General features: G+C 38.8%; 5 protein-coding genes across 30 annotated transcripts; 3 read left to right on the forward strand and 2 right to left on the reverse strand.

The window, feature by feature from the left end:
• Positions 1 to 1,223: 1,223 nt before the first annotated feature.
• TNFSF13B (TNF superfamily member 13b) lies at positions 1,224 to 18,348 on the forward strand. 8 transcript variants are annotated; one of them, XM_038153512.1, is made up of 8 exons: positions 3,859 to 5,413; positions 5,893 to 5,971; positions 6,639 to 7,051; positions 7,132 to 7,237; positions 15,160 to 15,216; positions 15,591 to 15,703; positions 15,801 to 15,951; positions 17,638 to 18,348. In XM_038153512.1, the coding sequence occupies exons 3-8, from the start codon at positions 6,725 to 6,727 to the stop codon at positions 17,748 to 17,750; spliced, it is 867 nt and encodes a 288-aa protein (XP_038009440.1). In that variant the 5' UTR covers positions 3,859 to 5,413; positions 5,893 to 5,971; positions 6,639 to 6,724; the 3' UTR covers positions 17,751 to 18,348. The 8 variants fall into 8 exon arrangements, with proteins under 8 accessions (XP_038009457.1, XP_038009467.1, XP_038009411.1 ...); XM_038153529.1 differs by lacking the exons at positions 3,859 to 5,413; positions 5,893 to 5,971 and adding an exon at positions 1,224 to 1,523 and having other exon boundaries at positions 6,873 to 7,051; XM_038153539.1 differs by lacking the exons at positions 3,859 to 5,413; positions 5,893 to 5,971 and adding an exon at positions 1,228 to 1,493 and having other exon boundaries at positions 6,873 to 7,051.
• Positions 18,349 to 31,419: 13,071 nt separating this feature from the next.
• On the forward strand, positions 31,420 to 46,986 carry LOC119701659 (arylsulfatase D-like). 5 transcript variants are annotated; one of them, XM_038138677.1, is made up of 11 exons: positions 31,420 to 31,525; positions 33,853 to 33,902; positions 34,435 to 34,584; positions 36,501 to 36,622; positions 38,045 to 38,167; positions 41,227 to 41,650; positions 42,382 to 42,518; positions 43,730 to 43,864; positions 44,250 to 44,412; positions 44,700 to 44,821; positions 45,109 to 45,481. In XM_038138677.1, exons 2-11 carry the CDS (start codon positions 33,877 to 33,879, stop codon positions 45,477 to 45,479), a joined length of 1,773 nt encoding a protein of 590 aa, XP_037994605.1. In that variant the 5' UTR covers positions 31,420 to 31,525; positions 33,853 to 33,876; the 3' UTR covers positions 45,480 to 45,481. The 5 variants fall into 5 exon arrangements, with proteins under 5 accessions (XP_037994605.1, XP_037994589.1, XP_037994613.1 ...); XM_038138661.1 differs by having other exon boundaries at positions 31,423 to 31,525; positions 33,805 to 33,902; positions 45,109 to 46,986; XM_038138685.1 differs by lacking the exon at positions 31,420 to 31,525 and adding an exon at positions 31,580 to 31,975.
• A 7,485-nt stretch (positions 46,987 to 54,471) lies between these two features.
• Positions 54,472 to 75,561, forward strand: LOC119701632 (arylsulfatase D-like). 8 transcript variants are annotated; one of them, XR_005257127.1, is made up of 13 exons: positions 54,476 to 54,942; positions 55,987 to 56,166; positions 58,932 to 59,001; positions 59,939 to 60,079; positions 60,836 to 60,957; positions 61,858 to 61,980; positions 62,817 to 63,240; positions 64,103 to 64,239; positions 66,819 to 66,953; positions 68,384 to 68,546; positions 69,338 to 69,459; positions 70,570 to 70,754; positions 71,597 to 71,732. XR_005257127.1 is itself a non-coding variant. In XM_038138628.1 (12 exons), the coding sequence occupies exons 3-12, from the start codon at positions 58,949 to 58,951 to the stop codon at positions 75,341 to 75,343; spliced, it is 1,464 nt and encodes a 487-aa protein (XP_037994556.1). In that variant the 5' UTR covers positions 54,473 to 54,942; positions 55,987 to 56,166; positions 58,932 to 58,948; the 3' UTR covers positions 75,344 to 75,561. The 8 variants fall into 8 exon arrangements, 7 of the variants coding, with proteins under 7 accessions (XP_037994565.1, XP_037994556.1, XP_037994548.1 ...); XM_038138628.1 differs by lacking the exons at positions 70,570 to 70,754; positions 71,597 to 71,732 and adding an exon at positions 75,300 to 75,561 and having other exon boundaries at positions 54,473 to 54,942; XM_038138620.1 differs by lacking the exon at positions 70,570 to 70,754 and having other exon boundaries at positions 55,987 to 56,277; positions 71,597 to 75,561.
• Positions 75,562 to 78,380: 2,819 nt separating this feature from the next.
• GYG2 (glycogenin 2) lies at positions 78,381 to 98,608 on the reverse strand. 7 transcript variants are annotated; one of them, XM_038138725.1, is made up of 11 exons: positions 98,566 to 98,608; positions 97,660 to 97,807; positions 92,729 to 92,908; positions 91,906 to 92,047; positions 89,994 to 90,168; positions 88,581 to 88,743; positions 87,945 to 88,071; positions 86,836 to 87,058; positions 84,396 to 84,536; positions 82,534 to 82,644; positions 78,381 to 80,802 (listed from the first exon to the last, which is right to left on the reverse strand). In XM_038138725.1, exons 3-11 carry the CDS (start codon positions 92,775 to 92,777, stop codon positions 80,641 to 80,643), a joined length of 1,293 nt encoding a protein of 430 aa, XP_037994653.1. In that variant the 5' UTR covers positions 92,778 to 92,908; positions 97,660 to 97,807; positions 98,566 to 98,608; the 3' UTR covers positions 78,381 to 80,640. The 7 variants fall into 7 exon arrangements, with proteins under 7 accessions (XP_037994653.1, XP_037994645.1, XP_037994661.1 ...); XM_038138717.1 differs by lacking the exon at positions 98,566 to 98,608 and adding an exon at positions 98,489 to 98,542; XM_038138733.1 differs by lacking the exon at positions 98,566 to 98,608 and adding an exon at positions 98,418 to 98,438.
• Positions 98,609 to 100,132: 1,524 nt separating this feature from the next.
• Positions 100,133 to 120,552, reverse strand: XG (Xg glycoprotein (Xg blood group)). 2 transcript variants are annotated; one of them, XM_038140116.1, is made up of 9 exons: positions 119,936 to 120,552; positions 110,207 to 110,248; positions 109,818 to 109,874; positions 106,192 to 106,227; positions 104,186 to 104,251; positions 103,250 to 103,297; positions 102,633 to 102,671; positions 102,190 to 102,309; positions 100,133 to 101,988 (listed from the first exon to the last, which is right to left on the reverse strand). In XM_038140116.1, exons 1-9 carry the CDS (start codon positions 119,994 to 119,996, stop codon positions 101,972 to 101,974), a joined length of 486 nt encoding a protein of 161 aa, XP_037996044.1. In that variant the 5' UTR covers positions 119,997 to 120,552; the 3' UTR covers positions 100,133 to 101,971. The 2 variants fall into 2 exon arrangements, with proteins under 2 accessions (XP_037996044.1, XP_037996054.1); XM_038140126.1 differs by lacking the exon at positions 106,192 to 106,227.
• Between the last annotated feature and the right edge of the window lie 4,006 nt (positions 120,553 to 124,558).

A 124,558-nucleotide genomic window follows, 5' to 3' on the forward strand; every position in this document is an offset into this window, starting at 1 on the left:
GTGAGGGAGGGGATTCTGCCCCCGTTCTCTGGTGAGACCCCACCTGTAGTGCTGCATCCAGCTCTTGATTCTTCAGCTCAGGAAGGACATGGAGCTGTTGGAGGGAGTCTAGAGGAGGGCCACCAATTTGATTAGGGGGATGGAGCACCTCTTCTATGAGAAAAAGCTAAGAGAATTGGGCTTGTCCAGCCTGGAAAAGAAGAGAAAAGGTTTTGGGGTGACCTAATTACAGTTCTACAGTACCTTAGGGAGACTACAAGATAGATGGAGAGGCTTTTTACAAGGTCATGTAGTGACAGGACAAGAGGAAAAGGCTTTAAATTGAAGGAGAGTAGGTATAGATTAGATATTTGGAGGGAGTTCTTTGCTGTGAAGGTGGTGAGGCACTGCAACAGGTTGCCCAGAGAAGTTTTGGATGCCCCATCCCTGGAAGCATTCCAGGCCAGGCTGGATGAAGGTCTCCGCAACTTGATCTAGTGGAGGATGTCCCTGGCCCCGACATAGTTGCTGGAACAAGATGATCTTTAAGGTCTCTTCCAACCCAGGCCATTCTACGACTCTATGAAATGAAACCTAGACAAGGCTTGCTGTCTGTTAAAAAAATCAAGTATAGACAAATAAGGTTTTGAGAAAATGCTGAACCATTGGCTTAACAAAAATTATTTGCTCCAAAGATATTCAACATGCCTGGGCTTTAAATTTCTTGTTGGACCCTATTCAGGTCTTCATTTTAGATTTTGTACCGAGTTCTCTCTCTGTAAGTAGATAGAAAGATACACTGATTATTTTCTGGATTTGTTTTGAAAACATTAATGTGATTAATTTGTTATGCTTCAGCTTGGATAGGGGCAGAATAACTCTTGTGTGTCTGGGAAAAACAGCAATTTTTCTTTCTCTGAAAGGCAATGCAGCTTAAGAGCAGACTTGGTTTTACTGTATTAAAGAATGTGGTTTCACTCGCAGCTGGAGATGCATATTTAATAATGTGAAGCAATGAGCTGAATAATGCAAAGCTGCAAGGTGGCTGACAGAAATGTATGTTCACATACCAAGTTCAGAGAGATGTTGCTGCTAGTTTGACAAGTAACTAAGGAACGGATTGTGCTGCATGAAGACAGAAAGAAAGGAAGTTCTACAGCTGGTTTGAATTACACTTAATGTCTAGTGTGGGCTAATTATTTACAAAAATTAAAAGGAAAAGGTCAGGCAGAGAACCCTTTCCTGTCCATCCTTTAGAACTCAGGGACAGTGTAGCAAATACAGCTACGAGGAAATTTTGAAGATACTTGAATCCTTGTCCTGTGCCCTCTGTTGAAGGTCTCCAGACTGTAGCAGCAGCAGAGCAGCCACTCCCACATGAAGGGCCATAGCTCCGTGTTTATCTTGTTATCATACAAAAGCATTTTCAGCCCATCTGTGGAAAATCTGTTAAGTTGCATAGTGTCAAAGAGGTGAAGAAATGCAGTTCTCCATGTTTCTGGATAGCAAAGCCGGTGAGACTGTAAGAGGAGTGGGCTTCATCTGTATGACAGAGTTCCTTTTTCCTTGGGCAGTAAGAAGCAATTGCTGTAACATCATGGAGGGGGAAGGAGGGGGTTGATGGGGGGGAAAGGGGAAGGGCAGGAGGCTGGCATTAATCTGCTGTAGTATATAAATCCTGGGTTGTCTTTTTGTATTTTACATGCTTTTAAAATTATTTTCCAGCTGGTTCTGCTGCATACTTTGAAAGACACATATAATAATTGTTTTTCCTTTCTGTGTCAGTTCCTCTTTTCTTTGAAAGCGCTGTAATAACCATGTAAAAAGTGACAGTGGCTGCAAGTCAGATGTTGGTTTACTTTGTGTAGTATGCATTTGGACCCAAATTGTCTAGATATCTAGAGAAGTAATATATTGCAAGGAATGAAAAAAAGATGGCATACCTAAAATATGCAGACACATTTATGTAATCCTCAGCAATTTCAACATGTTGAGGAAAAGAGAAAATATTACCCTTCTTTTCACCTCAGAGAAATCTCATAGAATTTTTTGTTCTTCTTTTAGCAAGATAATTTATCAAATAAGGCTTAAACTCTTTGTATAACACATCCTTTACTTGCAAGGTATTCAACAACTTCCTAGAAGTTAAAATAATAAGATGTAAGATATACAGCCACAGGAGTGCAGTATCCAGAAATACAGTACTTTTGGGATCCATTTGTGAGGCAGAATTTGTCTGGATTTGCTATTGTGTAAGTTGTAGTTAATGGCTGAAAGAACTAATTAAGTGTTCTTGAAAGGAATGTGTCCTGCTTCAGAGGGGTATCTGTGAATACTCTTACATACAGATGTCTTTATTAGCAGAAAACTGTAACACAGGATTTATTCTATCTCCCCCAAAATAGTCCTCCTGTTTTGTCCATCTTCAGAAAGGATTTGAAATTAAATGGAAAATTTCAGAATGGAACCTTAGCCTTTTCTGTGCTCTGCACTGTCTCGTGTGGTAAGGCGAGATATCGTGGTCTCTTTCTCGTAAGAACCGCAGGGACCATTTTGCGGCTGCTTCAGAAGTATGTGAAGCTGGACCCTTGCCACTGGAGGCGTACTTTTAGTGCGGCCTTCGACACACTTGCCTGGATCTCTGGGTTGCAGCATCTGCACAACGTCCATTTTAAAAACAGAACATTTGTTTTGAAGTAAACTTTGATGTTTCTTCAGTAAATTGGATTTTTACGCAAGATTTCACAGTCATATCAACTGCTTCTCTTTTGTACATTGATCTTCGTTATGGGTTTTTCCTCTCCCACAAAGAAGATGCTTTTGTGGTTAAAGTACATAACTGGATTTCAGGAAATCAAGAATTCAGTTTCTGGTTAAACCACAAATTTCCTGTATGATTGGTTGCTATCTCTGCCTTGGTTCCCCACCAGATGTAATGGTGATCTTTTTATAAATTTTCAGATTAGCAGGACCCATCTTTATCATTTAATCTGATCCTCTGCATAATGGAAATTAAAAAAAAAAAAAGCTTATTACCTGCATAAAATTACAGGGCTTGTTTCTGTTGTAACATCTTGGAAGTTTTAAACAGCCTTCACTTTGGGTTCAGGAACCCTTAATAATGGGTTCAGGAACCCATTTTCCTGACTTGAAGTGAAACATTCTCACCTTTATGCATCTTCAGTGGCAATGTGTTGGGATTTGGTTTTCATTTATTTATTATTTTGAATTTTACCTAAATTTTTGCTCTTTTTCCTGGAAGTAAAGGACTTGGTTAACTAGAGTTCTTAGAATAGCCAAGGCATTTCTTAATAGTTTTCCTTGGCTAAATTAAAGACATTTTTTAGTCATCAATCTGAGTGTTCAACATAGCTCTTACTTTGGGTTAAGGAAACACTGGTGTATGCACAGATCATGCACTATGTATGCAAATTAAGACCATATTTTCAGAATACCTTTATTATAAGGGTTTATTCTTATTTATTTGCAGAGTTAGATGGCCAGGGCTAGGTTTCTGCAGTTTAATCCAATGACATTTTCTTTTGTAGCAATAGTTTGGAAAATGCTGCTTTGAACTGGTCTTGAGGAAGCCCCTAAGGTTTGATAACTGCATGTGTTTCTGGAGACCAAAATTGTTGATGTGGCACAAGAGTTTGCAAAAAGATTTTCAGGAAAGTTGTCCAGTAGAAGCAAGGTGCTAGCCAAAACCTGAACACCATCTCTGACATTAGCTCTTTAGGTCTATTATATTCATTCTGGATTTTTGACCTTTTTCACAGTTCAGTTTTGTCAGTCTTAGCTATATGCAAATAGCTAAGCAAATAGCTATATAGCAAATAGCTAATACTGTTTTGCCAATATAAAAGCACAATGCTATTTCCCTGCAGCATATATATCCAAATAGTATACCTCTATTTCAACAAGAATATTCCACTGAGAGCTTGTGCTCAGTTGAAATCATCACCTTCCCATGTCTGCTGGTGGGAGGCTGACCTGAGCATTCCTTAGTCCTCTTTAGTCACACCTAAGTTTAAAACACAGCAGAAGCAGCATGTGCTAATCTTACTGACATTGCTTTGCAGCTTTGGCAACAAGATGAATCATAAGGAGAGTATGTTATGACAAGACATAGTGGCAAGCATCGAGAGACTGACTCCAGCTTCTAGGCTCTGCAGCTAGCATGGGGTTGTTGTTTGGTTTGGGGGCTTTTTTTGGGTTTGGTGATTTTTGGGGGTTTTTTTTGAAGTAATTTTTGTGATTCGCTTTGATGCAATTAGCAATCTGCATTTAACTAAAGCTCCATTTGATTATATTAGAAGTTGTTCAACTATGTATATTTCTAGGTAATTCATACTGGTTTTCATGATTGACCTCTTACTGTCATTAGCTATTGTTCCACAGTTTTTGTTATCACCGAAGTTGTCTGAACTTACACCTTCTTTCAAACCACATAACTGCGTATAAATCTACAGAACAGCACAAGGTTGCCAGCAGAGAAATCCCTTCAGTGCTTAGCTACAAATGCTTATTGAATTTAACAATTTCCCATGTGTGGGTTGTTAAGATTTTCCTCATCTCCCCTTTGAAATTGTTATTGATCAGAATTTTAAGCAAGATGGAACCAGATGTCTTACAGAAGTCCTCTATGTCACCACAATTACTTTTTCAGCCCAAAAAATGACCCCATTTAAAGAGGCTGTGGAGGCTGGGAACAGCCTATTTTCTCTAGAAGTGGCTAGAGCACTGCTATTTATATACCGGTCTGATGTTTTCTGATACATTAATGACTGCAGAGACCTAACTGGCCAATAGTTTCTTGGTATTCCTGGATAGCTAGTTATAACTTTTGTGTTCTCACTCAGTTTCATTTTCTAAAATAGCACTTCTTTTCCACCTGTCACATTATTTTTTATTTTTGGAACAGTCAGTACTAGGCTGGTAATGTTCTGATGTCTAGGGATGTTTGAAGGCATGTCTGCTTAGTACCAATAATTGCTTATTTTGTTAAAAAAACCCCTACATTACTTCATATTAAATTTACTTCAAAATGCAGCCCCATTTACAGCTTAACTTAGTCTTTAAAATAGGAACAGAAATGGTATGATATTCTATTTTTCCACCCCACACTGATTTCTATATAATTTCTCACAGTATGTATGTGGCTTCTAGGTGCAAGATACAGGATATATATTTTTTCCTTTGCACTTAGGGACAAATTCACTTATCTGTGCAGGATGTGTGTGGTTGACAGAGGTGGCAAAATAAAGAAAAGAGAGCCTTGCAACACAACGGAAGATGATAAAGCTTATAATCACACTAAATTTCTCGTAGCCTTAAGAAGCAGAAGAGGGAGAGGCTACGGAAGCTGTTACTCTATTGTTGTTCCTTCTTCCTTCTCCTTCCCAACAGAATTAATTTGACCTCAGCTACTCTGGTAGGTGTTGTCATAAGGATTTATTACACAGTGTTTGGACTGACCTGTAGAAGTTTTCTCTTTTGCGAAGATGAAGTTTATTTACATGGTAAGAGGGGTTGGTTGACCCGTTGATTTTAGCCATAATTGTGATACTGTTTATTTTTTTTCTTCTGCCCCAGACCACAGAAACTTTTAACAAAGAACTAAAAGTCAAATTTTGTGTGAGAAGATAGTAAAAAAATCACATGAACATATGTGGGATGTCTAGGTATCCTTGCTGCTGCAGAGATGAAAGAAATTCCTAATATAGAGTTTTAAGATGAAAATACTCATAATATCTTAAAGATTAACTTATACCAGAAACTCAGGATTCACCTGAGTGTTGTCAGCATGCATGTTTAAAGTTTTGGGTTGTGTTTCATTTTAAATTCTCTAAATAAATATTTGTCCTTTTACCCTGTTCTTATTTCCCCCTCTCATTCTTCTCCATCCCCTAGTTTTCACCTCTTCTAGTTCCACCCCACCAAATTTCCTCTCTGTGCTTCTTCATGTTCCCTTTTGCATTAATGCAAGTTTGTGAGTTCTTTAGAGAGACTGTATTTATTAGAAAAGTTTAATAAAATGTCATCCCTCTTCAAATTAGTATCATGAACTGAACTGCAGAATTTGCATCTTCATACAACTGAGAAACCTGTAATTTGTGACTCATACCTGGGAATGTTTTTCACTATTGTTTTTAGAAAAGGACAAAAAATTTATTTTTAATAATTTGTCTCTTCTGTAGGCATATTGACACTTTAGATATGAATATAAGCACGTTAATATAAATGATATAATGTATATACAGAGTACATCGATATGCCTACACACATGGAGGTACATGCCTGTCATACTTGTATGTCTTTTAAGTAGCAGTGGATGAAATTGTGCCAGGAAACTTTACATGGTTTCTGAAATTCCAGATAAGGCTCAAAATCACCAGTAGTACTGGCTGTGCCTGAATTTAAAGATTATGGGAAATGGCTATAGCAAGCTGCACATAAATAACTAGTGGAAAGTGAAAGGAGGAAGGTAGCTTGTGAGAAAGTCTTCGTTTCCAAAATGCAGCACAGAGAGGTGGAAACAAAGGGAAGACAGAATCTTAGATGTTCACTCTGTACATTAAGTCTAATGGTGCTATCAACAGCTTCATATGACAGGAAATGATCTGGGCGTTTTGTTCACTTATTCTGGATGCCCTTAGTTTCAGAGAGCAACTGGTAACATGGATTGCACTTCGGAAGGGGACAGCTGAACTCTCCCTCTGGCTTTAGTAAGGAAAGAGCAGCGATGAAATCCGTGGACTGTGTGCACGTCATCCAACAGAAGGATACCGCCTCCTCTCCCTCTGCCCCCCCTGGTGCTGTTTCAGGCGCCACGGGACTTTTTCCTGTCACATTCCTGTGGCTTGCAATGCTCCTGTCCTCTTGTCTTGCAGCAGTGTCTCTTTACCATGTTATCATCCTGAAAACAGAACTAGAAGCCCTGCGCAGCGAGCTGATCCACAGCATCCAGGCAAGGTCTCCGCTAGACCAACCACTCGTGTCTCCTGATGAAAACAAAGCAGGTAGCCCTGTTTCTTCCTTCCTGCAAGTGTCTGCAGCTGGCTCCAGGCAGGTAAGCTGGAGGGTAGGGTTTTGACTTGCACATGGACCAATGTGGGGCTGCTCTCACTGACTGTTGCTTCTCCTTGTTAGGAGAGCAGGCTTGCTGGTGCTGGCGCAGCTGAGAGCTTCCAAAAGGAAATCTGGAATGGGAGTAGAAACAGGGGCAGGCGGTCTGTTGTCAACACAGAAGAAAAAGGTAAATACCAGCTGATGAAGTGGGTTGGGATGCTGCTGTTGGATACTGTCTAGAGAAACGCAGGAGTGTTTGATTTGTGTTTTCTTTCTCCTGTCAGTTGATCCGTGCTCCCACAGCCCATTATGGTTTTCAAAATTATTGGTGGATGAATTATGTTAACCATAGGCATATTCTCTTGAAGGACAGAATATTAAATGACAGAATGTTTTGGTTTTGAAGGGCTCTTTAAAGGCAATGTTGTCCAACCACCCTGCCATGAGTAGGGACATGCTTTTAAAGGTACCAGATATTTATGCTATCTGCAGGTTAAACTTTGAATGTTAGATCCCAAATCTGCATGATGTGTTAGAGTTGAGAAAGGCAATTTCAAATCGTTCAGATTTTTACCTGTTCAATTCTCTCTGATCAAAGTAGGGAGGGAAATCTATTAATAAAAATGCCAATTCATTTTTCTGGGAAATGCTCACCAAAAAAAAAGAGAGAAGAAATGAGAACTTTAGGGAAATAGGAGCTTTTAAGAAGAAAGGCTGGCTTGTACCTGACAAAAGAGACAGACTACAAGGAATTCAGAAGTTTAGCATCATTTCTACATTAAAACAACCTATCAATAAGTAGTAAATGTAATAAAGGAACGCCTATCCAGTAAGATTATTTTGGTCATAGTTCTCCTCTTTAAAAAGTTCTGCAAAGAACACTGAAGACTGTGCTCCATAAAAGGCCTCTGATGTGTATTATAGAGTTGACATATTAATGGGATATATTTTTTTTTTCCTTTGGGGATAAAATGCCTACATTTCTTTCTTTTTCCAAACACAATGAGGCCTGATAAGATGAAATGCAGAATTTTATTATACCGATTTGCACACATAGTCTAATTGCACTGAGTAACTAAAATATTCCCGAGTTGCTAAATCAGTTCACTCTTCTTATGTATACTTTTATATTATTTAAACTGATATCTTAAGCTATTTAGAGAAGTTGAAATGGAGTAAATTATAGGTAAAGTCTAAATGAAGCTTTGCATAAAATATGTTTCTCAGTGAGCAACTAACATGAAATGTATTTCACTTGAGCTTCAGTAAGCTAAATGAAATTAAAGTTCTAGAGTATAATCACTCCACTTACTTCCAAAATCTGAAAAAAAACCCTTAATTTAGGACATCACTTAAAATCCATAGGTTTATATGAGATTTATTTCAGTAGTAGTCTTTGATTCAAGATCTTGGCTAAGAAAGATTTCGCAAACAGGACTGAGGTCATGATTGCTTAAATTGTATTTCTTGTAGCCTGTTTCCTACCACAGGAACCACAGAGCTCCCCTGCCCTCCCCACCCTAGGAACTTCCAAATAAAAATAAGTGATCTGAAATACAAATATCATAAAAAATAAGGCAATGTCTTTTTTAAATGCATGTTAGAGCATCAATACTCTGCAAGTGATCCAGTTTCCTTCACAATAGCTTTCATCTTTAATCTTATTGCTATTTGAGGCAAGCAGGGTTTGGGGCTCCTCAGCTCTGCTTCTGAGTAGACTTTTGATTCTTCTCATCATGTAGCCACCTCTGATTATACCTGCTTACCTGTAACACATAAAATTTCAATTAAGCTACTTATTTTCGTAAACTTTTTTTAAGGTACAACTGGCTTTAAAGTTGTTTAGGATGGATGAAAGAAAACACAGAATATGTACATTCATTTAGGAGGGAAAAGCTACTTTAGTTGACCTATTACAAAAACGTTTTCTAATATGAACCTCATATTTTTGTTTATAAAAAAAGAAGTAAATTGCAAATCTTGCATTTATATCAAAGGTTATCTGTTAGAATTATCTTTCTACCTGTTCTAATTACAAAAAATGTAGCTTTTCAGAGTTCAGTAACATATTATATTTTATATTATTTTATATTATATTATATTGCATTCTATTCTATTCTATTCTATTCTATTCTTATACTGGTGACCATGAACCTACTAGTCAATGTTAAATTTTGTTTTAGCAGAGTGAGTTAAATAGAAGAACATGGTGTTGTTCATGGTGCTGAATCCAGTCTGCTACTTGGTCATGTACACAGAATTACAGGCCCTTCATTTTGATCTTTTGACACTCATATCTGGATTCCAGAATCCCATCAGTCTCCAAATTGTCTTGCAGAGGTGTGGCACTCATTCTCTTATAATGACAAATAACTCAGGGTATTGAGTGAGGTGCCTGTTCTTTGCTTCAGCAAGGTCTCAAAGTAAAATCTGATTTTATAATTAATTGTTGACCCATCATTTTACTTTTATATGGATCAATTCTTTAGAAAGTTAATATTTAGAAACATCACTGGTATCTTCACTGGTATTGCTTTTCTTGTGCTTCAACAGAGAGCAGAAGTAAAACATAGAATTAATATCTTGTTTATAAATAAAGTTATTGTACATTTCTGGGGTTTTTAGACTTTAATCATCAAATTCCAGGAATGGATGCCCCATCTTTCTTTTTTTAGACCCAGCACAGCCTTTCTTAAACATACTGAATTTTCATTTTAATGCATAAAAGTGGCCACAAATGAGCATTTTAATTAAAAGGACAATTGAACGAAAGTGGATTTAACACAATGTTGTTTCTTTTTTTATGGGGTTTACATTTGTCTGTGCTAATGCATAAAACTATTAGTCATCAGTAGTTGCACATTTTGTGTCTTGCAAAAATTTCCAGCTTGGGTGGGTTGAAGAGAAGTGTTTCAAGCATCAATTCCAAATAAAGCTGCACAGTCAGCAGTCAGAACCAGAGTTCTTGATGCAATGAGTAGGAGGTAATGGGTGATTTTGAAACATAAGCTTCTGGCAAATGTCATATCGGCACACGTTACAACAAATCTTTCTTTTTGTCTTTCTCTTTACAAATTTCATCTGTGGAGGAAAACTGGTGCACAAAAAAAGACCCCTGAATTTTATATTCTATTCACAGTTATTGATTGTGTTGCCTGCGTGTTTCTTCCTAAGCTGCATGTGCACTTGAGCCTAGGAACAAGATCTAGGTCCCATTGCCTAAGCCATAGTATGAATGACAGTTTTCATTTTCACACTCTCTCAGTGCCTCATTCTGATCATTATTGTGGGATTCTGATTCCCATGACCTAGGGAGGTGAGAATCAGGCCTTCTGTAAACACAAATGCTGGGATCAGACTGGAGCCCCCATGGACTACATTTACTTTGGTGTACTGAGGTTGCCCAACTCCTTGCATGTGTGATGGAGATGAGGAGCTATTCTATGTAATTCCACAAATCAATGAGGCAGGGTTGCCTGGCATGTGATTTGGCAATTTGTTTTTTCACTAGCAATTTTCACATTCTACTCCAATAGCAGTCGTGTCCATGGGAAGTAACTATTACCCTCCAAGCATGGTGTGAAAATTTTGCCATTGCTCTCGATAAAATTGCTGTACTGGAAAATTGGTACATTTGTTGGTTGGAAGTGCTTTGACTGTGTATGTTGTTACTTTAGATATCTGTGACAGAGGGATAGCAAGAGGTTTTACAAGTGGCACTTGACTTCAATGATCTTTGAATTGAGATGTAAGCTTTGTTTTCTAGCTTAAACAAATACCACATATAAAATTCCCTTACCAAATAGTCACAATACTTCATATTTTTTTTTGTTTGAAGAGGTCAAATATGAAATAAAAAGTAGAATCAAATTAAAAAGGAAAAAGAAAGGCCTATTTCTTGAAAATATGTGTTATGCTTATTTGTTTCTGCTGACAACAGTCTAACTCAAAAGGAAATAGACCCTTCTATGCAAAAGGACAGAAAATTACTTGATGCAATTCCTGCAATTTTGCATGAAGAATTTCACTGAATGAATGAGTGAATAAATCAGTGCTGTGTATTATGCAAAACACTGTACAGTCAAAAATACACCAAATAGTCTCTAAGTTTTAAACCCAACATTCTGCTATATACTGTATAATAGAAATCTTAATTCCTAGTGAAAAATTCCCTTGTTTTTCTACAGGTAACATGTTATTGGCAATTCTGTCAAGGTCAAAATAATGCTACTAATTCTTTGAAGATGTTTGTTAGATCTTAGTCATACGTGCAACTATGATCAAGGCATTTTAATGCAGGGACAGACTGAATCCATAATTAATGCCATACTAAGACATCTCTATTAAAAAACACCAGATTAACCAGTTGTCCTGGTTTCTGCTGTGATAGAGTTCATGAAAACCAGTTTATAAAAATGCACAAGCAAAAACTAGTTCTCTTGTGATGAGAAATCAAGAAGTTAAGGGAAGAAAAACTGCAAATGTTTAAAGAAAATGCTTGTCATTTATAAATTAAATTGTCTGGTGTTTAAATGTGCTTTGGGAAGCCTACAGAGAACAGATCTAGACAAAAAAGGAACCTGTATAAGGAGGTCTGGGTTTGGTTTGTTTTGGTTTTTTTTCAAGGTTAGGGTTTTTCCTAGGTTTTATTTCAGCAAAAATGATCACAGATGTCTCAGACCTCAAACATCAAACTTTAAATTTTATACATAAGTTCACAAATATTAAACTTGAAATTGTGTTTGGACGGATCATTAAGTGAGATTGCAAAATACTAAAATTATTATGCAATTTAAAAAATAACAAAGTTTGCATGTGAGGAAAAATTTTATTTTACCAATATAAGTTCTTAAATCATAGGAACTATGCTTTAAGTTATGGAGATATGCAGAAATCTAGATTGCTGTCCTTCAGCAAATAACAGTAGGTTGTTTTTTTTTTAAATTGTGACTGCATTTCTCAACCAGTAGAGAACACATCATTGCATGTGCTGGCTGTGGTTTATAAAGGCATCTGCGCTGACTAACATGTTCAGAATTGGGTCTTCTGCTCATGGAATAAGACAGACTCCAAAATGAACTTCTGTCAACCCACAGCCAGCAGAGAAATTAAAATCAGCTGAGAAAAAGAATGTTCATCAAAGCAAAGCTATTATATAAAGTCACAAGAGGATGGGGCATGCTTTGTCATTCTAGAGACACTTTTATACAGATAGATCTCGTGGTGACATTCAGTCTAGATATCTTTACACATTTTCAAGATGTATTGTATTAATCCTGTATTTTGCTTTCATTATTAATCAAAAATCCTTTAGACTACAAAGATGTTGCTCAGGTTTGGGCAACAAATGTTGCTCAAGATGGTGCTCAGCATGGGCTAAAAGACAGTAAATAGCAACTATTCAATGTGCATTTTGTAATACATGTATTCTTCATATTGTATTTAAGATTAGGATACTTCTTGGACTAGAATTGCTGGTGGTTTTTAATAACATTTACTTTTTACTGGAAATTCCTCTTCAGTTACGCAGAAAATGTACTTTGTATATCCATATCTTCTCCTTCTTAGTAATAGTGTTTACTTGGATTTTTTTTTCAATTAATTACTTGATTTTAGGCATGTAAATAGTTCCAGTGAAGTCAAAGTACTTGTATATACTGGAAATAGTTATGTGCCAACTTTGGCTTCTGAATATATTTTTAAGCATGGTGTTGTTCAGTCTTTCAAGCCCTTTTTTATTATCTTTTGTAGCTTTAGGCAAAATGGCCACTGTGCTGGTTTCTGTTGTCATGAAGGACACTATTGCAGGCATTTTCTCCAAAAACAAGCTTACTTTATTCTATGGAGGCTTGTTCCTATCTGCATATATTAAAAGAGGCAGATCATTTTTTTAGAGATTAAGCACAGATCTGATGTCTCTAGAATGAAGTAGAGTTGGTGTGGTTTTTTTAAAAAGATGGAGATCTCAAAGTGTACTGATCTTGCAGATTTTAATTATTGTGAGCAGTTCTCAGCAATGCTGACTAGAATTTCAGTGCTGCAACCAGCTGAAACAGAAATCCACATTTGCAAACTGAGAATTAGGATAGTTTGAAGGATGCCCACCAAGTTTGCAGTGCGAGTTTAACAAGAGTTGCTAAAGCAGCCATAGCTTTCTCTGCTTTTAGACACTGCTCAGTGGCATGCAGCTGGATAGCAGTTGGTTAGTGGGAATCATCACAAATCTCCTTGTTTGGTTAGTGAAAAATCTGGTGCCTACATTAGTGAGTTCTTTTAAAAGCAAGAAATAAAATTTTGTTTTAGCTTACTGAGATACTAGGTGACCACCAAATTCCATTCACTAGGAAGACATTTTATTCCAAAATGGATTAATAACTTGTGAAATTAATTGCCTGATGTGCTGTGTTGTGTGTCTCCATAAAATCACATTTTAATTTTATTTAGAAGTTGATTTTCCAGAAAATTATTTTGTTCACAAGTGTGATAGAAAAATTAACTATAATATTAATTATATATATTAACTATATATATAACTATTATTTTAACTATAATACCTTTATTAATTTTGTGTTGGCTTAAGGTTTTTTATTTCTTACCAGAAGGTAGATAATTCAGATGCCTTCAAATTCTTGGTTTGAAAAATCTATAAATTGTAGCGCATTATTGATGTGTATTGATAAGACTCAAGGACAAATCTCAGTGTAGGAGACAGGAGTTTGGATGATAGAATTCATATTACCATGAGGGCTTGCAGGTTGTGTGATCATTCTGGAATTGGTGCATTCCCAGATGTGCACTTGAATCCTTCTGTGCTGCCAGTTGGCACTGCTGAGTGCTGGTGAGCATCCAGCCCTCTTCTGCTGTTTTCAAGAAGGACCCCTTAAAAAGAAGACTTAGAAACATAAAGAGACTTCTTTCCCCCCAAATCCTCTGGCTACCTGCTGTGCAGAAAGAGGTTTGTGCCACTGGACACTTGGTTGCCCATGTGGGTACCACTGACAGATGCAGAAACAGGATCCCACATATCCATGGCATTCCCCATTATGGCCAAATCTGTGGGGCCAAATCTAATCCACAGTCTTCTTGTCTGAAAAGTGGTAAACAAAATGGAGCAATCCATGGCAGAATGTTCTTCTCTTGAGTCTTAATAAATTCATTAGGTCTCTCTCATGTGCAGTAAGCATTACTGCTTGGTTTTCCATCCTTCAAAGTAGCATGAGAACCAGATGTTTTGATTAAAATCTGCTCCAAGCAAATGCAGCTATTTTATTTTCCTTTTATCCTGTTGCCTGACACTTATGCTTAGCAGGTTTTTTAACAAGATCTTTGTTTCACTTGCAAATCTCTATTTTAACATTCTGCAGTATTTCTATCTGAACAAATACCTAATTTCTCATTAGTGTCACCAATCTCTACAGTTTTGAGCAACACATTTTGACAAATACCAAGCTATTTGTCATGTGTGCATGAATTTGCTAAGGGTGCATTAATTCACTTTCTCTCTATTTTCCTCTTAGTATAGGTTGATCTAATGTAGGTATCTGAAAACTTATTGAAAGTACGTTATATATGGACTCTGAGAATTTATTATGAAAGTATATATGACTAATATTTTACAGCAACTATAACTAGAAAGTTCTCTAAATAGAAATAGAAAATTTCTTTCTAATAGAAATTTCTCTAAATAATACATCAAACATAGAAAATCTGCTATCTATCATAGTTGGTGGGGTTGGAGCCTTTTTCAAGCTTTTGTTTAGAAAATTAATAAGCCTAATTGACCTAATGATTTCTAGCTCATTTGACCTACTGCTGCACAATTATATAAGGGTCAGATATGAAAACAAGCAAGTGTTACTTGTGCTGCCACCTGAGGCCTCCCACTTGGCTGCATGATCTCTGAAAGCATCTAGTATATGTTGTGACAGGAATTTTCACTTTGTACATATGAGTAAAATCTGTGTTAAAACGAATATGTTCTGGTGTAAAATAAGTGGTGAGACTGAGAGATTTCTTCCATGACCTTTTTTTTTTCCTTAAAGTAGTTTCATAAGTTTATTCTATTACTGATTTATGTTTCTTTGATTTCAAAATGCTTTCACTTTGCAGTGCTGCAGGCCTGCTTGCAACTGATTGCTGACAGCAAAAGTGATGTCCAACAGAAAGGTAAGAATATATGCCATGATTTATAGTTATCTATTCCGTGGAATAACTGTTTCAATGAATTTTACCTAACTTCAAAGCAGTAACTGTGTTTTAACAGCAAATTTTAGAATAAAATAAATAAATATTTTTAAAAACCCAACAACAACAAACAAACAAAAAAAAAAAAAAAAAAAAAAAACCAAAAAGCAACAAGGAGGTCCCTGCATCTGGCAGGTCCCTGTATCTGGATGTCTTTTGCAAATATCATCTTTCCAGTGGGGAAATCCACTTAGGGAGATTGGAAGTTCTATCTAGAAATCAGTCTTTGTTATTTTTCAGCAGGTGAAAATGAAGAAAATAACTTTCCAATCATCCGAAATTATTTTGTCTTTCAGATGATTCAAGCATTGTCCCTTGGCTCCTGAGCTTTAAACGTGGAACAGCTCTGGAAGAACAAGGAAATAAAATAGTGATCAAAGAAACAGGTTATTTTTTCATATATGGCCAGGTGAGAAAGCTCAATTCACTTCAGCGTCTGACTTTTGTAAGGATTTTTTAATGCCTCCATACAATAATTTGAAAGTTTCCACCTCTTCTTTCTGTAGGTTTTATATACAGATACAACATTTGCTATGGGACACCTAATACAGAGGAAGAAGGCTCATGTGTTTGGTGATGATCTCAGCTTGGTGACATTGTTTCGCTGCATCCAAAATATGCCACAGTCTTATCCAAATAATTCTTGCTACACTGCTGGTAAATATCTGCATTTTCCTTTTCTTTGTGTGCAAATAAGCTGTATCGAATAGAATCTGTAGTGCTGGGCAATTGTATTGTAGCAGTCATAAAGAACAGGGTCAGCATTTATGGATCTGGCTAACTGAAAAATTACAGAATACTTTCAGAAAATACAGTTTTATATGAAGTATCAGCAGTTGGAGATTATGCATCTAGCTTGGTGAGCTGAGCAATTTTGCTTTCTCCGTTGACTCTGTAATGTGGTTAGACATTTCGGTGCTTTCAGTTAGATGCCTGAGGCAGGCAAGAGGAATACCTACTGTCCTCACTGAAGAACTCAGTTTAACTCAGGAAATGAATTCCATATTTAGTCATCCCAAGAAAATATTAAAGTGCTATATTCTCCTTTGAAATGCCATATATGGATTTTAGCCATCCAATACTTTCATACATTACTGTGATATTTCTGCTCCTTTTAAAAGCTACTGGATTTTTAGTCTTTAGTTTGATGAAAAACAGTTAATTCCTATAAGGTGGTCTTTATGACTGCAGAAATTAGGAACACCACAAGAAAGACTAATTAAAATATTTCATGCAAGTCCAGCAGGCTCAATGGTCAATATCTGTGTATATTCCTGCAGTAGCATTTAAGGAATTAGCGTCAAGGCCTATAAAACCCCATATATCATCCCTTATCTGTCCATCTTTCCATCTTAATGGTGGATTTGAGGGTTTTCTCTTTGGTTACTTTCAACCAAGATTTTTTTTCAATGCCTTATGAAATGGTGGGTGACACTGAGGAATGGAGTTGACTGTCAGAAAGTAATGACATTAAACAAATGTGATGTGGCAGGCAGCTGTTTTTTTCCCCAATAAAAAAAAAATCCAACTAACTAACTAAATAACTAACTAGATACTTTGTCCAGGAAATTGAGGATGTCCAAACACTTCCTTTGATTTTTTTGTAACTTTTTTGAGGGTGGTTATGTTGCCAGTCACACATTAATCTATATTCTGATTTTACCCTTGTACAACCGCTCCCCTCTCCTAACTAGGATCTCTGTCTTGCCACTTCATGATTCCTGCTTTTCAAATTCCTACTGTTCTGTTTTCACCTGGAAAAAAAAGTTCTGGCTTCTCTTTCTCATGCTGTTGGGCATGTGTCACAGCCGATATTAGATGTGCTCTCAGCTCAGCAGCTGCAGCTTGAAGACGACATGCTCTTGGTTATCATATCAGCTGATATGTGTCTGGCAGGAGGCAAACTTTTGTGCTCTGCAGTTGCAGTGGATCAGCTGATGTGTGGTAACTTCATTAGCTTGGTAAAGCTCATAAGACCTCCTCCAGAAGTGTGGGAACAGAGTAGTCTGGGGCCAGTTATACTCTATGCTGATGTTGACTGTCTCATCACCATACCATGAGGAACCTGGGTACACCACTGTTAGAAATTTTTGCTGTGTTTGCTGAAGTGAACTGTGCTATGCTGAGTGCAGTGTGGAAATTAAGTCCATCTTCACAGAGGATGTTATGTGTCAGCTTTGGATAGGCTGTAAACTCTAAGATTGTACCTAAAGATAAAAACATTCATCACAAGTAACAGGCCATGCTTACATTTGGAAGATGACACATAATGACTTTTGAGTACCATTTATAAAGTAGTGTATTTGATATATTAACTTAAAAATATTCCAAATCTTTTTCCAGGCATTGCAAAATTAGAAGAAGGGGATGAACTTCAACTTACAATACCACGGAGAAGGGCTAAAATATCCTTGGATGGAGATGGTACTTTTTTTGGTGCAGTAAGACTCCTCTGAAGCCCTTCATTTCTGTTTTTATGCTTAATGCCATTTTCTTCTCTACCTATGCCTTTGTCAGAAAAAATATTGAATTGTAATAAAGCTGCCAATTCAGCCTCTCCTGATTCACCACAGGCTTCTAAGAATTTTCTTCACTTTAATATGCAAACCCAAAACAGGAAACATACCAGACATACTTGTGATGGGAGACTCTAGATAGCAAATATAAAACAATGAGGTTTTGGCTTTGAAACAATTTGTTATCCATATGGTAAACCAACGGAGTTGACCAAAAATAACAGCAAGACCAGGACCACAGACTATCAAATTTTTACCAATTGAAAAGGAAATCTAAAATAAAAGTGTATCCTAGATTTGCATCATTTCATCAGTAAAGTATTTAATATATAAAGTGGGGAGAAAAAACATCAAACAGTAGATTCCTCACCACAAAATGAAATTTTAGTTGTTGTGTTCTTAGTTTTGGTTTGTTTCTTTTTTTCTGTCCCCAGAGATATTGGGGAAGGAAAGATTCTAAATGTCTGGGATAATTAAAACAAATATACAGAATTGTAGCCACTGTCTTGCTTCTTCCCTGTGGGGAAAAAAAAAAAAAGTGAATGAATTACTGCAATCTATTAGCATTTACCAATTAGAATTAATTTTACTGGAAAAAGGACATGTGAAACGCTTGAACAGCTCAATCTTCAAAGCATTGCTACTTGTCAAGGAATACGTGTACACTTCTATGTAAGCAAGTCTGGCACAGGAAGAAACACAGTGAGCTTAGACACAATACCAGGGTTGGAATTTGATTTCAGGCTCCATAATTTCTGCAGTCATATATAGATGTGTGTGTGTATATATATACAGTATGTAGACATATCTGTATGTATTTGAGAGCACGTATACACACATTGGTCTTGGGCATTTAGGAATAGAATTTTATCTTCTTTTGAGTGGTTTATCCAATGGAAATACTACTTAATACATAGTTTTTATATTTCCCTTGCTTCTTGCCATGATCCCTTCTATGGACTACAGTCAAAAGAAAAATCCAATTGATCTGGAACCAGTCGTGCAACTAAGAAAATACACTTGTATCTCAGAGGCTTTTTCTGTGGTTTTGAATATAATGCTTAACTCTGTTTTACAAAAATATTCAGATCTCTAGAAAGAATAAACAGATGTCCTTCTTCCTTTTCTTTTATCTGGCTGCTTTATTCAGTAGGTAGTATTTATGCCTTTTTTTATCCCAAATATTTTATGGTCAAAGGAGCTATTCTACTTTTTCCCCTGCTCTTAAAGAAGCATTGAAGTGCTATAGGAATAGATAAAAAGTAAAACCCCAAGTAATGAATTGTACTTTATTTGAAAATTATTTTTTAGGACCTGAGAATTGTGTTATATAAGCTCACTTAGTAAAGAAAAGATGCTCTGCATATTGCAGTTTCCTTGTCTGTTTTTATGAATTGTGATCTGATTGATTTCTCATGGTGATAGATAACAAATAAAAGAGATTTGAAGTTCAGAATTATAAAGCATGGTAAACTAATGAAGCAATTATTTCATCTTCTCTGGGCTTTGGGAAGACATTTCAGCAATAAGCTTATGTGAATTGGATTTTTACACTAGAAATTTTATGAGGTTTAACTACAGTTTCAAAATATCTGCAAGTCCTCCTTTTTTAAAATGTCTTTATGTGTTGTGGAGCTGAAGCTGCAGTTGCTTTTTTTTTTTTTTTTTGGTCTTTATTATTATTATTATTAAACTTTGATATGCTGAATTTGCCAAAAAGGCATTTTAAATCCTATACAGGAGCCCTCCATTTAACCAAGGTTGTATAATGCTGCATATAGGTAAAACAACTGTTAGCATGCAGTGAGTTGTTTGTTATTACTGAAGTACACTAATTGTGCCCAGAATCTCTCATCAAAAGTTTGTTGGTTTTAGCATTGTCTGATTATTGGAAAAATTCTATTGTTACTGTTAATTTCCCAGGGACTTGGTAGCTAAACTTGCAAATCTAACTTTTATTGTGTAAGCTTCCCCAGTGGTTTTGGTGGACTTGTGTGCACTAAGCTTAAGCCATTTCCCAGGCTGTATTTCTTCCTTCTGCTGCTGACAAATGTGCAAAGTGCAGACATTGAAAAAGGATCTGGCACATGATTTGGCTTGGAGGTAGACTTCTGTCTTCTGAAAGAAAAATTTTCAAAGGTGTTCCCTTCCTTAGATGGTTGAAACTGAACTTCAATTTCTCCACAAAAAGCATGAAGCATGTTGCTGGGAACCATGAGAACTCCCATGTGAGCAGAGTGCAAGTTGACAGACTGTTCAGATATTTCTACTGACAAATCCAGCAATTTTGTTGCTGTCAGATTAGCTTTTTACTGGCTTCATGAGAAAACTTGTCTTTCCAAAATTAACCTGCTTCTGCACAAAGTTGAGTTTTAACAGATCAGCATTTTCTGATCAAAGCATAAAGAAAAGGAGAATAGTTCATCCCTGATCATTCTGCCAACAAGCTGATGATACAGAAGGTAGCAAAGTGCATCCAGACCACCATCACGCAAATGCTTCAGTGGGAAGATATTTAAATAAGTGTGATAGGCAATAATTAGTATCTAATAGTATTAGTATCTAATACTACTAGATACTAATTATTAGTATCTAATAATTAGAACCAATTAGTATCTAATTGGTTCATACAATATTCTACATTTTTATCAAGGATATCTAGCATTTAAGAGAGGTTTCTGCAAGTGCAACAAACTTTGTGCATATTCTGGTTCTTTTTCACATGGTGTTAAGTAACACCACGAGGGACTTTTTCTTTCCAGTACATATTAACAGAAAGTGTGAAGTTGTATCATTCTTTCATTTTTAATAATGTGCAGTTGACAGATATATATCTGCTTTGAATGCAATGTATTTAATGTAATGTGCATCTCATCTCTTTTATATGATGTGCAGTCGCACACCTTGCCAACACACAGAGTATATTCATTACATCACTCTCCTATATCTGACTGTTACTCAAATTGCATTTGCCAATTTAAGACTCATTTCAGAGGTTCCATAGTTTTGCCAAGCTTATACTGCTGGATGGAGCTGACAGTTTCTGTATCTCTGGCTTGTGTCTTACGTTGAATTATCTTGGGTTGTCTTTAGCCCTCAAAGTTCTATCCTTCTAAAGATGAGGTTAGGAAAAATGTGTTCTTTGGAATTTATTTTAAAAATTTGGCTACATTTTCTTTGGAAAGGCCTAGAGATTTTTCTTTGAAAGAAGAAATGTGTGTAAGGTGGGTTTTGCTTTATTTTAAAAGAGAGTTTTCTGCCTTCCTTTCTCTCTTTCTTCTGGACTCTCACAGGGTATATCCTTTTGAACAATATTTTATGCTCTCTCATGTTAAGCATATTTTATCTCAATGGAACTTTCAAAAAGAAGAGGAAAATGTTCTCAGCAGTTTTGTGTCTGGATTACATCCGTAAGGTCTAAGCTTGTTTTTCAAGGTCAGTCCAAACAGCAGTGAGAAGGAAGCTGATGCAAATACAGGGAAGAGGGAAGCTAAATATTTGATATAGAAAGACTCTCATGGAGTTTGCAAGTTACATAGATCCCAGCGGTTATGGGGAAAACAAATTAGACTTGGAGCTGGATGGCAGGAACAGAAGAGACCCTAGGTGGGATTTAACTGATTGATTTCTAATTCACAAACTCTCTTACTCATAACTCATGCACCTATGAGCAAAACATAGCTGCTGGGGAGAGCTCTGGTTCTTCCTCCTCTGCCATGGCACAGGTGTCACACTGTGAAGCATGAAAGCCTCAGCAATCCAGCTGCTGCTGCAGCCCCTTCAAAAACTGTTTGGGTAAGCTGACACCTTCCAGCTTGGACATTTGGTCTACATCATCTGTGGGAGTCAGAAGGCAGGAGGCAGAGATGCCTCAGCAGGCAGAGATGATGGCTGCAGGTGACAAGGGCTGCATAAGGACCTTTAGTCCTTTCTGGACCCTGTGTCGAGCACACATGTTGCCTTTGCGTTGGCCGAACAGCGGTGACCCCAGCGTACATCAGGGAATAACACAGAGCATGAGCCATGTGTTAGCCAAAATCTGAGCAGGAAGTGAGTGAAGAGTCACACCATGGGGAGTGCAGTCAGCCACTGACGCAGGTTGTTCGCAGATTTCCAACACTTTTTTGGATAAATCCCTGAGCAACGTAGTCTGAATTCAGTGTTGATCCTTCTTTGAGCAGGAGGTAGTACAGGCCTCCTAAATGATCCCTTTTCCCGCCTGATTCTCTGATAATATAGCAGGAGACAAGACAGGCTGAGAAAGGACTGAAACTGGTGGGTCAGAAAAGGTCCTGCTGAGGAAGGAAGGGTGTTCATTTCCCGAGTGCTAATGAAACACAGGGTCCTCAGTGTGTGCTTCAACAGGATCAGCCAACATTTATGCACTGAGCAGGGCAGGTTACAGTTAAGCACAGCAAGCTGCTAGTAGTCATCAGCTACTGCATGACCTCAAACCTAAGAGTGTAAATTGAATCAAACCATGTGGCCAAGTAATCATCTTCATTCACTCTCTTGCAAGTTTCCTTTGACTTTTTTTCCTGCCCCCCCCTCCCCAGCTGACTCAGTGAATTGAAGGAATAGACTTCATCCTGTGGAAAATAAGATATTGATGGAAAGTGTTTTAAGCTGAAGGCCAGAAATATATCTTAGAAATGTTGAAAGGAAGTAGTAAATGAGGCAGAACATGTAAGAAGAGAAATTAGTGTCCTGTTTAAATCAGAATTGCATTCTCTCTCTGTCAGTGAGAGCTGGCTGAAAAGGCATGTTTACTTTCCACAGATGTTGATTTTTTTTAAAATTCTTTTAAGGCTAGAGTTGTTTCAATTTTGACTTAAAACCACCTCTACTAAAACTTTTTTTGGCCAATCTACAGATCCTGTCTCTAGTCCTGATGAATGTCAGTTCTTCCCATGGCTGTGGGAAGTCCTGTATCAAAACATGTATGTGAATTCCCCCAACTGTGCATAGGGTATTTGCTTCCCAAAGCTTCTCAGCCTAGGGAGGAGTCTTGATGAGCTCCTTTGAACCTAGACACTTCCACTTTCTATTTCCCTGACTCAGAAGGCAACAGCCCTTTTGGAAGTCTAAGCTCAGTTCCCCCCCGACATAATTTTCAGTTTCATAACAGTTTGTTCAGTCTGAAATATTTTAAGGAGAAATGCTGGGCTCTACAAACTGTGGTTTTGAAAAAGCTCTGTTTTGTCAGAAAAATTTCCAGACTGCCCTAGCCTTTGCTGTAGAGTTCCTTAAACAAGATTTTTCACAGGTGGTCACTGAGTGAATGTTCCTCATTCTCTGTCTGACTGACTGATGCCCTTGTGGTCTCATTTGCAGAAGTGTTGAAACACACAGCTGCAACTGAAATTAGCAGGAGCATGTTTTGAATAGATGGAGGGCTGTATATTTCTGCTAGAATCCTCCTGTGGAAATACTACGGCAACAAATATTCCAAAAAATCCCCAGGGGAAATAAATTCCAATCCGGAGACAAACATAGTTAGAAGTGTGCAGTCAGCCAAGAGGCATGTTTTGGGAAAAAAAAGTGAGGAAAAGTTCTTAAATCATCGCTTGGGTACTGGACATTGTGTGCATTGACTGTGATGGGGATCTTAATGGGAAGGGTGAGAATATATAATAAAGTAACTTCTGCTACAGGTAGTAAGACTGAGACTACAAAGAATACTTTGTCCCATCTTTACTATGAGCATTTAACTTTGCTTTGGAACATTTGGTGGAGGCTGGAGACAGAATATCTCTGGGAGTCTCCGCTATCAGGATGACCCCAAGATGCCTTAGAAAGTCTTTTTTCCCAGCCCAGCTGTCGAAGAAGGAGTCATGACTCTTTGGCTGCAGTTCTCAAGGTTGTTTATTATTTCTTATCGCTTACATTCTTTTTCTGGCCTGCCGAGATCTGTTCAGCAGGTCAGCCAGAGGCACACTGTCCACCTCCTGGGCTGGTGTTCCGACAGATATCCAAGGGTCTGTTTCTATTTACTCCACTAAAAAGGGAGGCTCCATTCCCCACAAACTTAATAGGAACTACTTCATGTAGCTGTGGAAGGGTTAGTGACAGTTCTACCTGTGCTTAAAATGTGTTTGTCTTGACATTAAGAGACCTTGAAAACAGCCACTTCACAAATCCTGGCACCACTGGAGAGCAGACCTAGCATTTTTAAAGGGAGAAGAGTAAGGGGAAAAGTTGTGCCAGAGGACAGCAGATAAGCACTTGTTGGTGGCAAACTGCTGTCTCGGGATTTCTTACCTAGCTTTGTCTTCAGAACAGGAAAGTCACAAGGATGGCAGGGATTTGAAAAACTAAATGAATCTATTTTGCAATAGACAATGTTGATTTTTTTCTTTCCTTCAAAGAGTAGATTTTCCATCTGCCCACCAGCCCAAGAAGGGGATAATAAGAGCAAAGTGAGTGGCTGGGGTGAAGTGCACATCTGATACAATGGTGAGTGGGAGAGGTAACAGAGATGTAGTGGTGTGGAAGGGGTGAGTGAAGATGAGACAACAGCAAGAAAACTGTCATGCTGCTGCTGCTGCTGCTGCTGCTGCCTGCCTTCCCCCAGTGACTCCATTGCTCCATGCAAACTTTCCGTCCTGTGTTAGTCTGGCATTTAATCACAGCTGATAATTTTTTTGGGAGGAAGTTCATGATGGGTCATAGTTACGTCTCTATCCAATTATCAGTTGCAAATACCAGCCAAATTTACCAGTGCTTAACCTGCAAAATAATACTGATGATGCTCTGTTAGGCTGGTGTGCTGGAAGTGAGTCAGGGCTGATGCAAACAAGCAGAGCAGGCTGATGAGAAATGAGGTTAAGTCTGACATTCTTTGTCTGTAAAAAGGTGATGATACTCTTCCCCACCTCTTAGGCTGCCAGAAATACATCTTCCACCATCAGTGTATGCAATGAGCAGTGGAAACAGGAGAAGCATGTAGTCTACAACTTCTTCCATCACTTATTTTATTTCTTTCTTTACTTGTTTTTTCCAAAATCCCTTTGTCCAGCTTTATTTATCTCTCTACTCTCTTGCACTTATCACTACTATACTTAAAACATGCCAAAAAAAGTGGGGCGGGGGGGAAGCAGATAATTTCACTGTCTCCACCGTTAGTTTTTGTTGGATGACCTCGCACAGTCACCATCATGTTATAAATGAATTAGCCAATTTGATTAATAAGGAGAATTTATTCCATAATTAAAATACAGTCATAAAAAGGCCACAAGCAAAGATCAGATTGGCACTGAACCAGGCTAACAGCATTGGATGAGACAAGGGGGGGCATTTTGGCTCCCTCTCCTCTGTACATCACAAAGAGACAGATCTCACAAAATCCTTATTATACAGTTCCAAGCTCTGAGGGTTGTCAGGAGGGTTTCTTGTTTTCCTATCAATGATCTTATTCTTTTAGCATATTAATGTAGTTTTTCTTTTCTTGCTGCTGCTCTTGCTGAGAGTTTCCCCAAAACTGATAAATAATTCACCTTGTTAGAGTAAAATCTCTTGCAATATACATTCTAGGAGACACATATTTGTCTTATCGATGATGCATATCGAATGCATATTGCTGGGGTTTGGTCAGACGAATAATCCTCTGGAATCAGCATTTCTGGATTCGAATATTCAGGCTAGGATCTTGGTGCATATCGCTGTAATCTTGTTAGAGGGAATTTCCCGGAACCTTCTCTTCTGATATGCCAGGATTTTCAACAGGCGAGATTACTGTAACTTGAGCACGAATTTACATATATCATCTATCACAGTCACCATCACCAGCCCGAGAGAGCCGAGTGCGGTGCAGTCCGTCGGTCTGTCCCCGCCGGAGGGCAGCAGCGCCCGCGCCGAGCCGCAGCCGCCGCCGCTTCCCATCCCAGCGCGGAGCGAGCTGCTGAGGAAAACCCCTCTCCCTTTTAAACCCGGTGCATCACTTCTGACACTGGAAATGGGAAATGAGAAAAACAAAACAAGAAAAGCAGAAAGGAAAAGAGAAAAAGAAACAAAAAGCTTCTGGAGCACCAGTGCCAGTGAAGTAAGCTTTTTTGCCAGATTCTGTGATTAATTACGAGTTAGTTCTGTGAATAATCATAGAATATCCTAAGTTCAAAGGGATTTACAAGGATCATCAAAATCCAACTCCTGGTCCTGCTCAGGACAGCCCCAAGAATAACACCAACACACACAAACATTTTAAGAATTTTGGTCACTATTCTGATTGGATTAGGCCCACCCTGTTATTGATTCTTTCTTCCTCTATTTGCATACCTGAGTCCACACACTTTCAGTGTATATGTGAGATTAGCCTGGTATGAGAAATTATAATTTATTCACCCATAATTTCCCTCCATGAATGGATCCTTCTCCAACCTCTAAACAGCCAAATGCTTTGTTCTGTTTATTTCTTGCTAACCAGGTTGAAAAACAAGGGTGGGAATAAGAATATTTTTTCTGTAATTTAGAAGCCAATGCTTTGAGAAATTTTCTATGAATCTATTCCCTCACCTTGATTTAATATCATAGAGGCAAGAAGAAAAAGAAGTCATGTATTGCATAAGAATCTTACCTCTTTGAAGGCATTACTTGAGTGCCTGTAGCTATCTTCACATTTTCATTAGTTTCTAATACACCTTTCATTTTAGCTGAAAACCTCTTTTCTGTTAAACTGGGAACAATGCAAACCCCATCCCTTTGAGCCTACTCTCTAATTCACAACTTTAGAGCTTATACGTTGTTTTAGTCTGCTCAAATACTTGCTTCTTTGGAGATGGTGATTGCTTTTATATACATTCATTAGTTCTCTTCACAAAGGAATTGTACTGAAACTGATCCCTTGGGATGCACAAACTTCTGGTCTGCGCAGAAGAGCCAGGCAGAATGGCAACATTACACACCATTGTGGCTAAACAGTGCCTCATTGCTCAATTTTCTTACCCTAATGGTTATGAATAAAGGAGATCACATTGACTTTCTTTAAACACTCAGGAAAACGTACTTCTGACTTAATGAAGACACCAGGATCTGCCATGAGGAGGCCTCCATGTTTTGAGGCAACTATCTGGTACCTGACCTTAGCCCATGGGGAGAAACAGGCACTTCTGTATCTGTTTGACTTTTGCTTGTGTAAATGATTCATGGCTGAGGTGAATCATACTGAAAATCACCTTTTTTTTTTTTCTCTGTGACTAAAAGACACTTAAGTTAACACCTCACACAATGTAGCTATCCAAATTTAGAATAAGCAGATAATGGCATTTAAAAACAAATGAAAGAGGATAGTCTTCATGGCATGCTTTGTTACTTGTCATTTAAGGGGATAAACAGATCTTGAGCAGCCTGGCTGAAAAGGACTTGAAAGTGGTGGTGGGTGAGAGGCTGGACTTGACCCATCGCTGTGGGATGGGTCCAGTCGATATATGGGGATCTCAGTTCCCCTCAAAGGGAGTCAGTGCTTATCTCAAGCCGAAACCTCTTTGACATTCACAGACTAGTCACCCCTACTGATGAAAACTCAGAGCATGACACAGTTTCCTTCCAAAACCTGGCCCACAAGAGAAGGAAGTGGTGTCCTGATCTGATTTCAGATAATAGCCTGGTGGTTACTGCACTTGCTGAAGAAGTAGGGCACTGTCCCAAGCCTGGGAGGGGAATCAAATGTGTGCCTCAGGTCTCCTCTCTCATCACTCCTGCTCTGCAGAGCAAGCCTAAGACAGTCCCTCACAGCTGAAGGAAAGATTTAGCCGTGCATGTGAGGACAGAGGTTGCAATGGTGAAACTTGGCCTTATTTGAATTCCAAAAGCAATGATACAGAAAAGTGTCAAAACCCTGTCTGATAGTTCCCAAATTTATGGTAATGGCAATGAGAAAGCCTAATGTTGACTGCTGTGAACCTCACTCTGCTCTGCCTTCCTGTGTCTGTCCCAGCACTTTGCTGTGGTGATTCTGAACCTCTCTCAGTTGCAGATGGTGAGGGGTTAAGATAAATACTTTTGGTATGAGTTGCTTTATCTTTAAACATTATTAAAACATTATTAACATTAATAAAAACATTTCCTACAATTTATTCATCCAACCAAAGTAAATTCCAAAGAAACCTGTTTATTTCAAGGAAATTCACAGATCTCTCAATCTCTAAATGCTTGTACTGGTACAGCTACCAGTGGCTAACAGAGGAAATTAAAATAGAATATTTACACTATGTAGATGAGAAACAACTCATATCTGGTAGTGGAGACATATTTTTTTATCATTGGGAATCATGATTTCTTAAATAGGTTGCATTTGTGATGGGCTTTGTTTCTCCCAAAACTGATCTCCTTGTCTTTAGATAGTAAAACATCAGAGGAAGAACGTTTCCCAGCAAAATCTGTCTCATGTAAATTCCAGAAACCCTCTTCACTGTAACTATTTTCATTATTTTGTTTATATTGGAACCTACACATTCTCACTCAGACAGAGAATCACATGATTGTTTAGGCTGGAAGAGACCTCTAAGATCATCTGAGTCTAACCATTAACCCAGCCTGCCAAGTCCACCACCAAACCATGTCCCCAAGTGCCACATCTACATGTCTTTTAAATACCTCCAGGGGTGGTCACCCAACCATTTCCCTGGGCAGCCTGCTCCAATGCTTGACAACTCTTGCAAAGAAGAAATTTTTCCTAATATTTAATTTAAACCTCTCCTGGCACAACTTGAAGCATTTTCAGCATCTTCTCTGATTATTTAGCTTGATATGTGGGAGAAGACCAAGTGTTCTTGCCTTGCTACAGCCTCCTGTCAGGTGGTTGAAAAGAGCAATGAGGTCTTCCCTGAGCTTCCTTTTCTTCAGACTAAACACCCCAAGCTCCTTAGCTGATTCTCATCAGACTTTGCTCCAGATCCACCACCAGCATTGTTGACCTCCTCTGGTCATGGTCCAACACCTCAATCTCTTTCTTGTCACGAGGGGCCCAAAACTGAATACAGGAACTCGAGGTGAGGCCTCATCAGTGCTGCAGAAAAAAAACAGTGAGGTTTCTCCAAGTACTGACATGGGGCTTCCTTGATCTCATGTATGCTAACATGTATGTGTCACTGCCTTTTTATGCCTTGAAGTTGGATGTTTTGAGAAATACGCACCAAGAATGCAATACAGAGTATATCTTCCTCCAAATGTTAACTTTCTAGTCTTCTGGCATTTTTGGTTATGCTTTTTTCCATTACAGTTCAAAATATAATTAAATATTTCACTTTTAACAGCTTCAATCCCAAGAGAATAAGAAGTATACAGGTTTTAGAAATTAAATTAAAGGCATCTCCATTGTTCAAACAGTAGGATTGTTTAATTCATATCAAATGGTTTTCCTTAAACTTATAAAATAAAAACCCACCTTTTAGAACATTATTGGAAATGTTGTAATAAAAATAGCTTTCATAATTTTTTTTATATGGTAGTATTCATTTGTTTGATCTCTTACTAGAATTATTAACAGTATGGTTTGGTATCACTTTAACCAAATCCAATCTAGCTTGAATATAGAGCCATACAAATTCTCTCTGTACAGGCATTAAAGATAGACTGGAACCTTCAAAGGATGTTTCGTCTAATCCTAGAATAACATTATAGGGCAGCTGGGCAGCCCTAAATGTGACTGTCTTTCACCATTGATCATAGAGTCTGGAGGGCAGGCTTAGATGTGAACAGTTAATTTTTTGTAGTGAAACCCAGGTGATTTGAACCCATTCTGTGGTGCAGGAGGAAACAGCACTGGATTATGTCTCCTATTGGAAACATGTGGACAATTAATTGCAATACAGTCTTCTAGGTATATTGCATTACTCACCAGCTATGAGATAAGTCAATCCTTGGACAGGAAATGAGGCATCTGTATTTTACCCTAGACCAGGAGAGCACTTTTGAAGCACCGGTCCCAATCACCCCCACCTCCTGCAGTTTGGCTCACGTGTCAGAGCAGTCCTGGAATACATGAGCCAGGCTTCTTCCACTGTTGCAAACCCATATTGTGTGCTCCAAAACGACAGGTGAGGCTCTGAAATGGCTCCTGGGCATCCAGACCCTGAAGACCTAGTATAAATCAGAGTTCCAAGAAATAACATCACATCATCATTGTGCAATGACTTGTAGAAAGGTATGGATCCACTGCGCTCTGAAACAAACAGAAGGTAGTAGTCGCTAGAGGGAGCCCCTAAATCATCATATCCTACACCAAACCCCACTTCAGCTCTTAGATGTTGAAGCACTTAAATAGCATCACAGAGTGTTACTGCCTCCAGGACTCAGTAAAAAAAAGCAAGGGAAAAAGACAGGAGTATGCAAGGCTTCTGCAAAATTTGACATTTATTCCGCCTTCTGAAAAAAAATGCAGGTTTTTTAAAGATTTCCCCACAGAAAACCAGCTAGTGCAAATTCAATGCATTGGTTGGGAACAGAATTAGCTTTGCCTAGACCTTTTAAAAATGTAATCTTCAAGTAGCACCAGTGAGAGGGCATTTGCCTTTCCCTCCTTCAAAGATCAAACACCAAAATGGGCACACATCACTCTGAAAATCTGTAGACCACAAGAACAGCCCCGCTTCCTTTAACTTCATAACACCATAGGTGTGCCCAGTGGCAATTCCCAGCAGACAGACTTCAACAAGTGCTAGTTAGAGCAGCAAACTGGTCTGGTTCTCTCTGTGTTTGAAAAGGGTTGTGTAAAAGACAGCAAAGGCATGTTCCCGTTGTCTAACTGCAGGCATGCATTCAATTTTCTGCTGTATTCTAAATTTAGTAAATAACATAGCAGTAACAGTTTGTGGTTCTCTGTTACAAACTCTACAGAATTTTCAAGAAGTCCTGGGAAAACCGCAACAAGGATATGAGAACTGTGGATATGGCCTCAGCTGCAAAAGAGGCTCTCTCCAACAGCAGGGCCCTGCAGGGATTGATTGCAACCTGGACAGAAAAACCCAGAAGCAGCTCAGAAGGTGTTTCTTTTTAGAAAACATGCAGCAGTAGAGGGCAACAGACAACAAGAAATCCTGTAGACCTTAATGTATCCTTGAAGTGCTGAAGGCCCAATGAGGGGAATGGGAACTAGAGAGGTACAGATTGGGATTCTGTAATGCAGGTAGGGACCAGAAAGCAGACACTGAGAGAAGTCAAACCAGACACATCACTCCTTCTGTGCATGTTGGCTGTATCCACTCCAGCATGTTAATGCTGTGATGGGAGGGAAAAGGGAAAGGATCACCTATGGTGCTCTAACTTGCCTCAGAGGTGCTCCACTAGCAATCCAACCTGAGCATTGCAATTTATACCACCAACTCACCACAACATCTCCCTTCTCTCATAAGATACAAAAATGCAGGAAACTGTTTGTAAAGCAAGATTGCTCTTGGGTAATGCCTCATGCTGTCCCAAAACACTCAGTACAAGAGGACTCACATAAGAAAAACCAAGAAAGTAAGCACTAGCCAGCATGTAACCATAATTTGTCCCTTTGAGCGATGGCTCGGAAACAGGCAGCGCTCAGAAGTGAAGCTGAATGACTCATTTTCTGAAAAAGAAAATTCAACCCTCTTACAAGCATTTCCTCCCCACCCTAGAACTATTTGTCCCAGCATGTGAAGAGACAACCACCTCACTGCAGCATGCAGTCAGGGTGGCCATAAAGTGAAGAAATTAGCTCAATTTATATTTCTACAAGAAAGAACTGCTGCTCCGTAAGTACAGCAATTTTCTCTTTTCCTTGGTGGAAGTGAGGAAATGTTTATTGGGAACTATTATTTATTGTACCTTTCATGGGAGTGTCTCAGACTTGAAGGAGATCATTCCCATCCCTTGAGAGACTGGTGGTTAGACAGAAAACATTTTAGATGTGTCTGCGGAGTTCCCCAGCCCGACCCCCACTCCCTGTGTGAATATAAGAGCTGTGCAAACAGCAGGGGGAAGTGCAGCTTGAGACTCCATGAGAAGCCAGAACATGCAGCTGCTTGGAAGCTCTGGCATAACATGCTTTTCCTGTGGTGAGCTGTGGGACGTGCAGCCAGGGCACATTTTGGGACTGCCTTCAGAAACGCCGCGCAGTAGCAGCAGTCCTCGTGCTGAAAAAATTTGGAATAATTTTAAGTCATCAGTCAATCAGCTGCCTGCTTTGAACACAACTTGACCAGGTACTGTATTACTCCCTTACTATGTGGGGAAATACACAGGAAAATGTTAATGCTATTTGGAATTTTTTTTTTCCCTTCTGTAGATAAAAATATCTCAAGGGAGTTTTTTAAAATACTTCTCCCTTTAGAACAACATCATTCTCATACAAGGCTATGTACAAAGTGAGAGCTGCAGGCTATGTGTTTACAAGTCTGGGTTTGCTTTTATCTGTATCAAGTCTACAAAATAGGAATTTTTAAAAGAAATTTTCACAGACTGAGCAGTACTGAAAAAAGTGGTATTAACTGTTTGACTTTTTACTGAGTGTTGCCAAACTGATGCCACAAATGTGTACTGTTTTCAAGAAAAGTGCATATGAATATGTCTGAAACAATGAATATTTCCTCTTACGAGATTTTAGTATCTTGTAAGTATTTTGTTAGAAAGGTAAAGACTGATTATAAACTCTGAACCAATACAGGAAAACAATTGATAAAATATAAAAGATATGCAAGCTATTCCCCCCAGGATTATTAAAATAGATGAAGAAAGGGACAAAAACTAAATTACTTTAGGGGAGGGATTAACAATTAGCAATGAGAGGGAGGAAGGAATTTTGCTTTAAGCTGAATTCAGTTCGGATACAGAGGGGAATGTTTGCCTGTGATTTCTCTGCCTGGGCTCCCACCATCTTTCACTGAGGAAGTGGCTTGACAGGGATAATACCAGTCAGCATAATAAATCAATAGCTGTTTTCTGTCTATTGCCTGCTATTTTACAGGAGCTTCTGGAGAGGTTCAGCCACAAGCTCCAGCTGTGCTTTAGATCAGTGTCTCTCTACTGTGTGGCAACCAACTGCACAATTAAATCTGGTTATTTCCAACTCCCTTTTACTTCAACTGCTTTGGAGGCTCTTAGGATATAAACATTGGAGATGGCTGAGGTGTTCTCTTGTACTTTTCCTATAACTACTTAGGGTGCAGCAAAGGCACAAATTCACTTACAGGAAACAGAATGTCTCTAGGTAGCAATGCTGCCTCAGCTCTGGTGCCTCTCAGCAAGTGTTGGGATGCCAGTTTTCTAAGCACAGGAATTTAACTTTTCCCACTGAAGCTTGTACTATTGATGGATAAAATGCAAGAACTATGAATATTAACTAAACTGCTTAATACATCAATTCTGGAAAACAAAAATAAATATGAAACAAATATAATTCATAAAATTGAGGTGCTTGGGACAGTTGAGCCAGGCGTGGGATAAATTTCAAAGTCTATTTTAAAGCTTTAGAACGAAGCTCACTCAGGCCCTACTTCAAAGTCTTCAAATAGTTTATCTCACTATCCTGACAGTGAAAGGAAAACCCCCAGAGAAACCTCTTCATTCTCAGAGTTAAGTAACAAGAGGTCAATTCTTCCAAGAAATTATAAGTGTTGGAAAAAGATGACTAGAATTTCTACAACTAAAAATTCCTCTTACAAGCCTCAAAAGAAACTTAGCACATTATGTGAAAAAGCACAATGCTGCTACTGTCTATGGTTATAGAAATGTGAATTATATTGAGAACTGGATTTCAAAGCACTATTTTTTCCTTTCTGAACAGTAAGCTTCTATTTTTAGAACATCTATTTTTATATAGATGATTCATGTAAAAATGAAATTATTTCGCTATTTTGAGATAAACTTCTTTACTCAAAAAGAAAAATCCCTCTAATTAAGAAAGGGCTAGCAAAAAAATAACATTAATGCCTTTACTCTTTTTCATTTAGGGGTCTGATCTGAGGTGCACTGGAGGAAATAAAGCAGTATGTTAACAGGCTTTGAGTAAATTTTTTATTTATTTGTATTGCAGTTACTACTAGGAAGATGCAACTTTGACAGAGTACTCTTGGTTTTGCAGGATTTGAACACTCCAAATGCAGAAATGATTTGGCAAATAACATCTCATTGGTAAGAAAAAAATCATGAGTTACTGTTGTATCGTACTTAGATCTAAAGTGAGTGAAGCTTAATGATGACATAATACTGTGTTATAAAAGAGTAGCATTGTTTATCTCACAATGTGATTTTTGTTTGTTTTTCTTGTTACTAACTTTTTCACAATCCAAATATCCCAGTCCAGGCAAAAACCATGTCACAGGAAGTTGATCCCATTCTCATCTACCCAGAGCAACCCTTCATAAACATCCAAAGCCATGAAGCAAAATCACCTGCATGCCATCTGCTGCATGCAAATTCCCATGTGAGACTGCTCACAGGAGACTTGGAAACAATCAGAAAAGGGGATTTTTTAAAGTTATGGTACTGACGTTTTCCTCTTCATTACACAGTTTGGGTCAATGATAAACACTTAGCACACACTCTGTGTCTGGACAGAGTGGTCTGGTCTGCAGCCAAGCTCACGACAGAGGGTGTCTGGCAATGTGCAGGGGGCGTGATGAATGGCCAGGTCACTGGCTTCTCTCCCTCTTCTGTGTTTCAGGTCACCCCTGGTTCCATCCCTGATTTTTGGTCTGCTTCTGCAAGCACCATTCACACAGCCTTCCAGCATCACACAGCCAAACTTTGTCCTGTTGCTGGCTGATGATCTCGGCATAGGGGATGTAGGTTGCTATGGGAATGATACTATCAGGTAAGGAAACTGACCCTAAGGGTGAACAGAGCTGGCGGGATATTTAATGTACACCTGAAACCCTCTGCCCAGCATTATCTCATAGCCTGGAGGGCATTCCCAGGGCCAGCTCTGCTGTGTGGTGCTGCTTTACTGTGGGAATATGACAATCATTCTTGTGTATTCCTTAACTGCCTAACTTTAGAAACAGCTATACCCAAAGGTAGAAACACTGTCCCCTCTTCCGACACACAGGCCTCATTAACTCATTTTAATTCTGTTACCTTTCTTTCCCAGTCTCACCTCAAAATACAGTTAAATGACTGCAATGAGCAATGTTACCAGGAAATATTTCTCTTTTCAGCTTCAAGGATATAGAATTTGCCTTCTCTTTGAAAATTATGCCACAGTATTGCCTGCTGGCTTGTAACATGTTTGAACAAAATGAAATTTGCTACGATCCCTCCCCTCATCCAGCAAAGTTCTTGGAATCTCACCCTGAAAGGCTTCAGTCAGCAAGTTCCTGACAGGCAGCTGGTGATCAGAGGCAGCTGATTGGGTTCTGCAAAGCCAGGCCTCCACAGCATCATCCCCAAGGCATGGATTTTCTTTTTACATTCAGGGTGTACTAGCAGGGTGACAAGTATCTGGGCTCTCTTAGCCACTGGTTCTCTGCAGTGCAAAAAATGGCAGGATTTCGAAACAGCAGCTTGGGAGCACCTATTGCTCCTTTGAGGAGGAATGCTTATCAGCTAACTGAGATGGCAATTCTGCTGAAGGGTGGAATTACACCAACTGCTTTGCCAAGTTACCCCAGACTGCACCTCTGCTGAAAGGCTGTAGAGAATAAGAAATGTTGCGGATGTTGTTTCCTGGCAGCGTGTCTTTGAGGGAGGAATCCATAACAGTATGAGTACAAAGCAAACAAAACGTCCAGGATCTTTCAAAGTCCTACTGAAGGTTTTGCCTTCTTGTGAGCACCATTGAACTGATAATTGCAAACACAAAATTGTAAAACTGAAGCTCAATCTAATTTAAAATAGAAGTAGGCACACCTTGAATTGGAAGAGGGGGATACTGTATTCTGAAAGGTAAGATATTGCCTTGTCTGTAACTAACAGGCTAGGCAAGCTTGTTTTTGTTGGTTGGCAGTTGTTTGCAAAATATCCTCTTCTCACCTACTTACTCACATGTGGCTTATTCCATGTTGCCGTGAGAGATTGCCACACAGTGTGAAAACATGCAGGATTTCTTTCCCTTTTTCTTCCTTCCCCTTCACTACAAATATCATGAGAAGCACCTTGTTAGCTTCCTTATCGCTACTGTAAGTCATGTAGCATCTTGTCAAGCACTGTCACCCTGTGGCAACCAAGTTACCATTACACTGATACGCTGAGGCTGATACACAGCTCTTGGAGAAGCTAGTGTAGGAAAGGCAGCTCCGGAGGAATGAAAGGTCTTTGCTGCGAGGGTGGTGAGGCACAGGAACGCATTGTCTGGAGAAGCTGTGGATGCCCCATCCTCAGAAGTGTTCAAAGCCAGGGTGGATGGGGCTCTGAGCAATCTCATCTAGGGGAAAGTGCTCCTGCCCATGGCAGGGGGGTTGGAATTTTGTGATTTTAGGGTCCCTTTCTGCCCAAACCATTCTCCAATTCTATATTTCTATGATTTCTGCAAGACTCTTCATAGGACAAGGGAAAAAAAAAAAAAGGCGAGAAAAAGGTTGTCTCGAAATTAATCCAGATACTGATTTTTAATGAAGAAAGAAAAAGAGAAATATTTCCCCATCACTTGAGAAAAATTAAATAAATTATAAAAACATTTCCTGGCCATTTTCAAATAGAACAAACCTCCGAAAATAAAGATAAGTATATTATTTCTTAATCCCTTGAAAGACTCTCTGGATGATATCTGGTGGCACTTGGTTGCATTTTTAGGACCCCGAACATTGATCGCCTGGCAAAGGAAGGAGTGAAGCTGACCCAGCACATCGCTGCAGCCCCGCTCTGCACCCCCAGCAGAGCAGCTTTCCTCACTGGCAGATATCCCCTCCGATCAGGTTTGCCTTGCAAAGCCACACACCCTTTAAACATTGCTCTCTTGCTGGAGAGAACAGTGTCATACAATGGGCACAGAGGAAATGAGGGTGCGCAGACAGCGTCGTCACAGGCACTCCATCCTCACCGAGACACACGAGGTGTCAGACAGGCTTTGAGGTAGCTTCTCTGTAGGGTATTTGTGAACTGGTCTCGGGGCAAGCAGAGCAGAGAAGAACTAGCTCTGCAGAGCATCTTGGTCTCCCCCAAAGCACAATTTTGATTGCCTTTTGATGCTCTGTTGCATAAATTGCAGCCAGAAAGGAGTTAGAGCAAACTGTTACATTCAAAAAGTCATTACACAAAACAGGAGGAATAGTAACAACACACTTACAAAGTACTAGTTGAATTAATTTCTGTCAGAGGTGACGCCTCATCAGATGTCAGAAGCAGCCCAGCCCTGCAGGGAGCAGAGTAGACCTGTGCAGATGTGTGTCACTTCCCTCCAGTCAAGGTGCAGAGTTATTCATGGGAAAGCTTCTTTACGTATCTGTCAAAATTAATCTGTCCTAGGAGATAACAGTTTGACAGCAATATTACTTTTCCCAATTGTGTTTTTGAAGAAAAAACACTATCCTGTCAAACTGCATCTCTGAGATGAAGAGGTTTGAAAAACAAATAGCTCTACATGTTTCTAACAGCAACCCTCAAATGTTTGTTCTATTGCAAATTATCTTCGGAGCCTTCATTCCTGAGGCATTTTGAAGCTGATATGTCATCCTACTTTTATCATGACAGCTCCCACTGAGACTGGTAGTTTGAAAACACTGGTAGTTTGAAAGGGCTTGTACAGACCCTTTCCCACTGTAGCAGCAGGGCCAGAGATGTTCAGTGCTACAATGACAGATTGAACTTTACGCAGCGCTGTATGATGGGGGCATGCCAGGATAAAATACTAAGTGGTAGGGTGGAAACCTGCAGGTGAAGAGAAGATAGCTACTCTGTGGGGCTCAGAGATCAGCCATGCCACTGTGCAAGGAAACCCTGAGCTCCCTGGCAGCCCTCAGTGAGCTGAGACTGACAGGGGGCTGAAGTCGCCTTACATTCCTCCCTGCCCTCACCTTCACACTAAGGAAGGGCATTTCATACAGCCTAGGTGCCACTGTGATGTACAAAATCTCCTATACAACCATGGAATTCCAAACGAAATGAAATTTAAGAAAAGAAAAACTCTCAATATGAGATAGAAAGATGAAAGAATAAGTGCTATGGTGGGTCTTAAATATTTCTTAATCTTGTCTAGGGTCTTAGATTCATTTTCCCAAACAAACAACATTAGGAAAAATGTTTAACTATTTCAATGACACCAGGAAACAAAGAAGTATGTTGGATAAAAGTACTCAACCCTCTATACTGACTCAGATTGTTTTTTATTGCATTTTTAGGGATGGATGCTATAAATGATTACCGTGTTATTTTTTGGAATGCTGGCTCAGGAGGGCTTCCTCCAAATGAAACCACTTTTGCCAAAATACTGCAACAACAAGGCTACAGCACAGGACTGATAGGTATGGGAGCACTCCTCTCCTAAAGATGTTCTTGCATGTGTTTCACCTGCACATCTCACTCAAACCATTTGCTTTAGTTAGTAACTGCTCGTACTTCTATTGTAATATTTTTATTTTCTGATTAAGAATAATGTGTAAATAGAAACTCTGACCAAGAAGTACCTCTTTTAAAAGAACAAGCATAGGATAAAGAGGGCAATTTTTACCAGTGACCTACTTTCAAGCACAGCTCTGGTTGTTAAAATACATAACAGAAAATGTTATTAATTCATGAATATTATTATGTCAGGTAAAAAATACTTATTCCAATACTATTTCATTTAAAAAAAATGAAAATATGAATATCATTTAAATAGGCATGACAATGTTTTACACAGTTCAGAGCAGATTCACACAAAAGGGAACAGCTGCTACATAAAACATTAGAGACAGCTAATAGTGTCACAAGATTGGGCCTTTCAGAAACAAAGCAATTTTTTTTCTTCAGTCACAGCATGCCACTGTAGCTCACCAAGATTTCAGTACAGCCCAAAAATCACTGCCTCCTTCAGCATCATTGTGAATTTCATTTTACTTTATATTTTATATCTCTATTTTTTTTAGTACAGTTGTAACTTTGGGTCATGATCTCGTTCCAAATAATTATTTATCTTAGATGTGTCACATAGTTCCACAAACTGATAAATCACAAACATTCCTGGCTGATTTTTCAGCTATTTGCCCTACCTCAACAGAGCACATAAAATGTCAAAATCCAAAATCTTTATCTGGCACATAAAAATATTAGCTGCACAAACCAACTGAATTTATTAATAAAACTTCCTGCAGAAATAGATTTGTATTCATTCAGCAGAATAAATCTAAACCACACCAGACTAAACTAAAAGAAGCCTTCCAAGCAATTCAGATTCTACATTACTGAAGTTCCATCTCCTGTTAGTTTTGTAGTGGCATTATTTTAGTTGCTTAAATCAGCTCATAAAACAGACTGTGCCTGCTTCATCGTGGTTTCGGGGTGTTGTCAGTAGCAAAACAATCTGATTTGTCACCACTCTCCCCAGGGAATTGCCCTGCAGCAGAGTCCTGCTGCTTGCCTCCCAGAAGCAAAATGGGGAGGCATTTTCCCTGTGGGCATCTCAGCTAAAATCACACCACAGGTGCCAAAAGCATCACTTAGATTAACCAGATTGACAGATCCTGATTAATTGCACCATGGGGGATGATGGAAAGCACCAGTGATATGTGACACACAGAATACCACAAGAATTTTACATTCAAGTCATGAAACAAAAAATCTTAACACTACACCTACCCATGTCACCACAGCTGAAAGAGCACTAAGTAGTCTCACCTGAATTGTTTGTGATTGTTTTGCCCTGAGCACAACCAGTTTAATTGCAAAGTTAAATCCTATTAATAACCTGCAGCCTGAGGTGATAATGAGATTTTTTGTTGGGAAATGCTTTGAAGGCTCTTTGTAGTCAAAAAACCAATGCTGTATAAGTAATGCCCTCAGAGATTAATTTATCTTAATTATACACTTAGTTTAGCTTCTGGACATTTGATTCTTTTCTAGCATGTCAGAAACCTTCATCGACCTCAGCTGGAGATTTAGCTGTTGGAGTGCATCTGAATTCCAAAAATACTTTAGCTGCACCTGTATTTATGACCAATGTATTTATGTATTGATTACAAACCTGTTTCATTCTACAGCTGGCTCTAAATATGTCAGGAGGTAAACTGAGTAGAGATTTTAGCTGAAATCAATTCATCCACCTACTCTAGAACTTTCATTCTCTCTTTATATTTACAGCCGAGAAACAGCATTTTTTTCTCCTCTAGGGCAGTTTTTCTGCTCCTATTGTAATGCGCTGAAATTCCATTGAAACCCACTCAGGGTTGGCTGCTATTATGTGTACTGATAACATACTGAACCATTTCTTGAGGATAACATCATCCTGGAAGTGCACAGTTCCTCTCTCTACCATAAGAATTAGTTTCAAATTAGTTCTCTAGTAAAGTTCTTAATGTCCATTATGCTCTGACATCCAAGATCTGCAAAAATGCCATTGAGCCTCTGATGAGTGGTAGATTTTGTTCACTCAATTCAGACATTCTCAAACCTCAGTGTTTGAACCAAATGAGCCAATTTACTATGTCACCACAGAAGTGCCTAACCAGGCTGTTTGAATAAGCTGGAGGGGAAGCAAAAGCATGGTTTTGATGTGCCATTCATGAAAGTAGTTGGTATGTTCATAATGAAGAACAAATTGTGCTGTAAAGGTCAAGAGATCTTCCTTCTGATAAATGAAGACTTCAGTATTTAAAAGAAGTAGGCTTTAACTTTTTAAAATTTGATTAAATCCAAATAAACGGCAAAATATGTAAAAACAAAGTCTTTTATTCTCAGTCAATATGTGGAGATACAATGATCATCAAAGTTACTTACAAATGTACAGCTTCATGATCTCCTGAACTCAAGTTTTTCTGGATCCAGTGGTTTGTATGGCAAACAGTTAGATGAGCTGCCAGTTTAACTACTCTATCCGTATCTCCCCTTATCAATCTGGCACCAACACAGAGTGTTGCCATAGTCCTGACATCAAGCACTTCAAAACCTCCCAGGAACAAGTCTGCATAGCAATTTGAAGGTAAAGGGACAACAAAAGAAGGTTATTTCCCCCTATGCTTAAGAAAGGATAGCTTCCTTCTATTTGATACTTGACAGGTCTCCAGGAAGACCATACATTTTTGCTCAGTTTGAAATTTTTCTCAATTTCTAGTTGCCTTTATATGCTTTTGTTTAATGTTTGATCAAAGGTACAGGGCATGAATGTATATACAGAGCACCAACAAATGTGTTGAAAATTTATAAATTGTAGAGGTTTACCTTTGTTAATCCCATTAGGTAACTACATACTTGGTATATTTCTGTGGAGGATGAAGCAGTTATCACAAGCAGAAAACAAGCAACCACTTTTTGAGAAATGTTTTGTGTAAGGAAAAGCCCATTCTTTTAAAATATTATCCCTTTATATTTTAATAACCTCTATTTTCAGGGAAGTGGCATCAAGGTGTTAACTGTGAATCCCGCAATGACCATTGCCATCACCCTTTAAAACATGGATTTGACTACTTCTATGGGATGCCTTTTACACTAATAAGTGACTGTCAGCCAACAGAAACACCAGAGATGGACAGAGCCTTCAGAAGGAAACTCTGGCTTTCCACTCAAATGATTGGCCTCATTACACTCACTGCTGTCCTTGGGAGACTGACTGGCTTGATTTCAGTCCACTGGAGAACACTCACCTGCCTTGCTGGGTTCAGTCTCCTCTTCTTCATATCCTGGTTCTCAAGTTATGGATTTGTACGGTACTGGAACTGCATTATGATGAGAAACCATGAAATTACTGAACAGCCAATGGTGACAGACAGAACTACATCCCTTATCTTGAGAGAGTCCATTTCATTTATTGAAAGGTGAAGTGGACTTCCTTTGACCACAAATTTCTGGTTCTTCCACATTTTGCAGCTTGTAAATAGCACTTTCCTGTTTCATGTCTTCATAAGTTTTTATAATTTTTACAGTATTATGTAGGATTATAAGTACTGTTATTTTTATTAATTTTAAATAATATAAATAGGTATATCATGTAATTGAAAAAAAAAAAAAAAGCTGCTGCTTAAGGATGCCACTTATTCCTAGCTTCATAAAGCTGATACTACTTCCTGACTTCCATGGGTTGTATTGAATATTTCTAGGCTATATTTAAGAAATATGTATTCCTATCAATGAGAGCAGCATTGCAGCTTTAAGGAATAGCAGGTGATGTCAGAAATGTGTGTGTGGGACAGGGAAGGAGAAGCAGAGCTGTGATGTAACCTTATCATAGGGACTGATAAGTGGGCAACAGCTGGCAGGGGATGAACCTGCTGCCTTCAGTAGCACAGTGGTGCTTTGCAATAGCAGAAAGTGGATCTTCAGTCTGGAAGTTTTTTATCTGTGATTCAGGGTAGAAAAAGGATATTTTATATAGACCCAAAATTATTCTAAGGGATCCTAATCTCTAAGATATAGTATTTTACAAAGTAAGGTGTTTCTGAAGGGATTGTTGAAATATCTAAACAAAAATAATACCATTTTTCACTACAACTGATCTGCATTGAGAACCTTCCTCCCTAATAACACAGTGTTGCTTTCTGTTTTGTAGAAATAAGCACAAGCCATTCCTCCTCTTTCTTTCCTTTTTGCATTCCCACACCCCTCTCCTCACCACAGAGAAGTTCCTTGGGAGGAGCAGACACGGTTTATATGGAGACAATGTAGAGGAGATGGACTGGATGGTGGGTAAGTCAACGCAGCATATAACAATGTCTCCAACTATCAAATACCTAGGTCCAAATAAACAGATTTTATTAAAAGAACAAGGAAGATTATTTAAAACATGTACAAAAAATCATAAGCATTTAATGAGCATCTGTCAATCTGGTGTGAGTGTGGTTGACTTATAGTGTTATTTTTTTACTTTCTCCAGTCTTGGGCCAAATGTTCACTTTTTTTTTTTTTTTTGTTCAAGTGTTTACCAGTTTTAACCATTTCCCCTTAGCTCCTTTCAAGGAGCTATCCTGTTCTTCTTACTAAATATGTGATAATTATTTCATTTTCTGTGATTAATAAAGACCAGGTCATTTCAGCCTCTTATGGTCATTTCTAAGCAGGACATGCCAGAAAGTGATGAAATCAATAAGCAAAATTAATTTCAGATTAAAAACAGGTTATTTATTTGTGATGGCTGCACTAAGCAGAATACTGGATATTTTTCAGCCATGATCATAAATCCAGAAATGCTCATCAGTGTTATCCAGAATGCCCCCCACAATAAGATTCATGTATTTTCCAGCCTGTTTTTCTGGAGGGGAAGGAAAATTATTTATCATTCAGTCATGATGGACAAAACGTACCCACATTTGCAAAAGAGAGAAAAGTCAGGTACACGAACAAGAAGAATTTGGTTTCAAAAATGTAAAACATTTACATACTGCAAATATAATTAAGGATGTCAAAAACAGCTCAAGAATTACTTTTAAATTTAAAGGCACTTTGTTATTATTGCATATTATATCCATGTAGTAATGTAATGCAAATCTTAACTGTGATCTAGACAATATAAGGGTAACTTTATGTTTTTTCCATATTTTTCATGGTGGCCACCACTGAAGAAGACACTAACTTTTAGATCATAATTTCTTTCCATATTTTTACAGTACATGGTATTTTTTATGCCCTTGAAATTACAGGCTTCTTGTCTGTGACTGTGGTTCTTGCACTCCCTGTTAAAATACCAATAAAAAAGTGGTTACAACACATCACAAATTTTCTGTGCTTTTAGAGGCAATGAAATCATAAGAACAAATATCAGTCTTAAAAATATTAAACAACGAGCAACCTTACGTAGGTAAGAAATTACACTGGTAAATGTTTACAAGTCAGAGGTTAAAATTTATGTAGCATGAGGGATATTTTTTCTTTTTAATATACACATATTCTTGCATTTACAGGCCAGGTTCTAGATGCTATTGACAAGGAAGGTTTGAAAGAAACTACACTAGTTTACTTTGCCTCTGATCATGGTGGATGGCTGGAAAGACAAGAAGGTGAAAGGCAGTTGGGTGGCTGGAATGGAATATACAAAGGTAAGAGCTGTTAGGGACACTGACAACTCAGCAACAACTAAAGTAAAGAACTTAGGACACCCCTAAGGCTTAAGTAAGATTATACACTGAAGGAGTAACACTGGTTTATTACCAAGAAGCAAATATGTCTCGTTCTAATTAGGCATGTAACAATGCAGTAAATTCTAACCGGGACAGGTGTCCTTTATAAGCACGAATTCTCAGATTTTCGGGGTTTAATCTACTGAACACACTTCCACTAATGCTCAGTAGGAGTTTAGCAGCAAAAACAAAAGTGTAAAGAAGGCTCATCAAGGTAACATGACAATACAATGAAATTTGTGCAAAAATTCTCTTCATTTTAAATCAGACTTTTAAAAAAAATTTTCTTGTTCTTTAATGAAAGGTGGAAAAGCTATGGGAGGCTGGGAAGGAGGAATCCGTGTCCCAGGGATATTTAGATGGCCAGGAGTGTTACCTGCAGGCACAGTTATTGATGAACCTACAAGCCTTATGGATATTTATCCTACCGTAGTTCATTTGGCTGGAGGGGAAGTTCCTCAGGACAGGTACAAACAAAAGCATCTTTATTCCTCCTTCTTTCCCAAAACAATGGAAAATCTGGCTTGGAAACACATTCTAGGAGTTTGATGTTTTCTTTATCAGTCCTGTTGCTTTTTTAGACACATCAATGTCTACAAGTTCACCTCTTCTCTACCTCTGAGATTCAGCCCCTACCTGCCATCTTCTGCAATCCTCTTTCCTGTCCAGAGCTGCCAGTTCTAGCGAGAGGTGTGCAGAGGAAGCACAGTTCTGTCCAGCTCCCCTCATCCCTGTGGTCTGTTTCTCGTGCCAGGGTGATCGACGGGCGGGACGTGCTGCCCTTGCTGCGAGGAGAGGTGCCGCACTCGGAGCACGAGTTCCTGTTCCATTACTGCGGCGTCCACTTACACGCCGTGCGCTGGCACCAGAAGGACAGTGAGTACACAGCTTCTCCCAAAGAATTATGCTCACTCTACAGGAGGGCACATTGTTCTAACACTGTTTTTTCTGGGATTCCGTCTTTCCAAGTACTTTGGGTGTAATGTGGTAAAGAATTTATTTGCATTGCCTGTGTTGTACAGCACCAGGAGAAATTACTGCATTAACTAATAAGTGTAGAGCTGAAGTGCATCCAGAAATGAACTCTAGAAAAACATTCACTCTTCCTTGTGATAACTGACATTGTTATAACCAGCTCTCTGTGATTCTTTCTTTCCTGCTAGCTGGAGCTGTTTGGAAGGCTCATTACATGACTCCCATTTTCAGTCCTCCCGGAGCAGGGGCTTGTTATGACAGAGGATTTTGCCAGTGCTTTGGGGATGGAGTGACCCATCATGAGCCTCCATTGCTGTTTGAGCTCTCACAAGACCCTTCTGAAGCCAAACCTCTCTCGGCTGACACCGAGCCCCTCTTTGACACTGTCATAGGGAAGATTGGCAGAGCCATAGAAGAGCACCGCAGGACACTGACTCCAGTGCCAGAGCAGCTCTCTGTGTCCAACGTGGTGTGGAAGCCATGGCTGCAGCCCTGCTGTGGGACATTCCCATTCTGTTGGTGTGATAAGGAAGATGATAATAAACTTGCTGACCTATAAAGGAGAGAACCTGATACTTTCTCAAAAATGTATTTAGATTAAGAGTGTTTCCTTTGGGGGTGTTCACCCATGGGTAATTTGTTTCTTTAAATTGAGCCTTTATGAAATAATTGTTCCAGTGAATGGCACACTATTTCGTAGAGGTAGCTTTAAGCTGGACACTCTCAGGGAGGGATCAAGACAGATGATCCAAAGACCATGTTTTAACTAGCATCTGCTGACAAGTGAATGAATAGTTCAAATGCACTGAAGCAGGCCAAGATTAGAGCTGTACAACTAATGATTCTGAATGTATATTCAGAAGCTTTCCTTTGGGTTTTTGCACTGAATTTCTAAGTGATTCCTGGACTGAGGTCTCCCTTAGTTCTGTTATCCTTATCTCCCTTTTGTTATACTGGCAATGTATAAGGTGACCCTATAATAAATTTTTGCAGACTACTGCTTCCAAAATCATTAGAAAATAGTCTTGCCTACAGTTCCTCAAAAATCTTTCTTAGGGGAGGCTTTCTTCTTCCCTTGTAGGTAGTGACTCCAGCAGCAGTGATGATGACAGCTAATTGTCCTGGGCAAGGTGTAGAGCTTGGAAATGTGACAGCCTGGGCAGCGGCTGTCTGAGCTCTCTGAGAAGGGTGGGACTCCTCTGGTTGGAGTCAGCCTCTTTTCATGGAGAGGAAATAAAGGAAAGGATTGTCCTTTTCCAAAGCTCCCTTTGCCTCCATCTCCCTAAACAGCACTGGCAAGGGCCTTTTGCATTGATGGCCTCAGCAGTGCCATACTGACAACCGGTTCAGTGATTTGGGCACAGGACTGCACAAGTTACCTTGCTGCTGCCCAGATCTCAGTCATAAGTGTTTCCTGCTGACAAGTAGTATGTTCAGAAAGATGGCAAACAGTAATTATGAAAACAGGCAATAATTTGCTATGAAAAAAGATATGGATAATTAAGGTATTTTTTGCTTCACATGTTACATTTTCATTCCTAAGAGCTAGAATTACTTAGGTCTATCTATTTGCTTTTGTTCTTTTTTTTTTTTTTTTTCTGCAGTTCTTTCCTTCTTTGTGTTAAAATAGTTGTTCCTAATTAAGTAGCCTTGCAGGTAATGCTTTTCTTTGTAGGGATGTAAATACATCTGTTCATATAGACATGTTTCCACTGGTATATCAGAATACTTATGCATCTGAGAACATAATTTGCCCATTTGTTTTACTTCACTGTTTTTAATTATTCTTTAACATCTATGCTAGGACCAATTTATCTTATTCATCTTACTTGGTAAACATTTGGTTTATTTTGGTTTTATTTCCTCTCTTGTTTCCTACAATTCAGTCACCAGGAAATCTGCAGGTAAACCAAGCCCTGAAGCTTAAAAGCAAAATTTTATTTTATGTTGTGACTTCATGCATTTCACGTGTGATAATACAACCAGATGCTCCATCAGTGCTGTTGATGAGAAAGGTGCTTAGTTTTACTGTGAAAAATTCAAGACATTCACTAAATCTATTTCACTAAATCACTTTCACATGTTCCGATTGCTGCTACTTCCTCCATTGTTAGAAATGTCTGGGGTTTTTCCTCATTTGAGTGTATTCTGTTTAACTAGTTCTTTCTTGGAGAGAATTAAAGGTCTTTTCATATTCAAAATGAAGGGTTTTCTTTAGCTGAAATTACTGTAATCAAACTGGAATTTTTCAATTTTCTCAGTCATTTCCCAGGATATCACTTCCATTCTCAAACCAGTTTAGTATGTGGGATTTTATGTCCTCTCAATTTTTCAACACCTTTAGGAATGTACAGGTGTAATATCTGTGAACAGGAGTGAATCACTTTTTCTTGTGCTGAAATACTTCATAGCACCATAGGATATGAATGTCCATTAGGAACAGGGGGTACTGGAAAACATCTGAGCTAGGATTTGTCCTGGACACTGGTGCCAGCACATGAAAGCACAGTGATCATCCCCTGTTGATCTCCAGAGTGCCATGGGATCACCATTCAGGGTAGAAAGGACATTACACTTGGAGTGATGTCAGGCAATGATAATATTATCACTGCCTTGACAATAACATACTTGGAAGCATATTAACTAGCAAATACTAATCGGCTTGCTCACATTTCTTTTTTCTTTTTATCCTACAAGATTCATTGGCTACTATTTCAGTGCAAATAATTTGGTAAGACTGACTTTTTCTGCTTAGTCACAACACAGTTTTCATGTCATTGATTTACGCTGGTCACAGCCTAAGATGAAGTAGATTGTGTTCAAGACAGGATTTGAAGAGCATCTTACAAAACTTCTAAGATCTAAATTTGGATACTGAAAATGTTTTCAAACACAGTAGAAAGCAATATTTGAGCATGAAAATCAAGCTGTAAAAAACATAATTATCTCCTTTCATTTGAAAATTGGACATGAAATATTTGTCTGTTTTACTGAAAGGAGATCTGTGAAAAACAAGAAAAAGGAAGAAATCATTCTATAAGTAGTATTGTAGTATTTGATCTTTTATGGTTTGCTTGTTTGTTTGTTTTTACATTAGAATAAGAGCAGTATTTTTAAGCTGGTTTTGAACTCTTCTGGGCACACATTGGTCAAGTGCTTCAGCTTGACTTCAGGACTTAATCATCTAAAAGATAACAGTTTTCAGTATTTCAAGCTAAGCCTCTGTGGACACTATGATAGAATATTTTGATAATTTGTCAGGCCTAATTAATATTTTTGTCCCTGGACATGCAAGTTGGTATCAGTGATGTCTACACTTTGTAGACATATATAATCTCAAACAAGATTGCCTGTGCTGTTAAATAGCATTGCAGGGGCAAACCAAAATATCAGTAATCAATGGCAGTACCTGGAAACGTAAAAATCAGGATTATAATTTTAAAGACTCACACAGCATCTGTCAGTACCATGAAACTGAAGGGACACAATGTTGCCTCATAATTTCCACTACGTGTCATAACATCACAGGTATTTTACAAATAAGCATTTTTGTCCTATCTAAAAGAAGGAATTAAAGTTATTACTGTAAATTACTAGTAATATATAAAGAACAAGCTCTTACATGTCCTGCTTTTCAGGATTTCACTTCAGTTTGCATTGTTTTGTCACTGGGGCTTCACTGTTTTGTTCTTGCACACTTTAGCATCCTTCACTGTTCGTTGATAGTTTTTGTTATAAAGGAATTTACTAATCTCAGCAGAAGACTGGGATACTTGCAAAATTCAAACATGAGCCAGTTACAGACTTGACTTTCTACTATTAGGCAGTTCCTTTATTTCTTACTAGTCACTGCTACAAATAATGAATTATTTTTAACACAAATTTGCAAGCATTTTTTAAAATAGATGTTCAATCTATATAAAATAAGTTTAGAAATCAAGAAAAACTGATAATAACCAGGAAATTATACATAAGTAGATTTATTTCACCCTTTTTCATTCTTTTTCTGGAGGCCAAACTAAAGATGCTGGTAACAAAAAGTGCTTTAAAAGCATCACATCACCTTACTGTGCTTCTGATTATGGCAGATGGTCAGAGACACAAGATGGAGGAGCCTCTCTAGCACGACAGAGCAAACATCCACAGATGTGAGAGTTGGAAATGGTGTGATCAGATCTGCCCTGGAGTAAAAGGGCCAAACCCAAGTCCTTACCTTTTTCACCAAATCTTTGCAGAGTGGATCCATCTCTTCAGTCTTGGTTTGTAATCCAGGAATTTTCTGCTGCCTCCTGAATTGTACCATTTATGCATAGTTTTTCCAAGTCCTTCAAAAAATTTAAAAAAAAAAAATCTTCATATTTCTGAAGTTTTCCTTTAATATGTTCTCCCTAATGCAGGCAAGCATCCTACTCTCAACAGTGGAGCTTCAACCTCATTCCTTGCACTGTCTTTTTTTTTGCCCTTTTTCCCAGCTACCAATTACTTTTTTGGGCAGAAGATTTTGGTGAAAATATTGCAGTAACTGCTGCTATATGCTGATACTATTTAAGACCCTAATGCTCCCCTTGATTTCTGCACACCACACCCACCGATAATGCTGTGAATACCATTGTAACTATCAAGGGTAAACTAGTAGTAAACTAACTAGTAAATTCTGCTTTCTCCTTCTTGCCATAGTGTTTTTTATTAATATTTATTTTGGCCTTTGAGCAAGAACATGTCTACACCAAGAATCTCTCTCCTGTTTTCTGCCTTTCTTTGAATAAAGCCCTTATTCAGTGTATTACAGCATAACACCTTTCTGCCCTCTTCTTAAACCAGTATAAGCACACACAGCCAGGGAAAAGAGGGGTCCACAATACCCCCATGGGACTGAGAAGATACATGGCAAGCCAGACTGTGCAACCACATGTGTATTAGTGCTGACACAGGAGAGAGCTCACAAAGAGAGGAACCAAAATAACATCAGAAGGAATTAGCCAGGCTGCCAGGAATGGCGTGCGCACACCAACGTGACAATACAGTGATGGATTTTCTTTGATCCCAAGGGAGCTGGTTGGCTCATTCTGCATTACACTGGGCTCTTCCAATTCCATCCACAGGGTGGTTCTCCACACGGTGTGCTGTGGCGACAGTCTCACTGCCTGAGATTTAAGAGCTTTCCCTCGGTTGCTGCTCAAGCGCTCCTGTTTGCCTCGGCATTTACAGCAGCTGGATGTCCAGCACCTGCTTTAGAGCAATTCTTCCTTACTCAACACGTGTTACCAGGGGAAGGCAGGGAAGCCTTCCCCTGCAGCAGGCAGGATGGAGTAAATGCCTTTGCCCACTTTTTAAAATGAGACTGACATCTGCCAATTATTCTGATACAATGATATTGTGGTTTTGATAGCCCCTCCTTGGAAGCAAAGATCAGAAAGCCTGAGGTGAAGAGGGAAGTGACAACAAAGCTCCTGCAGTGAGTGAGCATGGAGTAAGTAAAAGATTGGGAAGTTGTTTGAATTTTGGGGTGTTTGGGTTCTTTTTTTTTTTCCTCTTTTTGGTTGGGTTGTCTTCTTCTGTTAAAAAAAAAAACAAAAAACCCTCCCCCAAACAACCTCACCCTTGCCCATGTTTTTAGAGATGATTTCTTTTTTTCCCGTCTTTCAACAGAGCTGAGCCATCTTTGGCAAAAGAGGAACTTGCCGTCAATTGCCGCCAAGATTTGGGTCCTGGGGACTCGGGGTAGGAGTGGCCATCAAAGCTTCCCGAGGCAGATTCCATTCCACTTCCCATGGGACAGTGCTGGGAAGTTGAGCCGGAACAGCGAACTCTGCCCTGCAGAGCTGTGCTCTTTTTGGAGAGCCTCTGGCCTCCAGCCTCTTAGTGCCATTCTCCTCTGCCAAGCTCTCAGCCTCCATCTGCTGGTGGAGATCATCCAGCAGGTCGTGAATAGTAAAAAATATGTGTGATCAGGGTTGCAGCAGTGTGTGATAGGGAGAATCAGCAGAGTACAATAATTAGCAAGCTGTGCTTTCCTTCCCTTTTAAGTGTTTCAAACCAAACTCCAGGTTTTGGAGGTTATTATTATTATTATTGTTGTTGTTGTTGTTGTTGTTATTTCATAAGGATAGACAAAAAGCATGATTTACCTCGGGTTTGCTTCCCAGTGTTCTTCACTCTTCCTCTAGCAGCCATGCCCCTAGGTGCTGCTCTTTTAATCTCATTCCTCCTCCCTCTTTCTTTCTCTGATTTTCCAGTTGTGCATTGCTCCTGTCCTGGCTGGAAGGAAAGTTCCGTGTTCCTGGGTGAGTAGTTTGAAGCCAAAAGGCACAATTAGATAATTTAGACCAGGGACTGCTAATCATAATGTGAAAATGCTCAAGGTAATTTACAGCCTTGGGCCAGACCATCCCTTACTGCTGTTGCTCTGAAGGCAGGGTGCTGCCATAATAAACTAAAAAATTTGGATAACTTGCCACAAGAGTATTACTTACTGAAAATGCACAAAGCTAAGTGATAATATAACCATGATACCAGAGAGCAAGGATTGATATTTTCCAGGCCACTAAAAAATGTATCCTACCAAGTCAACACTATTGAAGCAGGTTCCCTGACAGTGCAGAATGGAAAGGTGGGGAAAAAAAAGAGAGGCTATTGATGATCTCCTGCTTTTGGCATCCTTGCAAGGGCATCCCTTGTATTTTGGTTGATGAGCAGCACCTGTTTCTGGCTCACCAGCTGCAAGCACGGAGAAACTGGCTGTGCTCACACCAGCTGAGAGTTTTTAATTTCTTCACTCTGTCTTTCCTCACTTGTTACCTCTCCTCTTCTGAACATCTGTACACCTAGAAGCTATGGAAGAAAAGGGGTCAACAGGGTGGAACAGTATGTGGCATATGGTATGCTGAGTGTTCTTCCTTCAGAGCCATAATGTAATATGAAATTAACATTTGTAATTACATTTTAATATACTGTTTACTGAGATGAAGCTGTTCTGTAGCATGCTTGTGTACGAGGTGGAAAGCAAACATCTCTTTTCAGCCAACAGATAAGCAGAGAGAGACTTTTTTGCATCACTAGTAAATATTTCTATATATGTAATAATTGTAATTCACTTTTTAAATATTTAAATAAGTGTTAAAGAATTTGGAGTTTTGCTCTGGTTTTGCAGTAGTGTGCAAATTATTTCTTCCACCATGTGAAGTAAGACAAAGGAAACAAGAAGGCAAATTCTTTTGCTGTGTGTAAATACAGTCTTTCAGCTTAATTAACAAGGATTTATTCCTAATTTTTCTGCTGGAGTTGGATCTCTCTTAGCATTTTTAAGAATGAGAAGTTCCTTTCAGTCTAGTGGGTTCCCAGTGAGTGGTGGCATTGCCAGGCTTTTGGAGATGATGGTGAAACACGGGATATGCCTGGCTTCAATAAATATTTTGCGAAAGAGGAGATATTTTTAAAGTGGCGGTTTGTATTCTTTTATTCTCTGTAAGTTTATCTCTTTTTATTTTTCTTAAATTCAACACATCAAGAATGATTAATTCTAATCAAGGAATACATTCAGCAAGTGAAATAGGGGATGAGGGAGCTACTCAATGCTAAGCTACTGTTGGGGAAGAAGGGACTATTTTTTCTAGCAGTTTCAGGTTTAAAGCTTGCTTTCAGTAAAGAAAAGCTGAAAAAAAAGCCCAAACCTGAGCCTGGACAAGAAAGGCTGCTGCTGGCTAGAGAAAGTTGTTACCAATCCATGTTGAGTTAGGTCCACCTGCTTCAGCCCTGTAATAAACTAAACAAAACTTTTTTGGCTAAATCTCTTTAAGTGACTGTTGAGGGAGCTGTGGACTTGGTGGCATTACTGGCAAGCAGAATGAATTTTATTGGAAGTTGATTCATTTATGGTTGAGAAGTTTGGAGAAAGAAATGGTAGAGCAGTCATATGTAGTAACAGCTGCTGAAAAGAATAAGGATAAGGTTTTGGCAAAGATATGCAGATAATCAAAATTGTTTAGAGCCAGTGTGTCCACACAAAATTTGCTAGCCAGTTTCTGCTCTTTGGGCCTCTGTGGGATTTGGTTTCATTTTGCAGAAATGTTTAGACTGGATTATTAGAGTCCACTGATCTCTTATGTGGAGATACCAGATTTAATAACTGATGCTCTGCACTTCTGGTTGTACCTTAAAATACTTTCTTGGACTGTCTGTTTCAATGTTTTTTCCAATATCCTGTCTAAACCTCCACTGGCACAACTTGAAGTCATTTCCCCTTGTTCTGTCACTTGTTATTTGGGAAAAGAGACTGACTACCCCTCCACTTCAACCTCCTTTCAGGGAGCTGTAGAAAGCAATAAGGTCTCCCTTGTAGAAAGTTAGAAGGATTGATTGAATTTTTCTTTTACCTCTGACATCACACAGGTGACTGTGCCCAATCTGATGCTTTCTATAAGTTTAATTTATTTTCAGGATTGCATTGCTGCATTGCAAAGCCACTGCTGCCATTCTCTTCACGCTGGCAAGTTTCTGGCTCCTTCCTGAATGTGTTTGTTTGTACTTGGACAAATTAAAATTGTGTTGTTTGAATTGCTGACCTGGATTTTTTTTTTTTCCTTTGTTACTAAGGCTCTGTGAGCTCAGTTATGGTGTAAGGCCATATTGAGTCTTGAAACAGAAGTTACATAATAGTTGCCTGTCTTTTTCGGATGTTTTGCACTTATCTGATTCATTAAGCAGATGTTGTACAGTCCCTCAGTAGCACTAGCTGCCAATTTTTTTTTTTCTTTGAATGTTTTCATGTTTTTAAGCAGTGAGATCTGTTTCTTAAGTGGAAGTCTCTGGCTATGCCTCTGACATAATTTCCAGAAATATCATTCTAGGGAATTTTGAAAATTCCCTAGAATTTACACGTGTATGTATCATATGTATGTTTTATACGCTTTCTTTCCCTGTTGCTTTCAAAGTTTACTGGTGTTTAGTAACCAAACATACTCACAGTCTTCCTCCATGGATTGCTGAAAAATAACCAGTTGGAGCTCTAAGCATGGTTATTTTACAGTGCACAATACTGCTACATAACAACTCAGCATATGGACTTGGAACAGTAAGCAGTATGTTACCTGAGGTGAAATTTGTCTTTGACCCTATCTTAATCCACAAGCAGGATCACCACAGGGCTCAGCAAACATACAGCATTTAATACCATGAGAAAATAAAGTGCTGGGATGGGGCAGAAGACATAGGTAAAAGCAGATTTCATAATTTGCACCTTTTTTTTTTTTCTTTTAAATATGAGACAGGCAGGGGTGAAGAGTATTCCTCTTGTCCCCATCTTGGAAAGAAGACTGCCTTAGTGGCTCAAAGGGGCTTTCAGGGACTGCTTATTTCCAAGATCCTTTTAAAAGACCTTCCCTCTGCACCTCTACCTGAATATATTAGTGCTCTGAAAGGATTCATTGTGCCACTATAATTCCCTGTTACTCTTAAGAGATACAAGACTGGCAAATGGAATTTTTTCCCCCAATGTCTGAGATAGAAGTGATCTTATGAAATTTTGTGTGTGTCATTTCAGTATTTATGTTCACTACTCTATGTTCCCTCAGAAAGCTTGTCAAAGGGAGAAGGAGCTAAATAAATCCCAGTGTTTGATTTTAGTACTCAGACACATGTAAAAAGCCAGAAACGAAACAGCAATGTAAAAGACACAGTGACTCAAAAAAAAAAATTTTTTTTTGCTGGCAGACAATTTGTTGCCTGTTTACAGCAGGGAGTAAACAGCAGCGTTCTGTGCTCAGGTGCATTAAAAAAGTGGTTAGATGAAGAGGAAATACTGCTTGGCTCAAGCTGCAGAGATAAAAATCATCTCCCTTCTCCTTTGGTGTTACTTATTTACTTTACTTTTTTTTGTTAGAAAAAGTGTTTAAAATTTACTTCTGTGGAAGACAATAAGTAATCATAGCTGTTAACTCTCTGTTAGGTCAGTAACCTAGTGGTGAGAAACAGAATGTGCGGTCTTTGTTTCCGATGGAGTTTTGCTAGCAGGGAAAAATGTGAAGGTGAGGGATTTTATTTTTTTTTTTTGGGGGGGGGGGAGGGGTGGGGTGGCAGGGGCAGTGCTGTTTGTTTCAGTTTGCATTTTTAAGTCATGCCAGCAGCAGTACGGGCCCATTTTCAGTAGTGAACACATGGTGAGAAATATGTAAATAGTCAAAGAAAAGTTTAGTCATAATTTGGATGAAAGCCAGTGAAAGCTAACACTTGTATTATTGGCAGTTTTCAAAGATCTGCCATTCCCAAAGCATGATGTAATTTTTGAGAAATATAATTTTTTCAAGTCTGCACCAGAAGCATCACAAGCTGTTAAACAGTCACAAAAAATAAGTATTACATTCAAATAGATGTGAATAACAGTAGCCCAATGTCGCAACATAAAAATAACTGTGCATAGTCATAAGTGCAAGGAGGTAAAATAATAAAAAACTGTCTCCATCCCTGGTTATCCCTGCCACTAGATTTTATGAATCTGATAGTTTTAGCTGCTGCATCTTTCCATGTCACCGACTCCTACTGTCTTCTCTAGAACAGTCTTAAATTCAGCAATTACTGCATTCAAGTAGTGCAGAGAACAAAAATGTCAGCAAATAAATAAACCTACTCCAAGTAATTGCTCAAGACCTTCTGACTTGTAAAATGTATTACAGCAGAGCTAAGATCTGAAAGAAGGGGATGGATAGTAAACACTAGAAATAAACACATCTTCAGCACAGGTATGCCTACCTTTCTAGAAAATGCAATGAAAACAGAAAAACAATGTGACAGAAGGAGGACAAGGTAGTCCTTTTATCTCATCTGGAACCCTGGAAAACCTCTGTGGGAGAAATAAAACTATTGTAGCATATTTTGTTATTATATCATCTCTTCTGAAGCACTGAAATAGAGCAGTGACAGACTTTATACAAATTTTCTCAGTATTAACCAGATAGGAAATCTAGAAGAGGCAGTAACCTTGCTGTGCTAGCATTAGAACAACAAGGACTTTGTACTTTGCCTGGAATTCATGTCAAACCTGCATAGCTGTTCCCATTTGATGGCTGTTCCAGTTCACGGGCTGCTGCTGGCAGGGATCCCAGTGTGTCCATGCTGGAGAGAGGGGGAAGGGAGAGCGAGAGAACAGGAGCCAGTTCCTGCCTGCTTTCACCCCCACACCTTTTAGAGAATCAGGACTGCTCAGCACATCCAGGAGCAAGAGGGATTTCGGAACAAGAATAACTGAGAAGAGGGTTTGTTTTCCACGTTGTTAAAAGGGGATGGCCGTTTTTATTAGTCCTGATGATCATTGTGGTTTACTGGCTTACAGAGGGAATTACTGCCTGATGAATTCTTGGATTTCTGTAAGAGATTGCTGATTTTTAGCGGCTGCTGTTAGATTTATACATCATGTTGGGTTTTCTCATTTAATAGCTAAGGAAACTGGACAGGCCCCAGGGCCCAGTAGTGGGGTCATCACGTCCTAGTGCTGTCAGTGAGAGCTCTGCTTTCCGAAGGAATCAAACCCTAACAGAGAAATGTGAATATGCATATTTAAATTGTGGTGTTTTTTTAGTAAGTGCGGTCATTCTTGTAGTCCTTCAGTTAGAGAAGTGCTCCTAAAATGGCTTACAGTAAATCAGATAGTGCCACATCCAATGGTATTTAGATCTTTTTAATACCACCAGTACTCAGTTCAAGTTTATGGCTTTTCTGAGGGGCTCTACATAAGTTTCTGTCTAAACACTGGTGTGCCTGCTGTGACCAGCTGGCTGTGATGCAAGAACCTGTGGGGAGAAAGTGGAAGACAGCAGAGCTGTTTTAGGATCTTGGAAAGCTGAGCTACACCCTGGGAAGTCAAGGGGTTTCTTAGATGTGCAGATCTGTCTGGTTCTTTTGTTCCACTACAGCTCACAGGGACTGATCCTCAGCTACTTGGTGTAGACTGAAGATTTTCACTCTGATAGTTTTGGCTTAATCCTGTACCACAAGCTCTATAAATGTAATGCTGCCTAACAGTGGCTAGGAAGGCAGAGCTCTGCCTGTTAATGCACCATGAAGATATTGCCATTATAGGTGATGACCAGAGCCATCAGTCATCCTTTGTTGTCACAGATTAATGGCTTCAGGCACTTGCCTCATCATTGCCCCAGCTCACTGGGGCCTCGGGGGAGCTGCATGCAGGCTGTGGCAGTGAAGCACCACTACACTGCCATCTCAAAAAGATTTGAGATCCTAGTAACAAGTCCTTTTCTTCATATTAATGCAGCCTGCTTTTTTGATAGTGGGGTCCTGGCATCTGCATTCACAGTAAGGTCTTGCTTTTGAACAGCTACTGCATTGAGTCAGAGAGGCTTTGCTGCCTTCCCATTAATCTCTGACCCATGCACTGGGCAGGGAGGATGAGCTTTCAGTACTGCCTTTTGGGATCCTGCCAACAGCAAAGGGAAACATCAACCCTGTAGAAAATTCCATACCTAACAGTGATCAAGTTTGTTGGGTTTTTTGTTGCTTTGTTGTTGTTCTTGGGGGTTTTGTTGTTTCGCTTGAGGGACTTATTTTTGTTTTGCTGGGGGATTTGTTTATTTGTTTTGCTGGTTGTGGGTTTTGTGGGTTTTTTCAGGTTTTTTATTTCCCTTATTGTCTCAGCTGCAGCCAAACAAGAATCTAGATGTTGCTTGGAAAAATCATCAAGGGACCCCAAGTTCTGACTCTTTTAATACTGTTTTCCTGATCAGAATGACAATATCTGCATTTTTTGTCATATGGCTCATCCTCTGAAATGCATAAGGCAGGATTTACTCTGCTCTGGGCAGTTTAGTACTCCTCAGACATTCCAGATGAACTCTTATGTACTAAAAATCAGAAAAAAAGCTCTCAGAAAATGCTGTAATTTTAATTTTTGGAGAAAAAAACCTCAAGTCTTTCATTAGTCAAAACAAAACTTTTCAGCTCCCTGTGTTTAGAAGTGACTCTGTGTTTACAAATGTGTCTTGAGTTGTTATAGAAAGTAAATGTTCCTATTACTTTCAGTCTGTTCCTTGGTACAACCAACAACATCTTTGTTCTTGTGCTGTTTTGACATAGCAAGAAGTGTGAAAAAGTAGGGATATTGCATGGGTGGGATTTTCCAATTTTTCTCTCTCTTCTCAGTGATGGAATGAATGGCATCTCTAGTTTAGCTCAGTGTACACCACAAAGCTGAGCATGTACCAGTCTCTACAGGAGCCAGTTTACCCTGTACTTCTGCAGGACTATTTGCACAATTCCAGTGCAACATTATCTGTAGATCACTTAGGTCATTCACAAGGAAAAGAAGTACTTTCCCAAGCCATTCTTTTTTTTCCAAAGTGACTCCGTTTCAGCAAGCAGAAAAAATTTACTTCTACTCATAAAATTTGCTTCGCCAGAAAAAAAAATAAATTTAATAAACAAAAAGATTATTTCTATATTTTTTAAGTTCAGAATTGGCAGGTAGAAAAGCTGGCTTGTTAAATTTACAAATGGCATTAAGGTTTGGAGTCCTTTAAGTAAATAATCATAAAGGTATTTATGTTTCTAGTAACTTCTAGTTTCTAGAAGTTTTTAGTAACAATTTAGATAGAAACCCCTTCTTGAATGTACTAGATGGCATCTAAACCAAAGAACAACACAACCCCTCTCCTAAGAATGACAGTGACAATGTTAGTTTCCAGGATGGCTTTTATTAGATATATTTTTGTAGTTTTCCTTAAAGTTCATCTGAGTTCATCAAGTAAAAAGTAAGATAATAGTTTTACCTCATTTGTAAAATAGTGAAAACATTCTTATCAGTGAACACCAACAGTTCTGTGTATATATTGGGTAATAGGCACCTCTAGCACTTTTTAAAAAGCCATTAACATTTTGCCTTCTTTCCAAATTCTCACAAGTCCCCCTGGAGTTAGCAGCAGTTATAAACAGACCAGACTTTGCAAAACTGCATTCAAAACCACCAGAACTTCTGGATTCATATTTCTTTCTTTTCCTTTTTCATCAGAATTTATATGACTGACTATGTACCTGTTTCATAAAAAGGAAAATGATGAAGTTTACCAGGGAAAACAAGGGTAAGAAAGACATTCACTGAGGCCCTTTCCTGGATTTTAGGTGTTGTGCTTAAGAAAACATGAGCAGATAATCTCACATTTTCCCTGCTACCACCACCCCAATGAGGATCTGATAGCAGCTAATACAGGTTTGGCTCTATTGGTATTTCAAAACCTATTAGCCTACTTTTTATAAGACATGGAGGTTTAGCAGTACATAGTGTATGGTATAGTACACTCACTGTACATGGATCATATTGTAGCATCTACTAATGAACTAATGTAGTATCCACTAAAGAACTAGCAGTCAGGAAATACACGTGTTCAAGCACTAGTATTTTACTTCAGGTGAGCACCTGTAAGCTCCCAATTGCAAACACTTCGAGCAACTAAAATGTGCAGAGGCATTCTTAGGGTCTCCCAGGAAGATAATCAAATTTAAGCCTGTTGCAGTACCTTGATTTTGCAGGCGGTCCCACGGCTTAAGGAGCACTTTCCTGACACTGTGTGTAGCAGAGGGTGCAGTAAATGCCGCAATCAAACCATTGCCATAATGACCAATCACCTTCGTGCTCCTGTCCCAAGCATTCCAGGAGCCTTAACAGGAGCATCCCACAGCTCCATACAGGAGTGCCTTGGGACACTTGTAATTATCCAAACACTCATTCTGCTGGGAACATCTGCAGAGATCAGTGCAAATGTCAATAAAGAAGTTCAGACACAAAATTCCTGTGTGAAATAATAATAGTAATACTAATAATAACCCCAGAAAATGATACTAATATTATAAAACTCAAGGACTCCTGTGCATATTCAGGAGCTCCATCTGCTGGCACTCTTTGGTTGCTGTTTGCACCTATACTGAGTCCCCATAAAACTTTAAGAATAGTAGTTTAAAGTCTATTGTAAAACTTACAATTGTTTTTTTGTAATGTTACATCTTTACTTTTGCTTTTAGGAGATACTTAAACATTTGGATAATTTTATGCCTGTTTTCAAGAACCTGTATATCAAGTCCTTCCAAACCTAACTTTGTATTGATACTGGCTGATGACCTTGGTATTGGGGATGTGGGTTGCTATGGCAATGATACAATAAGGTATGAAATAAATTCTCCCTTCCTGGGAAACTTCATTAAAAATCCTATTGATGATACTTAGCATTAAAATTCATTATTAATTTATTCATTTATCTAGCTACACTTATTTTCAAACTATGTTCAAAATGCATGTTCAACAGTAATTCCTACTGGAGTCAGAATTATACAGGCATGCTTGAGAAACTTTCTGGGACTTAGAACTTTGCAAGTGTGTCTGTGCACTGTACTTGTCAGGCATGAGTATAATACATAAATTCCCATAATTCCAGGGTTGAAATATGAAGGAATGAGATTAGAATTTATTATCAGTTAACAACTCTAGTAGAATTATTATGAAATGACAGGTCAGTCTATGTGATATATGTATCCCTAGTGCAGTTATCAATCTGTATATAGATTGATTGAGAGAATGATGTTCTAGTCTATTATTTTCTTGGATGTTGTGAACAGACTCTTGTTCCCTATGCTGCATGGGATTTTGGTGTGGGACATACCTGAGATACCTTGTTTCTTCCCCCCCCCCATGCTTCTTTTTCTAATTAATAATAAAAGCACATATACCCATGGAAACCTCATTTCTAAGGAGGCAAGGTATCTCAAAAACACATATAAAACATACAACCTTTTTAGCTGAGTTCTAGGTAAACAGATTTTTTTTCAATTTCATGGTGATATGCTCAACAAAATTAGGACGAGCGGTATGCCATGAATTTCTGTGTAATACGTTTTCAGCAGAGATGGGACTTTTCTCTTTAGGACCCCTAACATTGATGGCCTGGCAAAGGATGGAGTGAGACTTACTCAGCACATCGCTGCAGCAGCTGTCTGTACTCCAAGCAGAGCCGCTTTCCTGACTGGCAGATACCCTATCAGATCAGGTTGGGCCTCTCTCCAATGGTTTGCTGCAGCTAGTCTAGTCACTATTGATATAAAAAACCCTTAAATAAACAATGTTAAAGAACAGTTAATCTTGGGATATGGAGTCTCAGTAAAATAGGCAAAAGTTAGAGATGACTAATGATTGATTTCTATGGGAAAATCCTCATATAAAACACATTATGCATGGCTAAATGACAACACAGAAATGGACAAAAATCCAAACACTGCATAGCACCCAGAGGGAGAAAAAGAAAGAAGAAAATTTTGTGATGTTGTATGTTCAGTGGCACTAGGATTATATTAAATGTAATATTTTTAATATCCTGCAAACATTTTCCCAGTGAAATGTTTCAAGCTTTAAAATAGTTCTCAGTGATTGCATTTTAAAACAGATTTACTTCAGCCATGTAAATTTATGACAGAAGACTTCAGTCACTGCATATAGCAGTAATAATCAGTGTAGCTTCTGATGTGATTCTGACTCACTGAAGGAGAAATGTAATCATAAACTGTATATTTCAGAAGTGTGTTCCCCTAACCCTGTAAGCCTTTTGTTTGGATAAATTCTCATTCGCCTTTTTTTTGGTTAACATCATATTTTGACAGAACTTTGATTGTAAGAAATTGCCTAATGTCCGGATGCAGGTGACTTCCCGCCATTTGTAGAGACCCCAGCATACCCGCAGCATCTGCCTCATTGGACTAGCATGTGATGACATGGAACTTGGAAAACACATAACTTTGGAGGTCAAGCAGAATATCCTAGGGCATAGGAAATGGCTTATAAAAAGGCACTAGGCTTAGGCAACTGAGTCCCATTCATTAGAAAGCACAGTCTGAGAAGACTGGAAATCTGAAGTCTGGCTTGTTTTTTTCTAAAGACTATTATTCCTCTCTAGGCATGGCATCCAGCACTCAACGGCAGGTTCTCTTCTGGAATGGTGGTTCGGGGGGGCTCCCACCAAATGAAACTACTTTTGCTAGAATACTCTACCAGCAAGGTTATTCTACAGCACTTGTAGGTATGAAACAAAGTTGTTGCCTTTTCATTTTTTGTTATTCTAATTAGGTTACTTCTGTAAATACATTTTTTTGTCAAAATTTCCAGGATCAGTTAAACTAGATTTTCTTGTATGCATAGCTTTCAGAATCAGCAGGGATTTTAAAACACTGTCCACAAGTCCAATGTGAGTACAGCATATCTGGTAAAACCAAAATGAGCTGTATGAAATACTTAAATACACACTGCAAATTGAAGTAAATTCAAAGGAAAGAATCTTGTTTTCCCAGTACAGATTGCTCTAGGATGAACCAGCAGAGGTATTTACTGATGTATTAGAGCAGAAAAATGTCATCTGCCAGTTGGCACCGACACACCACAGTGGTCTTAATTATATCAATTTCAGCCCAGTGGGCTTAATGATTTTGACTTTAGCAAGGTTTTAAAAACTGTCTCTCACAGCATCCTCATAGGCAAACTCTGGAAGTGTGGACTGCATGAGTGGACAGGGAAGTGGGTTGAGAGCCAGCTGAACAGCTGATCCCAGAGGGCTGTAGTCAGAGAGGCACAGGGAAAAGTTGTCACCAGTGGTGACAAGCCCAGTATTGTTTAACTTATTCATTAATAATTAAGATAATTACGGGACTGAAGTATCTCTCTTATGAGGAAAGGCTGAGGGAGATGAGCCTGTTCAGCCTTGAGAAAGGATGGCTGAGAGGGGACCTCATCAATGTCTGTCACTGCACTACTTCTCCCTGAGTTTGTTCCCATTCCATACCATCTCCTCCCTTGGCTTTACCTTAACACAGGCAGACACACCCTAATATTGGATTTAAGATCTTTGCTTTTTATTTCCAGGAAAGTGGCATATGGGTGTGAACTGCAAAACCCGCCGTGATCACTGCCACCATCCTTTAAATCATGGTTTTGATTATTTTTATGGTATGCCTTTTACCCTTCTCAATGAGTGTCAAGGCACAGATGACCCTGAATTGGCCAAGTCTTTGCAGGATACATATTGGTTTTACACTCAGATGATCATCTTTGCAGTATTTACTCTTGTGATTGGAAAACTTGCCAATTTATTCCCACTAAAATGGAAAATAATCATCTGTCTGGCCATCTGTGGTCTCCTATATTTCATCTCCTGGTTCTCCAGCTATGGTTTCACCAAGTACTGGAACTGCATCCTGATGAGAAACCATGATATCACTGAACAACCAATGAACCTACAAAAAACTACTTCTAATATGCTGAAGGAGGCAATAACATTCATTGAAAGGTAATCAGCAGAGGTGAGGAGCAGGCTGGGGGGGAACAAGCAATTCAAAGGTGTCCTGGCCAAATACTGAGCCTTCTGCCAGTAGGAGCAGAAAAATGATCTTAGAGTGATGTATGGACTGTCATACAAAGTGTCATATGAAGTTAATGTTTTATAAACAGGAGAGTGATAGTGAGTTTAGTTTTGTGGTTTTGGTTTGTTGTTTTTTTTTTTTTTCCCCCAAGGCGCCCTTCATTTATTATCAGTAACCTCAATTGGAATTGAAAAAACTGCTAAGTCTTTAAAAGTATTTGTGTCTTAAATCTGGGCATATCCACATTTCTGCCAGGATTTGTGTGTTTGTTTTTTAAAGAAAATATGAGGTAATATAAATTCCTTCTCTAAAACTTTGAGCATAGGTAATCTCAGGTTCTTAGGATGTCTTACCTGGCTTGATATTGAAGCAATACAGTTTCACTGTGGGTGATATCTGCCTCTTCCATGAGGACACCTCGAGTGCTCAGTGATGCACATCCATGTTTAAGTTTAGGCAAGTAAGTCCTGTTCTCCTTGCTTCTAGGAATGTGTCAGTGTTTTGGCTATGACCTCTTCTAGTTGTTTATTTAATGTTTTGAATGTCTAATTTGGAACTGTAGAAAGAAAGGACCCATTACTGTTTTGGTCTTAACATAGAAAAAACATCTTTGAGGGGTATGTTTTAATCCTTTCTGCCTCCCAAAACCTCAAAGTCAAAAAGATGTCAAAATAAAAATTGTTGAGATCTCAACAATATAAATTGAGAGAGTAACTGCAATACCACTGTTATATTTTGGGTTGAGTGACAGTTTGAAGAGAAATGACTATTGTTTTTTTTTTATTTCAGAAACAAGCATAGACCATTTCTTCTCTTTGTTTCCCTTTTACATGTTCATACCCCTCTCATTACCACAGAGAAGTTTCAGGGAAGAAGCAGGCATGGCCTGTATGGAGATAATGTAGAGGAGATGGACTGGATGGTGGGTAAGTGCTGGTCTTGAAGAAAATTCTTCATTGACTTGAATGTGGAGAAATTAAAGGGGTCATCACCAAACTCCCTTTTGGTATATGTAAAAATCAGTGAACTCACCTTGGTTACCTAGTCAATTTCAGAGATTGCCATACCACAACCACACAATACATCTTTTTTTTTTATTTTCTTAAGATGAAAGCTTAAACTTTCCTTGTAAGGATTTGTTCATTATCTTTTTTTTTTAATTACATGCTTCTATGCTGAAGTGTTAAATGCAGTCAAATGTGTCTCTGATCATGTTGTTAAACAAAATGTATGATATTTCTCCAGCTCTGGTCTTAGAAGATGTGAATAGTCACTGCTGAATAGTACATAACATGATGATATGATTTTGTGTACTTATTGATTTTTATTAAAAAAAAAAAGCAGAACCCTCTCCTAGCCAAAATTTAGAAAGATATGGAGTTTCATTTAATAAATTGTGTGAAGTCAGTGTGACTTACTTAGCTAGTAGTCTAGGCTCTCGAGTACCAAATCAGGTTAAATTTCTAATTGATTAATTTGGTTTAAAAACCTAACCTTTACTTAGTTTTCTCTTTTCAATGAGAGAGAGAGATAGATGCTGTTTCTATTCTGTCAAAACTGAAGGCTCTATTAACAAAGTAATTGCCTCCTGTCAAGGCCACAATTCAATCCCTGAATCTTTCCCCCCCCAATAACCATGTCTACAACTTTATAATTTGAGAGGAACCTTATTGCTTTTAATGGACAGGCTGAAAACTCCTGCAAGATCCAGTTGAACCAGAGGAGTCAGCCATGCTCCTCTTTCCTCTTTTGGCACCAGCCACCTTCAAACATAGGCTCTGTAAGCAGAGATGGATAGCAGAAGTCAAGATATAAAGAGCATGTAGTTGAAACAGGATAGCAGCTTATGAGGACAAAACTTTCCAGAGTTGGATAGCTCTTAATTTGGGGTCTAATTCAGAACCAATATGCCTAGACTCAATCTAAACATTTTTTGTGTTTGGTAAGGTCAATAAATAGCTTCACCAAGGACAGACAGGAAAGGAAAGGAGACTGAGCAAAAGTAGTGATCACTGGCTTGTGCTTTTTTCTTGTGCAGTTCAGCTTTTGCTGCTGCTTCTGTAGGTATGGAAGCTGTTCTTGGCAAGTATACTTGATGCAGAAGATGATAAAGACAATTAATTGAACATAAATCCCATTCTATATAAACATTTGATGGGATCAGTACCGAAAACATTCCTTATGAAGTTAGGTTTGAATTACAGTCTATGAAGTTTTTATTGCTGACATCAGGAAATTATTTTGGTTGATAGTATGCAGCCCGGTCTCAGAGTCCTTGTTCAGTTCCTGGTGGGACACAGTGGTTTTCTATGGTTAGTAATCAGAGCAGCAGTGTTATTTAAGCTTTTCAAGATGTTTGAGGCTACACAGTAAAGACAATTCTTGATGCAGAATCTAAAGAACAAAGCTGACAGAGTATTTTGAGTAGCTTGAATAAAAGTACGAGTCATTTATTTTCCAATTGTTTTGGGATTTTTTTTCATATTTTTATAGACACCAGAAACAAATGTTTAAACACTCATCATCTTCCTCTTGGGCTCTTATTGTTTCATAGAATCATAGAATATGCTGAGTTGGAAGGGACCAAACAGGATCATCAAAGTCCAACTCCTGCCCTTGTGCAGGACACCCCAGGAATGACAGCGTGTGCCTGAGAGTATTGTCCAAATGTTCCTTGAACTCTGTCAGGCTGGTGCTGTGGCCATTTTGCCGCAGAGCTTATTCCAGTGCCCAGCCACTCTCTGAGTGGAAAACTTTTTCCTGATATCTTACCTAAACCTCCACAAACACAGCTTCATGTTATTTCCTCAGGTTCTGTCACTACTCCTGAGAGCAAAGAGATCAGTGTCTGCCCCTATGTTACCCCTTCATAAGGATGTTGAAATCTGCAAAGAGGTCTTCCCTCAGTCTCCTCTTCTCCAGGCTGAACAGACCAAGTGACCTCACCCATTCCTTATAAGGCTTCCCTTCAAGGTCCTCCATCACTCTCATAGCCCTCCTTTGGATGCTCTCTAATGGCTTTATACCTTTCTTATATTGTGGCACCCAAAACTGCCCCCTGCACTCGAGGTGAGGCTTCCCCAGCTCAGAGCAGAGCAGGACAATCCCCTCCCTTACCTGGCTGGCCATGCTGTGCCTGATGCCCCCCAGGACACCCCAGGATGGCCCTCCTGGCTGCCAGGACACTGCTGGCTCATGTTCAACTTGCCATTGACCAGGACCCCCAGGTTCCTTTCTGCAGTGTTGCTTTCCAGCATCTCCTTCCCTGGTGAACACATAACAAGGATTGCCTTCTCTCAGGTGCAGAATCCTGCACTTTTCCTTGTTAAAATTCACATGGCTGGTGATTGCCCATCTCTCCTATTTGTCAAGGTCTCTTTGCATTGAATCTGGCAGTTCATAACAAAAGTCATTCAGGCAAATGGAAAGACTCAGTCTTCACTGAATGTGGAGTCAAGACCTAAAAAATCTGACTGCATCTGCTGATGTTTTGATTTGTTTATAGGCAGGCTTCTGGATGTTATTGACAAAGAGGACTTGAAGAATACCACATTCATTTATTTTGCATCTGATAATGGAGGATTCTTAGAGGCTCGCAGAGGAAATTCTCAGTTGGGTGGATGGAATGGGATATATAAAGGTAAAATTTTAGTAGTTTGTACATGCATAAGACTTCCTCTTTAAAAATAGTGATATAAAAATATGTCCAAAAAGGTTACATTTAACTATATGATGAGATTATAATCTTGGATTGTAGGGCTGAAACAAAGTCAGGGCATCTACTATTCATAGGGCTGGGACTGAGTAGAGGGGTAGGACCACTTCCCTCAGTCTGCTGGCAATGTTCTTCCTAATGCACACCAGGATACCCTTGCTCTTCTTGGCCCCAAGGACACACTGCTGGCTCAGGGAGCGCTTGCTCTTCACCAGGACACCCAGATCCTTCTCTGCAGAGCTGCTTTCCAGCAGGTCAGCCCCAGCCTGTAATGGGGCATAGGGTTATTTTTCCCAAGATACAGGACCTTGCGTTTACCTGTGTTGAATTTCAAAAGGTTCCTCTCTACTGATTATCTGTGTCAACACTAGCAGATATCATGATGCCTATTTTTCTTACTATAGTTCTCCAGATTCTCACCCATCCTATATAAGTTTCTTCTAGACTCTCTATGACTGGCTTGCAACACAGTGACAAAAGCTTTATGGAAATGAAGATCTATGGTATCTCTTGTATATGCTTCCACCAGATTACTAAGCCTTGAAAAGCCACTGCGACATCTTGGGCAGCTTGGCACTTACTTTATAATGAAGACTGAAAGCTGCATCCATCACAAGTTTTCCTACAAAAGAAGAGTCACATGCACGTTGACCTTGCTCAGCATCACAATGCACATTGTCTAGTACCAAGTTACTTGATGAGCCACACAAGCAATGTTTGATACAGCTGGGATCCACTCGCACACAGTCCTAAATGTAAAATTAGCCTTTAATTCTTGATATGAAAATTCCATGCCAGTAACAGATGCAAGAGGCTCACTTGAATAGCTTAGAATCTGATCTAAGGAATTCACTTCCACTAGCTGAACATAGGTATATTAGTAACAAGAGAGTCCAGACAGGAAAGAGAAATATGATTGGGGAGTTCAGGATGAGAGGACAATGATGAAATCATGCCTGCTTAGAGAGAAGGCATAAGGGGATGCAATATCAATTTAGATATCAATAATAGAATGACATTACTATTTAAGCCCACATACAGCAGAACAGGGGATATCCCAGTAGGACAAACTGGCAAAATTTAAAAATACAGTTTAATTAATAAATATCTGTAAAACTCACTCTTGCTATTGAGAACTGCATATTAAAAACAAGCAGATAAATAAGACACACATACAAATAATGAGAAGAGCCACTGCTGAATGACAGTCTCCTATTTTCCAGGATTTATTATGTTTTCATTAAAGGTGCATGAAATACCCTAAAAGTTTTAAAACATTTTTCTATACATGCACAATAAACATCTGGTATCTTCTATCCTTTTTCTTTTTGATACTTCTCCCCATTCTACTACAGGTGGAAAAGGAATGGGAGGCTGGGAAGGAGGAATCCGTGTTCCAGGTATAGTTAGATGGCCAGGAGTGTTGCCTGCGGGGACAGTTATCGATGAACCTACAAGCCTTATGGACATTTATCCCACAGTAATTCAACTGGCTGGAGGGGCAGTGCCTCAGGACAGGTATAGAGGTGGTTTTGTAAATCATATTGCTTCTCTTTCTTTATTCAGACAGAAGCTGAATCCTAACAGCCACATGTTAAATTCTCTTTGTTTCTAAACCAGGCAATTCTCTAGTTTTTTTTCTGCACAGCTTTCCCCATCTTGTCTGCTTATGCGAAAAAGGCAAAGGAAAAAACCCGTATGTTTTACCAAGGGTCATTTAGATAACTCAGTTCTCCTATCACTGAAAAGAAACTTTGTTGATTTGGGACACTAGGATGACTGAAAAAAACAGATATCTCTAAAGGACATGTGAAAGGGCGGGTGGCTAAGCCACTTCAGCAAAAAGCATAGAAGTACTGGTAGATTGTAACTAAAGCCAGTGACAACCTAGATTGTAACTGAGTTGCTAGGCAGTTCAGTAAGTGGCTTCTTTTTTAAAAATTATTTTTACAAAGCCTGGTGCTCACAGAGCTGTCAGCGCTTTCTATTTCAGGTGGCAAAATTAAAACCTGTGAACCATGCCTTCACTATTGTTATCACTTCCAGGAAAATTACAGTAATGGTGTCTGATCTCCCCAGGCAGGATGTATGAACTAGCTGTAAATGCAAAAACTTCTAGTAACTGCTAATTACTGGTCTCCACACATTCATCCAATTAAAAATCTCAGGGCTCATTAGCTGAACAGTACCTTGGTTTAGTAATGACACTTGAAATCTTAATGCTGCATAGAGAGAGTGAGTACTGCTCATGCTTCAGCTGCAGACTTAAAATTCTGAAGCTGTCTGGTGACTCTGGTCCTCTCCATCAGGGTCGTGGATGGGCACACCTTGCTGCCCCTGCTGCAGGGGACAGAGCAGCACTCCAGGCATGAGTTCCTGTTCCACTACTGCGGGGTGTTCCTGCATGCAGTGCGCTGGCACCAGAAGGACAGTGAGTATAAGCATCCCCCTCCTGCAGGCCAGAAAGGATGTAATGCCCTCTAGCTTCCAATAGAATATAATGTAAAAATGTACATATACATGTATATATACATATATATATGTATGGAATACGTTCATTGTTTTAAACTCTCAGTTCTTCTGCAAGGCCTCATTGTTCATGGTCCTGCCTCACCTGAGATGACGGGGTTTGCTTCCTGGGAAGTAAAGCTTCAAGACTCTCTCACTATTCTTAGAGATCTCCCTTTGTTTCTCTGTATTGCACACCATTTTTTGTGAACACAGAATGTTTCTGGGCAGAGAAAGCTGTGTCTGACTGCCCCAATTCATGGATAATATTCCTGCTGGAAGAGTTATGCCACACTTCCTTAGTGAGAGGCTAAATTCATACTGCAGGTCCCAGGGAGTGCTTGTTCAACTCCTTGTAAGAAATATCTATACTGCCTGACCAACAGACATAAGAAGCAAATCCCATCCCTGGGCACCTTGATATCACAGAGGATGCTTGCATTTCTGTCTCAAAACAAACATTCTTTTGGTAACAAGACAGGGATAAACTTGAGGATGCAATGGACATCCAGCCAGCAACAAAGCAAATACTCAAACAGACCTAATAAGAATCTGTCTGCCCTCATAAGCTGTCAGAAAGTTGAAAGATTTCATCTGTATTTCCAGATCCATGATCATCTGAGCTGGAAAGGGCCCATAAGGATCATTAACTCCAACTCTTAAGGTCATTAAAGAAATGACCCACCTGGGGACTGAACCCACAACCTTAGAAATATCACCACCACACTCTAACCCTTTTTCTTTCAGAAAACATTTTTTATCCTTTCACAATTTCAGAAATGGAGATATCTAAAATTTATCTTCATTTTCTTACATCTAAACATTTCAGAACCATTCAGCATCCCTCCATAAAAGTGAAAAAGCAGGATCTGGAAACTTTGTGGTGAAAATAAATAAATACAGAACCAGCCAGCTAGCCAGCAACTGGATATTTTAATTGAAGATATTACCTAAACCTTAATATGTCTTATTTGTTCCCCTTCACCTTTTAAGAAGTGTTAAAATTCTATTTATTCACAAAATATTATTCTAGGGTAGTGACAAGAGAGAGCCTGAAGAATAAAGCTGCAGGCTCCAGACATAAAGAACAGCTCTGGACACAAGAGAAGAAAGGAAGAAAAATTCAGCTGACTCCATTGAACCAAAAAGAAAATTCCATGTAGTGACAATGCAGTTGTCAGCTCTTTAATGCTTTGAGCACAGAAGCGACTCCAAGTGGTGAATGTCCCCTTTCTTCTTGTCTCCTTTTTCAGACATAGTGTCTAATTGCTGTCTTCTTGCTGGGCACATTCTGGCCTCTGAGTTCAGTGTAGCACTTTCTAAATGTGGGTTAAGGCATAGGAGAATAAGGAGAAGGGAGAGAGAAGTAAAATATCCTGATGTAATGTAATGTAAGTCCTAGTAATGTACTAGAACTACATTCAGCTGCAGTCCTAGTAATTTACCACTTTTTCACCACAAGTTAAAAACTTGTGCTTATTCCATGGTCAGTACAAGAGCTTGATGAATTACAAGCTGTAACGCTGCAAGCTATTTGCCTTCTTCATGATAACTTAAAAACTAGACTCCAGGTTTTAAAGGCCTGCACTTACCACCCTTTTTGGAAGTCTGCTGGAACATGAGCAGAGAAATAAGCTGTGGTCAGTTTCTGCCTAAATGTACTTCTTCACTCAGATGTACAGAGCCAGAAGGAGAACCACCTATCAATATATACACCCAAAAACTTGGGACTACGGTCTCCTTTTCCCCCCCTACAAGAGGCATGGAAAGTTTTAAAGGGGAACAAGAAAGTGGCAGACTCCATCTGTACTGAAACTATTGGGCTAAACATCCATACACTGCACATGGTACCCAGAGCTAAGGTGTATCCATGAACCACAAAAACCACTTGATCCCTGCCAGCTTCCACAACACCTTTTCCCTATGGTGTGCAACCACCATGACATAAGCTTCCCCTTAGAACAACAAAGAAGATCACTTAAACATGAACCAGCCTTTCAGGGACCACCCCCCAGCTCCTACTGACATTAAGCTGTTCAAATGTGCTTCTCCTGTGACAGGTGGCACCGTATGGAAAGCTCATTATGCTACTCCAGTATTTCAGCCAGAAGCCTCTGGGGCCTGTTTCAGAAGAGGAATTTGTCCGTGTTTCGGGGATGGTGTAACCCATCATGACCCTCCACTGCTGTTCAATCTCTCACAAGATCCGTCTGAGGCAAATCCTCTATCAGCTGACACTGAGCCCTTGTTTGACGCTGTAGTGAGGAGAATAAGAAGAGCTGTGGCAGAGCATTGCAAGACTCTGACTCCAGTCCCACAACAGCTGTCTCCTTACAATAATATATGGAAGCCATGGCTGCAGCCATGCTGTGGGACGTTCCCGTTCTGTGGGTGTCATGAAGAAAATAACAAAGCATAGTCTAATACCAAAGCCAAATTTAAAGAAATTGATGATTTTTCACATTCACATGACTACGGTCATAGAGAGATTAAAGGTTAAATTATACTGGGATAATTAAAAGGGACATTAGTGATTGTTTTTTTCAACCTTTTCTCTTATCCACGGAAATTAAGTAAGGCTGTGGTTTAAAAAAAAAATTAGGGGTCATCTGTATAATCTATCCCTCTCAGGATTAAATACCTAATAAATGAATCAAAATTTATTTTCTTACTGACTTACAATTCAAGCAAATGATGACAGATAAAAAAGCAAATTTTCAATAGCAACTGTCTTTATAGGAAATATGCTTGTTGAGAGAACAGGACTGAGCCCAAGAGGGTATCCCTATTCAGGCCTTTTGTTTTTAATGAAAATTAACCTTTTGTACCAAAACGAAAGGATTATGACAATGAAAAAATAATGAAATATAAAACTGCACATTTAATTTGGAAATATACCAAAATGCATTGGCCTCTTAGAAATAAGCACCTATTAAAATACAGCAATTTTTTGCCTCATCATCTGTACATTGATTTGTCTGTCATGCAAGATTTCCCTGGGAAAACTGAACTAACAAGGATGTTTAAAAATTAGATAGCTTAAGTTAGCATCTCAAGAGGAGTAGCAAAGTACGTAGCTATTCTGAAATTTTAAACCACAACAATTCTGATATGGGTTTTCCATGTAGTTAGGTCGTCTCACTTGTGAGAGCATTGAAAATCATCACCCCGCTGCCTTGACAAGATTGCAAAATTTGGGACCTATCTGTGAGACCACTTCATAAGCCTGCATGCCCTACTTGAGTGACAATGACTCTGATTTTATAGGAATGCCGTTACACCTCCTGAAAACTATTCTTTTTTTAGTGAAAAAACACTATGTTTACAGTAGGAGGTGTTAAAAAAAAATTCACCTCACAGTCTCATCACTTCTGTGTACAGGTCATCTTCCCCAAGCCAAAGTGTCAGCATTCTGTACAGTCATTAGGGAAAAGGAGGGCATTAAAATACCTAATCCTCTCTTGCTGCCCTTAGGTTAAATAAATTCGTCTCTCAAGATATAATCCTAACCATGCTCTTACAGGGATTTTGTGTCAAATCAGATTTTCAAATGGAGGTTCCTGTATTTTTTCCTCCCCCAAAAAAGTAGATTGTGGGCAAGAGACTCAGATTCAAACTTCAAAGTCTCCCTGAACACTGTATATTCAAGTCCTACTATACAGGTAATGGTCACCCAGGCTTTAAATAGTGTCAAGGGATACTATTTAGGAGCTGCAGAGCAGGTACTTCAGGTGACATGTTTCCTTAAAGCTTGCTGTCTCAAGGAGCCACACCCATGCAGCTCTTTTAAGGACCAAAGTTGCCTGTGTGTAATTTTCTGTCTTTTAGAAACAGGAAGAGACAAGAAGAGCCATAGCAAGTCTCTCTCTCAGCTCCTGAGCTGCCCCAGCAGATCCCTTTCACCAGCTTTGGGACAGAAGAGAGTGATGCCTGGATTATGCACCCTGTGCAGTGTTTCAGGGAACCTCCTGACTTACTAGTTAGGGGTGTGGTGAGTCACTGCTGTTTAAACAGCATAGGTTGTGATCATGATGCAGAACCAAAAGCAAGTCTCTAAATAGCTAACCAGGCAGTTCTCCAGGTTATTTGCCATTTCACCTTTTCTCTAAAAGGTCACCAAGAAAGTTATGTGGAAAACATTCCACATAATTCATAGGGCATGCATGAAAATGAACTGATTGGATACCTCAATGTCACACTTAATATAAATATCCAAAAATATGTTTGTTCTCACTTTTTGATAGTGTTTAAATTGACACTTCTCTGTGACTGACAGGGACTGAAACCAGAGCAGCTGCATTTCACTGGATTCATGCAGTGAGAAAAGAGCATAAAAGACCACACGTTTTAAAGCCAGTTTGGCTGATTCAGAGATGGAGGACAAATCCTACTGCTCAGTGAGGAGCAAAGCCAAAAGCTGTCAAGCCAGTCAGTTCAGTAGCATCTACATTGTCAGTTAAGTACTTTGCTGACTTCCTCACTCACCCATTCCAATCATTAGGTTAACTATCAGGAAAAAGTTTTTCACACAGAAGGTGGTTGAGCATTGGAACAGGTTCCCCATGCAAGGGGTCACAGCACAAAGCCTGTCTCAGGCCCGTGGTGTGACTCTTAAGATGTCCTGCACAGGGCCAGGAGGTGGACTCAGTGATCCTGCTGGGTCCTTTCCAACTCAGCATGTTCTATGACTTATACACAAGAACATGCCCAGTCCCACACTAGGCCATGATGAGAGCACTTACTAGGGGGTGGGATGGTGTTTATGCACTCACTCAGCATGCAAGCATAGACCCAAACTTTAGGAAGCCAGACTAGGAAGGCTAGTACATCAGCATGACCCAGAACTCCATCTCTAAACACACTGTGAAAAAATCACCCTGTATAAATGCAAAAATTAAACATTTGTCTAACACCTCATTCCTCTGAAAATTAAATTTGCTGAATTGCTGTATAGAGTCAGATGTTAAGGAGTCACGTAGATATCAATGTTGCCTTTCTGGCATCCAAACAGATAATTTTATCTTGGCTGGCATCTGTGGAAAACCAGAGGCACTTTCAGGCAGGAGGAGGAAAAAATTAGGGCTGGCAGTGTAGCAAACCAGCTTTTGTCAACTGTTAGGAGACCTCAGCCAGGCATAGGGAAAAAAGCTATTCCCACACAGAGAGGGAGGGGGCAGACAATGCACACAGAGGATCTGCAGGCAAGAAGGAGAGCAAAGTAATGGGAAATTGTGGAATTGGATACACACCACTTCAAAAAACAGGGGGGACAGGAGAGAAAACTATTTTCACTCCTAAGTTCCCGTCACTGTCTAAAGCTAAATGTATCTTAAAAGGTACCAATTTTGAAGAGACAGTGGTAAACAAGAAAAGGAGGTTAATTATTTTACGTGTTTCATGCAGATCCTAGCCATGGATTAGTTGCAAATCTTTTTGTTTGTATCTACTTTAACAAAGACATGTAAGCTCTGCAGAAGCTGTTCTTCTGATCTTCTGGCAGATGTATATTCCCTGTAAAGCAGATGAACCCAATATCACACGCAAGTTGTTCTCATGAGCCCTTTCACATATATGCACATAAAATGCACTTACAGGCAAAAACTGTCACAAAACCTTCTTGAATAACGCTGGAAAGAAGAGACTCTTAATTCAGTTCTGCACGTTTCATCATCTATAATGACATTTTTCAAAATATATTAATATAAGAATAAAGCCTAAATGGTATGCTTTCTCCCTTCTTTTCTCATGGTTTTCCCTTTGTAGGAAGGCACAAGGACTATATAAAATGGCCCATTAGGAAAACCTGAGACTACTGGTCAATCTCCAAGCCATACGAGAATGTGCCTACACACGGTTTAATAAAGTCACCATAGAGAGGGAAGTATTACTCTGTAACAAATTAAGTTTGTTTTACTGAAAGAGCTGTGGTTGTACTGTGTAAATGTTTGACATTCATGTTGTATGAAGCTGACTTCCGCTTAACTCGTTTGATCATTATTAAATGACATTTGGAATTGTTGCATTAGATTGACTCAACAGAGTAATTGTCAAGTCTCACAGGAATGAGGCAATAAGCTTCTAAGAAGCCTCACTTCACCATGTTTAAATATTAGACACATTGCTTTGCTCCCTGCTGGGACTCAAGGGAGTGCCAGCACACAGATCACAAGATCCCATCTTCTTAAGATGCAAAATAGTTGTGTAACAAATAAACTGAGAAAAGCAAGATGAGCTCAAAATTTATCCATCTTGAAATTCCCTCTGAGTATATTTGAGAGGCATTTACATAAATGACCAAAGAATAATAAAAAACCTTTTGCTCATTACAGATTTTAGGTTAATATACACATATACAGGCATATATATAGTGTTGAACTCAATATGACACTGAACGATTTTTGCAGGCTGTTTTTGACCGTAATGTTACATCTAATCAACTCCATTAAGAAGACTCAGATTTATTCAAAACCTTGTTTCTTATTGAATTACAATACTACTGCATTACTAAGATTTTTTGAATGCCAAAAAAGAAATAGCAACTCTCCATGTTGAGATAAATGGGGTTACTAGAGGATCCAAACAATCCTGGCTTCTGCTCTGCCATTTGTCTAAAAGCTGTAAGTAAAAGGTTTGGAAACAGAAGAGTTTATGGAGGTTTGAAAAAAACCCCAAACCTCTAAACTAAACAAAACATAAAACAGGTACCCATCCATGACATGCAATTAGTTCTGTTCCAAGTACTTAATCCTATGAGAGGGCTCTGAAAATCTTATTGCTCTAAAATAAACAAATTATCCGTTTTATGTATTTATCATTGTTCAGAATGATGCACAGTGCCATAAAATTGTACAAACACTTCTCCAAGGCAGTTAAATGTTATTGCTGTCCTGAAAAGTATTAAAATAATCACAACTAAGAGACTGGCTGTCTTGGAATTTTAGGGTTTTTATACCTCAAGTTTGTTGAAGTTGAAAGGGTTCTGACAGCAGTCAGAGTAAAATTCAAGAAAAGCGTTCTTGCAACTGTGCTTTTCCCCCTTCATTAATATACCTCTCAGTTTTCTAGAAATTATTATTTATAAGTTTAAATCAATAATATATTACTGTATTTTTAGCTACCTTTGCTATAATTATGGTATGATATTATTACAAAACGAAAGTTTATACAAGTATGCAAAATATAACTTGACTGTTACAGCCTTTAATTTTTAGCACAAAATAAACTATTTATGAGCCACCCATCTTAGGATGAACAGAATTTTAGCTGAAACATTTTGCAATTTCTGCAATGTACTGACAATGCAGACTACTTCAGTGAGCAGTCTTAACTGCCACGTTATTTTTGGAGGCTATTTAAAAATCTACTGCCATGCATTTAATCTCATATATTGGGTTGATAAAAAACCAACCAACCAACCAAAAAAAGCCCAAACCAACAAAAATTCATACCACAGAAATAAAATCCCAAAATAATAAAAAGAAAACTGAGGGGAAACTGGAATGTGAGATCTGAATTAATGAGATATGAATTAAGAAAACAGATCCATTTAATGTTATGATCGAAGTCATAGGAATCAGTTTAGATTAGGAAAGCAACAGAATCAGATCCATTAAGAAATAAATAGATATACTGCAGACTTACTGGTGAAAACTGAGCTGTTTATAGGAGCACACAAAAGTCTCGAGCACCTGCTGCTAACCCAGCCTCCCATTCATGGATAGAAAACTCAAGGTGAAGAAAACCAAACAAAACAAAGCATTTTTTCAAGTACCAGCTTTAGAAAAACCATTGCTGTGAGCTGACTGATATAGAGAGAGAAAAAAAACTTTTTTCCCAAGAACAACCCAGATGATGTTCTTGGGAAAAAACACTAGACAGTAAATAAAGTGATATTTCAAGAACACCAATCTCCTTTTTCTGTAGGCTAGGAAAGCTCATTAACCCACACATCTAAAATTTTCAAGAATTTTCCTTGTGGCACACCCACACTATCTCCTTCTTATACAGGAGGAGCACCCAAAAAATTGTTGTATGGCAAATAAAAGCTGTGGATAATTCCAAGCACATGACAGAAGAATTTGCATGTTTTAACACACAAGTTGTCCTCTTTAAATACAAAGTCTACCCCATAACAGTAAGTCATAGTATGGCCTTGTTCAAAGATGAATAGTGCCACCAAGAAGCTTATACTACTTAACTTTTTTTACCCTAAAAATTACTTGAGGCTATACCACATTTTAATGTGGGAAAAAAATTCCAGGTGAAGCTTGGCAGGTTTTTTATTTCTCAAGACGCATTTCGACTTAGCAAAGCTCAGCACTGTGGCTCAAGGCCCCATGCAGCCCATAACACCCCTCAGACCTGCCTGTGACCCAGGAGCTCAGAAATGAGGGCCATAAAAGCCCAGAATGCTGCCTGAAGCACAGCACTGCATTCACCTACAAAATTCTCCCTTTTCACACCCTGGTGGCAGCAGCTGTGGGCTAGAAGCCATTGCAACACTAGTTACATTACCAGAAACTAGTTCAATTTTTTGTGTGTGAAGACAGGACACAAAAACTAGGGCAGGGCTCTCAACAGCTATACTTTTCCATGAAATACAATAAACCAACTACTGTTTGCTAATACAAGAGATCCTAAATGTTGAAATTCTGTATGTCTGTAGAAATAATTATTACTCTCAACTTTTAATTCTGCTCAGCAGGTAATGCTAGTGACTCAAAAGCAATTCAATAAAATTAAAAAAATTAATTAAAGTAACTAGTTATTCACAAGTAATATTCCCTGGCATAATGTAAACAACCTATACCTCTTCATTGTCTGTTAAGCACATGACTTCATATGTCTTTTCCATTTGTTTTATTTTCATTACATTTTTGTACTACAATTCTTTGCAAAACATTTCATAAGCCACACAGAGTACCATTGTACATATTAACAGTTTGAAATGTATTCAATGACACATTTGACTAAATTCATATGCCTATTTTTAAAACCTTTCAGTTACTGATTTCACATCAGTAATTTTTCTTCCATGATCTAATCAATGTACCACATAAGAGCTAGTAGTTAGTATAAAAAGTACAGCTGCATGAGTTCACATTGCCGGCTACAGCTTTACATAGTCTTCAAAAGCTGTTAGGAGTATATAAGCAACAATGTTTATAAAGCAGAGGACTTTCTCAGAAGTGCATAAGGGTCACTAAGAAAGAGGGACAACGAAATGCCACGTGAGTAAGGGCACACTGCAGCTGCTGCACTGGGCCACAGCACCAAGAGGTAGAACACACCTGCCTGTGTTAAAGTGTGAGGGTCACCTACCCAGGAACACAGGCTAGAGAGGGTGCCAGTGTTAGGCAGAGGGAGAACTGTTCTCAATTTCTCTGCTGCCCCTAAACACCTAACCAGACCTAGAAGCTTGTATTCAACAGACACACCAGTGGGATTCCCCATTTAAGAGTTTAAGGATAAATGAGAACTAGATCAAATCATAAATATCCTACAAAAGTGAAAGCAAATTCACTAATGTGAATATTGGGAAGTAATTCTAACATACTCAAAGTTTTTTTGTTTTTTTTCTTTTTTTAAGGGACATTTTGACTCTTTCATTCCTTTCCTGATTTCTGCATTTATTCCTTGCCCTACCCTCTCATCCTTTTTGTTGGGAGGAAAAAAAAATACAATTTTCTTTTTCCCTCCTATCCTGCTATCTGTTTTTCCTGCTAGCATCTATGCATAATGGTACATCATTGCTTTTGGACAGAATTCCCAAGAAATTTCATTAGGTATCTCTCTGCCAAAATTCGTTATGTATTTAGACCAAAACTTTTCAAGCCCTGCATCACTGCAGAATTCTCATTCCAGTATTGAGCATGGTCACAAACAACTGTTGAATCTATTATTATATTAGCATAAATGTCAAGACTCTTTCTTTAAAAGTTTTTTGCTTTTAAAAAAAAGTATTTTACTTGTTTGTTAGCGTAAACTCACTGAGATAAGTCAAACTTAAGTACACAAATACCAAAACACTCTCCTGTAAGTGCCCTTAATATAATGCAGTCTCATCAGTAGATTTTTTTTCTGGAATTTGGATTTCAGAGATTTATTGATTCCCACACACAGCTATTGTTAAAAGATCTTCAAAGGGCCTGTTTACTGAAACAAGTGCCAATTTTGTTTTCAGTTGCACTCAAATTGCCTGCAGTATGGGGCAACAATGCTAAGCCAAAAAAGGCCTTTTTCAGCTGCAGTTTGAAGTACCGTAAACAAATTTATAAAAAGCACCAGAAGGTTTACACCATGCTGTCAGCATTTCTTCTTCTGACCACACAACTCAGAATATGCAACTAAAGCTTACAATATTTTAAAAAGCATCAGTATCCTATGGCAACAATATAAAAGGTTACACATACATTATCAATCTGTCTTAAAGAGTTTTAAACCATGCTTCCTCACGCTAGTTACGGAGCTGAGCAGCTGCCTATAACTGAGTAGAGCATCCACAAGTGATCTCAGATGACGTCTGAAGTTCCTCTAATCCTAAACATGATTAAATTAAAAAGTTTGGTTGCAGACTCCTATGAGGTCAGGATTTCATGACTTCTTTCTCCTACTGAAATCTACATCACAGTCACCCTTGAAGGTGTTAATTTGGTTACAAGAATAAGTTATTTTTATTTAAATACTTTAAAGCAACTTCTGAATGTACTTTGGGAATAGTCTCAGTTTGGGACAAGTTCAATTTCCAAAACAATCTCAACTTCCAACATGTTTCCTACACATGACTGTTTCTGCAGAATGCAGATGGGGTGCATCAGGGAAGAGTGATAAATATATGAGCATTCATACTCAGAAAGGTACCATTCATTATTCTTTAGAAGGCACTGTATAAGAACAACGAAGATGAAACACATGTAACAATAAAGTTGAGGCACATTTATCAGTTAAAGACCAAGATTCTGCATCTGTTAAGGTCCCCCAAGAAAGTCTGAGGATCCATAATCACCTCTAACTGGTGTCATCTAAAGTGGTTAAGACAGCCAAGTATTTAATAATTGCATTTATAAAGAAATCTATCACGATGGGCATAACAGTACTCCCTGTCTTAGTGTAAAAACGCATCCAATTTCTTTTTGATATGTTCAAAAGCATCTTTCCCCATATAGTCCATGCGCCCTTCCTCCCATTTTCTCCGTTCTTCTTCTGGAGTTGGTTTTGCTGGTTTGAAGTGAATAGACAGCTCTGAAACAAAATGTGCAACCTCATTCTGTGGGAAGAAGAAGAAGAGTGGGAAAAAAAGTAATTTGGTTTTTTTTATTTCAATACTGTGACGTTAAACCTTAAGTGGTAAACTTCTACACTGTACACTCCCAACTAAAACAATGAAATAAACAATATTCAAACATTCACTCCTGTTTTGATAATGTGACCTCATTTTCCCATGATTTTACTACTTTCCATGGCATCCTTAAACATACCAAACATTTATTTTCCTGATCTGAACTCAGATCTTGGCATACTCAGCAACAATACAATGAAAATATTACAAATACTGCTTGGTTAGAGTAGAATATCTGCTACAATGAAGAATTTATAATTTATCTGTTGAAATCTTGTCTCCAACAGGCTTTCACGTGAACATGCATTTCTGGAATTTTTGATAATTAGTTTTATTTGAATTCCAGCGAGATCAATATTATTTAGCAGATGTGGGACACATTGTTTAATAAATTAATTCAAAATATGGACACTATTCATTATACCAGCTAGTTCATTTTGAATGACATTCCAAAACTGTAAATGCTGGTTCAAAGTCATCACAGGTGCACAAATGTAAGACACATTATTAGTGATAATTTCTACCACATAAAAGGAAAACTGTGTCCCCAATTGACCAATGCCAGCAAAAAAAGGAACATCTCAACAATTATAACCTGTAATAAAGATGAAATATAATGAGGACTAATCAAGGCAGCCACTAAAAACCTTTCAGTAGTACTCAAAGAGGCTCATAGAAAAACACCCTATCACATGTTGTAAACAAAACTGAAATCAACAAGAACGGCTTTCTTGGGAAGTCTTCACAAATTCAAGGTAAAAACATTTCAGAATATAATTTAATGGGCAGGAATCAATGTCTTAAACTGCCTAAATGCCCTGGAATATCCATTACATCTGCCAGTTTGGGGCAGATAAGGCATAGGACTTGTGGAAGACAAGGTAAGGTATTTCACACAACCAACATGCAGTAAGGTGTCAAGATTTCTTTCTTTATCATTGGCAAGTTTTATCAACAGCTTTGGAAGCCTTTAACAAGATGACCAGAACCATAATGTTTTTAGAAATTAAGAATTTTAGCTAGGGCCCAAACACCCCTGGCGGCACAGGAGAGACAGTTTTGTTTCTCAGTCTTTAAGTATTTCACTACAGTGCTTCACAATCATACAAAAACCTTCTTTAGGAAAATGGCTGTGTGGTGTACCTTACAAATCCCTGACTCCCTGTCAACCCCATCCACACCATGTCTAGCCCTGTTGTCACACTGCCCACATGTGTAAGTGTCCATAAATGAAGTGCAAGATCACAAAGGAAAGCCTAGTCACTCAGGCTCCTGCATGTTTCCTTTCCACTTGCTTGGAAACATCACTTCAGCAGATACAAAAGCCACAACAAAACAAAATATAAGAGAACTAACAAACACAAAATACCCAAACAGCTTTGCTTGTGTTAGTATTGGAGAACTAAAATTAACCATGCATTGATTACTCAGGGATTAAGCACAGGAAAATGCACATTTAAAACCTCAAAGTTTTGAGAAGAAAACTAGAAAGTGATCACAACGCAGTATTGGAAACAGTTAAGGAATTACATGGCTAAAAGATTAAGGAATTTATTTGCACGTTGCATTATAATTAGTTGAGCTTCTCTAAAATTATGTTGGCAGCAAAGATGCACATGCAATTACCAATAGATGTTGAATGCACAAAGCTACATGTACCATTTCTGAAGTTTCCTGAAGTGCAGGTTGAAATACAGGTTGTTCTGAAGGTCTGTCAGGCTCAGAGGGAGGGATGTCAGAATCTCTTGGCTCGACTTCATATACAGGTTGCTAAAATACAGCCACTGAGGTTTTATTAAAAGAATATTTTCTCAATTTCCTTTTCATGAGAATTCATACAATACAATACAATCACTATCAGTCTTGGGGGAGGGTAAAGCAATGGATGGGAGGAAAGCAAGGAAGCACATTATCACCAAGGGGAAAATTCATGTCACCCAGCTTTAGTATCAAAAATGGCATTGAATCCTTCTCCTACTCAATCAATCTAGCTCCCACTACAATCAATCTAGTATAAGTAAAGGGCAGTAACTGCTCCAGAGAGCAGCTCATCTCATCATAAAATAGATTCAAAGTGGCTGACATTTTTCAGTGACTACACATACAGCCTGGGAAACAAGCTTACCATTCATGATTCCTACGATTCATGAGGCCAAACTTCAACAAGAAAAATCTCATTTCAGGTTTATAGCTTGCTCTCACATAAGCTTTTTATAGGTATGAAATAATAACAGAAAAAAAGTATTTCAAAACAGAGGTAAAATAGATTGTCAAAAAAATATTGTCCCAAATATTTGCTTTTAACAGATAGCAAAATATAAATGAGTAGACAGATCCCACTCTAAAGTCTTTTCCCCCAAAACAATTCCACGAGTATATTGAAGCTGGGCAACAAAAAGTGGAACAATGGTAATCTTAAGTAAGAAGGGAACCAAGCTATTACTTTCCAATTATTATGGTCTTCTGATAAGCCAATCCTAGTAATCAAAATACTAATAGAAATCTGAATTTTAATGAAACTACTTTAGGTAAACATTATGATATTTTTACCCCAAACAAACATCTTGATAATGTGTCCCTATTCAGTTTGGGCCTTTCCAATGAAGTCAGATGCGTAAGGCACACAAGAAAATACATCCTTTGCAAACAAATTATTCTTAAGTTATGGAACTGTAAAGTTTGCAATTTTCCTTCAGCTCCTTCACACTTTGAGCGGAAAGGGAAGAAGGGGAGGAAGAGGATGAATGGGAAAGGAAAATTACAGTTTTACTTTATAGAGTAACAATAGGCTAAAGAACTGAAGGAAAGAACATCTTGATAATTTTCTTCATCATTCTAGAGTGCAGTTCACAAATTACAATGCAGATGACATTAGAACACTGATTTTATTTTCTCCCAGTTCTATCATGGGGTAATACAGTTTATCACGCAATATGTAATGCCTTACACCTGCAGAGGCATTGTGCTATTATGACTAACTTAATTCCTGCATAAACTAAGGTGATTCAGTGCCAGAGAAACACACAAATACAAGAAAAGTGACAAAAGAAGCAGGAAGACTGCAATATTCATTAGTGAATTTTTTCAAGGCTCTCCTTGTTGCTCAAGTCACAGAAATCTGAGAAACAGTTTTCTGGGTCAACACTTGTGGGAAAATCTTTCTACAGAGGAATGATAGAAAGGATTGTAGTTTTAAATATATTAATTCACAAAATTATTAATATTCAAAATATTACTTTGGTAGCAGGTTTTTTATATTACATTTGATTAAGTACTTAACAACTTTGAATAAATAACCTCTTCCTGAAATGCAAAGCAAACTCTTTCCACTTCTAGGCACATCATACATGCATAACTAAAGATTAAGAAAAATAAATAGGCTTTAGATTATTTTTAATGCTGGTGAGAAAATTCAATAGCTACAGCTAAATTGAAGATACGATCTTCCAAATCAGAAAGAATCACCTTTTAGTATATAATTTGACTTTGTTCTTGCATATAATAATAAACAAGACACTTACAGCTTTGACAGCGAGTTCCTCGGGTGAGCATGCTGTGGGATTTACTTCACTTGTCTGCTCTGGGAGTTCAGGCTTTTGTAGAGAACTGGCCACGCAAGGACTGACCTTCTTCAGGGTAACTTCAACTCCATTGAAAGCGTGCTAATGAAAACAAGAACATCTCACCACTACAATGCAATTTTTTAGGATGGCAGTAACTTATTTACAACAGTTGCACTTCCTTAGAGGGTTCTCATCATTAAATGAATAACTTAATATATGCAAAAAAAAGTAAATAAATGCAAAAAAAAGTACATGGTCCTAGATTTAGAGCATGCTGCAGTTTAGGTTTTTGCTTTTTTGCACTCATGAGCACACCAGCATCATGAGGTAAATCTAACAGGTATTTCCACCTTCATTTACCACAGCTGAAATATTTCTTTAATATGCAGTGCCTTAAAAATTAAAGCATGTTAAAGTATAAGATCAAAAACTACCCACTCCTTCCTCTGCTTTCCAATTTGTCATGAAGTTAACAAGCCAAATTATTCTCTGGGGCTTTGATGGTAAATATTCAACTGATCTTAAGGGGATTATGCAATTAGCTCAATTATGTTAATAATTTAATATTGCAAAGATTTAAGAAAATATTTACATATGCATAAATGGGATCTAATTTGTCACGTCTATCCAGACAAAATTGAAAATTGTACTTCTACACATTTCTTTATACTACTGGTCTCTAAGAAATCATCTATTAATAAACAGAGGGGTTTTTTATTCGATTCATGAAAAGCACACTGCTGCATTTCATTTGAAGAAAAAGAAATCATAAAGAGATCAATAAATGTTTGATGATATGGAAGTACTGTACAGAACATCTAAAAATGCAATTAACACTGCTTTTGCAAACCTGATTTATTTGTTATGACCTCATGAAACAAGTTATAATGTAGTACTGAAAAGGTAAATTTTATTACAGTTCAAAACCTAGTTATATGGTCTGTATTAATTTAGCTACAAGAAAAACAAAAGTCTGTTTGTTTCATGGGCCAGGTTATCCCTTCTCTGGCTAATTTGTATCATTTTCTGTATGTACATACATTAGCATAAAAACTTTATCACTTAAGAAGATGGCTGCAGGATACCCTGGGAAAGCAGATAATACAAGAAATCCTTCTTAAATGGATTTGGTCACTTCTACTACCAACCAACAGATATTAAGTTTTCCCACACATACTGGGATTATACAGCAAGATTTTGGTAGAAGGGTAATTCTAGGAGTAGCTTCTGTAAGAAGTGGCTAGAAGCTTCCCCCAAACCAATGCCAGCTTCCCCCAAACCAATGCCAGCTGGCTCCAAAATTGACCTGTCACTGGCCAAGGCCAAGCGCATCAGTGATGGTGGTGGTGCCTCTGGGATAAGAGATTTAAGAAGGAGAAAAATTCTCCTTAAAAGGAAGAGGAAGGAGTTTCCTCGCAACTGGACAACTGCAGACAGAGGAGTGAGAATATGTGTGAGCAACAACCTTGCATGCTGAAGAATGGGTTCACTGAAGAAGGTAGGGAGGAGGTGCTCCAGGTGCCAGAGCAGAGATAACCCTGCATCCCATGGTGCATCAGGGTGTCCTTCTGTAGCCCATGGAGGTCCCTGGCAGAGCACAGATCCACCTGCACCCCATGGTGGACTCCACACCACAGCAGGTGGATGTCTGAAGGAAGCTGCGACCCCATGGAAAGCCCATGATGGAGCAGGCTCCTGGCAGAACCACTGAGCCTATGAAGAAAGGAGTCTGCAGTGGAGCAGGTTTGCTGGCAGGACTTGTGACTCCAAGAGGGACCCACACTGGGACAGACAGTCCCTGAGGGACTGTATCCCACAGCTCACAGGAAGGATTCATGTTGGAAAAGTCCATGGAGGACTGTCTGCCATGGAAGGGACACCACACCTGGAACAGGGAAGGAGGGTGAGGAATCCATTCCCTGAGGAGGAAGGAGCAGCAGAGACAACATGAAATGAACTGGCCACAGTCCTCTTTCCCCATTCCCATGTGCCATTGGTGAGGGGGAGTCAGAGAAAACAGGGAGCAAAGTTGAACCCAGGAAGAGGTGAGGGATGGTGGTAGTTTGGGATGAAGGATGGCAGTAAATTTGGCGTTATTTCTCATTACTTTACTCTGATTTGATTGGTAATAAATTTGATTAATTTCATGAAGTTCAACCTGTTTCACCTTTGATGGTACCTGGTGAGAGATATCTCCGTGTTCTTATGCAGACCCATGAGCCTTTCCTTACATTTTCTCTCCCCTGTCCATCTTAGGAGCAGAGCGATAGAGTGGCTTTGGTGGGCACTTGGAACTAACCAGAGTCAGCCCACCACATTATATAATTTCTTCCTCTACCAATTTTTTTTTTTTTTGGTTTTGATTCCAACATATTTCCACAAACTCCTTATGAGTTACCTTGCATTCTTCAGATCCTGATTCTTCCATCTTTTGAAGATTTTCCAACAAAGGCAATACACTGGCACTGTATATATTCCACCAGAGGGCAAGAAATGACAGTTGGTGAAAAGATCCAGAGGTGGTGCCATCCTGCATAACTCTCTTTGTTTGAAGGTTGTATTTGTAGTTCCAGGGCTTTGTTGCTCCCAAGAAGTGAACAACTTTGGCATCTCTGCCAAAACTGTAGAGATCAAATATACAGGTCTATACATAAAATACTTCTTAGCTTATATAAACTCCTAGAAGAAATGTGCTTACTCACAGGTGAGGTAATTTAATATTTTACAACAGCCACACATTTGAGATTATATGTATTAATATTTTGTTTCTATCTTCCTGGTTTAATTCATCTTGTTTAACATACAGAAAACAAAAACATTTGCTTCCAGCTGTTAATTCTAGTAGAAAAGTTCATGAAGGAAAACGACAGTCTCATGCAGTACTATTTCCAGTCCTCCTACATATTCTATTCACAATAAAATACATATCACTTCAAATATTTAATCACAAAAAAATGGGTATTACTGATCCCATATTAAAAATTACTAATAAATACACTAGCCTAAGTTCATCTTCCAGTAAGAGTGTATTTTGCAACTGGAACAGAAATTCATGGCACCCTAAATCTAACTTACCTTTTACCAGATAAGATTCCCAACTGCATTGTCTGGAATCATATAATTAGTAGCACAAATTTCATTTCATAGAAGGATTTAAGGAATGGCTCAAAAAGCTTAAGCAATATGAATTGTTTCTCTAAGAAATTACTTGAGAACAAAGGAAAAAGCTTAAAAGTAAACCTGTCAGAACCTTATGCCAAAGTAATTACATTTTGTCAAAATGAAAGAAGCTTCTTTGAAAGAACATAAAAGACAGCGTAGCCAACTCTGGGACTCTCCCTGTGTTCAGACATTCACATTAAATTTAAGCTTCTATTGCATGGTTTCTACATAAGATCATTTGTGATACTGTAATTTATAATTAGCAGAATATGCCATTATCAGTCTCTCTTACAAAAGGATGTTCTTTAACAAACTAGAGAGGTTTACAGAAGTGTTATTACTTACTGATTGAAAGCAGGAACATAGGTGTATACAGAGCTGCTGCTCAAGTTATAGAGGAAAGGCAAGTGTTTGCCAATATCTGCTGTTGCCCAGTTGCTGAAGAAGCTGTTCAACAAGCCTTGATCACCTCCTAAAGAATACATAAAACAGTATTACCATAACATGTGTACACTCAAATTTGTATCAGAATTTGGATGGGAGTGAGACTGGGGCCTGAGATTGGTGTGTTCATGGGACTCCAACTTGGACTTGAAAATATGGCCATGTGAGCATCTACAAGAGAGTAATACCTGATTCACTCCGATGCAAGCTCAGTGCCAACGAAGTACTATTGTAATATAAGAAGAAAGGAGTAGTGTTTGGTCTCCCTCAGAGGAGAAGACTGAAGATCAGATGTGTTTCTCTCTCCTAAGCCAGACAGCAAAATTAAAACTAACCGAGCAAGACTCAGACACAATGTCCCTTCACTGCCCTTTTCTGGGAAACACGGTCAGTCAGCAGATCTTAAATACAGTCTAAGAGGCAAAGTTCTGCACCTTGAATTCTTACATAAAGCCCAGAGAACTCCTGCCTTCCTCTATTCTGCCTGATAGCATGGAAAATTGTCTTGCACTTCATTTCTTACGCCTTGCCATTTACCATCAAAGCTGCCATGCTCAGCAGCAAACTGGAGCAGCAGGTTGTAAGTCTTCAGGGAGGGCTGGAACACAAACACACCACTATTGAAGCAGTCAGGCCAGCCAGAATCAGGAGCTGCAGAAAACTCTTCTCGATCAAACAACTCATCAACATTGCAAAGTACCTTATGGAGAGTAGGAAAAGAGAAAAAGATGCTAGAGTAAATGTTTGTCTAGAGCAAGAATTGTCAAATTAATACCAATGGAGTAAACTAATAGTTTGGCCTAGAACCTGGCTTGCAGAGCACAAAATCAGTGCCATTGTAAAATATGCTAGAGGTCAGAACCTCTATTTTTGATATAATAAGGCAACATAAATTGTGATTCTCCATGACTTCTCTGATAAAATGCAATCAATGCCTGTGAAATTATTTCATGACACTTGGGAGACCATCCAACATCCCTCTAAATATTATACCATGAAAACACATAATTTCCTTCTTTCTTAACTCACCTTTCCATAGTCCATTATTTTTGATAACTACAACAGAACTGAATGAAAATTTGGAATCTAAATCATTTTAGTAAGCAACAGACTGATCAAAGGGTATTAGAAAAACTGTCACTTGCTGCCAGTTTTCTGATGTAACTAGAGTTCAGATATTTGCTTTTCTGTTTTCTTTTAAGCTTCATAAGGAAGTGGGAAAATCAATCAGGTTAAAGCAGAGATAAAGTTTGTGGAAAGACAGCTGTGCAGTCAGTGAAAGTCAGGACCCCCACCTTTCACAGCCACTGTGAAAAACAGAAGAAAATTTTTTTACAAGTAAAATTACTTAATTGAATTTTTTAAAAAGACAAAAAATTGCCTTTAACATTAATATAAAGCAAGAAATCATAAGCCTTCCCACTCAAGAAGAATAACTTAATTTTGTTTCTGATTCAAATACAATCCTATTAAACTAAAATGCACCCCAGTCTTTCAGAGTGAGCCATGAAAGCACAACAGAAGGCTGACATGATTGTCCTCACCAAAATTATGACCATTTTTATCTCTATATATCTAAAAACTTAAAAAAATTAATTGATTCCTGGAATTTCTTTTTTTTCTATTTTAAAACCATCCTGCCTTCCTGACAGAATAATTCCAAACAAAAGTACGTGAGAGAGATCTATTTTAAACTTCTGTCAGAAGACCCAGTACATAGAGTTTGTGATCTCTTTTGAGGACAGTCCTGAGGCTACTCTCCAAACTGAATTTATTTTTATGCAGCCAGCACAACTGTGAGAATTGCTAAAACGTGCCAGGATGGAGCTCCTGCGACCTTGTGACCGCCAGCAAATCTGGTCACTTCACAGGCCTGAAGGCTGCCTGGCAAGGAAGCATCCCACAGTCAGAGAGAGACACAAATGTTTCCATGGCTCCCTCTCCACTCACCAAAGTGTCTGCATCCATGAAGACACATTTGCTGTAATGAGTAAGAGTCCAACAATGAAGCTTAGTGAAGGTTACACCCAGTTCTGGCCTCTGCATCAGAGCCAAATGGACTGAGTCAGCACTGTCAAGCACATCCACCTCGATCACTTCATCAAAAATGCTGCTGAGGACTGACCTACCAGAGAGAGCAGTGGAGAGAAAGAAAAAGATTTAGACAAGTTCATCAGAGTTCACTTCAGGCGTGACAACAGTGACACACAGCATGACATTAATTATGACAATAACCAAAGCTAGATTGATTGGCTAGAGTAAGAAGTCAGAAGCAAAAAATCTTTGGAAACAGCCTGCTGAAGAGGCAGCTATCAGGCCATAAAACATTGTCTTCTCCACTGTGGGGGCCAGCACATCTCAAAAGTGAGAGCTGCTGTTTGAAGGAAAAAACAATCCTTATTCTAGTCATTTCTCTCCTATAGAAACACCAACAGGAATAAAAGCAGCTTTCATCCTGCACAAATGATTCCAAAGAACAGCACCATACTGTGCTCCCTCTGCATTTTACAGGATGAGACATGCACTGCCAGAACACTAATTTGTACCTATTGTGCCCAACTAAACACTGATTCAAAACTGCACCTTTTATAAGGTGCATATATACTTGCTCACCATATATAGTTCCTCATTACTCTGTAGCATCTCAAATGAGACTTTAAGCTAAACATTTTTTTTTTCTATGCATTTTTTTTTATGGGAATTCTACAGGTAACACCAAAGTAGGCAATTTTCCTTCAAGGAGCAAGAAAAAAGCTCTTTAAAACACAGCTAATTTACTTACACTATGCTATTACAACCAAAGTCTTCAATGTCTCACAAACACAGAAAAAGAAAACCTGTCCTGTTCAAAACCTAGGTTTCAGGATCATTAGCTTTTGCCTGATTGATCTTCAAGGAACAGGACCTAACTGGCAAAGAACTAAATGAACAGATTATTAGACGTTTATTTCAGTGATCTTTCTTCTTTTTTTTTTTTTTTTTAATGTTACCCTTGATTTAAAGTACATAATATAAACGCTTTTCTTCCCACTCAAGGGACATGAAAAGAATTACAGACTTAGTATCCACCCATGCATCAAATGGATACAGTATTCCCTCAGGAAGGTTACAGTGCTCTGACAATGTCCATACTTCAAAAGTCTGTAAAAACAGATTTTGTGTGCATCCAGTCATAACAAAAATGTGAAAATTTATTACTTGAGCCAGATGCATTGCAAATACATTTACATAGCATACAGAAAACAGGAGCTTGCACACTTCCTAAGACAGCAGAACTAAGAGTTTAAGTTGCTATAGTATGGTTCGTCTTTTAGCAAGTGTCACAGTCCTCCAAATAACAGGGCTTGAGTTCAGACTTAATAAGAATTCTGTAAACGCTATTCTGTAGTGCCTGTAGAATCACAACACAAACTGCAAAATGATTTATTCAAAAAAGCAAAAAGAAACTTATTTCCTATCATGATAGCTGTGCACCAATACTTTAAGAACATCAGCCATGTGAAACTGGGCCTTTAGGTTTATGGAGAGTTCTGATGTCACAGGTAGTTATGTATCTCATTCTAAGAGAGAAAAAATTGGGAGAAAAACAACAGTAGTGCACGACACCAAAATCTTAGTTTCAAATTTTCAGCTTAAGTTCTCAATTATAAGACAATTCCAACCACAATTCCTACTTCAGCAAGTGAATTCTTAGTAGGCTTAGGAGCTTATAATGGATGTTATTTGAGAATCCTTAGAAATCGCTAGCCAAGAGGGAAGTTCTAGGCACAATACTGTGAAATCCACAGAAACCTACTAAAATCTTTCATGCTGTTGCTTATTCTTCCACTATTTAAATCTCCAAATGCACATTAATACTTACCTCATCCCACTGGAAACCTCTGGAGTAATTAGAACTGCCAATTTTCTGGATGTCTTATGATTCCTCAATGACTGTCCAAGAACGAGAGCACCTTGACAGTACACATCATCAGTAGCAAGGGTCACAAAGGCTTGATCTGTTACTGCAAAAAAATATTCAGAATGGTCACTTTACAACTTTGATGTAAGCCCTTCTAGCTTGCTCCCTCCTCTTCCAGATAAACAACAATCTGTGGCTTATAACAACCACACTGTGATTGTAAAAAAAATTCCTGTGATGAGACTCCCCCCAGAAGTCACAATGAATAGAAAACCCAGTGAATGTGAGTGCAGAATGTATGTTTCTGGTTTTTATTATTTTTGTTTGTCTGATTTATACAATAGCAAGTATAAAATTTTTGCACTAGCCTTAAACAGATAATTCCTTAGGTCTTATTGTCAAAACACAATGACAATCAAAAAAGCTGATCTCTACATATTTAGATTTTATATTTAATTAACATAGTATAATACAACCAACAAGGAAAATTCTCTTGTTTATACAGTGCCAAAAGCTAAGGAAAAGAACAAGATGTTGAGTATTAGCCAGAAACATTCTTTCCATAATGCCACTGAATCAACTCAATGTAATTTTTGCTCTGCCTTCTTTGTGCTGGGATGCCTGGTGCTGGCTGAACAAGTGCAGAGAAACTCCTATCAAGATTAGTACACCCCCCAGAAGCTGAGAATCCCTACCTCAAGTAACTCCAGGGAATTTAGAAGGGTTCCTTATTGTCAGGAAACACATGAGGAAACAAGTTACAATAAAACAGAAAGCAACCTACACTCCTGCATAACAGGAGAAAATGTATTTTGTGAAGACACCACTCCCATGGCAGGATCATAAGGGGCTTCTTCAGCTCTGCCCTGTGATAGAACCACCACTGTCAGAGCTCTTCTGGGGAGGACCTGTAACTCAGCAAGGTGAACAGCCTCCTTGGAGCAGAAGGATGATACACTCTAGGCTGCAAAATTAACCAGAACAAGATGAGCAGGTCACACAGATGAAGGGAATTCCACTGAGCTCGACTGAAACTTCAATAAACACTTGTGTTGGAATACTTGTTTAGAACCACCATCATCTTAAAGGACAGGCAATTGCATTAAATAAATTAAAACAACCAAACAATACCAACATAAACAACCTGTCATACAGTTTCCAGGGCCTGTGAGAAACACTAGGAAAGAATCTCACAGAGCTAGATGCAGAGAACTCAACAAATGACCTCATGGCTGCCTCAGCCAGAGGCTGCCAAAATGAGTGAGTTCTAGCCCCTAACAGTCATCAAGGTATGCAGTAAAGTATGGTCAATGACCACAATAAGCTAACAGCATTTTTATTTTTCACATCCTCCAAATCCAGAGCAAAGCACAGGCCACTGGTGTGCTGCCTCTTCCCCCCACTTTTTGCCCTCTTTCAGTCATCTCCAGCCAGCCAGCTTCATCTCCAGCACACATACCTTACATTTGCTGACACTGCCACAAAAATTGCTGCACCTCAGCCAGTAAGTGTAAGAATTGGCCAAAAAACCCCAAATCATCCATGCGAACTTCAAATAGTTTGCATAGCCCACAGCTGAGCAAACTCCAGCAACATTTCTAATTACAATTTCCAGACAAAGCAAATGAAGAATTGAACTTTCAAATGTCCCATTATAATAACAGCTCGAGCAAGTTATGGGTGTTCCAGAAATCAGTGAATAAGGAGTTGCTTTAAGACAACAGATGTGGAGTAAACTGCTCCAACTGCAGTTTCCCGGAGGGTTAAAGCAATAAATATAAGCATCCCTAAAAACCAATGTAAACCAGAAAAATGCTGAAGGCTACTTCAGCAAGAAAATTACACTGAAAAGATGCAAAAGGTCAGGAAAGCAAAGCAGTTTTGTATTAAGCAACAAGCATCTTCAGCCAAAGAAAGGTAATAAAACAGCTACTGAGAGGAATGTGGGAGTTAGGTTAATATAAAAAAAAACCAAATTGTGAAATGAGTGGGAGTTCCAATCTTAAAATACTGTTTTAAAAAACAACCAAAAAACTGAACACAATCTTCACATGGCTTTTGCAAATTCTTTTGGCCACAGAAGCTGAATCTTTACTTAAGAAATACATAGAAAAATACACAAGCTACTCATTAAATGGTTCAGCAAACTGGTATGGAAAATTACCACATCCTTCAAATGCTTTTGTGCCCTGTACCCCCGTGGTCATAACCACAAGGAAGCAGATTTCCGAACAACTGCTACTTCTAAGAAACTCTTGCTGCTACCTCACAAAGAACAGAAGCTAAGTGTCAGTTTCGAGAATCAGATGTGGGATACCTGTAATGGCCGTCTTAATACAGTGAACCATCTTAGAGATAATTGAATAGATAATCAGACTATTGACTGAAAATATTTAACATTAAAATATTTCTTGTGCTAAGAGAGAAACAAATCCTAATGACTTTAAAATCATACAGGGACATCACTAATTCATTAAGGATCCATTGGGGTTTTAAAATAAAAATATTTTATCATTACCTTTCTTTTCATCTAATCCTTGCTTTCAAGAAAGAAGTGTTATTTGTCTTGCCTTGCTTATAAAATTCTTTGGAATATAGCCTAATAAGTAAACATTTTATTTTTATAACTGAAAGTAAGGGTCAGGTTTTCATATACATGTTTGGAAGTAAATGGTTTACCTGAAAGTTTCCATTCAGCTGATACATTAAATCTACTGTACACAGAGTTTCACTCACTGACTTTAAAAGAGCAAATCTTCTTTAAGTTTGAAAGCCAGAGGTGTAGACATTTAACTTCATTGAAACTGTTTTTTGGTTTGGTGGTGTTTCTTTTGGTTTTAAGTGTCAAGGAGACAATTAAGCATAACTTTAATTCTTTGTGCTGAATGACAATACGTTTTCTTATGGACAACACCTACTGTTTATGGTATTAAGCTTTCAAGCAAATTGTTTTCAAGTTGTGGATCCTTATGGCTAATACAATACCACTCGCTGTAAGTGAGCTAGGAGAAAAGAAAGTATATTTTTAGAATACCATTAAAACCCTGTCATATGAATTTATAAATCTGCTCATTTCTCTTGTCTGGATTACCACCACAAAGCACATGATGATGCAAATTAAGACATCCTTATCATCAGTAGTGGCTCCTCAATTTTATTACCTAACAATACTTTCTTAGAACAAAACAAGGATCTTCAAGGAATTAACTCGCTGAGTTATTCTAGAACCTGCTCTGCAGCTACACAGAAGAGACAACAAAAGTAATGTGAACCACTACAGTCAGGGTGATATAATGTGGAACTTCTACCAGCTTTTTTAGCCAAGATCACCAACTTTTTATGCTACTTACTCATAGAAATAGTACCTCTGACACTGCCAGAGGCAAAATTCTTTGACAGGCATGGAAACTAATTCTAGGGCACCTAAACGCTTTATTTAGAATACAAAGAGAGCAAGCAGACAGGGTGGTGCTCACTTTCATGTTCAAAGAGAAAAAGAGGATTAAAAACCAGCAGGTACCCATTTTGAGACTCAGGAGTGACTGATAATAACAAGCTCTGAGTGATCCCAGTGCACCTTCCAACTTCAAGACAAGTTTAAGTAGGGTAGGGAGAGTTATTTTTACATAATCCATTAGACATAGCTTTTAAATAATATTTTCATATTTCTTCTGATAGACAGAGGAAGCATAAATTTAGCCCAGCTGTAGCTCCTAACATAACAGTTTAAATTTGCCAAGCTGCTTACTGCAAAATGGCAAGAGGAGACCAGACAATCCTATGTTATGATTTTTCTGTAAGAACATTCTAAGTTACACATTGTCATCTTATGTATAAAAATAAGAGCAGATAAATCAATAGCTAAAAACTTCCAACAGGCTGGTTAGGTCCCCAGTGCCTACTGCCATTCATACTAACCAACACTGTACAACTGCTTTCCTAAATTCCTCCCTGATGCCATCTGTTGCTCTCTTGTCACCTCCCCCTTCTACTCCAGAGACAATCTGTAGGACCAGCAGGCTGCAGCCTCGACCTGTACCCACTGAGCCACAGCACCTCTCTGAAATCCCAGGTGACAATGACACAGCACCAAATCACAGTATGTTTCCTGACACCAATTCTGTTACTCCCTCTCCTGCACAAGGCTTCCCCCAGAAGCGTCCCGTGAAGGTGTGTTAGACTGCCAAAAAAAGAGAACACAAGCTGTAGGCTTCTCACTTCTCTGTCCTAGAACAACCATATCCTGGAACAGAAATCTCTGCTCCTCCTGACACCCACAACCTTATAAGCAATTAAGAAATATTTTGTTAAAAGTAGATAACACGAACAATAGTGTCAGACAATAACCTGAGTCAGAGCCCTATGAAAAATTATTATGCAAGTTTCCAGCAAAGAGGCAATTCTTGCCCTAGTAAACAAATGAGAGCTGGCAGTTTTAATTATCATGCTTTCTTAGATCCAATAGTAGAAACATTGATGTTACTAATGAATATAAACAACAAACACTTTACAAAGACCTTTTTATAACAGAATTTAAATTGACATTCAGTGGTATACAATATTTCTCTTGGCCTAATGAAGTTCTGCCTCATCCAAACCCAGATTCTCTGTAGTCTTTTATTAAAACAATACTGAATTTTAGTAGGCAGGATTACTGCTCTTGTGTTGGAAGAGCACTTGATTGCAGCTTTTTGTAGATTTTATTATGTGTCTTTCAGCTAAAAACTGTTGCATTCTGCTTCAAGACTCTGCAATGTTGTTATTCAACAGATGGTAAATGAAAACTCAAATGTAACAATATTATAAGTGAAAACAAGCATAACACATAACACCCAAAACTAGTCCCAAACCAGTAGTACTACAGTTTGAAAATTAGTAATAATTGGCAATAATTATTAGAAATAATTGCTTAAGCAATCCAGAGGCAGCATAGAGAACTTTATGGTACATATCAAGTTAGATGTTTCCAGTCTTTCCACACCTTCCTTTCACCAAAAGGAAAATAAACCAAAAAACTGAAACAAAAAAAAAAACCAAAAACTCAACCAAATGAAACCACAACACTCTAATCCTTTCATTTGCAGATTCACTTTCTGCATTTTCCCAGTGCTGAAATGCCACATACAATAATTCAAATTTGGCATCATTCAGTTCAGATGACTGACACCCTTCAAATGGCTCAATAAACCAAGATTTGTGGAAGCTGTTGCTCTCAAAACCGAGAAAAAAGGAAAAAAAAGTTCAGTGCGTTAAAGAGCCAGAACAGCACCTGCACCTACTCCCTGTGATTACCCTAAAACCAGTACCTCATGGCTTTAAGGATAACTGATTAAGACCAATACCACTGCCACGTAAGAAGGGGCATGAGAAAGGTTTCTCTGACTCTGCCTTAGACTGAGACAGCCAGCCCCAGCCTGTCACCCTGGGGATCCACCAGGAAAGCATGCACACACCTAAGCAGGCCAAGCTGTACATACAAGCAGAGTACATAAATGGGTTCACCTATTTCACCCCATCACCCAGACAGCTTAAAATCCTCCTCTGGAGCTGCTCATTACAGCACAGCACTCTGCTGATAAGAAATAAGACCTTCGCCGGCACCGGGATGTCAGAAGGGCAAAAGCCCCGGAGGGGGCTCCAGGCTGCGCTGCCGATCGCTCCCGAGAGGCTGCTCAGGGCAAGCCGGGCGGGATGCTGCGGGACGGGGGTACTCACCGGACATGCTGGGCAGGGCAGGCTCGCTCCGCGGCACCCACCGCTCCTGCCGCCTCACCTGCGGGCGGGGGGGCCGCTAAACCGCACAATGGGATTAACCTCCTTCCTGCTGGAGGCAGCGGCAGGTGAATTACATTCGCAGGGACTCCTGCGCAGCAGCAGAGAAAAGGCATTAGCGGCGGCGACCGTGGCGGGGGGGTTGGCACGACCCACCCCGCCCCCGCTCCGGGCGCCGGCTTTGCTGCGAGAGGGGCCCGCTCCTGCCGCCCGCTCCCTGCCCCGCAGCGCTCCGCTCCCGGGGAGGACACGGCCCGCAGCTCGGCCCGGCACCTCTCCCTGTACAGGCACACCCCAGAGGTCAGCCCCGCACGGGCACGGCCCGGAGCTCTGCCCGGCCCCGCAGCCCCACACGGGCACGGCCCGGAGCTCTGCCCGGCCCCGCAGCCCCGCACGGGCACGGCCCGGAGCTCTGCCCGGCCCCGCAGCCCCGCACGGGCACGGCCCGGAGCTCTGCCCGGCCCCGCAGCCCCGCACGGGCACGGCCCGGAGCTCTGCCCGGCCCCGCAGCCCCGCACGGGCACGGCCCGGAGCTCTGCCCGGCCCCGCAGCCCCGCACGGGCACGGCCCGGAGCTCTGCCCGGCCCCGCAGCCCCGCACGGGCCCGGGCGCGGCGCTCCCGCTCCATTGGCCGCCGCGCGGCTGCGCCCACCCCGGGATGGGAGAGACCCTCGCTCCCCTTCCTTCTGTTCCCTCCCTACCCGCCCCCTGCCCGGTGCTTTGGGTGCCTTCCGGGTCTCAGGCGCTGCGACAAAGCCTCCCCACCACGCACACGTCTGTGTAGAAACCGAGGGAAGGGACACAGGTTGGGGAGACTCCGCCGCGGAGCGCCCAGAGGAAAACACCGACCTCTATGATGCTGAAGGTGGCAGAACATGGAAAAAGGTCTCAGAGCATGAGTAGGGTGATTCCAGCGTGGCATGTGGTCACACAGATACACGGGATTCACCGTGGATGAAGGTGGTCTGCCCCTAACTCCCTGGGACCATCGTATCCCCTACAGATACTCACCGTCTGATAACTTGTCACCCAGATAAGCAAGGAGATGTTTCCAGTGTCCGAAAGCTCATGCTGTTCAGAGGGCTGTAAATATTTTCACAAGTGCATAAATAAATGCACATTTACTTGTGCAGCATGCTTTTTTCACTAGCCTAGAAGTCATGTAATTGTGACATAATTCAGCCATATAATGTCTCTGCAAGGTAATTTTAGGCTGATGTGATTCAGCCCAAGGTATTTTTGTTTCAAAATGTGCTGCTAACATCAATATCTATATAGGAGAGGTCAACAACTTTCAGGCAGTGTGCCACTGAAAAAACTGCCTAGTGGTACCACTCAACTATTTAAAACTTTATTTCCAACAATTTGCAAGAGATCTGTGTTGCCACTCCAAGCCGCAGCATTTCTTCTCTCTCACACTGGAAGAATCCTAAAGGTCCACTGGAGAAGAGGGGGTCATTGCTCTGTAGTAATGGTGAAGTGTTTGAAGGAAGGAAGGATGGACATAAACACACAGGAAATTGAGTTTTATTCATCACACAGAAACAAAATTCTCAGGGATCTGTGTTCACCATTGACTTAGGTAGACAAATCAACTAGACAACATAATTACCAGTACTCTGACTACTGTTGTAGATAATTTTACTGGCAGATCTTTTTCAGCTGGGGGACTTGAAGACAAAGAAAAGTTTCTCCTTGGTAATAAAAGTGATGTCTATATTTAGATGATAATCTCTTTTACTTGTGTGCCAGCAACTTTTTTTACAGTGTAGAATAAATTTTAAGTATCAGAGCCAGTAACACGAGCTAGAGTTTGATGTTCTAACAGCCAGTTAATCTAACCAACCTTCCTTCCTTCCTTCCTTCCTTCCTTCCTTCCTTCCTTCCATTTAAATACACTAGAGCTTCCCTACATAACCCCTCAATTACCTCAAATAATAATACTAAAAATAGTTAATACAATAATTATAAATTTGTTTTTACCATCATCATCATTCTCGTTAAAAGGGAAATTGACACCTAGAAGTGCATCTGCACACTGGTATATTGATATATTGGTATATGCTGACAAATTAGATCAAAGAACTTCAGAGGGTCAAACACTTGGGTAGTCAGGGTTTATCCATTCAGATTCGTGGGTTTTGCCCAAATCCTCCATAATAAATCTGGTTTTGGGCTATTAATATCAACATAAGTATATAAATTATTTTGAAAATATTATGAACAATTTAAAATAAATTTTCATAGTATAGCTACACTAAAAATGTTGCACATAGATACTTCTCTAGACACTTAGTAAAAATAAAAAAAAGAGAGAGAAAAAAAGAATAGGTAGTTAAGTTGTTTTTATTTTTTTTCTTGTAATTTTTCTTTAGTTTCAAGCATTTCCTTTTCTCTAGTGGGACATAGTTGAACTTGTATACAGAATTTATCAATCCTCATATGTCTCAAAAAATAGCAAACAAAAAATAAAACCTGTGTCATCTTAGATAAAACACAGTAGGTGTTTATTGAAAATTTTGAAGAGAAAGAAGCAAAATATATATTTTCATGGTTGAACAAACAACAAGTTGTAACACCAAAAAAACCCTTGTCATTTCATTAAACAAATCTCTATGTCTTTCTGACAAAATATACATCAATCTTTTTTAACTGTTAACATGGAAAATTAATATTCAAGAAGAAATATTAAGTGTCCTTGAAAACCATATTAAAAATATTTTCTCATTTATAAGTTGAAAGTAATAGTCACAGAGGTGTTCATTTGTTTGTATGTTGTCAAGATGTTTCTATGTTTAAACTGATGTACATTATAATTTTTTTCTGGATAAAAAAAAAAAAGTGGTAGTCTAAGCAAGCAACTGATATATATCCATTTAAAATATAATTCAAATAAATAGTATTTTATTATATGAAAAATAACTTTTTTAGTGTATGTCTTCCTTTCAATGATGTAATAAGCACAAAATCATATTCACCTCCATATATGTGGAATTGAAGTAACAAAAACCATGCTTTGCATATGAAATGAAGATAAAACCACACCAATTTCCTTATTCTTTAAATGTCAGTTAAAATGTCTCTATTGCAGAATTATGTCAGTAAACTGCTACTTTTGCCAACTTTCATCTGTATTTCATTCACTTGCTGTTTTTTTGATCCAGTTAGATAAATTAGGGCAGAGGGACAGGAAAAGTGTCAATTTTCATTATAGGTTTGTCTACATGAGGACACTGTTAGCACAGCAAGCTCGATCAGGAATAAGGGAAAGAAGTGAAACAGGCTAGCTAGAAAAACTATGTCAACCACACCTCCACATAGTATGAAGTTGAAAAGTCTTTGTGACTTAGATTTTAAAGATTGAAGCATCCCAAACTCATTCTCAATGAATCAGAAAAATCTTTGTACCCATTTTCCCTTTTCAGAGGTTATGAATAATAAGTTTTTTTAAAAAAAAGTCTTCCTAGATTAGTGCCTTCAAAGGTTCCTAGAGTCAGGCCTAAGTTTTCAAGAAGAGAAATGAAACTTATGTAAAATTCTAGTTCCTGAGCAGACCTAAACACCAGTTCAGTAATTAATCAATAAAATAAATAAATAAATAAAATTAGCATGTGTTCCTCTCTGTTTTATTTTAAACAGTGGTTTGTCAATATACATAACCTTTTCAATATATTATAAAATTAATAATGAATTTTCTAGCTAGAGTTCCTTTCACTTTGCTAAAATTCAGACATAAACGCAAAGTAAAGGCATTAAAATTTTTAATCCTTTAGACAACAACAAATATTCTTTAAACATGGTAAACATTGCAGAAATATACTGGAGAAAACCAACAGGTATGAAAGAAAATGGCAAACTCCTTATTCCTATTCTATCAGAAGGACTGAGGTTTTTTGGCTGATTTTGAAAACAGAAAAAAATTATTTGGTGACTCAAATCCTCACGAACACAAATCCTTTTTTGGCTTTTAGCTTATATCAAACTTGATTTCTTTGTTGTTTATGATAACTTCTGAGTCAAAATCTTTATGAATGCAGGTCAGAGAGTGCAATACAATCCCTGGATGTCTTAAACATCCAGGATTTTGATGACATAAAGCTTGAGGTGCAAAAGTGACATCAGGTTAGAGAGAGCAGGATTGCAATGGCTCAAGAAAACATTTGTTAGAGGAAGATTTTCTTCTGTCAGAATGGCAGTGTAGAATGCCACCAACCAAAGGAGCCTGTGATCAGTCAGCAACTCTTCTTTCAGTGCTTTACACTGCAGCCCCACCTGAAAAATGAAAATTGAACATTCAGTATTTCCACTGTGGGTGTTCTTTGCCAGCTTTTCTGAGGCTGATCTGGGCCATCCTGGCTGGTTTCCACACAGAGAGCCACAGCTGCCAGGCACCTCTGTGCTGGCAGAGACAATTGTTTGTCAAGTTCCCATCAACTTCAGCACTAAATCAGTGGAAAACTGTTTGGGCCTTACCACGTGGTTTGAAACAAAGTTTCTTATTCTTGTAAGCGGTGTAGGCTGCTATGGATCCAACAATCAGTATCACAAAAGCAGAAATTACAGGAGATGTAACTCCAGCAATTAAACCCGAATCTGTGGAAAAAGAAAGAGAAGGTTTTGTTTTGTTTTTTCGGGTTTTTTTTTGTTTGTTTTTTTTTTTTTTCAGAGGCACTTAAATGGTTTGTCTGAAATATATTGTCTACTAAAGAGTGCCTTTACCAAATTATGAAAATAGTTTGGTGAAACTATAGAATTAAGCAGATGAATACAAAAAATTGTGTTATATTACAGCTGATGTGAAAATTATATTTGAAACCCTAATTTATTACATCTGCTACTTTGTAAGGTTATCATTGTTTTAGTATTTCATAGAAATCAGAAATCACTTGCAGAGTAATGTAAATTATTTACTATACCTGTGTTCCCTCCATGATTGAAATGATGCTCCTCTTCTCCTGGAACAGAGGGTGAAGCTTCATCAAAGAAATGTTTGTCATCCTGTTTTGAGAACTAAGCCTTTACTCAGCACAGTGTGACGTACAAAGGGCAAAAGGGGTGGCCCAGCAAGAGAGAGCTCACCCTCTTGAAACTTCCTCTTTGGGGAAGAATGTTATTATCTAATAGAAGGAGCATATGTAACAGGCTACATTAAGCTGATTTCACAGGGAGGCCAGTATACTCTATCTCTTCTCTACTGACAGACAATCAGATAATTTATCAGTAGTTTACATCAAGATCTTAGTCTTGGTCCATCTATTTCAGCATGCCCCTTGCTTTTGGACTTTCCTTGCTGAATTCAAAGGGATAAAACCTGCAGGCTTCTGACATCTAAAATAAGTATTGGAATATATTTCAAGTTCTAGCTTCAGACTCAAACCCATGGTTTTTTTATGAAGGATAACTAACCTAAATGAAAACAGTGGAGTCTGGTCCTATACCTTCAGAGACAAACAGATTACCACAAAAACAAAACCAACCAGCTCCAATTTACAGGTGTTAGGAACACGTTGCAAGGGAAACAGGCAAATGTTACCTGGTGGTAAAGGCTTTCCATCAAGCAGATCTGAGTCATGAAAACCTCCTGCAAGATAAAGATTCCAGCTGCAAAATTATATACTATGATAACCCCTTCAGCTCCCTTTTGTAGTGTCCTAGGGAGAGGTGAGGGACCTTTGAAATCCCAGCCACGACATGGTGGATGGGTCACACGTCTTACACTGAACAGTCACCTACCAAAATTCACCTGAAAGCTGAAGTACTGACATGGTTGGTGTATATGTATTCTGTGTCTGTTTTGGGCACTTGTGGGATATGTGGGCTTGGGCTCCCAGTAACACAAATCCTTATATAATAGGGACAGCTTGAGTCCCAGTGATCCCTGAAGCAGAGAGTCAGTGGGTCCTTTCCAGGGAAGACTCCAGAAGGACCTGTCCACGGCTCACCCCTACAGGCATACCTAAAGTAAGTACAGGTACAGGGTGAAAGCCAGAATAGATATGCCACATTTACTTTATTTAAGCAAGTGTCTGGAACCAAACTAAAAAGCAATACAGGCTGCCCAGCCCCGTCTGCTGTATGCCCCAGGGCCATCTCAGATGCACATCTCAAATTGATTTGAGCACAGGTTTGTCCCTGCCCTGTGGCTAGATGCCAAATTTGAGCCTTTGCATAGTTCAATGTATACACGCCCAAAATTAAAATGAAAACACGAACAAGATTAAATGTTAGTCTCGTGCCACTTAAGATGCAGTGTCTCACACTTTGAACAAACAGAGAAACTTTATGGTACCAACACTAACATTCAGAAAAAAGCTTTCTCACCTCTGGGTCAGAAACAGTGACTACAAAAGGAAGACATGGGAAAAGGATGATAAATGCTATTATTAGAGTAATAAGAGTTTAAAGTATTCAAAATGTCTGCTCTGAACAGCTGATAGTACCACATTTTCTTGTGAGCAAGTAGTCTTACCAGAATTACCATAACTTCCTGGGCGCGGTGGAAGAGGTGGGTATAAAGGTTTTCTTGAGATGTCACCTATTGATAATTAATATTGTTAGATAAGATAATTGAACAGGCAAAACTGGGAACTTTAAATAAAAGCATTTTATACCTATTTCTAATTTGTCCTCCCATGAATTAATAAAAGGACCTTTTCAGGAGTTAAGAAGATTTAAGCACTATATCAACAAATAGCTAGCTATAAAAACTGACTTGGAAGTGAATAGGGAATATTTTCAAAAGAATAGAAGAATTCACAAAAAACATTGAGGGAAAATATTTTATGTATATCTGGCAAGTGCTAATATTGATTAAAGCTGACAGCTGGGCGGCACAATGTGTCAGTCATTTTGGGTGTCAGTGGTGCAGTTATTCAGAGCCAACAGAGAAGCTGGTGTTCTAGGCTGGGCAGGAGGAAACAGTTTATCTCATTGCCATCAGCAGGTTTTAATAAGGCCTGCAGATTAGTTTCATCTAACAGATGCTGAATTTAGCTAATGCATAATGAATTTTCTGCTCTTGAACAGTGCAAAATGATTTCAGACTTCAGCTTTGCTGTTGTTTAGAACTTTGTGCTAGCATTTAGCCTTAATTTTTTGCCAAAGGATTAGAAAGAGATGCATTGGATAGAGCAGTATATCTGATCATTAAAAGCAGTTTCCAAACAGCATATAAAATGCTAAAGAGTTCACTCAGGTCAAAGCCTGCCAAATTTAATATCTAGGGTTGCTGCTCTGTGTGTATAGAGTCAGTTTTCTCTTGCCACCCTTTACTCAACCAATTCAACCAGGTATTCAACTGTTCTTAAAAATGTCAGACAGTGCATTTTTCTCTGCATAAATCAAAATTAGGTCACAGAAATAAATAGCAATTTCCCTCCCCCTCTTTAAATCATTTAACCTATCCTCTCAGAATAGTACTCAATAAAAGCTTGTAGGAATGGAAGAATTATTACAGGGAGGAATAAATGAAATTATAAACATGGGAATTATTAACAAAATTAGATCCATCTTTGTTAAATGTGGACGAATATATCATTCACACAAAGGCATGAAGTGCCACCAGGGAAGTTAGAAATGGAAAAAAACCCACCAATAAAAAAAAGTGTCATTCTCTAAGACTGAAACATGAGCAAACCAGACCACTGCAGCTGATTCAGAGGTTCTGTGCAAGTTTTCTTTTGTGTGGCTGTGGTTAAATTTTAGGCTTTGATTGAATACTAATTGCATTTTGGGTAACTGCAGTATTCAAGAACCTTTCTAGAGTACTTTACGTCCTTGGTATATCTCTAAACACACTAAATAAAATTTGGTGTACAAATTCCCGGCCTCAAGGATTTCATATGTCTGCACAGCTCAGTACAGTTCTGTGAATACTTCCAAGGTCAGGTCTGGGTGTTATGAGAATATCTGGAAGTTAACAGCATGTTACAACAGATTGACAGCTTCAAGCTTAAGCTGTATTCACCAGTGCTCATCTCTGAAACATTCCTTCCTGAATTTCTAATTTGCCATCAGCAGAGCTACAAGAAGCTCAAACCTCCTCATCCAGTGTTACCTCTGATTCCTAATCTTAGGCAGGCTCATTTTTGGTAGCTGGAGAAACTACAGCCATCACCTTCTCCAAGCTTCTGTCAGAGGACTCCACCCTGAGCCATCACAGCTGAATGGGTGACATTTGCTCTCCCCAGCCACTCCTGGGGTGCTCTGCCATGGTACAGCAAGCCCCAGCTAACTTCAGTTCATGCAAGGCAGGGCAGCTGGAAGCTCTCAAAGGTCGCTGGTGACCAGGTGCTGTCCCCACTCTGCAGGATGGCTTCAGACAGAAGGGCTGCATGTACATGAGTTGTAATAACTCTCATGTCCACAGTACCTCCTGCAGTACTGAAATATCTTTTTACAAATTAGGCAGAGTTCAGGAAAAGACTATGAAAGAAAAAAGTCCCCTTGTATTCAAGGAAACAAGGGAGTACTCACCCCCACCAAGAGCATCTCCTAAATGTAGATCATTGTCTAAAAATGAATAGGAGGAAGATGTAGAAAAGTGAGTTACACACAATTCTTGAGAGAAATGAAATGTTGTTTTCATTAGAACATGTACAACTGAATGTCTGACAAGCACCTTTTTCAAGTCAGTGCCACGAATTCGAATAACTTGAAAACTCTTATAAACACTAACATTTTCCCACACACTAATTGACAAATAGCACAGTATTTTCTACTCAAAATACAAAGGTTTTCTTCCTGATTTAAATGATGTCAAAATAAATGTTACAGTTGAATCAAAATCAATACTTCTTTAATATACCTGCAAGTACAAAAATAAAATTAGCTGCTATGTTATAATATGTAACTGTACTCATTTTTAAAATATACTTAATTATTAACTGTTATGTCTGTGGTTAAAATTTATATATGTATGCTTGGCTTAAGTGTAATTTATTGAACTAGGAAAACTGAATATCCATTTCAAGAGCAAATACTAGGGAGAAATAAACCTACCTGGGGAGATATTGAATCAAATATCTATGTAAGAGTCAGGATGACCCCTTGCTTCAGGCAATCATATGCCCCTTTCTGAGGTTGGGAGACAGTCTGTTTTTATTTGCTTGAGCTATGAAGGTTTTTAGATAGAATTGAACATCCATATGTGAAAGTTTCCCAGTAAATCACCAGGCTGTGACCATTGCCCAGCACCATACACATGTCTGGCTGTACCTGGGACAGAATCTTTCCATGCAATAAACAATTTGTCCATAAGCTGTAGATGCATAAAGAGGAGCTCTGTTTCTAGCATGCAGGTGTGGATATGAGTGTGTGGGTGGTATTTTAAGGTGTGTATGGAATGATGGTGAGTTCTGAAAGAAATACATTAGATCGATGTTTTAACTCCAAGAATCCCTTTCTTGATGATTGCATGTGTGGAGTGGTACAGTGAATCAGCAGAAAAGGGATAGCAAACCTATCTAAATTTTGGTAACAGTGCTTGTTGCCACAGACAATTAGGTAGAATCTCAATTAAACAAATATTTTTTTTCATTATAGATGTGTCAGAATTCCTGAAACACAGGAAAATCACCATGCAGAAATCTGTTTTCTGTTCTTTATACATAGGAGGAGTGGGAAGCTGCTTTTGCACACTATCTAGTCTTATTTGTGTAACATCTCAGAAATGCTTTGATGTCACCAGGAAATCGGGCAGGAAAATAAACAAATTCATAATACATGACTTGGTTTGTTCTTGTCAGGTTTAGGTCCTCCCTGTGTCTGCCCAGCAGAGAGTTGCATTTCAAAAATACCTTTACCTGTCAAATGTTAACACTGTAAGAAGCAATAAATTGAAAACTGAATTCAATTTATTATTGACATGAAGAATTCAGGTAAAATACAAGTTCTGCTCTGGAGGGTTCATGTAGAGATTTGTTGCAGAAATGCTCAGGTTGATATGAATGAAATAAAAATGGAAATGCCTGTGTGTGTCGGGACCAGAAAAAACAGCAAAATGTTAAAATTACAGACTAAAGGTCACTGTTCCCAGCAGTAAAACTGAGGAATGTGTTGTTTCTGTCAAAACCAGCAGGCCTATCCTCTGATGACAGCACAGATGACTTGTCAGCAGAGGAAAAGCAGAAAGGCATTCAAACACCAAAGGTTGCAACATATCACTACTTCTCTGGTCATCTACCCAGAAAATAACTCTGTGCACAGAGCCTGTGAACTCCAAACAAGTGAGAAAAAATATAGTGGGCAGCAACCTGACCAAGGGTTCAGAGACCCTGGAGTGAGAAATATTATGAGGCAAAAGACCTCTCTATAATACCTGATTACTCCTAAAGGATATAAAAGATCTGTGGATTCTACTTGTCATTTCTGATCAAGAAGAAGCACAGAGACAGGATAAGAGCTCAGTAGCTGGCAAGCTTTGTCTCATGTTGCACGCAATGCTCACCAGACCACCTAAGCACACACATCTTGGTGCTCATGAGCAGGTAGGTGTGAGGGTATGGCTAAATTAAACAGAATGCAGGAAAAACTGGGAGTGGGTAAACACCAATTTACGTTGAGATTTTGTAAATAAACATTACCTTCTATTAACTTTTGTGGTGAATTTTGCTACACTAGGGAGGTGCCTACAGGAGAGCTTCAACTCAGGCAGAGGTGCATGGGATGCCCAGAGGACACTGCCTGTAACTGGCCTCAGCTGAACAAAAATCTCAGTGAGACTCACTTCTGAAGGAGACATAGAAGAAATCCTGAAGTTAAGATGAGGCATTTAAGCAGATGCTAGAACATACTTTTGTACCATCTTCCTGCACTTTCCAAATCCAATAGTTGATTTGTAACACTGTGGTCTTGGGTTTTCTAATAAATTTAATTGCTTTTTTAAACTTTTTGCAGTCATCTGTAGTGCTGAAGGAGACTCTGAAATAGTTTGGAAAATGTGAAGTTCTTCAGGCCCGAAAGTTAGTGAAGTGGATTTGGTTAGGGCAGATATTTATCTGATGTTCATATCTCTAACAGATTTATGAGTCCCTAAAAATAAAAATTCCTTTCACCTGACTGAGGCAGATACCTTTAAACATGACCAAGGATAAAGTATATTAGGGCACAATTGAAATAACTTGATATGTTTACATTAGGATGGGAACAAATCCACATTTAGTGCAATATTTTAAAATAGACAGACACTTCTAATCTAGGCCAGACACATTTTTTTTGCCAAATGAAGTGGGAAGGAAGAATGCAGCCATTAAAGTGTACAATAGCTACCACTTCCACAAAATACTGGCCCTGTTTGTTCAAAGAGGGAGCCAGAGAATTGTGTGGAAAATGTAACTACTTTCATGTACCTAAAATCATATTTCAAAGTTTGTCCAGAAAAAGACCTGAAGTTGATGGGGTTTTTTTTTATCCAGCATTTTCCAAGCATTTTGCTTGACAGACGGTAAGTTATTCCAGTGCAGTTTAAGTGAAAAAAAAATCTATGTTGTCACAAATTGTTCCATCATAAATGCAATTTTGTTCTTGTTTGGATTTTGGATTTTTTCAATGTTAAGAAGTGTTCATTGGAATTCGTTGTTAGGCATTCTCAGGACTACAGCTCCACTCTTCAGAGTCTTTTTTTCCTTTCTGACACAGGTGGTTGCAGCAATCAATACTAGATAATATGAAATAAATACATGAGAAGAAAGAATAGCCCCAACTTCATTCTGATTATTTTCCAACTCTGTTATCAAGTGTCATGAATAAATATACAAAAAATAAAGATAACGGGGGAAAAAGGTAGAGAAACAGCCAATTTTAGCAACAGCTACTCATTGTTATACTCCTCAGGGGGTTAAGAACAAACTAGAAAAGTGTGAAGAAGGTCTTCAGAAAATAAAATACTATCACTGGCCAGCCACGCTCGATTGCCTCACCGGAAGCAGTAAAGACACATAATTGGTAATTGTCAAAAGAGCACTTATTTTACTTTAAAAAGACAGCTGTTAATCACACAATATCTCAGCTGAAGCACAGCAGCAATTATGATAAAGAGCCTCATGTGAAAGTTTCCTATATATATACAAAATCAGTTTTATCACCCATTATTTATTACTCACTGAACACAGGTCTTGTTGGTCTTCTGATCACTGTAGGTCTCCTGGTAATGATGTCATCTGTTGAACACAATGACATGCCAATAAACATTAACAGCTTCCACTTAACAAAAGCAGGTATGTGCAAATGTAGAGAGCTGCTTTCAATAAATCTTTATGTATCACAGCAGAAGCCAAAAATGAAGGAATATGTTTCCAAATTTAGTTTTTTGTTTGTTTGTTTTAAAGAAGATTTTCATTTCGTGATCGAAACATTGAAATCTAGCATTCTTCAGTTCTGTGTATCTTTAACAGTAGTAGCCACTTCATATTCCATTCCTCAAGGAAAAAGACTTAAGATTTACTATTAGATGTAAATGCCATAGTAAAATAAGGATAGAAAATTTACATACCAGGGTGATCAAGGGCATCAGCTAAATCAAAATCATCTTGACCTAGAAGCAATGTGACAGAAGACATGACGTCAGCAGGCAGGTTTCTACGACCTCCAGACATGAGGGCTCAGAGCAGAAGCAGAACACCAGTAAGAGGCAAAAGAATGGCCCATCCAAACAGCAGCAGGCACAGAACAAGCCGTCAGCTGTCATCCCTGCACAGCACAGTCCTGAATGACTGTGAGAGATGGGCTTATTTAATCCAAGGAAGTTATTTGTTCAGGTAGGCCAGAGAGAAGCTGCTCTCTCGTGTTATCATATTCAACTGCTGTACAAACAGCCCTTTGAAGAACACAGGTTGCCAGCTATAGGGCACAGGACTATTGCCAGGAGACAGCTGAAAGTAGCATTCAGCATAGTGCTTGTGAACCAAAATCTTGAGGTGAGAATTTTTAATATCTTCATTATTATTTTACTGGCTCAGCTTAGCAAGCAGCTTTACTGTAAAGCTTGCCTTGTAATCACTTGCAACACAAATCAACTTTATTTTTTTAATTCTTACTGTAACATGGGCCATAAGTAAAATATATTAAGATGTGTTTATCTAATTTAATTTCCTCTGTAAATGAAAAAAGCTGAAAAGGGGAAAAAATATTCTTCCTGCTCTCTGTTAGGTGACAACAATATCTTTGAATGTCACAGCAGAGTAATTAGCATTTGTACTGTTGAAGTTAGTAGGCAAAGAAAACTGAAAAATATTTTAAATGTATAAACTGAAATAGATGACTTTGAACTGAAAACCCACAATTATCCATGTGAGTTTTACTTTCAACTCTACAATCTGCCACTTTCCTTGTAATATACAGGCTTCATGAAACACTTGTTTGGTGAACATGTATCACTGGTTTTCATCCAGGGTGGTGCATCATCCTTGTGTTTGCATTCCAAACATAAGATCAACCTACACAAACCCACAAAAAGTCATGACATGCTATGACTTCCCTAAACAGAAATGCATTACTGTGCTCTATCAAGTAAGCCTCAAGCTGCGCCTGATCTGCATACATTTATTATCCCTTCTAAAAGGCTTAATACCTAGCTGTTCATTAAGGAGTTTTTCTTGGCAAGTCTTGAACACTTCACAGCAAGAAAGGCATCACTGTTCAAGTGAAGAAGCTGAGGAACAGAGAGAGGCTGCCAGAGGTTTGTCAGCACAGCAGTGCTCAGGGTTCAGCTCAGCTCCTTCATCTTGACAGGTCCTGTACATCTTCATGGTATTCCTCTCATTAATCACTGTTCCTGAATAATAGCTCTTGCCTGTGTCAAAGAGCTTCCAGAAAGATTAATTATCAGTGGTGAAACACTGTGTGATCCTCAAATAACAGTCAGCGCAGGAATATAAAGTAGAAATGTTTTGATTCCCACGAGGATTTTAATGTAAGTCTGTGGACTTAATTACAGATGGGGTCTGATGGAAGAGATAAAACAAGGCTGGAATGCAAAGAAGGAATAGCTTCTAAAGCAAAACTGTCCCAATAAAATATTAAGAGGAATATGTTTTATAAGTAAAACCAGGTAACCATAAGATTTTCCAAGTAATGTTAGCAGAGTGGTAGGTTATCTCTTTGTTATTTGATTTGTTCTTAGAGTGTTGACTCATTTGGCCACCTCCTCTGCCCTGGCCCCTCAGCCAACATTACCAAGTTTGGTAACTTTTGGATTGGGCCTTCAGATGTATAATATTCATGGAATCATAGAACCACAGAATGGTTTGTGTTGGAAAGGACCTTAAAGACCATCTATTTCCCACTCTCACTGCCATGGGCAGGGACACCTTCCACCAGACCAGATTGTTCACTGACATATTCAACCCTGAACACTTCCAAAGATGGGGTATCCACAACTTCTCTGGACAACATGTTCCAGTACTCACCACACTCAAAGTAAAAAAAAAGTCTTCCTTATATCTAATTTAAAACTACTCTCTTGCAATTTAGTGCCATTATTAAAGCCATAATCTACGACTCTGACAGGTTTTTAAATATGAATCCATCAAATACATAAATCTATAAAATAAACAAGTTGCTTCATCAGAAGATATTTTCTGTTTGAGCCCTGAGTGAACCCCCAGCACTTACTGGCCTCGAGCTTCTGCTCATGGGCTGTCACCCCAGCCATGGGACCCTTTGATCTTGATGCAGACACGCTATGCACAGGCAGATATCCTGGCATTGCCTTGACTTATATGGTCAAATTATATTTTTCTGAAGCATTTCTTCAGTGTCAGCAGTACAAGCAACATAAGCTTGACAGTCCTTTGATTTTGACCTCTGGCAAAATCCTCATTTTTGACCAGCATCCTGAGTATTGGAGGAGGCTGTCTGACCTGAACCCCATTGCCTCAGGATACCACAATCAATGGCTAAAACCTTTTTCTTGTTGGAGTGAGTTATCAGGAATAATTATGTAACCATAATCAGAATAGGAGTCAGGAGAAATAATTTTGTAATACCAAAGAGCTGCTGGCCAAACCAGCTTCTTTGTTACAGGTCATGACAAGCAGAACTAATATGGAAAGCAACTACCGAGGTCCTAGTACTGTAAAGAGAATGTGACAAAATCATTTTGTGAAGGAAGTCTGTGGAAAACTTTCAGGTAGAATATTTCTTTGAAGTCAGGGAAAAAACTAAGATAGAAGGTGAAATCTAATCCGATTATGAAATTCAAGCACAATGATCCAGATACTTTCAATTGCATGAGAACTAAAGCAAAACAACAGACTGAAACATTTACTGACACCTGCCCTTCTTCTGGACAATACCAACATTTCCCTCTCCTATTGTTATGTCTCTTATGGAAAAGGTGTGAGAAGGCAAAAAGTGCTGTTTTGAGACTTCAAGTGAGAAACAGAAGAAAGCTACAGAAATTCTAAGAAGAGAAAAAAGAAGACTGAAAATCTCCTTCAAAAATTATTATGTAAGATTATATATTTTATATTATTATATAAGATTGATTTAAAAAAATAAAATATTTCTGATGATAAACCAAGCAATAAAAAGAAAAGGACATCAACACAGAACGACTGCCTGAGAGTAAGACAGGAGTCCACAGTGAAATCTCTTTGACTATGTAAACATAAACCTTGGCAGATGGGCAGTTTGTATGAGGACATCTGTGCAGCATGGTAAATTATACTGCAATAAACCTAAAGACTGCTTGGACTTCAATGCCAGCCTCCTCTGATAATAACATCAAATGAACACAAGGAGTAAGATTCTGTGGAGCAAAATTTCAAATGCTGATTACCATTCCTGAGACTGCACCTAGACATTTTTAAGAATCTAATTTAAGGAGGATAGTTGGTTAAAAAGATGAACAGCTCAGACTTTATACACACCATGGTCAGTATAAAAACAAAACCACATTAGAGTCTCAGAAAATATTTAGCTCAATAGGAGCTGCAGTCACTTCAGAGAACTCTGAATATAAATGACAAAAGAAATAAATTAGTGAAGCTCTCCACAGAAAAAAACAGACCGAAATAAATTAATTTTCCACATATATTTTTGGTTTTTGATCAGCTTCCATAATAGAAAGAGTTGGAAATATACTGATGATAATGAGAATGAAAGAAATTTTAGTGGGGCAGAAAGAGCTTTGTTCCACTGTTTGTTTTTTTTTTAATTGGTTGAGGGTTTTGTGCTTGTTGCTGTTGGCTTTGTTGTTTGTTTTAATCTGGATAAAGTTGTGAAGAGCTTTAGCTGTGCAGGTGGTATTATCTCAGAGTTATCTCTGCTATTACTACTTTTTGGCTAGTATGCCACTTCTTGGCATTACTTCTAACCTTTTTTCTGGGAGTGTCCCTGTTTTGACAAAGAACTAAAATGACTGTAATAATGTTTTTTGTGGGTGATACTCAATGACTCAGAGAATTTGAGAAAATGCTTGCAAACTCATGTCCTCAGGCACATCTGCATTTAGTGTTCACAAATTTTGAATATTAGTTTTCTGAAAATGTGACCCAAATATCCAGTCACTAAAATACAGACAGTAGCATCTTGTCCATGGTTCAATTTATTATCTAAATGTTGAATGTATCCACCACCCTTTAACCATGTATCTGTTTGATCAAAAGGATCTGATGTCCTACAGCTTTCGAGTTGAATTTATGAGGAGCAAGGCTGGATTCTGCAGGTGAGTGTTACCAGTTTGTCATGACAACAACAGTCAAGTTTTCTGACCAAAAGCTACCATGACATCTCTCTGCAATTTTCAATCTCCAATTGAACACAGCTTGTGGCCCTTAAAATGACACAGATTTTAATAAGGCAGAAATTAATATTTCTAAGTGAAGATCAGGTTATGTGAGAAATGAAATTAACTTCTCAGGCTTTTAATATGCATAGTCGAGTATTAAAAAGGAAGCTAAAATCCATGAGAAAATGTGTTTGAATGTGTCTGTACATGTTTCTGGACACACAACTAAAATGCATTTATGTGCATTGTGTTACATTATAAATTTTTTCATTAAGATGATTAAATTAATTCGTTTTTGGTGCATTGCGAGTAGTCGTATGTTTGGGATGAGTTTACGTGTGTGACAAATAAATTAGAAGCAACTAACTTCTAATTCTGAGCAAGACAGGCAGAATAAGTTGATTTTACAGTATTTAAAGACTTGTACAAGTATGATTTCTTCAGTGTAATTAAATAGGAATTGTTCTGTGAATACAATGTGCTTAAAACTTTATGAAGCTGGAAGAGACTGAGAAAGAAGTCTGTGACTTAAAAAAGAGAACAAAAATTTTATAAAAGGGAACAACATATTACCAAAATCACTTATGAGACTAATTTTATGGGTTTTTTCTAGCTGAAATTGTAAGTAATTCTTTGCACAGACCATTTCTGATTATAATACAATCAAGAAATCTGTATACTCCATAATGAAAAAATAATATGTATTTTCCCATGCATGGGATTTGGAACATACCCATGTACTGGTCCAACTTTGTTCAGGAAGCAATTATGTTTGTTTAAAGGAAATTACTCATTTCTGGGAGAACACAAAGGTTTACGTCCCAGAGTGGACACTCCGGACAAAATCTCTTTGAGTAGGTACTATTTCTTTCATGTAATAGCCCCATGATCCATATTTCCTGATGATGTTACTGTAGCTTGTTTTTCCTTCAAGGACCTTTAGTTTCATAAACAACGATTGCCATTACAACCCCTTGATGCTGGGGTGGAAAATTAGTATGCTTTAAAATCTATAATTAAGATCCAAGGTCCAGCATATAGACCACAACATGTGGACCTGATTATTGGCTTCATATTTCTTGCTAGGCCATTTCTGGTTTTAGTTTAAATGCAAGGGAAATGAAAAGCACTCTTTTGCTTATTCATACAAGAACACATTTAAATAATTACCAGCAACTAAGATGCACTAATAAAGTAGGAGTGGCAGTTCTGCTTCAGCTCTGTGCAAAATCGTCTCACCAAACACAAACAAAAACCTTTTAGTTCTATGATATTTGTCTTTCTGTTCAAAGGTAACTGATGTTTTTTATGATCTGATATGCCCTGCATACATAAAATAAAACAGATATAATTCTCTGTATTTTGCTAGAGAGTGAGTCCAGAAGAAGATGGTGTGTACTGTAAAACTGCAGGCAGAGCAAATGAATTGGGGTCTTCCATGAAGGAACAGCACACATGTTCCTGTGCACCTTACTCAGATTTTCAGCTTTGTGTCCTGAGGCAGAAGAGCTTAGCCCATGGTGTGGGCTCTTCATCCAAATCTTCTCTCTGTCACTAAAGGTTCATGAAGCCACCAGCCCTTTTCAGCCATTTGGTCTGAGAGTCTCAGGCTTCATGTTGGTCACATTACATGAGAACTGTACTCAAGCAAGAGACCTGTATGAGTATTCCTACTGAAATCCTTAGTGTGGCACAGACAACAGCTGTGTTGGGCTCTTGGAATGACCACTTGCTGCCTAAGCACCAGCTGGCTAATCTCTACTTTCTCTAGTGAGTAGTTTGGAGACAACAGAGAGAACTTAATGTAATATAGGTGGTCAGAGGGATGCCAGGCTTTGCTGTTTCTCTTGCTCACAGAATGTGTTTTAATGTTCCTCTTCCCAATAGCCCCTGGCTCCTTCACCACTAGTGTAATTAGACCGGGGATGTAAGGACGGACTTTAACTTGTCTGCTAACTTAGTGCCTACTTGCTTAATGCCTTTGCATTCACTTTTTTTTTTTCTGTAGCATTGTTGCCCTTTGAAAATATATTGCTGTGATTTAACTTTTGCATGAATTCTTCACAAATTAAAAATCTATTGATAACAGGCAATGCTTATTCAGTGGAAGTGTGACTGTTATATTTTCATAACCCATCCAGGCCCATTCTTTCAGCTGGGATGGTGTGTTTGCCTTCAGAAGATATTGTACTACGGGTCAGATTTAAGTATTTTTAGTGTTTACCCATAACGTTTATAGATGTCAGCCTGTGGAAAAGAAGGAAGACTCTAATCAAAACAAATTGAATCTCTCTCCTCCTACTATGAGGCAAAATGCCACAAAAAAGTCTATTTTTATTGATTTCTAATCTTGAAAGAATTCTGGCATTTATTTGTTTTTTATTACCCTCATTGGGATGGAAAGGGTTTGAGAACTGATGGTGCAAATAAGTCAATAATACATACTCAGGCAGGTTGGTGACTGCTGCCAGGCTTGCAACATGGCAGCAATGTTTGAAAAGTGAACCTGAGAAGCTGAGTAACTGCACCAGTTGTTTTCTCTTCCCAGGCTTTGATGTTGCAACAGTTCTGCCTTGGTTAGTGTTTCAACCAGCTCAGGTATGCGGGTTTTTCAAACTGCAGTTACACCCTTAGCTGATAACACTGATGTGCCTGTGGATAATCGCAGCTCAGGTCTTGGGGGTGAAATAGTTTTGGAAGCCAGCAGAAGAGAATTTGTTGTCTGCTGAATCTGTAAGTGCTTCAGCACATCCACAGGGACCTCACACAGAACAGTGAGGACTGCAGATACATGGAACAGCATCCGGAAAAACAGCACTGTATTTGTAATCTCTCCCATTCGGTCTTTTAACTCCAGTGAAAACTACATTATTCATAGAAATAAATCACATAGCGTCTCAAAGTCAAACAAGTCTACAATTTTCTCCCCATAAAGGGTACAGCTGATTAACTGAGACTACAAATGATTTTGAGTCAAAAGCTTTGTAAGCCTTAGCTGAACAGAGGTGCGTGGTTTAGTGACTAGCAACAAATGCTGTTCCCTTTACCTGTGTAGCATTCAATACGTGATGGAGTAAATGTAAACCATCTCAGACATATCAGTCTTTGCACTGTCTTTGTTACTGGCTAAATGTGATCCATCAGTCAGCCTTAAAGACAATAGATATATAGATTATATCTACACTGGGAGCCTGAGGAGCATTCCAAGTAGTCTGGTCTGAGTGAGAGTCTCAGTTGCCTTCCAGGTCCATAAGGGGAGAGCCCCCAGGTTGCACAGCTTCCCCACTGCAGGTGTGCACACTGGTTTGTGGCCCAGGTGGGACCTATATTTCAAACAGTGGCATGATCTCAGTGACAGGGGAGCAACCTGAGTTGTGTCTGAGCCCTTAAATGGGCAGTGAAGACACAGCCAAACCTGAATTACCAGAGATCAGCCAAGCTGCAGGAACTCAATGAGGGATGTTACCATGAAATTCAGTGGAATAAGCTTCTGTGAAGTTTATTTCATTTGGATTGGGTTAAAAACTTCACAATTAGTTGTTGAAGCTCAAATCCATAGGAGTCTTCATGTAACCTACCTCAGTCTGGAAATTCCAAAAGCTAGAGCATAGCTAAAAATGGAATACTGCAGTGAGCATATATGTTTCTGAACTGTATCAGATTTCACTTTCCTTGTGCAATATGGTTCTTGGGTCTGTTATGCTTCTGTCAAGATGTGTCCATCAAGGTAGTCCAGCTGACTAACTCAAGATAATTGGACATAAAGGAAATGCTGTATGGGAAGAGGAATGATGTCATCTGGTCTGGCTGTGGTGGTCCAGTAGTTTATAGATGCTATCACAGAGGATTACAATTTAGAAAATAATTAGGTTGCCTATAAAAGGGTGAATCATGCCATAGACATTCCCTTTCATAAGTACTTAGACCAGCTTTTTTACCAATATGACCAAGCATTTCTCATATCATGTCTTAATTGGCACTGAAAGGAGGTTCTTGTAAATATTCCTTGAAACATGGTGAATACTTTGGTGATAAAATTCAGTGGCTGTTGCCACAGACTTGAAATAATTAAGTTTGCTTAATTAAAGTGGATTAAATAGTTTCCAGAGTCATAAGACTGTGCCCAAAGCCCACAGCAACTTTCAGCAATGACTTCTCCCCCAAAGCAGGGCCTGAACTGGCTCTAAATTAACGCATGTATAAATGAAGAATGATTAGGCTGACTACCCTTGTAATTAAAATAGTAGTGTATATGCAAATTGGCTTGCTCATGCTCAGATTGTCTGAACAGAACTATTCAACATATGACAGCTACAGAACAAGAAAGTCTACATGCCAAGAGGTGAGAGACTGCATGAATAAATCACTGCTCACAACACAACATGCAGGCCAGCACAGTCCTACTGCTCTGCTCTTTCTATGCCCTGCTAATTGATGAAGACCTCTAAATAATTCCTCATTTGTTAAAATCAAACCACTGAACTAAGTTAGGACAAGGTGTTTTTCACTGCCCATCACTGCAAGATCTTCTAGGGAATTCATTTAAATCAGGGGTGGTGAGAGGATCAGCACGAGCTGCTATTTTGGAACTAGTGATTAATGATTGATTTCTTCCTGCAGCCAACACTGTACAAAAAGTTTCTGCAATATTGGTAATATAAAAAAGAAAAGATGACACCACATGGCAGATGCACACAAAGATAATTCTATTTGGTTTTACCTCAACAAAAGTTTTAAAGAGTATTTTGCTGAAAGAAGTTACGTTTGAATATAGTAAAATGACTCAGTATGAAAAGGCTACATTTTCCCTATAGCTATTGATTCACCAAAAATATATACAAAATTTATTCAATTCTTAATTAGTCCTGCATGAAAAAAGTATGCTTGTGTATGGAATACATTTACTAAGGTAAATGAACTATTAGTTTATAATTATTAAAGCACATGCACCTATATAAATGCATGAACACCTTTAAACTGAATAGGAATTTGTTTTTACAGTAAAACTGATGGGTTTCAAAATACCAATAACCAAGCAAAGCTTTAAAACATGAAGTCATTATTTGACTAAGGATGTCTTTGGTAACTCTAAGTTCCCCTGGAAGCTCTCATTTTACAGCTTCCATTTAAAAAAGTTTATATTCAAGCCTAAGCTTGTGAATCATTTTTGGGAAGCAACACTAGCAAGAAAATAAGAAATGATAATAAACAAACTTCAACTAGCACAGCTATTATGAATAATCATCCAGGAGACATGTATCTCTTTAGAAACTGGTGAAGTACATGTAAACACTTTTGAATGCCTCTCATGAAAGAGTAGCTCAAAAAAAAAAAAAAAAAAAAACAAAAAAACAAGCATGCATTTCCCAATAAACAAGCATCCCTTTTAAGGGTTGGGAGCTTAGTTTTTTAGGTCTGGGTTTTTGAGTTTTTTGGGTTTTTTTTTTAATAATCTAGCCTTTGAAATAAGCCAAGGTAAAGGTCACTTACCTCTTACATGAACTAGAAGGAAGCCAAGGCACAAAATAAAAATACTTCTGAATTTCTCCATGCTCTTCTATGCCGTGCCTTGATTGCACCAGGCGTTTTTTTCCAAGTAGTGATGGTAGATGTTGCAACTGCAGTGCCAAGGTTTGAGGGAGACACTTGGATTCAGCTGCTCTGTCCAAAAAGGTTTCTCACCACCACACCCAAGCTCTGCAAGAGAGAGAGAAACCTTCTTGCTTACAAGACAAGTAACGAAAACAGGCAACCCCGCTAGAACCAAGCTGTGAGCAGCACATTAGGTGCCACATGTGCTCCAAGAAACTTATTTATTGTCCAGGCAGGAAGCACAGAGAGCTGGGGAAGCAGTGGCAGCACCCAATGAGGAAGGTGCCTGAACACTCTGGATCCACCTCCTTCCCAGAGGGGAAAGCCAACCTGTTTGACATCCTCGCCTTCCAAGTAGGGCGTGGTGCTGTGGGAGCTCAGGTAGCTTGTAAGAGGAGACTGTCTTTCTCTGAAGCATGCTTGAAAGAATCACTCAGACATACTCTGTCCTCAAAGCAGCATTTTCCTGCTTGTTTTTTGGCTCAGCAATAACAGCTGATAAAAGCAATACTGTCAACTTAACCCTTCACTCAGGCCACCAAATAAAGGAAGTGGATGGAGATTAGGAATCCACTTTGCAGCAACTTGTAATTGGCTATAGAGGGATGACAAAAAACCTAGTTTTATAAATTTAAAATGTGATGTTGCACTACTGAACTGAAGCATGCTCCGCTCTTCAGTAGATGCTTATCTTCAGAGGTAAACATTGCCCATCATGACTGTTCCTATTGATTTAGTTTTTTGGATTTTTTTAAAATACAAATATCCATGTATATCCTTCATGGGGAGAGATGTCAGATAGTGCTGACTGTGATGGTACAAAGCTTTGAAAAATGAAAAAAATCATGCATCTATCTGTATATGCACTTACTTTTAAATTATTGATGTGATTTAAATCCGGTTTTGTCGTAGCATCATAGCTATCTCATGCATCTCTCTAGCAAACACATGTACCTACAGCCTTGTCCTTTGAACTGGATTGCAGCCATCAGCCTGGTGCCCAGCACCAGCAGCGTGACTGGTGTGCATCCTCCCTTGTGCCAGGGGATGAGCTGCAGGGGGTTTTGTGGGAGCTGTTTTGTCTAGTACATCAAATAGCTTAGGACTCAGCTACCACGAGTAGCCAATCTGAGCATTTGTGGTGTTGCAGGGTGATTCAGTCTGGTGTGGGGTACAGGCTGTCCCCAGCTGCATTTCTGTTGAGTTACCCAGGACATACAACTGAACTCATGCTTTTATGGTAACTACAAAAAACAGATGCAACAGCATAAGATGGACTGATAGAACTTGGTGGTACTGGGTCCTCAAGAAGCTTGGTGTTCAAGTAGGTCAACTTCCTCCCTCTCCCCACCCCAAATTTGAAACAGCAGAATGGTTTATAAAGGTCTGGCTTAAAGCTACTAATAGAAGCTCTAAAGTTCAGTTTGGGTATCATCATTCTCCATGTGAAGGCCAGTTCCTGTCTCAGAACAGCTAAAGACATTTAGGCTGAAGAGGTGACCTTTTCAGTCAGTTAAAACAAGAACTATACAATGAAATGAGCAATCCCATTAATCCAATGGTTGTTGTTTTTTTTTTTTTTTTCAGAATGCCAAAAGCAGGCCCACATGTGCTGATCTTCATACAAGAGATGAATTTGCCTGAGGGGAACAGGAATGTTGGCAGGATTAGGTACTAGTCCCAGGCAGGCCCGAACAGCTTACACAGGTTCAGTAGCTTTACTTAAAAACAGTTGTTCCTGCAAGTGAATTCTTCCCAAAATGCATTGTCTCACCTGCCTGCTGATACGACTTCACTGTGATATTGAACATTTTCAGATGAAGTCTGAAGATGATGCACATTTTGTTCAGTTCTTCTGAAGCCAGCTATTGCCCTGTCTAGCTAAATAACAATATGAAAGTGGGCGGCACTGGAAGGAGTGGATCTAGTGTAGGAGTCAGGATGTCTTGAATGCTTTATCCCCCTCCTGTTCTTGGGAGCATTACAGGAACTTCCTAATCCCAGTGCTATCAAAAATACACAACAGCTTGCCCAAGAAAGCAAGTAAAAAATACTATGTATTAAAAAGAAATACATGAGCTAATACCTGACCATAAATAGCAGGTTTAGCACTTGAAAAGTCATTGTCCCATCTTTTTCTGCATAAAGGAAAACAAAGTTCTCTCTACTATTCACCTAACAAGGTGGATGAGTTGCCTACATTTTTTTTTTACTTTTTTACTTGTCTTTTAAGGAAAACTCCAATATTTTAGAAACTCAATGGAGGTAGAAAAGGAGACAGCCTTAGACAGTGTTTGTCTATTTTTACACCGCATTCTTTCACCTCATCATGCCTTTTTTAGATGAGACAAGCTAAAAGGGAACAAGAGTTCAGTCACAACTCATCACAGTAGCAGCCCCATCTTCCTGTGGGCAGAGGTCAGACATTGCTGTCTTTGGTGTGGGTAACCTGCTGTATGTGTCTACTGGAGATGAAACAACTGAATTATACACTAGAACTACTTGGGAATGCCACTAATATCCTACACTACTCACCTTTTTTCATAAAAAAACAGAAGTACTTTAATTAAAATATTGAAGCACCCAGTAATATAAGCCATTAATGTAAATGTAAGCCAAACACACAAGTGAATTTGTGATACAATTTCTTGACAACAGAAGACTAAAATTACTACATACTAGCTAAAGCTTCAATGACTTTTCACAAGCAAATGGAGGAACATGTATTTTATTCTTGTGGTTATTAACATACTCCAAATACAGAGATTTGGGAAAACTGTGGGTTTGCTCCATTAAAGTCCTCTTCCCATTCCTAATAATCTCTTCACTTCCTTTCAAATATGTCTTTGTATCTGTGTAACAGGAAAGAGCAAAAAGGAAGTAACATTTTCAACTTGCCTCTCAAGTGAAAAACACACATAGAACATGTGGTTGAGATAGTGGCCTAAAGTGAAAAAAAAAAAAAAAGCCAACACAGAAAAGCAGCATTGAAAGTGTAATTCAGCCCAAGATATACTGAAAACTGAGTGCACTAAAATGTTTTTATTAGCGTTCAAAATTTGGCACAGATACGCTTATTTGCACAAATAAGATATACAGCAAAAAGCTGCCAAATGTTATGCTTAGGATTTACTTGCTTTCATTTGCACAATCCAATGAATTCATCTGGATAACTTTGATTAAGTATTTGAAATGAACATTGCATTTGAAAACCATCAAAACAATTTTCAGTCTTTTCCGCCAATAGGATGAATAAATGACCTCTGCAGCTACCTTGTAGAGGCTAATGTGATGTATTATTCTACAATAAGAACCTACTTTGATTATTTTTCCTCCTACTGATGGTAACTTTTACTGATGGTAACCCCTCCTCACCCTCAAAGGAGGCAGACTGGAGTAAGAAATGGAAGTGAAGAGGGTGTGCCATGGGACAGCCCTCTTTGTTGCCACCCATTTCAACTCAGTTTGACAGTAAAGGTACCTCACAGGGATCAAGTTGCAGTTTGGACTCAGAAAAGACAGTATTTTTTTCATTCCACTGCACAATCTGATTGAAATCTGTATAGAAACTATGTTGATTCCCACATCTGAAATTCAATGGCAGCTCATAAGGCCATGGATGGGCAGCAGCTGATCTGTGAGATGTGACTGCAAAACTACTTCAGTAGAGTGGTCAATAATGGTTAGCTGAAAATGTTTCCTGTCCCAATGTGTGGGAGAAATAATGAATTGGAATACGTAGCTCGGTAACGTAATGGCAGTTGAGCGAAAAAGAAACAAGTTCAAATGTTTTGTGGGTAGTGAGGCAAATAGCAAAGCAACAATTCATACCCCAATAACTGCAAGTGAACTGCTATGTTTTATCACACAGGTAAGTAGCAGAAACCCATACATTGGTACATTCTCACTAGAGAACAGACTGAAATTTCAAGTCTTCTGTTTAACCTATCCAGGTGGTAGCAGCCAGTCTTTCTTCCACAACTCCACACTGTGGAACCACAACTGGACAAATAAGTAAGTTGGAAAAATCAGTAAATTTGTTACTATTTAGGCACTTGTTAACCCCTGCTTTGCCTTTTCATTCTCTTATGGTCCTCTCACATCAGAAGGTGCGACAACACATGGCCCTGCAAAAGGGCCTGATGCTCCAGGATCTGATGGAATGCTGTTAAGTTTGCCCAGACTAAGATGTCTAAGTGCATCTTTTCAGTAGATCCTGGGTTACCAAATCCTTTTCTTCTAAAGCCATGCCTGTCCTCCACACAGACAGATGTCTTCTCTACACTTCACACAGGTAAGCAGCTCAAAGCTTTGCTGCTTCTGGCTAACTTCATTCCAAAATGATTAAAACATCTGTAGGAAATAAACCTGAGCTGCTGGTGGTAGACAAACTATTTAAAGGATCCTTCCCAAGGTGAGTGAGCACCAAGTTTTTTCTTATTTTCAGAACTACTAAGAAGAACACACAAACCTTTTTTTTTTAAATTTATTTTTAGAAAAATCACAATGTTGATAGGTCTT

Source organism: Motacilla alba, chromosome 1, assembly GCF_015832195.1.
Source record: "Motacilla alba alba isolate MOTALB_02 chromosome 1, Motacilla_alba_V1.0_pri, whole genome shotgun sequence".
In the NCBI taxonomy this organism is placed as follows: domain Eukaryota; kingdom Metazoa; phylum Chordata; class Aves; order Passeriformes; family Motacillidae; genus Motacilla; species Motacilla alba.

What these genes read in the sequence shown, in the direction of transcription:
- LOC119701632 (XM_038138620.1), top strand. Translation starts at nt 58,949, where the DNA reads ATGTACCTGTTTCATAAAAAGGAAAATGATGAAGTTTACCAGGGAAAA. An exon ending in TATGGCAATGATACAATAAG is followed by an intron (nt 60,080 to 60,835) that starts GTATGAAATAAA and finishes TTTTCTCTTTAG; the next exon opens with GACCCCTAACATTGATGGCC. An exon ending in GGAGATGGACTGGATGGTGG is followed by an intron (nt 64,240 to 66,818) that starts GTAAGTGCTGGT and finishes ATTTGTTTATAG; the next exon opens with GCAGGCTTCTGGATGTTATT.
- TNFSF13B (XM_038153483.1), top strand. Translation starts at nt 6,725, where the DNA reads ATGAAATCCGTGGACTGTGTGCACGTCATCCAACAGAAGGATACCGCC. An exon ending in ATTTTTTCATATATGGCCAG is followed by an intron (nt 15,704 to 15,800) that starts GTGAGAAAGCTC and finishes TTCTTTCTGTAG; the next exon opens with GTTTTATATACAGATACAAC. An exon ending in TAATTCTTGCTACACTGCTG is followed by an intron (nt 15,952 to 17,637) that starts GTAAATATCTGC and finishes ATCTTTTTCCAG; the next exon opens with GCATTGCAAAATTAGAAGAA.
- GYG2 (XM_038138725.1), bottom strand. Translation starts at nt 92,777, where the DNA reads ATGGGAGTGGTGTCTTCACAAAATACATTTTCTCCTGTTATGCAGGAG. An exon ending in TCATGGATGCAGACACTTTG is followed by an intron (nt 88,744 to 89,993) that starts GTGAGTGGAGAG and finishes ACTCTCCATAAG; the next exon opens with GTACTTTGCAATGTTGATGA. An exon ending in TTCAGGAAACTTCAGAAATG is followed by an intron (nt 80,803 to 82,533) that starts GTACATGTAGCT and finishes TTCTTCCCACAG; the next exon opens with AATGAGGTTGCACATTTTGT.
- LOC119701659 (XM_038138677.1), top strand. Translation starts at nt 33,877, where the DNA reads ATGATTTGGCAAATAACATCTCATTG. An exon ending in CTACAGCACAGGACTGATAG is followed by an intron (nt 38,168 to 41,226) that starts GTATGGGAGCAC and finishes CTCTATTTTCAG; the next exon opens with GGAAGTGGCATCAAGGTGTT. An exon ending in GGAGATGGACTGGATGGTGG is followed by an intron (nt 42,519 to 43,729) that starts GTAAGTCAACGC and finishes TTGCATTTACAG; the next exon opens with GCCAGGTTCTAGATGCTATT.
- XG (XM_038140116.1), bottom strand. Translation starts at nt 119,996, where the DNA reads ATGGAGAAATTCAGAAGTATTTTTATTTTGTGCCTTGGCTTCCTTCTA. An exon ending in TGATGCCCTTGATCACCCTG is followed by an intron (nt 109,875 to 110,206) that starts GTATGTAAATTT and finishes TGTGTTCAACAG; the next exon opens with ATGACATCATTACCAGGAGA. An exon ending in AGGAAGTTATGGTAATTCTG is followed by an intron (nt 103,298 to 104,185) that starts GTAAGACTACTT and finishes TTTATCTTGCAG; the next exon opens with GAGGTTTTCATGACTCAGAT.